Source organism: Sturnus vulgaris, chromosome 13, assembly GCF_052056855.1.
Source record: "Sturnus vulgaris isolate bStuVul1 chromosome 13, bStuVul1.hap1, whole genome shotgun sequence".
In the NCBI taxonomy this organism is placed as follows: domain Eukaryota; kingdom Metazoa; phylum Chordata; class Aves; order Passeriformes; family Sturnidae; genus Sturnus; species Sturnus vulgaris.
This window is the reverse complement of record NC_142255.1, coordinates 8,231,932-8,376,110: the sequence shown is the minus strand read 5'-3', so window position 1 is coordinate 8,376,110 and position 144,179 is coordinate 8,231,932. Positions and strand designations below refer to the sequence as shown.

General features: G+C 36.5%; 1 protein-coding gene and 1 long non-coding RNA gene across 2 annotated transcripts; one reads left to right on the top strand and one right to left on the bottom strand.

Moving 5' to 3' along the window:
• The first annotated feature begins 40,473 nt into the window (after positions 1–40,473).
• On the top strand, positions 40,474–53,268 carry LOC106851779 (uncharacterized). Its single transcript, XR_015806627.1, has 3 exons — positions 40,474–40,687; positions 51,010–51,070; positions 51,732–53,268. It is a non-coding gene; the product is annotated as an uncharacterized LOC106851779 (long non-coding RNA).
• WDR72 (WD repeat domain 72) lies at positions 49,451–141,865 on the bottom strand. Its single transcript, XM_014873965.2, has 19 exons — positions 141,713–141,865; positions 140,539–140,645; positions 137,556–137,634; positions 134,593–134,767; positions 134,018–134,094; positions 132,194–132,313; positions 130,999–131,144; positions 130,540–130,636; positions 128,034–128,175; positions 127,491–127,736; positions 126,751–126,971; positions 125,527–125,722; positions 114,604–114,806; positions 98,071–98,888; positions 95,249–95,340; positions 93,753–93,832; positions 89,728–89,839; positions 55,529–55,627; positions 49,451–49,747 (listed from the first exon to the last, which is right to left on the bottom strand). The coding sequence occupies exons 1-19, from the start codon at positions 141,863–141,865 to the stop codon at positions 49,692–49,694; spliced, it is 3,219 nt and encodes a 1,072-aa protein (XP_014729451.2). The 3' UTR covers positions 49,451–49,691.
• Positions 141,866–144,179: the final 2,314 nt, after the last annotated feature.

The following is a 144,179-nucleotide window of genomic DNA, read 5'->3' as shown; positions in this document are numbered from 1 at the left end:
AACTATTGATTAAATTAACGTTCTAAAAACATTGACAAAGGCAAATGACACAATACTACTGTAAGAGACTACTAGTCAGACAACCAGCCTTGCTTTCTGGAGGCAACTGTTAGCACCCACTTTCTCTTGGGAGAACACCCTAAAAATTACACTTGTCTCCAATACAAAAGTGTTTCAACACACTGCTTCTGGCAAACAGCCACACACAGGGTCTGTACACCAAGACAAGGTGCTCACAAGGGCAGATCTTTAAGAGATCATCTCTATGCAGAGTAGGCTAGGCAGCCCCCTAACACATACCCAGCAGGCTGCTGGCCTCTACAACCACATAAACCACGAGATGAACCAGGGAATTGGTCCAATATACACCAACTGGATTGGTCCTGTGGGGACCCATTCTGCCAGGAAGGGATTATTGGACTTCGCTTATATCCTTTCTACTCCTGGACATGCTTTTAAAGAGAAAACCTCTACAAGAGCTCATGTACTAATACATAGGTGGGTCCTATCCCTTTGTAGAGAGAAGTGCATGAAAGTCCTCCTGAATGGGATGAGAAAATTCCCTTCAGCCAAGGATCTAATTTAACTTCTTGAATTTTCAGTTAACTTTTTTTTTTCAATAGGCACAAAATAGCTCATTATCAAAAGGTACAGGGAGTTTTTCCTATTCTACCCTGCCCCACTCAGGCTTTGATGCATGGGATGGTACACTGGGGGCTGTGTGTGAATAGTGAGTACAAGTGACCTGGCAATGGGTCTGATCATTTCAGTGCTTCAGCCTCAAAGTTAAGGAGACACTGCACATAGGTATTCCTGAATGAAATCTTATCTTTATCAGACAAGGCCACACATTTGGACCTGGAACTAGTAACAGCTGTACCTAAGCGAATGTTATTAAGAAAGGAAATAATGAATTGGGAAGTATTTGAAGTTCTGACCTTTCACCCCCAGCACTATGATTCAAGCTAACCCTGAAGACCTGACTATGATCTATCAATGATTTCTGGTTTAGATCCCCAATAGTTAATTTGTTTCATGCTGGGAGAAGTGGCTTGATATGGTTTAAAAACTGGACTATTAGTAACAGTACATTACCTATTTGTGCAAAATCATGCACACGAGCTTGTGTTAAGCACTGAATAAAATAGCATTATATACAAGACTGTGGAAACACTAAATTGAAAAACAGATATGAATTTTGAGAATAAGAGTTAGATTAATTTTTTTTCTCGGTAGAAAAATCTCAAGTGAATGAGCAACAAAGTATTACTGGACTTCATGCCATTAAAATTAAAGTAATATCTAATGAATTTACAAGTAGTGGACACTTCAAAGGCCACTTTATTACATCTTTCAAAAATATTGCTCCATTAGAGATGGATATTACCAGTTAGAAGGGTGACATTACTCAGTATTAATGAAATACAGCAGAACACTTGAGGGTGTACATATTTAATTTTAAATGAAATAATTTTTTATGTTTTCATGGATAATAAAGAACATTCCCTTTGAGTGGGGAAAAATGCTAAGGAGCCAGAGGTTATGGGAGGATCATTTAGTGATGTTGTAAAATCCTGGCAGCACCAAAGTAGCACTAAGTATTACATGTTCCCTTCTTAATAATTGTAGAAAGACTACACACCAGAGCTTTATTCATGCAGTTCAGTTCATCTCCAATTAAGCTGAACAAATTTTTTTCCTTGCATTTCCTCAAATTTTTATGCTAAGTAAATATTTGAATTTTCCTTTGTCTACATCATAAAAACATCACAAGTTATCGAAATAAGTAGCCAAGATGAAGGGATAATGTTTTATCAGCAGCTTTCACCCTCTTAACTGTTATTTAAGAAGAATTCTGAGATAAAAATGAAAGGTTATTACACTTGGACAACCTTAAATCTTCAGGGAAAGATGCAGAGTTTAATAACAGCAGTCAGCCATCTGCTACTCCCAAGGTTTGCATGCAGATGGAGCAGCCTTGCAATTGTGTCAGCTCAGAGAGAGCAGATATCCCTTCCAAGGCTGTGAAAAAACCCTGCCAGGACATAATCCCTTCTCACCAGCAGTGCAGGCTCAAGGAGCACTGGGACTCCGGGTGCCACTGCTGTGAAGCCCTAATCTTCCCTTCACTAATACGGCTACATCAAGGCTGTAATCTCACATTCTAAAGGATACAATAAGTTGGATTCTCATCTTAATGCCATGAGTTTAAAGAAAAGTTAACAGATTAAAGGTTCTTATTACCCTCTTAAGTTTAGCAAGTATCTGTCCACATGACACAGAGCACGACAATCGGGAATGGAATGCTGTAGGAGACACATGTACCATTTTCCTACAATTTTTTTGGTTGTTATAAGGAAAGGAGGTGGCAGGCTGGAAGCCCAGACTTGTGGTATAGACCCAGATCTCGGCCAAGGGTTCAGGAATTGACAAGTTTACACTGCAAAGGGATATGGATACATTGGAGACAGTCCAACAAAGGGGCACAAAGGTGATTGAGGGGTAGAGAGGACAGGAGCTCATCTCTAAGGAAAGGTTGAGAGACCTGGGACTGTTTAGTCTAGAGAAGAGGAGGGCTGGGGGGACCTTATCAGTAGGTATAAATACCAGAAGGGACTGTGCAAGCAGGACTAAGCCAGACTCTTTCCAGTGGTGCCCAGTGACAGGACACAAGGCAATGGACAGAAACAGAAACTTAGGAGGTTCTGTATGAACATCAGAAAACACTTTTTGACTGTGAAAGTGACCAAACACCAGCACAGATTGCCCAGGGAGGTTATGGGATCTCCATTCATGGTGATATCCCAAAGCCACCTGGACACTGTCCTGGGAAACTGGCTCTAGATGGCCTTGCCTGAGCAGGGTGATTGGACAAGACCATCTCCAGAGGTCCCTTTCAGCGTGAACCATTCTACAACTCCAAGATTAATAAAGCTTTCTGAAAATTTTGATTAAAATTTGTATTCATTGGGAATTCAGTTCTCAGGAGCAGAGTCCTACACACTGGATGTTGGTTTCAGAAAGTGCTTTGCCCAAGGAGGCATTGCATGTTTACTCATACAACCTCCCAGAGATTTTTGATACCAATATTTCCAGCAAAGAGATCTTCGTAGACGATGAATAAAAAAGGTGGAAATGTTTTTTTTCCTTGAAAGTTCTCTGCTGGAGTCAGTATGTGTTTCTGAGAACATTAAGCTGCGGGTAACAGTGGTAGTCTATTTCCCCTTCCCACAGAAATACTGGAAACGCTTTTTTCTTCTGGTTTACACATGGTGTGAACTCTGCCAGAGCATCAGCTAAAACGACCAGGACAGTGTGAAAAACAGGAGTCAAGTCTATTCCTTTTCTTATGGAGCTGCCACAGCAGCTGTTTTTTTCATCATCAGCAGCATTACTGGGAATGTTAAGGGAGCAATAAGAAATTTTCTGGTTCTTTATACCTTTGCATCAGTACAAATGACCCGGTGTACTGTATCATTCAAAGGCAAAGAAACACAGGAATGTCAAAATTACAGAGACAACACATAGGAAAGGGGAATAAAAAAGTTGTTCTTATCCTTTGTTTTTACTAGCTAACATCAAATAAAGATTACCATAAGAATGCAGAATTTGAATCTGAATTGACAGAGGTAACAATAAGAACCTGTGATATTTGAACTTGAGTTTTTCTAAGATTTGCACCAAGCCTCACTGGGTTCTGATGTTCTGTAAAGAGGATTTGGAATATCTTACTGCATTTTCACTTGCTGCTTGAAATAAAAGGACCTAAGTGAATGTCCCTTCTCAAAGTGTGGATGCCAACACAAAATCTCAGGCTGAAACAGATGAAAAACCAATTGCTGTATACAACACTAAACAGATTTATTTTTCAATACTGAGACAGAAATTGTGATCCTAGACACTTAGGGAAAAGCAAGCAAGGGTTCCAGGAGTACCAGAAGCTAGTGAAAGAGTTGCAATTAAGTATTTTCCCAAAGTCTTGACAAAGCACTGGAGCAGCAACCTCCTGTAGATTTGGGAAAGGAGTAAATAAAATCTCTATTCATTTTGTGCTGTTGGTCTATGAAGTGCAGATGATCACCATTGCCTTCTGTAAGCCAGAGACATATGAACTTCATCTGTCTGACATTCTGAGATAGTTTAAGTCAATATTATCATTGAATAAGACCCATTGATAAAGCAAGTGAAGCAGCAAAAAAAAAAAAAAAAAGGATTCCAGCTTTAGGAAAATTTTGTTTGGGAAACTGCAAGCCTGGCTTGACAAAACTGAATTCTTTGTGCATTGATTGGGTTATAACTGCAGTCTGCACAGCCAAATGCAGACAACTACAGCCTAGATTTAGAAGCATGCTGCAGTTAAAATAGCTTCCTGACCAAGATTTCACTTAGTGAGGTCAGTAGTTGAAGCTTGACCTGGCCTTAGTGGACTGAGCCAATAATAAGGTTTGATATAGTTATGTGGTCAGACAAAACACTAATTAATTACAGCCCTGCCAGAAGCTTGACTTTCTAATGAGAGGTTGGTTGTAGCATTACTGTTTCCCTAATCTCTCTTGCTTTTTGGTTTATCACACTTTAATGGAGAAGAAAAATAGATTAGAAGCACGGAGGGGAAAGCAAAGGATGGAACTGAATTCCAGCTGGTCTAGAGAGCTCACAGTGGTAGAAGTACCTTCTAAACCAAGAGCTGCTCTTTGTACTGACTGCCCAGATCTGCCTCACAGACAATACTGTAAAGCTTTTTATAATACCTTTATGGTACACAGATGGCTTATTCCTTGAAGCAGCAGGGAAAAAGGTTCATAATAAATCATCACACAGGGCTCCTTTAAGGTATGTGATAAGTATGGTGAACTAGGACTGAATTCTGGATAACAGTAGTGAGCCAGGAAACAAAAATAATGGTTACATAGCTCAAATTAATGTATTCCTTTCTGTAACCAAAAGTGCACTATGATAATTCATTAGAAACATGGATATTTCTTTTAATTTCGTTCCTGCTGCACCTATGAAGATGACTGCTATTGATCAAGGGCTGTCCTCAAGTGAAGCTATTTATTCATGTCCCAGTTAAAAATATTGTAAGCCATTTATTACCAGTTAATCAAATGAACTTTCATAAACTTCCAGTAATTTTATCCCCACCTAAAATAAGTGTTCTATTTTCAGCTTTCATTTGACTTTGCTGAACAGCACAGGGAGATTTCAAGCATTATCAATAGTGTAGGTCCCTAGCTGTAACAAATAGCTACCACCAAGAAAGCTATTTTTATGCAACAGGCACTGGACTAGAGGTGTTTTTTGCATTTGGTACAGGTTATACATTCCCTTCATTACCACAGTGTCCAGGCAGCTTTCATTAATACATGAACTAACACTACTAACTTGCCACACATAGCTGGCTCCTCTGAGCATCTCCCAGGAGACGATTGTGTATGCAACATGTGCAGGCAACATGAGGTTTTCTTTGTTCATTATTGGCTCTCTTGACCAAGATGGTAACAATAATCTATCAGCCTGCAATCTTAAATATTCATAATCAAGTGTTTTATCACAATTGCATCCTGTTAGAATCTTAGCTTTAGAAACAGAAAGAAAATTCAATCACATTTTCAGATCCTGCTCACTGTTTAAAAAAACTCCCCCAAAATTTAGCTTGCTCCTCAGAGTCAGCAGACATGTCCTAGACTCATTTTTAGATGTTTCTTGTACTGCAATAATTGCAGTAACAATCTCTACAGAGAGGAGAGCCCATTATTCACATTTACAGGCTATTTAAACATTGTCAGCTTTAGATAAATGACAGCATGTGCTCAGTGCTGTACATGAGCCTCAATCCCACATCAGGGGCCCAAGTTTCACTCTTGACTCTGCTTCAAGTCAAAGCACTGACTTAATCCAGAATAATATTTAAAACACACATTTCAATTTTGGGCACTTTATTCAAATCTGAAGGCAACTAGTGACAGAAACACCCTAGAAGATTGATATGGTTTGAAGCATGTTATGTATGGCTTTGCTCTTCAACTTGCAAGTCATTTGTAAAGCGGGTCTGTCCTGACTATGAAACATTGTATCAGTGTGATTGGAATCAATAGTTCCTGCACTGTCATTTGTCACATATTTACAAGCCTGAAAAATAGTTCATTTTGTCCTGATCCTATAACTCAAAAGATTGAATCAGAACCCTGGAGGGATCTTTGAGTGCGACACATTCATTACTGGTCACTAGTCTTTGGTGACGCCGCGATCACTGCCACACCACAGAGGGAACACGACTTAAAATTAAAACAGGGATGCCCCCGTATGTGTTACCTGTTCTAGTACATTAAAAACCTGTTGTTAAGTTGAATCTCTACTGTTTTATTGTAGTGAACTTAAAAAACAAACTTTTTTGTACTGTACATTGCTTTTAAGTTTTAATTGCCCTTTTCAGAGGAGCTTTCAGAATTTTTGCCTCAGCTTTTTAACATATTCCAGCTCCTGCAAGAGTTTTCAGAGCAAGCATGAACCATGACATAGTCAAACTTATTTACAATTTCTCTTTAAGCTTCCTTCACACTCTTCAAATCAGTTTTAATGGAAAAAATTTTGTTTGAAATTTTCTTTCTTGAAAGGTTTTCACCAGTCATGGTACAGCTTTCCCTAATGCTATACTTTGAAAGCTCAGCCCAGCAGCTGAACTTCCCCTTCAATCTCAGAGGCTAAAAAATCATTTATGGCCCTTAAGACAGCGTGATGCTAGTTAGCAGTTCACTGCCATGAGGTAACACTCACTTTGCCACAGGAACAACCTCAGATTCACTTTCACAGATCATCTTCATGTTCTGAGAACTGCCAGGATCTCTGAGCTATGACTCTGAACTGGAGGCAGAGAGATTCTGTACCTACCTTATGTTAAAATGTGGACCCTGATACCCTCTGGGATACCTCATCCACCTCCTGCTGCTCAGCCTGGAAGCCACCCTCTGCCTGTTTTAGCCCACAGAACAGGAGGGATCACTAAGTGGTGCTCCTGGCAGATGGGGAAAGCTTCTCATGTTTATACATCTATACCAGCATCCAGGGAGCACAATTCTGTTTCCCTCGGTCCTCTCTCACTCTGCATATTTGGCAAAGTATTGCTTATTTAGGAAGAAAAACCCTTAGCATGGTCAAAAATTCAAATATTGACATTATCAAAGTATGAAAGGCAGTACTGAGAGCCTATGCTCAGTCATTGAATACACATATGGTCTGCAAATACACATGTGGCCTAGGGTGATAACATTTCACTGTTGTGTAGTTTTCTGGTAAACCACATTCTCTGATAAAATGGTAATTTTAAAACATTCCATTAGATCTAGTAACTTAAATGTAATGCAGTAAGACAAAGTGTCACCTATACCTAGAAAAAAAAGCTGAGTATTAGCTCTTGAATCAGATCTAAAAAGAGTCCAACTCTTTGTATCAACAAAGAATTCAGTCTCCATTTCAGCAAAAATTTCTCTTGAAGTTATCTCTGCAAATTAACTAAACCATCGCTGTCACCTTTCAGAGTATGCAGCATAAGACTGTGTAAGACCCTCAGTTACAGTAATTCTACTTCCCAGTTAATGCATCACAAAGACATGAGAAGAGGCAGTATCTGAAGAGGCTGGATTAATAGAACCTAAAATACAGTTTCAGTAGCAAGAGGAAAGATTTACCAAAAATACAATTTCAGACAAGCATTGCTTCACTTCTGACACATATCTGACCATATTCAAAAGTGAAGCAACCATTCCAATGGTGTCTCAGGAGAAAAATCCCTCTAATCAGAATTGTGAGCCAGGATTCCCTGGGCAGACTTTGCTCTGGCCCTTAAAGTTAGATTATACCAGGGGAAAAAGCCCTTTATTTCTCCAGCTCTAACTGTTAAAATACATCGATAACAGACTATTGAACATTGCCTCAAAAAGTTTGAGAATTCAGTAGTAACAATCACTTTGGTTTGCAACTTTTACTTGTAATCAGAGGGTGCATAAGACTGTATAACTTTTTTACAGTATTCTATAGCCCTGTAGTAGTATTTTGAGTGCAAAAGGAGAAGAGTAAGAAATTTCTACATGAAAGCTACAAGAGGACAATACTTTTGATGGCTCACACAAATTTGATTAACTTTGCATTTTCACAGATACATGAAAAGACTCTTCAGGGATTTGGGGGGCACTAAGCAAAAACAAAGAAGTCAGAATAAACACATTTATGACTAAGAAAATAAAAGAAAGAAGCCCATGCAATCCCTGCACCCTTACCAAGTAAGGCAGACTATCCAGACTTGAAATGGAGTAGAGAGAGAAACCATTGTGAAAACCAGGTTTGCCGTTTTACTCCACTTTCCCTCCCATAAGGATAGCGGAGGGTGGCCACAACATCTGCTCATCCCTCAGCATTACACCTTGCCTTGGTGGTGTTTATTCTTTCATCAAAATAGCATCCAATAATTCAGAATCTACTGCATCTGCAGCCTGCCATGGGGCTTCCCCCTTTCCCTCTCCTCATCAAGATTTCCTAACCAGTGCCAGCCAGCACTATACTGGCACCATTCCCTCCACAATATGTGCCAGCTCCCTGCTTGCAGCTACCTCTTTTACCTTTCCAATCTATTGACTCCAGGCTTGGAGGGGAGTAGATAAAATTCCTCCTACCCCATACCTTCTGCTTCTCTCCTCTCCTTTATTTCAGCCTTTTTATCTCCAAGCACATGGGTTTGCCCTTCTTCCTCTCCCAAAACCTCCAAAAATCTTTTTCTTTCAGCCCTTCCATTTTTGTTGGGTTTCAAACACCGTCCTCTTAGCATCTCCTCCACCCTTAAGGCCTGTATGGGTCATCCTTCTTTTGTTTTTCTCCCAGAAGTGATAGAGCAGGTCCCAGAAAAAAAGACGAGGTGACTGTTACCAAATATTAGTTGTAAGGGTTCTCAGGTACTAAGATGCTTTTAGCTCAAGAGGTAAAAGTATAACTTTCAAACGTAGAAATCTTTATATTTCTGCTAATTCTGTAAAACTTCTACTATAGTTTTATATTTCACGCTGACATTAACCATTTCCTCAAAACCCCATATATCCACAGTAAAAGCCCTGTTTCTTGCAGCTGAAGTAATAATGGAGTACCAGAATAAGGTCTATTTGTTATGTAGGAACCAGATGACCCAGGCTTGCCTTTCAAGTCTGACTTCTGCAGTCTTAGTCAAACAGAACAGCCTGCAGGCCACAGAGTGCTTCTCAATACTGTGCAACCAGTGCTAGACATATACGGAACAAATTCAGAGCTAATGGGCCACAAAAAGAGGGTAAATTAGAGGTATCTAAAGAGCTGGGAGTTTGTAAAAATTAATTTTATCCTTGCAATGATTTTCAGAAACCAAAATAAAACCAAGTAGTCCTTGGTCTACCTGTTTCCAGAAACAGAGTTTTTCCTGTTTCCAAGGTCTTCCTCACCCCTTCAAACCACATTTATGCATATCCTTCTTGTATCACTTGTCATTTGTCAAAAACATTAATAGGATTTAGAGCCTGTTAGCTTTTCTTAATCATCACTCATGTTAATCTACACACTTCCTAATTCTTCATCTGTTAGCCTTAAATATCTGATGCAGTTTAAGTAAATCTGCGCCATCTTCATTTGTAAAACCAGATGCAAAACGGTTAATAACTCTGCTGTTTAATATCTTATCCCTTAATCTGTACCATAGCATCAATCCCTAAGAAGATCAGGTTTTTTATGGTGGTCTCCTGACTTTAGAGCAAACAAGAACTCTAGCAACAGGTGAAACGCCTTACTTTAATTATACTCCATTGCTTCTGAATTCTTGAGCCTTTACTAATCGCAAGAAACATACAAAAATATAAAATGAAGAAACCAAAGCAGGAGAAGGGTACTGCAGCCAGGGATGTGGCAACACAGTCCTGCTCCCTATATTTCCACTACATTCCCTGTATTCTTAAATATTTTCTGTCCTCACTTGCCTCACTCTTTTTCATCATGGACCTGCACAATCCTTCAGTCCAGGAGGATTCAATTATATGAACTAAATGAGGAGTGAGCACCCACAGCACCCAGCAGGTCTCTTACCTGTGTCTCAGCCGCTCTCCTCAGGCAGCCCAGCAGGCCCTGCACACCACTCTGCCTTTCAAGTGTCCTTATGCAGTCTGCCACAGAAAGGCATATGATGCCTTTTATCCATCCTCCTTTGTCAGTACATCTCCTTCAAGTATTTCTTTTTCTGTCCCAGAGTCATTATGGTCACTAAGCTCATAAGCTATACAGAGAGAGCTCCATCTGGAGAATGGAGGAGACAAGAGGCTGCTGCTCACTTCAGTCATGATGGCCTCGGAGTGAGATGAAGAGCCTCAGCCATCATGCAGCCCCATGGCCTGGCAGAAACAGCTGGGAAAAGCTGGGCTTGCACAGCCCTCCTTAGCCAAATCTTTGGGTTCTCCATGGGCTTGCACAGCCCTCCTCAGCCAAACCCTTGGCTTCTCCATGGGCTTGCACAGCCCTCCTCAGCCAAACCCTTGGCTTCTCCATGGGCTTGCACAGCCCCCCTTAGCCAAACCTTTGGGTTCCTCATGGCAGGGCACAGCAGCCACCCCTCACTGTGGGGCTCTCCAAGGCCTGTTCCCCACAGCTGCAGCAGCCATGTCTCAAGAGCTGCACACACAAACCATTCCTGCAGAGCACAGCCAGCTCCCCAGCACCACTGCCAGCCCTACAGTGGCAGAACAGCAGCATCTCTACCCTCGAGCATTTTGAGCCTCAGGAGCACACAAATCCCATCGCCAGGTCTCAGTCTCATCCCTCTGAGGAGCTCTTCCTTATAGCCTCCCTCAGGGGCTCATCAATGTTGATGGGGAACACCTGTGGGGGCCCACAGCTCATCGTTGACTTCCTAACAAGGTCTGCAGGAGCAGCATTGTGTCCCCAGTGCCACCTAGAGCAAAGGCTGTGCTGTGCCCAAAGCCCAGTCCCCAGGTGTCCCACAGGGACTCATGGTGTGTTTGGGGTGGCCGTGGGCCATGGCCGTGTCCCCACAGCTCTCTGCACCATGTGCTGCTACAACACCTAGCTGGTCATTCACCAGGAAAAGCGTGTGTTTGTAGGAGTGGGAACATAGCTAACTTTAATGACTGTTTGGCTTTTTTTTTTTAAATTTTGTTTAAATAAATTAGCGTTTTCAAAATATCCGAAATGTAGAAGTGTTAGCGGGAGTGGCACCAGCTCTGTCAACAGGCGAGGCTGACGAGCACATAGCAAGGAATATTTTATCCTGTGCATTGCTTTCATGAGGCAAGATTTTCTGTTATAACTTCCTTAAGAATGAAAATTTTTAAGTCACTGCTTGTCATCATTGTTGGACAATATGAGCAGCTGTTGCAAAACTGTTATAAAAATGGCTGAAGACGGCTGTTAATATTCTCTTGGCACGTTCAGAAAGAATTTCCTTTTCCATAGTCTTCTAAGTTGGTATCACTCAATAGTAAACCAAGCAAGTAGAAAAGAATATCAGTTTTGTCTGAAATTGTCGAGAAACATGAAGATTCTTGACATGAGAAGTAGTCTAATAGAGATATACACACATATCCCCACAGAAAAATGTCATCTATTCCTGACACAGGAAAGGAAATATTAATACAGTTAGTTAAAAATAGCTTCTCAGAGTTATTACAGACATAAAAGTGACCTATTAACTTTTTTTTCCAACTGAAAAGTGTTTTCAGTAGCGTCTGATCTAATATTTTGGGAAGTAGGTGCTTGCACTGGGGGGAAAACCTAGCAATGATGTCCCATGGCACTGATGTATCTGCATAAAACTTCATTTTATGGAGAAGTAGAGCACTCAATTCACCAAATCACAAATAGCTGACAATGGCAATCATACAGCCAGAAATTCAACATCCCAAGCAAGGCAACACCGACCCATGAGTAAGGTGTATTACTTACATCAGTGCTTTCTCTCAGTGTGAACTATTTTCTTTTACTAGCTTTAGCTGTGATTTCCTGTTCCTCACATCTGTGGAAGATTTTATAGAGTATTTCGTGAAACCAGAAGCAGTAAACTGCTGCCCCATACCCACACTTCATCTGGGTGGGGAGGGAGGTTTTGATGAACCTGGGATGATGGGAGGAGGCTGTGACCACTCCACTGCACTCCTTCCTGACTTTAGATTCTGGTCACAGGCAGCCCCTTAAGCGTGCCAGCAAGGGAGATTTTGCTTGCACTTACTGAACCTCCATTATTTTCTTGTGACCACAGTGATAAAGCTCTGATCACTGTCATCACGGTATAATTACAAATGACATGATACTTGTTATAGGATGCCTAGTATTTGCAGAAGTTAAAAAAGGGGGGGGGGTTTTGAAATGACCAGATAGACTAAAACCAGTCAGGTATTTTTTTCTTTCCTTGCAACTTCAATAAAAACAGAGCCAATGGGATTCAAAACCTAAATTTTGTAATGTGTCCCAAGTGAATGAGTAAAGGCCATTTTCAGTAACAAAAGTCACTGTGATTGGGTAGCCCATGGCTACCTGGGTGGATAAGGAGCTGTGGTCAAGGATCATGGCCACAGTGTTAAACGTGAGCATAAACCTTGAGGTTTGGGAAAGTGGATGAGCAGTTTCAAGCCTGTCAATCCATGGTCAGAAATGCCATCACCTGCTCAGTTCAGCCAGCCTACTGAGGAGTGGAACCTACTGAGCTATGAGCAGCATCTTCTGTACACATCTGACTTCCAGACAAGGCCAAATGTCATGGCAAAGCTCCACACTACATATTGCACCTAACAAATTCCCAGTCACAGTTTCTAAATTGTGGATTTACATAGAAAATTCAACAAGTCAAGTGGAGAGAGAGGGCATTCTCTCTCAGGTTTTGGTAGCAGGACAGGAGGTAACTGAATGTCAGGATTAACAAAGTAATTTCTTTTCATATGCAGCAAACTAGATAGGAAAACCTGGTAGGGGACAAAGCAAGCAGGAGTGTACTCCACAAATTGAGTGACGAGGAATCTACAACACCTTGGAAAGCAAAACAGGTATGCCACCTCCTGATCATCACTCAGACACACAAATACACTGCGTCAGACAGGCAAGAGACTTGAGCCAACAGCTCAATGATCTCTAAGAGAGAAAGGAAGGGCACAGCAAAAAACTTCACAGGTTGTGTTTGAGATCAGTGTGTATATAACCCTACCCAGCTTCCATTCAGCTATTTGTAAAACAGAGGCTTTCTTAGCTTAAACCGCCATTTCTGAGAAAGTTTTAATAAGGTAAGCTCTCCAAAGGAAGTAGATGGAAAAGAAGATGTGAAGAAACAAGGATTCATGCCGAGCTCTATTAAAGGACCTGAATGAATGCTGGACAAACTTTTGTCAACTAAAACAATAATTCTTACCCTTCATGACTCCTGTATTATCTAAGCATTGCTACAGTGTAACTTGAAGTAGGAAAAAGGAACTCCCAGTACTCAGGAGTAAGTTGTGACAGAGCCTGCATTCACATTAAGGCTTGCTTAGCTCCCAGGCTTCTTCTCAAGATTGTGTTTCTAGTGCTAGTGAAAGAAGCAAACCTGACACTTAACTTCCTGTTTCCCCCTGCTTTGCAGCCTTCTTTGGGAGTTTGCATTTCACATGTAATCATATCAGTTGCACAGTAGCTTGCATTTTGTACAGCAGGGAGAGATTCAGACTTTTTACAGTGCTGGCCATCTGTTAGTGAAACTGCCTCTCTGAGTCAGAACCCCTGACCATGATGTTTGCTGCTGATGAGACTCTTCTCCTCATGACTAGATCCATGACTAAGGTGAGAGAGATCCTTGGATTGTATAGTAAATAATGTGAAAGAAGCCTTAGATGCAGGAGTTCATGGATTAGTGTTTATGTAGAGCTCATACATCTGCAATACCAAAGTGTTTAATAATAACACGTTATTATGTTTCTCCTGAGTAAATAACATAGGAGAGAGATGAGATATACCTTCCCCTCCATGAAGTATATCTTCCACCTACACTCCATTTAACATTTTCCAAACACATTCAAAGGGGCCTAGCACTCCTGTTTATACACGGTTCCCCACTTTAATATTTGTCACTTTACTATTCACAGTGGGGATTTTGATACAAATAGCGATGCTAAACAACACATGTGTTTTAAATAGAGACGTGCTCCCAACAGAGTTGCAGCTAGGAAACTGCAGAGAGCATGTTAACTGAATTTTTATAAGCACATATCTCAGCTGAACAAAAATACAAGGTCAGTTATCTACTGTTTCTGAACGTCCTCAGTCTCCAAGTTAGCCACTTACTGTTCAGATCACAAATGCAGTGGCAGCATCTGTATGCACGAGAGCTCTCTTCTCGTGGATCAGACTTCAGCACACCTTTTCTCAGCCAACTATATTTTTTCACATGAAAGCAGATTAAACATTCTAATAAAAATATTCTTTCTCCCAAAAATATGTGAAGCATTTAATGAATTTATAATAATTATAGCAAATGAATTTGAAAAAAAATAGTTTTGTTAAAAAGAAAATGCTAAAACCCCTTAAAGACAATTACTTCAGTTAAGATCAAAATAAAAATCTTCACCATGCAGAAAAGTGACAAAAGCCTCTAAATCTCTTGAATGAAATCTACTTCCACATTTTAACCAAAACATGCCATGTCCATACCAGTATATCTTTTTCATCCCAATCCTTGTTTTGTTGTCTCCAATCTGCAGTGATGTAACGCTTCAATGTACCAGCCCAGGCCTGAGCCTCATCTAATAGGAACTGCCAAATATGCCAAATAGTGGCAATTACCTGATGGCTTTGTGATGGACCATTGCCCATTAGGGACTCATCTTTGACAACCAAACTGATTTAACTTAGAATCTGAGGATGGATTATACAGAGCTTCCAAGTACAAAGGTCTCTGCTGTTAACGCAGTTTAATTGCTGCTGTAATCATAAATACAGGCTTAAAATTATATTTTCTTATGGTTAATATACAGGATGAAAAATATCTTGAATATCATGTCTATTGGCTTAAACTTGCAAAAACCTCCAAATGATATTTCACTTTAATATTTATATTCACTATCTAATAAAAAAAATTAATTAGATAATGTATTTACTACTTGGCCTCTTTATTCAATGTGTCATTTAGCTAAAGACATATTATATCCTCACTTGTAGAACCCCTGAACATCCCAGCACTCAGCCATGGACAGCCAGGATGATGTTCCTCATAGAATGCACCCTGGGTTTTCTAGTTGTCGCATATGTTTAATTTAATTACAATTAATGAGTTACAATTTACCCTAAGGGAAAACTAGCTTTTGTTGACAAAGAGGTGTTTAGTGAATGGCATTCAAATTCTTGACCTAGACCTCAAATTAACAGGCTGTCCATTAAGAATGCATGAGTAGCTTTAAAGACTGCATTTATCTGTCATAGTCCTTTAAGTCCTCTGTGATGTCTTAAAAAAAAGACAATCGGAACTGTGCAGCACTACTAAAAAACATTCAAACATTACTTTTGATGGTACTTTTTCTACTGCAGAAATTATTGAGTTCTACTGGACTACAGTCCATAAAAACACCATGATGAATTAAGTTCTTACTTTTAAACCCTGTTCTGTTTCTATCTCTGCACATCTAAATACTGATGCCACTTTCCTTCATGCAGGAAATAAAATACAAGGACTCCAGTGAAGCAAATTATCAGCCACACTCTTGCCTATTATCTAAGCAGTGGGGAACTGCACTGATGTATTTTGAAGAGGAAGTGTAGGCTCAAGTGTGATAAAAAGGTGGGTCAAATTTCACAGCTAAGTTAAGCAAACAATAGAAATTACATAACCTCAGAGATTCTCATTCTAACTACTGTACCACAAAACTGTTTTCAAATCTATTTTTTAAGATGTTAAGTGAGTGTAAAAATTAAGAATACCAATTTCAAATGAAAGGGGAAAATTTTTATGTCATTTTAGAAATATATATGGTCAAATAACAATGTTCAAGAGTTTTTATGTGATGCAATAAAAGATACAGTCTAGTTCCTCTTACATTTAGCTAAACGGTGCCTGTTTCATTCATGTATTGTTTTCTTATTTCAGGGTGAAACAATATGTAGAATCACATTTATTCCATGGAAAGCACACACAGATGAAGGTACCCTAAAACTGTGTAGATAACTTTGTAAAATCTTTTGGATTAAAGTGTAGTAAACACTAGATTAAGGCACTAAAATATAGATTTATATGATTTAATAGCGATTGCAAAACCAGTGCAAAATGGCTGCCTATGCACCATTGGTGTTTTCGTCTCCCTAGAATTTCTAGGGCTGCCATATAATATTAAGTTTCTCAGAAGCATGTGTTTCTGATTTTAAAAAAATTAGTTTATTAGGTTATGCTATTAAGTGTATTCTCAGAGCCATAACTTCTGACACATTTCTCCTTCATTTTGTCTCTTTCATTAACACAATACAAACATGTATGTAGATTCAATCTGCTAATTAATTGGGAAATTAATATTTCAGTGTTGCTGAATTTGACAAAATCTGCCTGAATTTCTTTGAAAGAATATTCCGTGTCCTGCTGGTGTGGTTTTCTGTTATTTGATTATTGGGAAAGTAGAAAGTTAAATATTATCATGAGTAAGGTTTCCAGGGAACAGCCATGGAGCAGTATCAGCACAATTGGGAAGTACCCCTTTGTTAGAGTGGTACAGAACTGCCATAAGAACAGTTCCTGCCTGGATGAACTGAGAAAGGCTTTGCCTTTTGTTTCAGCTCTTTCAGAGGATTCAAGTTTATTGATGCTGATACTCATGTGGGTGCTGGTGAGGACAGGTGTGAGCACAGGTGAGGACAGAAGGAATTAGCAGGAGGTGTGTGCTGACCTCATCTCTCTCAGAGTGGGATTCTGGATGCACACAACTGGACAGAGATTATCACAGAGGTTTGGCAGTCTGGATCACAGGTACTTCTGCAATTCAGTGGCAGCAGATACACAACAAAACCGCCTTGATTTTGCCAGATACAAAGTTGATCTTAAATTTTAAGAAAAGAAAAAAAAAATGTTTTGGGAAGCAGATGGATCTTTTCACTAGCAGCCAAATAATTTCAAAGGGTTTTGCAATTTAGAAAGTGATGCAACTGAGATATATTCAAGTTAAATTTTCTAAAGAAGTAAAGCTGAGATACTTTTATATCAAGTGCTCAGCATATGGTATTCTTGCCCCAATATTTATTCATAAGTATCTATACTTTTCCTTTATTTTGAAATTACTGTAAATTAACACTATTAACTGTAAAGTTAGTTTTCGTGGTAAAAATCGGGTTAATGATGGATGCAAGTAAGAATCCAGACACTTGAAAAAGATGGCAAAGTATAAATCTTTAACAGCAGAGTACAGATCTTCTACCAATATGTAGATCTTGAAGTACTCTGTCAAGCCTGTGTGAATGGAAAGTAATAAGAACGCAGGAAAATGAAATTCTAACCACCCTGGGCTAACTGAAAAGAGCCAGACAAGAAAACAGAGCAATTTGTGATGTACAGCATGCAGGAATTTATGTTCAGCAAATTCCAATACCTGATATGTCACATCTTTCCCACATTTTTTACTGAAAATTACCTAATTTTTCATTGGCTTGTTAAAATTTGGATATTGCAGAGTATTTGGTAAGAGAGATCTAAGGAATAAAATTCCATCAGTTCACCCCTATTTCCTACGTATTCTTGCTTAGAGCAGTACAGATTAAAAAGGAAATTCAGGAATTGTTCAGTGTGAATTTACCAATCAGTGAGAGTGCATTGTGCTTTAAGCTCACACACATACAAAGCTGCTGTCTATACTGGGGAACCATTCTGAGAAAGCTCAGGTTAACTGTTCTCTCAGGATATCCACTAAGAATCTCTAAGTGTCTGAATGGGAGCCCTTTGCTATTTAGATAGTGAGAGATAAGATTTCTTCTTTAAATATTAGCTGTCAAACTGTGTTATGTCTTATTATGTTTCATCAGATTGGCATTCAGCATGATGAGGTTTAACAGCACATGCTGATAACGCACAAATAGTGTAACATAACTTAGGAATAAAATTAAAGGGCAGAAGACTATTTTCAGCTCAGATAGCTGCTTATCAATGTTTTGAGAGAGAACACAATTCAACCACAATAGGAAATTTAATTCATGTTCCTAAAACTGGCAAGTTCTTTCTCACCAGCCAGCTAATTCTGAGCAGCCCCCATACAGACTATATTGTGGTTTGTGAATATTTTCAGTCACCACAGTATTTGCACAGTGTTGTCAAGGTGTGTACGTTCTGTAGCTCATAGAAGAAAATACTGCCACCTGAGGTGGATTCTTTAGGTTACATGCTTTGGGTGGATACATAAGGGATGTGCTGTGTGTCCAGTAAAAATAACAGTTTGAGAAGAAGCCAAGAGAAGTTTCTAAACACTTCAAACAGCCTACACAATTTCTCTTTAATTCTCCATTCTATGCATCACAGATCACACAGCTATAAACCCTTTTCATCAAGAAGGAAGTTATCAGCCCCCAGACATAACCTTTGAAAGTAAAAGAGACAGACTGCTGATTTTAATAGGTTACTCAAGTCTGTAGTCAAATTCTTCTCCTAAACCTTGTTCCAGAGTTGTAAGAACTCAGTTGCAGCTCAAATTTCACTACGTTACTTCCATGCTAAATTTTATTTTCTTCTAGTTTTGACTGCTAATTTATTAATGTCAGGTATTTTTTTATCGCCTTCCCTTTCTTCCCTAAACCTCAATTACAGGTTGCATTCCAAAAGATGAATATTTGTGCATGGTTGGGAATTAAAATGCTGACCTTCGGTATACTTTTTTTCCCTCAGTGTTTTTCCGACTATCTGCTCTGCACCTGACAAATGAGGCAGTGAGGACCCTCCATATTCTGTTTGGGGTCTATTGGCTGAGGAACTCTTGGTCATCCTACCTGCCTGACGTCTAGGATCATGATGAATTGTCTCCAACTCCAGCCTCAGATTGTTTTTTAACATTTAATTTAGTTTCTTCCTGTGCTTGGATGAACATGGCCATGTTATGGATTTCTGCTCTAATGTACACCAGCAGGTTGGAAGAACAAGCCTCAGCAAGCTGTGGAAATAAGAGAGGCTGGATCAATAGTCAAGGTCATGACCCTGGCTCTGATTCTGTACACTGTCCTGAGATTTTCTCCCCTTAAAAGCCTCTGACTGCTTCTAATGTGGATCCAAGTGCATATTGAAAGAGAAATTCTTAAAAATCAACCCTCCAAAAGGGTAGGTGTAGCAGGATCCCCTTACCTTCTGTATCTTAGACGCAGAGCTGACAAGGAGTGTGTCTCTCTGAATTTGGTCTGAAAATAAGGTCTCATTTTAAATATCTTCCCATCATTTTGATAAAGAGATAGTTCATTGCAAATTTTGTCATCCAGTGCCGTAAAAACATTCATTTATTTATTCATTCATGGAGTGATTCTGATCCTACTAGAAACAATTTCAGATGGAGATTAACGATAATATGTTATTTCAATGAAGATGCATAATTGCTATATAAAATAAAGAGCAAAAAATACTAATTTCCTAAGTATGCCTTGACTTGTACCAAGTAGAAAATGCTGCCATAAAGTATTGTGATAAAGGACTAAAGATGCTAAGTCATTTGTTGAGCCTGCCTTTGTGCTGCAGATAGAGCTTTGAGTCTTCAAATATACAACCGTAATGCAGTAAGGCACATTTCTGAATGGTAGTAATTTTCCACTGCAGGATATAGTCATGCTGAGATTTAGTGCTTAAGAAAAAAGAGAGAGAGAAAGAAAGATAGAAAGATAAAAAAAAAAAAGATTGCAAAGGTATTTAATGCATCACAACAGCGCTCCCCCCCATCCGTGATACAGATAAATTGTCATATCTGCTAAAACCCAGCCCACAATGATGGGCAGTCAATACAATAAACAATTCACTCTCCAGTAGAGATGAGCAAAAGAATTTCTCATCTACAGAAGCAACCTTTTTGTTGTTTCTGCAAAAGAGTGAAAAGAATTACTTTTCAGTTGGCCCCTTTCTCTGACTTTCACTTAGCAGAACAGAAAGCTGTATATTGCCATGGAGGGGGAAGGCTGAAGGTCAGTCAAGAAATTCAGCTTGTTGCATCACACTGCCCTGGTCTGAATCTGATCCACATGCTCAGCAGCAGGGTCACTGCAGAGAACTGCAACAAATATTCCAAAAAAAAAGGAAAAAAAAAAAATCACTGCTTACAAAGGTTTCCCATAATAGCTGAAAATTGTTTACGTGTAAATTTGGCATCCTAATCAAGGGAACAGGAATTTATAATGATTCCCATGGTAAAAATCAGGAGTTTGCTCAATGTGAGAAAGAGGAAGATAAGTGAGTTTTATGAATTGGCACAGTAAGGTTGTCCAGAGGTATTTAGGTGTCTCACGGGATTTTCAGTCAATGTAAATTAGATGTGTAATGGTTTTGAAAAATCTCTCTCTATGCCTATTGCATGTTGAAGTGCCAAATCACTTCTAATAATAGTCAGTGAGGCCTGCTACCCATTAAAAAGGAAAGGTAGAGGACTCTGCTTGAGCTTTGGAATTGTCTCTTTGATTCCAACCTCCAACTGTGAATTTAGGAATTTCTCTTCTAATATGTTGAGGAGTAAGCAATCAGACTTGTATCTTGAATGAGACTTTGTATCTACATCCCTGATTCTGGGACCACCAGTCTGTGCTCCTTAAGCAATAATATAACATTTTACTTGCCCCAATTACTCCATCTCTATCTACAGTCTATACTATAAGTATGCAGTAATATTTCACCAAATCTGATGTTACAGGATTATGAGATATATCTGGATGAAGTGGCTGAGGAGAAACACGGAGAAATCAATTAAAAATCATGAAAGAAATAAAGTCTTATTCTTACAAGAGGTACCAAATTCTGCACTGTTTCAAACAGATAAAGAAGACAAGAGTATAGAGTCTGCAGTATTCAAGTAGGACACAAAGACAGCTATAACATTGCTACTGCTATGGAGTTAAAGTTTCTCCTGCACTATGTCCCAGTTACACTCCATCAGCAGACAGGGCTTAGTAACCTCACAGATATGATAGGAAATCATTTACATGGATTTACACACATATGCAATGCAATTTCCTGCACTGGACCTGTGTCACAGATGGAGCATTCTGCTGCAGCAAAGGACACCCCTGGAAGAGATCCTGAATACGTTTCTTATTCAGTCATTCGAATGTTTTCTGAGGTGCCTCTTGATTCTTACCTTGGCTGTGCCAACCACTACCCACCATTGCTCAGGGCAGCTCTTGTCTGCCTCGTGGTTTGTTTCTCATTTGCCAATGTATCTTGTTTCACTGATTCACTTGGCTGCTAAGAGAAATATGTTTTGGTAACATTATCCCGTACAGGCAAACTGCCCACTAGGAAATATATCTGGAAGAACTGAGCATAAAATACTCAAGTATAGTAAAGCAGCACTTTCACAGGTACTTTTTGCATGAGGATGTATCAAAATGGTTTTTACTTTTCCAGAATGTCAGTTTCTTTTCAAGCCAGACTTTGTTTTCAATGCATTTTGTCCCATTTTGACTATGAGTACCAGTTATTTATATCTCAGTTTTATTCAAAGAAACAATACTTTTTGCAAAACATTTCCTAGTTGAAATTTTCCTCCAGTAAGAGCTATTGGAATTTGGTCAGAAAAACCTGGGATCTAGGTGATTTAAGGTGATAAATTTGAGCTGAATTAGGAACATCCAATAGTAACAGTATTGTTTGATAAGGGAAATATTAATCAGATTTTTTCTTTAAAATCCACCTTCTGGGTGAAACTGGGTAGCGTCCAGGACTGCAAGGAACCTTGAAGAATTGTATTTTAACAACAGCATTCCTTGTCTTTTTGAAAAATCCCTAAGAAATGGTTTCATGTGGAAATGTTCTGTTACAGAGCCAGAGGCCAACCAGATCACAAACATGTTTATTGATTTGCATACCCATTCCTTTCTCCTTTACGGGTGTGTGAGCTCTCTGAAGTGAGCAGAATTGCTCAGATGCAGCTCCTGATGCTCCTGGTAGGATCTGCCCTACTCAGTCCTGAGAACAACTGCACAATGCTGCATTCTGACCCAAAACGGTTTTGCATTTACACAGCAAGAAAAGATGCTGAGGAGCCTCCCTTGAGAAGTTCTGGGAATAAGAGCATAGCCAGTGTGTAATATGCATAACCACGAACCCTAAGATTTCCAGCACTTCTAGCTCCCATGTACTTTTTTTCTTGGAATTTCAGCATCCCAACAGACACAGCTTCTCTTTGCTACCCTATTTCTCACCATCCACTCTCAGCTGTAGGGGATGATTGTTTGCAGCGTCCCATAAACCCCAGTTCCAAACACTTAACAAAGGTTTGCAAAACACAGTGCATGTAAAGCATGGTTGTCAGTGTCCAAGATCAAATCAATTTATTGGCTGTTCAGGAATTTCAGTGTATTTGAGTTCTTTCTTTTGCTGAGAGAAGACAGCAGAAGGCACCAATAATGTCACTCCTGGTATCAATGTCACCTCAGAGCCAAACTTTTTCATTCTTATACTATTTCCTGAATTAACATTAAAGAGGAAGGCACAAAAGTGTGTCTATTCTAGGAAGAAAAAGGAAAGCCTCATTCTAGCATCTGTTTCTGTCTCTCAAGTTGTTTTTATGCTACAGAGCTGGTTCTATCTGATGAGACATAATGTCATAATAAATCTGTCTACCTCTCTCTCACTCCACCAGAAAGGAGATCTTGCTTTTTATTGTATATGTTCTTTCCACTTTTGTCAGTGACTTTTTTCCAACACTTCTAAGCAAAGTGCAGAAGTTCTTTTGTCCTTCCCTTGACACTAGTTCTGCCTGTGAATATCATGCATGGGGGAATTTCTGTGCTGTACCTCAATAAAAAACCAAAAATCAGCAGCAACCTTAGAAAAGTTGTCCAATCTATTCTCTCATACACCATGCAGAGAATACAAAATGCAAAATTCCTCTTACAACTAAGCCCTTCCAATACAGGCTGTGCAAAAGGCATGGCCTTCTTTTTGCTGCAATCTAATCCACTGAGGTTAAAAAGAAATATTAGAATGATGGTTTTATAATGATAATATTAATAAAAAATACCTTCCAAGTAAAAAGGGAGGAATTACTTTTCTTGGCTTTGGGAAAATTCCTATCTCAGAAGAAGTTCTTGTGATTTTTTTTCAACATTATCCTTGTTTCATGACTTACTGCTTCCTGTTTATGTCCCTGGTGAAACAGTCAGAACCCATGTGTCTGAACTGACCTCCATCTCTCTCCTCTCTCAAATACAGATGAAATAAGCAAAGAGATCACAAGATTAACTCTTCTGTCAAATGCACATCTTCTGGATGTTGTGAACAATATATATAAAAATCAAGGCATTTCTAAATTACTACCCTCTTTTGCTGTTAACATCAGCTCAGCATTTTAATCAAACTTTGCACTTCTGTATTCCTAAAGTGCTGAGTTCTTGCAACATTTCCCTGTTTATAAGCAAAGGAAAGTCAGGAAAAAAGCCATGTATGAAGAAATGGAGCCAAGGAAAAACCACCAAGCCATCAAACTGAGTAAACTCTGTCTTACTTCTATGAAAGTAAGAGAAAATTTCTTATTTACCTGATACTGTATTTCTGTCAAAATAACAGCTATTCTTTATGCTTGTCTTCAGGTACCAGACTTAGATCAGACTCAGGGAAAAGACTGTTCATGCTTTGTCTCTAGCTCCTTGTCTCCTTCACTGTAAATTCTGGAAACATGGCTTTGACTGGGCACAATTCCCTTGCTACTCCACAAACCAAACTGAGATGAGGCCAATTATGGGAGTCTTTCATCTTGTAGAAGTGAGATATCAAAGGGTGTAGTTTGATAGAGGCAAAAACTTCTAGTGAGACATTACCACATGCATTACACTCACACATGGGACTATGGACATAAAAGATCAATGCAGAAAAGTACCAAGAGGTCAGTTTTCAAGATTTCCTGCATATTCAAGGATTCAGCATAGATTTCTTTCTGACTATTGAACAAAACCAATTTAAATGAAAAACTCTGCTTGTTGATTGCCTGGTCAACTTCCCAGACCTTCCATACTAGCTATTGCAGAGGGTCAAGACAAAACAAACATTTAAAAAATATCTGCTATGTATTTAAATAATTTTCAAACAGAAGAATAATTCTTAAGTAGATTTTTATCTCATCAGCCAGTAATTCCTATATTTTCCCTGAAGTGGTAGTTTAATAAACATAGCTACAAGATTGTTTAATGATAAAAGATATCATCTTTCAAAACAAACAAACAAATAAAGCCAAACAAACAAAACAGAAACATTTCTGTTTCTGAAAAAAAAAGCCTCCAAAAAAAGAAAAACAAAACCAGAAATGAAAAAAACCCAAAACTACACACACAAAACCCCCCAAACCACAAAAAAATCCCAAATGGTAGAAGTGATCCTTTTTTAAGGGAGAAAAATGTTTATTTACTTTTTTTGGGGGGCGGGGGTGTACTGTGATTATAGTCTCTTAAGAAGTGTAAATGTTTGCGTTTTTAGTTACATAAATAATTCTCAAACCTGTTTTTCAAAATCACACAAGAAAATTAGGCAGTCATACATAAAAACAGGTGATAGTGAAGTGTGGCTTTACCTAGAGTAATTTTTGAAAAGGAGAAGCTTGACTGAAAGCTAAAAATGGAGTCCTGAATTTTTGCTGAGAAAACAAACCGTTGTTTCCAGAAGAATTTGCAGATTTGAAGAACTTCTTAAAGCAACTTCAGTCTTTCCAAAAGCTGCTTTTTGCCTCCTTTCTCTCCTTTTCTCACCCAGAAACACACATCCACACTGAACAGACAGGGAGATGTTTGTGAAAACTGCAGTTTCCGCAATCAAAAGTACAACATTTACTATGGCTTTTATCAAAGATTTCAATTCCCTCATCTTAAGGAAAATGACCCTTTTATTTTGTTGTGGACATAAAATTATGGCTCAGGGAAAATTGGAAGCATTTCTGTTGAAGGAAATCAATTTTCTCACTGCCATATATGATCAACATGTCACAGCCATCACCTAGATAATAATAGTAAAGTACAAGTAAAATGGCTGGTAATACTGGCTTCAGGAAAAAAAAAAAAAGAGCAAGATAACACCTTTTTTTTCCCTCAATATGTTTTCAATAAAAAAAAAAAAAAAGAAGAAAGAACGCAAAGGTTTCTCCTGTGATCATTGCCTTTCAGAACAAGAATGTTTTATTTTGTTTATTGATAGCCTGAAGTGTTGATGAATCTGATGAGAAATTTGGTCTTCCTGGAAAATAGTCAGCGCTTTGTGTGAGCTGTGCTGAGCCCTTTTCAATCAGCTTGTTAATGGGTGGCTAATGGTAAGGAGAAGTGACCAGCCTGAGATTACCCAGGAGTATGTTTATGTAGAGGCAACACTCAGAGCAGAGAAGCATCTTCTTAATTTGGATACTACAAACAAAGGAAACATCAAATTTGACCTTGCTGGGGAAATGTTAATGGCTTCTGCTCACCCTCCTTCTGCCACTTAGCATCTCTTGTGCCCCACCTTGGGAAGCTTCCCGGCAGAAGTGTGCATTAGCAGAACTCTACCCTTACAAAACACTGGCCCAGGCAAGGAAAAAACATTACAAGTGATTAAATGGTCTTTTGATGTTCACTTCAACAGATGTAACAGGTCACTACAGCTAAGCACATCTTCAGTGATGCCATAATAGTATATACAAGGTAAATTAGAACTCTGTAAACAAAAGGAAATACTTTCATGTTTCAGGTTGAATTTTCAATGTTGTCAAGTAAAAATTAAGAAACTACATCTGCAAGGGGCAAGGACTGCAATATTGGAAATGACAATACATACCAACACTAATTTAAATTCATTGAAGAAATGTAAATGTGACAGAATCCTTCAAATCCTGGTGGTAACTGAGAATAAATAATTTCTAGGACATAAAATAATAATCAGCTCTGCTCTTCCATCTCTGCTGTACTTTGAACTTTACAAAATTTAGAGGAGATGATGTCATTCATATCATGCTTCAAGAATGGCAGTGGGCTTACAGAACAATTAGTGTAATAAGTGAAAAATTAGTGTAATAAGGTTTATCTTAAGAAAGAAAGGGAAAAAAAGAGAATTAGGGCTATTTCATCTCCCATAGTTTTTGTTGATGATTCTTGACTTTGCTACTATTCCTGCTGCTAAATCCTGAAAGATTATTCCGATTCACCAGTTGCCTTAACATCCACAGCTGGAAGTAACTGGTTTTTACATTTGAAAATCGAGAAGGTTCTTCATTCCTAGGAACTTATGCGGGATCCAAGAGCAAAAACAGTTACATCAGATCATCAAATGAGTTGGGGTCCTTGAAGAAAGGTATCAGCAAGCTGCCCCCTAGGTTTTTTGCACCAGTTAAGCACTGTTTGGTAGAGTGCACAGATGAATGATATAGAGTGATTTTCCTGGGCTGTGCTTGACCCATGCCCTCAAACTACCTCCTCCAAATATGTCCAAAGTAGTATGATTATGTAGGGTGGTGTAAACTGGGATGATTACATATCAGGATATGAAAAAGAAATGACAGCATCAGATTGTGGTCACTTTAAAGTATAGCTTTTCCTGTCATACCTTTGCCAATAGAATCTTTTAGAGAAGCCTCCATTTCCAGTCAAGACAAGTGAAACTCGTGCTTTGGCTGCCAGATTCCCATGAGAATTCCTGTGAGACCTAGTCAGAGAAAGGACCTGATATGTGCTCTTATTAACGATAAAAGTGAGGAAGAGACTTTCTACTTGGGTTTTCAGGCAGCAAAACCATCTAATTTAAACACTCTGGTAGTTACATTCTACATTAAACTGCATAAAACAAAGCATATACTTATATTTTTTGAAGGACTTATTGTGAATTTCATGAAGGTCCACTATATCCTTGATTTGGCAAAATGTTTAAGAATAAAACTAGTGTGACTCCTAAATACTTAAAATCAAGCACCTTACTTAGGTGAGGAGCTCTGTGTAATAATTGATGAAGGTTAAACATTAAACCTTCCAAGTCTATCTGATCATTCTAAGAATATGCAATGTCATGACATGCTTCAAATTTAAATACAGTCTGGAAGTGTGCATCTAAGGAGTCAAAAGTACAACTGAAATGTGCTAAAAATACGGTGAAGACCTTTCAAATCCTTTTTTAGCCTTTAATCCATTATTTAGCACTTCATTCTTTAAAAGAAACCTGCAGAGCTATATCCTCAGAAGCACAACCTTGAAACAAAGTGTTTTTAGACATGCACAGAAAGCATTAGCAGCTTTCATTGCAAAATGACACCTGTGTGCCCATATGTCCTGATCCCTGAAGTCATACTTCAGAGTATAAACTTATTCATTCAAAAACACTTCATCTGATTTATATTAAAGTATCTGCTCCTGTCTACACAGACTAAGTAAATGTCCAGCTCAGACAGCAAACATCATTGTCTTGAAGTCTTTCATTCTGGTGCATTATCATACATTTATCATTATGGTGTTTCATACCCACATACACACAAATATTTGGTTTTGGTTGTAGACAGATCTGAGTGTCATGGAAAGCTGATCTGCAAGTAAGTAAGAGAAAAATCTTATCTGTGGCCTTGGAGAAAGGGAGATAAAAATGAAGGGAAAGTTTGAGCAGTGTGAGCAAAACTTTTTTTAAAGGTAAATTAAGTAAATGTCCTGTAGTCAGTTATTAACTTCACATGGTTAACGCTGCTGTTTGGTCTAGGAAGGTTATCTGCTGTAACATTTCTTAACATTTTCATAATGTTATCAAGAATTAAAAAGGTAACATTTATCAAACATTCACAGTGTCTGTGCGTCAGAACAAAGAGCAGCCACACAGTTGTGATAAAGTCAGGCTGTCAGTTAGAAGCGAGTCCAAATACCTTGGAGATATTTGCTTTTGGATGATGCATTCTCTGTCATGTAACAATGTAACTTTTCAGAGTACACATGTTACTGATTAAGTTAAAGTCAGAAAATCTTATTTCCTTCTAATTACTTCTAAAGCCATATGCAAAAGATGGAGAAGGATAATCAACCGGATGATCCAGATAAAGGAGCCTTAACATGAAGAGAAATCAAAGGGCCCAATCCTCCAAATCCTTCTATGATTAGTCTTTAATCTGCAGTGAGATTGCTCATGTGAAACAGAAGTTACAGGACTAGATCTTAAATCTCCCAACTGCATCTTCCTAAGAAAAGAGGTGGATTAAAATCCAGACCTAATGTCTCATTGTGTCTGGCAGTATCAGAGAAACAATGGCAGTGGCCATTGAGTCTAAAAGACTTGTACCATTCCAGTAGGCTTTGATTTGGACAGTTAGGACTAATCCTCAATGTTGAGAAGGGAAAATTTTGATTACAACACTTTGTGTTAAAACCCTTACCAACGAAGCAATTGAACCCATGCATGTGATCATGCCAAAGGCAGCCAAAAAGCCAGGACTCACAAACATTTTCACTACAGCAAAGAGCATAATCTCTGATTGAAAAGCTTACTATCATTTCAAAATAAGTGGGAAAATAAAAAAAAAGAAAAAGCTAGTTGCTCTGCCTTCTTTTTCTAAGATTTGCATCAATGGCTCTCAGTGCTGCCAGAGTGCTGGAAATGTCTTGAGGCTCAGGCTAAGACATTGTGTGCTGATTTACATTTTACATTAACAATTATACACGTGGAGGCTATTTCAAGAAACAGCAACATGCAAGTAAGGGAATGTAGAGGCTTGGAAAACATGGAACCAAACAGCCTTGACTACAACTCACATCTGTTTTAGGTTCACCTCCAACCATTCATTCCCCTGTTTAGGTCTGGGCAGATCCTGGCACTTGTGTATTAACAGCTCTCATCCAGACCTACTTCTGGTCAATAATAAATAACTTGGGAAGAGTAAATAGGTGATAGAATTGCTAGTTACAATCGCTAACAAATTAAAAGGCGTCAAATCAATATTATGCTTCAGTGGAACTCCAATTTACTCAACACTTCCTAAAATTATAATTTCACTAGTTAATCAGGGATTATTTAAATTATGTGCTAACAGTGGCTTTTCTGTCTGTGTGTCTTCCAATATGTCCAGTAAACCCTGCATCAGAAAGTGAGACTAGAAGGATGAGAGGCACCTGCTGGTGTTCCTCAGTGTGTAGGTGCACACAAAGGCTGGATTCTTCACTTCTCTCCTTGGCTGGCAGCCTCTCTTATGGCAGGAGCCAGCAAACAGATTGGCTCTGCTTCTGCCTCAGTAACACAGGGAACATGGACTAACAGAACAGCAAAGGACAGCTCCTGCTACTTCTAGCTGTAGAGCTCCCTAGGACCCATAAATGCCTCCATTTCTCAGGAAGGAGAACATACTTCTGCTCTATGTTTTTCTTAATTCCCAGCTTTGCTAATATTTTAATGTGAAATACATCAAAATTATAGACGGCTCAGTGTCTTTTTTCTGCTTTAGCAAGATGTTACCAAGGCTTCCTGATGTCCTGACTCCTCTGTGGAATATAACAGGTCTTAGAATAAACCTATTACTCAGACCTCTAGACATTACGAATTCTGGTTCTGTTCCTGACAGGCATGACACAAAATCCCAGCTCAAAATATATTGTGGGTTTTGTAGCAAAATGCAAAAGTAGGAGAACAACATTGTAAATTTATTAGGTTTTCTAATTATGGAATTGAAAATATCTGCATCTGTATTCCCCTTTGAGAGATGTTAGTCCAGGATGAGCAATCAATTCCAGGCCAAATTCTGATCCAGGTTATAACCAGCAAGTGCAGGATGATATTTTGATTTCAGTGACATTGCTCTAGATTTACTCTAATCTAACCAAGATCATTACCAGACTTTCTTTAAAGACATTGCTCTCTCAGATGCCTTTCCAGATTAATTGGCACAATTACATCCTTCTTTCTCTCTTCCCCTCAGGTCAATCTGTATGTCAGAGGGCTACAAGCTCTGTTGATTCAGAGCTGAATGAGTCCTGTAGGGAAACGAGCTACAATGATCCTTCTCATCTCTAAAAGCCCAAACTCTTTTGGTTTTGATGTAGCAGTCACAAAAATACAGTAATATTTCATTCACCCAGACTTCCTTTTTTCATTTGAAGGGTAAGAGACACTTCCAGGATGCAATGGGCTGTCCCTCACATGTGAAGCACTTCATGAAATCCTTACATGCACTTACTACTTCCAGCTTCCAGAGTAAAAAGACTATTGGCATTTACAGTCAGAAGGTAATCTTTCAACGGGAGAACTGCTAGGCCAGAGGGGATAGCTTAGTGATCTGAACATCGAGGATCAAATTAAGTCTTGGTGCAAGAGAAAGCATCTCATCTGACTTCAATGGAACTGAGCACATTTACATCAGAGGTGCATTTGTTCTGAGAGTCTGCATGGCAGCAGAGATTCGAATCCCAGCAGCCACAGATAAGTGAGGAGTGGATTGTCAACTCAGCAATATGAGAGAAGATTTCTTATGAATGGTATCTTAGGAATGGCTACAGTGAATACAAGTGGAATCCTTTTGTGAAAGATATGGCACACCCAGGAATGAAGAAGGCTTGGCTTGGAAAGGTTTATATGGCATATCATATAGAAAAAAAATCCCTCCCCCTTTCCTTTCAAAATTTCTCATTTCCTTCCTCCAAATATTATTTGAAGATATCATTGGCTTTCAAAAATGTTTATCAAGACATCTTACCAAAATGTATTCAAACGGGGATTTCTCATGTATAAAAATGTATTTTATCTAGTAAAAAACCTCAGCAACATGAAATGTAAAAGAGACATTTACAGTTTGCCATGTGTTTACCTAAGTCTAAATAACAGTCTAATAACCAGAAAGATACTTCCGTTAACTTTTCCTGAAATCTGTTAGTAATGGGCTTGTGATAATAGTAACATTTCCTGTTCTATTGCATCATTCAAACTCATTTCCTAAATAGGTGACAAATTTTCATCAGAACAGAAAATGCTGCTAGATGTATCTCAATTGACCATCTCAGGTGGACTGTGAATAACGTCAATTAAAAATCCATTAAATAAGCATTTCTGAATATCCCCCACTTTTCTGCACAATTTTTCTGCTGTTGTTTCCATTATGTTACAAAATGAAATAAAATCTTCTTTTGTACCATGAGGGAGCAATTAATACTGCTTTTTTTTTTCTCACTGCACTTTAACTATGACTATTCATTATTTCATCAAGACTAAGTAATCAATATTTTCATTTGAAAATAAAGACAAAAATCTTTTTATTAAGAACATAAATGCCATTTTCAGACCTACTGTTTCAGACATTCTCAGGGAAAGCAGGACAAATTAACGGCAGCTCCTATTCTCTCCTCTGCTGTTTAAATTTCCAAGGGAAAAGGCTGTGGGTTAGTAGCATTCAAAGACAATGTTCCAATATTAGAAATCTTCCAACCAGAAAGTTGTATCTTGGGCTTGTGTTTCCCAGACCTCTGCAGTAGCAAAATCCCTCATTGCTCTTGGATGGCAATTACACTTTAAGCAAAAAGATATTGCAGATCATTGATTCCTGCAAATCTCTTCCCCTTTGAAGTAGCAGCACTTGCTTATGAATGAAGATACACACACTTTCACCTTGAAATCACATCAGCCTATTTTCTCCATTTAGTCCTGGAAGCACATGAATTAGATGTGCCAAATTGGATACATCTCATCAGAAGAAAAGAGGTTTGGTCCTGAGAGCCTCCCTTTAAGCAGGTAAGATACCTGTGTGAGCAGTCTTAGCAGTATGACCGACACTATTTGTGGGAGTAAGAATTAAGAACGGGAAGCTTCTCTTGGACCTGAACAATCAAAGCTCCGTGCAGATAAGGAAGATCCAAGTCCTGCTGAAGCTCCGTGTCTGAATGTTTGTGTGTGCACGGATTCCTTGCAGGAGGAAGGCTTGCACAACTCCAGGGTGTGAAACTATGCAGCTGATTGACAGAGGAAAAATAGTTGAATTAAGCTCTTCTTTGATTTTACGGAACATTGACTTCTGCAAATGTGACCTTAAATTCTAATTGATTTGATCTTAAATGCAGGAGATTTCATCTACCTTCCAGGCAAATATGCTCCATATGTTAAATACCAGTAAATATAGTTAAGTTCTCCATTGTCTATGAACGGAATACAGAACAGCTTTTCTGTAAAGACCAGATTCTCCCTTAGCAGCAGAAGATTTAAAAGGTCAGAACTGGTAATGATCAGCTGAAAACAAGGGCTTGCCTGAAAGCTGTTAGAGTTTGCATTTCCAGTAGGTCCTAAAGCCCAGTGCTTGACAGTCCTTATAGAAAAATTCAGGTGAAATGGCACCTTGTGTATTTTTTTTTGTCCTGGTGATGATTCTTTCATTCTTTCTTCTTTACCTTCTGATGGTGAACAGGAAAAGTTGAATGCTGTTTTTAGGACACATCATCAAAACGGAGGTATTTCCTCTGAGAAATTGCCACGGGTTTAGTATTTAAATAGACCACTACTACAAAGGGTAAGGAAATAACTTTTAATTAGTTATCTCATAATTGCTTCCGGTAAGGTATTGTAATTTTTCTTAAGGGTATTGTACTGCTTGACACCCAAGGAAGATTTTTTCAACAATTTTGGCTACTTATTTGTTATGCAGCCCTCTGATACTGCTCTGGATAGCCTCTATTTTTAGCTCTTGGACCATACATTCTGGGGAAGGAGTGTGATTCTATTCTCTCTCCCAAAGATAGATTGCCCCTGAGTGCCAAAAGATGGCAATGGAAAAAAACAAAAACAGCAGCAAAGTGCTCATGGCAGAAGGCTTGATGGAAGCTTTAGGGGACTAATTCTGATATGTTTACTTTATTTTCTTTTTAATGGGTTGTCAGCTGAGGAGAACAAACAGCTCTTCCTGCATCCAGAAGCATAAGCATTTATTGGTCCAGATAAAGCACAGAGAAGAAAAATTGTTCAGGGTGTACTATAAGTCATCACCATGTCTCTTCAGGTAAAATGCCAAAGTATTTCTGCTGTACAGTTTTCACTGTGTTGCTCTGTGCAGCACAGACTGGTACCAGAATGTACCATGGCCATTGGAACAATGCAGAGTTGAATATTGGATACAACCTCTGAATGTCCCCCTGCATCAGCCACTCAAGTGAAAACATTGCTGGTATCATTAACAGAAAAAGCAGTTCCCTTGAGTGTGTGTACATGTGGATTTTCAGGAGAAGGGTACACACTCCTATGCACATTCAGAGCCCTCCTGAAGCTGGGAGGGGTTTGGGAAGGTTTGAAGAGTCAAGAATTGCAGTGTCCCCATTCTGACAGGCCTATACTGGGAAGTCCTGCTGTCTTCATGCTGTTAAACCAGTCCTTCCTGTGCAAAAGGAACTTATATTTTCCTCTTCACAATCTGTATCACCAGTAAGTCCTTGATTTTTTTACACTGGTGCTGGATCAAGCAAATAGTACACATGGAAATCACTTTCAATAACTTTTCAGGATAAGGATCTTAGTAAAAACATAGGGGGTTGTTTCCAAAATGCCTGTGAAAGAAAATCACATTGATACCGTTTAGCTGCGTTTCAGAATGTTGTCAGTAAAAATGCAAAATTACATTTCCCCATGCCCACACAGGAGGTGTCTGGTAAATGTACTGCTGAGCTGACATTCAGTGTCCTTGTAATGAATCAAGTCTATGTCTTTACAGAACCTGGGGTTTACAGCAGTACTCTGAGTTTATAGCTGAGGGTATTCTTAATGATCCATGTTTCCTTTATGTATTTCAAATTGATTTGAACCATAAGCCTTTCTTTGCAAAGAATTCTCTAGAAAGTAACCGTCCTAATCACCTTGTATATTCTGGACTAGGACCTCAGCTTCCTCAATAGGTTTTATTACAACTGCACCTGTGTTGCTGTGTAGAACTGCCCAGAGGGAGACCAGAATGGCAAATAAATCTCATTTCCCAAAATGACTGTTCTGGTCAGCTTTAGTGTGGTTCTCTTGAATAAGCCAGTCTTGAAACTTGTGGACACTGGTTCTTTTTATGGCCACCAGTATTGTGCATGTCATGAGTCAAACACTCTGAGCAGCCTTTAGCTATCTGATGTGCCTTTGTGGTGACAAAACATTAACCTCAAAGGCAACCCAAGGACATTCCCAGATTGTCACTACTTGAGCAAACAGGTTTTGATGGTAGCCTAAACACATGTGGGTGTCAGGAGCTCAGAAGGAGCAATGGAGGTGCCAGGTGTCAGCATACAGGGAATCCAGAGAATTGCTGGAAACTTGTCAGACACAGGGAGAATACAGGCAGCAGAGATCAGCAAACCCAAAAACTGGCTGAGTAACTCTTGAATTCCACTGTTTTAGGGATGTGAGAAAGGTAAGGTTGCCATTTTATCAACAGCATGTCCAATAATTCCAGTCCCAGATTCTGTTCAGACATAATCATTCATCTGTATCTGTTAATGACAATTTAATTGCATATCCTTATCTCATAAAGACGGAAATATTTGTATATAGTAATATGTGCTAAAGAACACATTGAATTTCAGTTTGCCATCAATTTCAGTTTGCTATTTATATACAGCATATGGATTTCAAGTTTTCCCTTGACACTGGCATTGTTGAAACAACCACTTGATCTATTAAATTTTTTGAGTAGCTCTTTAAATTATAAATAGTGCCCAGTTGTTTATTTCAAGTGCTTTCAGTACTCCAAATGTGGTTTAATTGTATTTGAAAACTGCCAAATATCAATGGAGATCAATCCCGTCCCATTGATCTGTTTATGCAGTTAAACATGTAGAATATCAGATTCAGGCTCTAACATATTTAAATACTCCTCTATTGATCAGCTGCTGCCATGATCCAGCACAGATGATGGCATAGATGATTACAGGAAACTGCTTGCTCTGGTTTGCTCAACTGAAACCTCCATCTTTCAAAAGGCATCATGCAAAAGGTGGCACACAGCTCCAAACCAGAGGATGAGTCAGATAGACACACGAGCTTTCCATATAAAAATATTTAACATCCACTGAAAGATGTTAGCATTTGATGTGGGAAAAACAATACTGAAAAGCAAAGTACATTGAAATCCTGCATCTTAGTGGGAAAAGAGATGAGTTAGGGAGCTCAGACAATCTTTGTTCCTTCCCAAAAGCAGACAAATTCCCTCCAGGGCTGCTTGTCCAGCTAGAGGATAGAGGCCTAAACTTATGATGCAGAACTGTCTTCTTTAGAATATATGGCAGAAAAATGCAGCAATGCCAGATCTTGCAATGATGGTACTTCAGTGATTTGGATGAGTATGTGATCCTCATTAGAGACCTCTACAAGCAAGGGAAAAATACTTTGCTTCAACCCAAAACACTTACGAAAAGATTTTCTAGAGCTAAGTAAATGTCCCTTTTGTTAGCTATTTTGATTATCCATGAAAAGGCTGATTAGGAAACACTGACGTGTTGTATTTGTAGTTCAGAAGGAACAGGGCACAGAGAGAGTGAATGGGTGAGGACAAAGCATTTGTTCCCAATACCGTGTACTGATCAGGGCGAGGTATCAAAGGAAAATCTCTCTGGCCAGTGGTGAGGCTTCAATGGAGCAGTCAATTCTGTGTTGGTGTCTCTCAGTCAGCAGAGGGGAAAGAACCTCATATGCCTCAGACATGCAGAGAGCTAAATGAAAGCTGCAAAAGGCAGAGGAACACAAGGCTTTAGATCTTGGGAAAAGAGGAGTAGTGGGATGGATTAAAGAGCAAAATTGCTCTAAAGGATTGGCAGAGCCTTTCTAGGTAAAAAAAAGAAAGGAATCTCATTTATAGTTCCATAAAGTGTGCCATGCATGTGACAATATTGGAGAGAGAGGAGAGATCCAAGGAAGAGTCAGGAGTGTGGTCCTTCCACTACTAAGCACAGGACCTCAGAAAAAAACCGGCATTCTGTGGATGAATGAGCAGAGTTCAGGCAGTTCAATAGTTCTTTCTATGAGCTGAATGTTTTATTTCTTGGGTTTCTTTTGAAATTCCAGCTAGCTGTGTAATACTATGGTGAAACCAAAAAACAAACACATATAAATTGCTCTGTGGTGTTTCAAGTGAGTGAAATGCTTGGAATGCAACCACCCATCATTATTATTACTGTGCTTTGTCTGCTAGTTAAGGTAAGTAAGAAATTGTCGTTGTCAACTTTTCTTCAAAACTGACCCTTGCTTCAGGCCTTAAGTAAACAGCCTTCTCTGGGAAAGCTGCACGTGGTACTGTCCTTATCACATAGGTACTTTTTCCTGAATTGTACACAACACAGTGTTTGAACAAAGTCTAAATGTTTTTCAACTTCTCTTCATAGTCCAGAATAAGACTAAATCTAGTTTAAGGTAACTTATATACCCTTTATGACATTCTAATAACAGGTCTTAAAATTAATTCATATGGTCTCTGATAAGAAATAAAAGACTTTTTCATTATTAGAGAGAATTATTATTTTGTTTATAACAAATTTTCAGGACACTACCGTATCTGCTTTAGACACAGGACTCCACAGTTGATGACTGTCTTTGGCAGGATTTAAATATTTCAGCAGCTGCTGAAAATGAATTTTATCAGAGATACAATATTAAAAGTATTTTGCACATTAAAATATGAAAAAAGGAAAAGTAAGATTGTGTTGAGTTTAGAAGACTTCCTTCTTATCAGGAGTCAAGCATTGCAGGCAATACACTGCTGGTAGCAACAACCTGAACCAGCACTCATCAATATTTCTAAATTACTAAGAAGAATCTAGTTAATCATTAGTTTCTTTACACCTTCTGGCAACCTTGCAAAGACTGCTATGAGTTAATATAAATCTCATAAAGTTCAAAAAAGTCCTGTGACTACTGGAACTTGGTGGGAAACACTAATAACCAACCTAGGGGTTACAGCACAGAACGTTTGTTGAAGGTACCTTGGTATCTGCGTGTGACTGACAGGGTGATGAATGATGATTGTTGGGCAGGCTTTGAACAAGTGTTCTTCCTCCAGCAAAGTCAAACAGACCTTGCAGAGGAAGTTATGGAATTTGCTTTCTGTTAAGGCAACTCAGAGATTAAAATCCATATGCCAAAACTTGAAAACTTAGAATCCAGTTTCAGGAGGGGATGATTCTTCTCAAAAAGAATCTCCCTGGAGCTCTCTTGTCACTGCTAAATATTAAGACTAAAGACTCTGATACCCCTGTACTCACCAACAAAGCTCAGCACAGCATTCAGAGAAGAGATGTTGCCCTATCCCATCTGCCAGGCAAATGCAAAATACCTGCCCAGGATTGGTATAAATAATATTTGACTGTCTGTGCTCAGCAGATTCTTTGCTGAGAGCTTCAAAGCAGGCAGAGAGAGCAGTAAATGTTGTCTTTGAATGTGAGAATTAGAAAGCCTCGGTTAAAATTCACCATTTATGTTTAAAGGCTTAACATTCACATGATGCCTCTTCTTAACACAGCCAATACACATCATACAATTCATTCATAAATGCAAGCAGACCGTCATAGAATCTGGAAAAAATAAGGATGGAAGAGGGTAAAATATGCAGGAAGCTATCCTATCCCCCTATGGCCTGAAATTTGCTCAGGGTATTATACATGTGATTAGCAACTGCCTGTCAACTAAAGGAAAAAAAACTTGGGAAATTTAAGGAGGATAAGGCTTTTACTGAAGATGCAGTAGTCAAATAATAATGAAATATAAAAAGCAGCATTGTACATTTCAGTCTGAAAGATGAAGTCTTCGAAGACAGGGAAAATATGTGGTAATTGTTGGCACGTTTGCTAAGACCTGCCTCATAATGGGTTAACATTTCAAATGTGAAGCCAAGTCTATCAATTGTAGTGTTGTGGTTTGATTGTCAGGACCAAAATGAGACACATTTATCTTTAAAATATCTCTAAGACTGCTAAACATATGTGTGTATATAAAAGTATAGAAGAGTGTTTGATGAGGCAATAGGATTATGGACAAAGGACTAATACAAATAAAGATTGGTGTGCAACACTTATGTGCAGAGGGAAGAGTTAAGCATTGCCACAACCATTCTTTCTGTAGTCCTAGAGCTGACATTCCCTAATATAACTGCAATCTTCACGTTCATTATTAAAATAGGACTCAATAGGGAATATACAGTAGTGGATACAAATAAATGCCTACATGTACACACGCTGGACATGGATACAAGGCTTGACTCAAAATACTTTGGAATCAGTAAGCCTGCTTTAGTGGGCCCACAGCAGATAAATGTGATGTTGTTAATATAAATTTGCAACTTTAACTTCTAATGCATTTTAAAAAATAGTAAACATTTAAATTTAGCAACTCTAATAGGAAATATTTTCCACCTTCACAAAAAAGTTTCATAAACGAGACATTCATCATAAGCATGTGTAATTTTGTCTCTCTGGCCACAGGATTTTCTGGATTTATATGCAGGATAAACTCTGACAGTCTATTCACACCCTAAATTCTTAAGATGCCACTCAGAATATCTCATAGTGGATTCACAGTTATTGCTGTTTCTTTAGGTTTCACTCTACAGTACAAATCAAAAGTACAATGAAACTTCTTAGGAGAAGGAAAATTATGTTTAATCTCTTAATATATTAATCAGTTTACCTGCATTTTTGCCATGAAAGAAATATAACAGCTTAGTTTCAAAAGGTCAGTAACTTCTGAAACACTCTTGATTCTCTTTTTTGTCTGTAGCTGAGAAAGAGCAGAGACCACTCTATTCTCAGCAGTAAAGTGCTTCTGTCTACTTAGCTAAGTCCCCCACACACTCTGTAGCTCACTGGTGACATATGTCCAATGCTTCCCCAGGTTTAAAAGAAAAGGAACTCACATTTTGCCAAAGAAGAGCCAAGACCACAGAGATGAAATATAAGATAAAGTAGTAACACTGCAGTGGAGTGAACCCAAATGGGACCTTGATTTTTTTAAAGTGACGTATTACAGACATAAACCCGAGTTGGAGAGATCAAATCTATATCAGCAGCAAAAGCTAAGCTCTTCAAAATTTAGCAGGGCTCAGATCGCCTGGCTAGGCTTGTTCTCATCCTTCTGTGAGATGAAAACGTAATAGGAAACTCTAGCAAGAACATGTATTTTCAGCTCCATGATTTGATTAATATTGGTAGAGCACTTTCAAGATTACTCATATTGCATAGTATGCATTTCTCTTGAAGAGGATTCAATTCACTTTTATACTGACTTTTATCACATTCAGGAATGCACAAATACTATGCTTTACTTACATCCCATTATCCTGTGCATACCCTTTGTATATACATCCGTAATAGCCATGTCCCTCAGACATTTTCCTGGCAATAAAGCCAAATACCAGTAGAACTGAAAGTTAGTTTGACTGAAAAATTATTTTACCCTCCAGAAAAGCAAGGGCATGTTCAAACACATCCTATCAGGCATGGTCATCAGGAGTGTATTAGTTGTTGTAGGCCAAGAGCATGGAGATTGTTCCATCATTTTATCAATTTATGTAATTTTCCATACCTGAGAATGTTACCTCACTCTAATTTGCCAGTACAGACACAGCATCTGTTTCTACAGTCAACTTACAGTGAGCCATACCTCTCATATAAATACACAACTATAGTACTAAAACCATGAAAAAGATAGAAATACCTCATAAGGAAAAAATAGATTAGTACTTAATTTCACAGTGTTGGGCTCAATAGACCAAGGTTGCCAGAGAAACACAGTTATAGATTAGTTACGCCCATTTTTGTCCTATAAAATTTTAAGCATTTTATTTTCATTATTACTTACTTTCTAAGGATAGCTCCAGACACCCAGGCATATTAGTGTGATTTCATTAATAGACTTTCATTCACTGGTAACATTTCAACTGATAGCTCTGGGAGCAGAAAGAGAATAGAAGTGCTCTTGCTGGGAAGTGTCTGAGGGCAGAGGAGGATGAGTATCTGTTATTTTTTTTCTGGATGCCACTGCAAAGTTTTAGCCAAGAACTGACACAGAGGACCTTAGGATAGTTTTCACAAGAACAGTTCAATGCATCTCACTTGGTTGTCACTTTTTTCAAAAACACCGTTGTGCAATGGCAGTGGTGTGGAATAGAAGTTGAATTTCACTGTAGAGATAGCTACATTTCAGTGGTGGCTGAAGAGATCCCAGCAGACTTTGTAAAGCACTTTGGGATTCTTACAGATGAAAGGTGCTATATAAATGTCAGGTGTTGTTATACACCACTTAGGAAAAACGTTCCCATTTATTCCTCTGGATTTACTGTTCAGCATTTAGAGATAATCGTCATTGCTGATAATAACAGTAAGAATCGCATCTTGAACGCTGCAGACTGTGCAGATTGTTCTGTATTCTCCTTGTCTGTAGCTGGAGGTCGCATACTGATAAGAAGGAGGAATGTTTTGACAATGTGATTATATAGAACAAGCTATTTTTCATATTATATGGTCAAAGTGCCACTGTCAGAGTTATTTACATGGCTGCATCATTTACAGCCCAGGATTATTGAAAAGACTCAGCTGAAAGGTAAGCTGCTTTCATGACGATATTCAAAACAGCATAGTACAACAGCTTCCTGTAGTAGGGCCATTTGTTTTACTGTATTGCCTCTCTATACTTGTCTAAGTTCTACTCATTCATTTTATTAATAGGTTTTATTTAAATGCATGCCGAATGTTTCTAACAATGCTTACCCAAGCACTGATTAGAATTTGTTAGAGGGATTTCAGTGTTTATCCTAATATGAGCATCTTCGGATTTTGGTTTTGTTTAGGTTTGGGGGAGCACTTCTTTTTAGCATAGCAGAGTTCCAAATGTAGTTCAGTATTGATTTTAACAAGAGTGTAAAAGGCAGATGGCTTTTGCCAGGTAGATGAGTAATTTCAGCAGTGCACCAACAGATCAAATGGTCTTTATAGTACTGGAAAACAATCCTGCCCCAGCAATTCTCTCAACTGAGTAACACCTGAATATAAAGAAACTCACATTTCCCCTTCCTCTTCTGCTTCCCAGTCTCTCCTCTCCGATTTCTGTCTTCCAGTTGGGGTATCTCATTAACCTGCAGGCTCTATTCCTGCCTCATTATCCTCTCCTGAACATCTGAGGGAGGCTGAAGTGAGGCTGTATTAACCCACTAATTGCTGCTGACTGAGTGATGCCCCTGAGCCCTTTTGGAAGCAGCTTTGGCTGAATGAAAGCTGCTGGAAGATGTGGTCCAGAACCGACTACTGGATAAGTACAGGAGTAATCTACAGTGGGGATTCCTTTTATTAAAACCCTGGCGAAACCTTTGTGTGGAACGGAGCTGAGTCTATCTCTGAGGAAAGCGTGCAAGCTCCCCTGCTATTCCCAATGTTTTTTAGTAAAGAAGCTGTAAAAGCATTAAAATGTACAGAACTACCTTCTCTCCTTCCTGCTAGCCAGCAAGGGCACTTTCCCAGCTAATCCAGAAAAATTACCCCTCAGAGAAAGACTAAATGCTAAAGAAAACTTGATGTTGCTGAGATTCCTTTTACAGTCCCATATCCCTATCAAAAATGCCACAAGAGAGCCCAGTGCCCAAAGCAGCATGGGTACTGTACCCAATACCTGCAGAATTGTAGTTATGGTTCTATGTATCCTATGCAAATTCCCAGAAATTCCCAGTCTTCCTAGAACATTGACATTTACACCCACATTCAGAGCACTGTTCAGAATTATCATAAAAGATCAGAGTGCAGCCTGGAGGCCAGTGTAATCATAATTTGACCATGCTGGTATATTTACTCTAGATAATAGAGTTTATTTCTTCTTATTTTTCCTTTTTGCTGCTTTTACCTTGGTCTCTCCCTGTGGAAGTTTAACTACTGACTATCATGGGAGGAAGAAAAAACTCAAAATCCTGGAAAAAGTGTGATAGATTTTTCCCACACATGAAAGAAAACCAGTCAAATAGTAGGAACAGAGATTAGACTATATAGATTAAGAGGGGTAACACATGAGGCTACATGTTCCATGGGCTAAGCAAAAATTTAATAACAGTTATATGTGCTTAAAGGACTTGCATAAGAGAAGGCATTTTTAAATGAAAAATCTAGAATGAAACCTGAGAAGTACTTATGCAGTTAGTCAGACATGTGACTTAAGATATGAGGAAAGACATTTCTAAAATCTCATACAAAAAAACCCCACAAAACTTAAGTTTTACTCCAACAGTATCATAAATTCTTCTCACACACAGTGTTAGTACAGGAGAAACCAAAATCATGGAGTGTCTTTCAAATATGGACTCTTTGCAAGTGAAGTAATATTCTTGGGTATTTAGTCAAATGAACATGTACACAGAGTAGGACACATGCCCATCATAGGATAGGTGGTACATCCATCTAACTCTTCCTAGAGATTTCTTTATGGAAACCACCAAAGAACCTCTGTAATTTAATCACTGGCTGCTGCAACTGGCTGCCTGCCTGTTAATTGCTTGGACAATACCCAAATTGTCAGACCAAAAGACCACCCAGTGATTCATTGGGCTGTCACTTCATATAACCAAAGCAACAAATATAAGAAAGAGTGCCTGAAATGAGTCTTTGCTTGTGATGTCTTCTCTGATATTTTCTCAGTATCCAATCCGTTAAAATTGTTTATCACCTTCTTTAAAAAGCTTGAAATGTTATTGCTGCAAATCTCAAGTTCCTAAGGAGCAGTTATAGTCCAAAGTGATTCTGCAAAAATATCTCTAAGAAAAGCCAGTTTGGTAGTTCTAAGAGTTTCTATATTGTACTACTCAGGTGATTCTGCTGCTTAAGCCCAGTCAGTTTGGGCAGGGATAACGAAAATCTACCAACAATTTATTATGGAATTTTGCTTTTGTATTAACTTACAAAGTGCCATGACCATCCTTTTATATACCCTTACAAAACTGCTCCAATGTACTACACAGAGATAACACTAACATGGTGACAGTTATTTTAAATTTCTAGGAGCTTTTAAAATATATTTTCATTATAGGTCATGAATAATCAGCACTATATAAATATAAATTCTAAATGTATGCTTGGTTGCAATGCATAGAACTCTCCCATAACTACACTGAGTATATTACCAGTGAGGTAGAGGGAAGGTGAAAAGATATTTTTTATTATTTAAGCAGTGGCGTAATTTTGAAAATATAGGAAAAAATTATATTTGGGAGACCTTGAAGCAGCTTTTTGACCAATATCTGCTCAATAGAATGAAATCTAACATTGATTTAATGGATGCTATGAAGTGAGAAGTAAAACCCATCAAATCTTCAAAATATATCCTAAAAAGCAGCAAAAATATACTTGCTCTCAGCATGCATTAGTCTGGAAGACATTTAAGAAGAGAAGTGCTTTTCCCATTTCCAGTGTCCAAGGCATTGTACTCAACAAGTGTAGGAGAGACAAAAGCTGGCTGCTTCAGTGCTTTGATGCAACACGTGTCCAGTTGCTGCTCTTTTCTCATCACTCATCTACTTTTACTGTTGTCACACATTTTATCAGCCAAGAATTTCTGCTTTCCCTTTGTAAATCCTTTGTCTGAAGCAGCAGCTGAGGAGTGCTGTCACTCCAGGACATGTATCACGACATCTGTACCACGTTTCTGGTCACAGCCCCATTAGGCATTAGAGGATTGTTAGGTCAGAGCCCATGCACTGATTGTGGAGTGAAGCTGAGCCAGACCCTCCCACGTGGAATCCTGGCCTCTGCAGAGTGCCTGACAAACAGCTGGGTGATCCCCTGTGCCAAGGGTTTCTATTTCACACCACACAGCAAGGGCATCTGAGGGATATCAGCTCCCGGTTCTCTCCCAGCTTCTGCAGAGGGTTAGAACAGACCTGCCCAAATCTGCAGCTGTGCCAGCTGGCTGGGGGTGGCTCAGTGCCACAGTCTGCCCACTGTCCCAGTTACTTCAGCTGATCCCATAGTCAGTGTGGACTAAACCTCCACCCAATGCATCCTCAGACAGGATGCTATGGAATGACATATGCTGTCCATTGGATATTTCATCTCCTTCTTCAGCTGCTACTGGTTTAGAAACACTGATCTACTTTGTATGACAGCTCACCATAACACTACTGTTTGCCCCCAGCATTTAAACAATATTTTCTAGTTCAAGTCACTACCATCATTATGCTTGTGCTAGTTTTCCCTCTGTGTACAGTTACACATGTAACACCTGCTTTTATCTCCGAGGGCCTGGAGATGATCTCACAAAGTGTCCCTGAGGTTTCAGCTGATGCTGCAGAGACTAAGACTGCTAGATAGCTTTGATTCTGGGTCTCAGTTTTGCTGCTTCTCCTTCAAAATCTCTACACTTTTCAAAGATAAAGATATTTCAACCTTCAAAATGCTTTTTTTCCAGATAATTCATGATACTTTCTATAAAGCATTGAAATTACTAGAACCTATACCACAAAATCTTACACTGTGTATCCCACTACCTTTATCTGTCCTTCCTCTTTGTATCTTTGACAAGGATGTCCACAGTCAACGCCTTTCCTGCCCAGGCTGCTGCTTATTCTGCAAGGAAATACTTTCAAAAACATCCCGTGTGTCTTGCAAACTAGTACAGTAGGAAGAATTCTAGAAATTTAATATACAGGGAAAAAAAGTCAAAATGTAGAAAAAATTAATAATGGCAACTATATTAATTCAGACAGATATGACTTACTGTTTTTTAAATACTGATACTACAAAGTTAAAAGCTTCTTTAGAGGCACATGTTACTAAACTGATATCCATCTTTAAAGTAATCAGGCTTTCAGTTCAGTCTCAGCAATAATATTCTTAAACATGTTTTTTTCGAACAAACACAAGAAAAAGCTGGAGTGAATTTCAAGGCTTGAGTGCTGCTGCCATCTACATGGCAGGAAGACTATAAACCAAAACAAACAACAAAAATCTGTATGTTACATTTACTGGTCAGAGCTGTAAGTCTGCAGATCAGTGTGATCATAGAAAATACAGTTCTGAAACAGAATCTTTTATACCCTGAGTTTCTGTGTGGAAGATTTATGACGATTTAGAGTATAAATTCCCCATATCCTTATTATCAAAAAGATAACACATTATTTAGATAAAATTTAAGAATAAATAAGGAAAATATCACTATTTTACTAGTTTTGGATATTGTTAATATTTTTCTGGTGAGTATTATGTTTCAAATGCAAAAAAAAAAAAAAAAAAAAGAAAATCTGCCAGTTGATGCAAAACCAGAGGGACTAATGTGCTTAATGAAACGACATCTATTACTTGCATACACTACTTACTCCAGTGAGGCTATTTTTCACAACTGTCTTATTGTGAGTATTGCAGAGGAAGAAAACCAGTTTTTATTGCTATATTTGCATGGCACAATGTAAATTCAGGCAGCAAAACTCTGTATTCTGAAATTAAACCTTGAAACAGACAAAAAAGATAAATGTAATTAAATTTGCACTGCTAAGAAATTTTGTCAAGTGCACAGTCTTCTCTAAAAAAAATTTGCAGATGTTTGCTAAGTTTCATAATTTTCCACGTTGTTTAGCAACTCACACTGCTTCACCTTGGCAGCTCTGTTTGTACTCACCCATCACAGGCACAACCATCAGGTGTTCTTGCTGAGACGTGCCTCTGTCCCACAGCACAGCTCTCAGACACACTTTAAACTTTCCAGCAGGTGTCATTCAAGAAACAAACTTCCCATGGGGCCCAATAAGACAATCTCAGGTTATTGTGTGAATTTTATGTTGCATCCGAGTTCAAAACTACTTCTCCAAAAGTAAAATTGAATTTTCAGTTTGGGGTTCTATGAATTCAAATGATACCTCAACTCAAATGTTAACAGTAATGCTAAGGTCTAGCAGTTCAGACTACATATTCAATGAGAAAGGAAAGACCAGTCCTTGAAATTCCTCTGCATCCTTTTCTCATCCAAGAAGTATGGCCTGCAAAATCCAGCAGAAATATCCACTACAAGAAGCAGGATTTTGTCTTCACAGGTTCCCCATCACAGATGTGGGTGCAGTGCTATTCAGCACTGGCACAACAACTCTGGGATTTGTGCTGGAGCTCACTGTCCTGTCTGCCTTCAGAGAACTTGTTCTTTCAAAAGGAATAAAATCCTGGGCAGAGGTAATGCTGCTTACTGAACTGTCCCCTTCTTTTCTGAATTTTCAACACTTCAGCTCAGTCAGACTTGCAAAACCTTTTCCCTTGCTAAACTCACAGAATCTCGTCAAGTCCCATGCTAATGTGCTTTGAGAACATCTTTCACTGGATGAGGGAAGGCCATTACTTCACAAAATACAACCCCAAAATGGAAGCAGTTTATTGCAATTTAAAATTTAAAATATATAAATGCTACAAGAGATTTCAAAATATAATGTTTGGATTTGGAGACATAAATGAACAGTTCAAACTTTAGGGAGGATTCCAGACAGGAATATAAGTCAGTGAACATTCAGTATGACCAGTCAGACACAGTATAAAAACTCAGAATCCCTCAAATAAAAGAGATGCTGAAGAATTTTGATTTTGTCTTATACTAAAGCAGTAAGTGCTTTTTAATTTTTTTTTAATAATATAATGAATTATGCATGTAATGTAAAAAATGTTTTTAGGATTTGAAAGCCTAAAGTCTATGTTTAAATACGATCCCTGCACATAGTACCCTAAACTTCAATTTCATGCTCATTTCTGTGTGAACTGTCCCACATTTCCACTCTGGTTTGCTTGTTCCTCCTTTGGTCTTTGCACTGAGGCCAGTGCTTGCCTCGGTACACAAACAGTAGTGCAAACATAAGTGAGGAGACACAGAAGCCTGAGGCTGGAGTGGGGAGAAATCCCCACTCAAGGTGAAACCACACCTTGAGCTGTACAGGTCATTGGACCTCTTGACTTCTGTATGGAAAAAAAATATAAGCCAAACCAAAACACCACATTCCTTAAGTAGTTTAGGTATTCATGAATTTTTTCCCCATATTTAAAATTTTAAACAACTATTCAAAAATATTAGCATTCCTTTTGACAGGATTCCTTCAGAGTAACAAGATAGAAAAATATATTCTTAATTGCCTTGGGACTTTGTTAAAAACTCCATCTCTCTAAGCATGAATGCAGTGTACATCAAATCACATTCATAAAATGCTTCTTCAGTTTGGCATACAAGAAACTATTGCAGGAAGTTCATCTGTATTCGTATATTCAGCTCTGAAATTGTCACTTTGTTGCAAAAAGATTTTTCTGAGTGAGTTCATTGTGAGCACATATTATAAAGTTGGTTGTTTGAAAGACATCCAGAAGACAAGGGGAATATATTTGCTTTACTGGGAAATAAATGTACCTAATAAAAAGTTCCTGCCTTACCTTACTGATCCTGTAATGATAATTAGCACAAAGCACGCACAAGCATGTGCCAAACACCGATCATCACTGCACAAACCATTCCAGAGGGCTGCCTGTATTGGCAGGCTGCTGATGTGCACTGCTTTGCAGAATTAAAGACAAGCAATCAAATATCATGTTGCACAAATGTAATTGCTATTATAGCAGTGCTGGGTGTTATGGACAATGCCAATTCCTCGAGCTGAGAGGAACACATCAATTTTTGACATATCTAGATGAAAGAATTTTCAAAAGATTTGCTATCCTGGCCCAAGTGAGCAGATGCTGAATCAAAGCAGTGATGCTTGCTGTGAATGGACTTTTTAATGTCCGTGGAAGAGACTCCTGCAACAACTGGATATGGTGGTTTATATGGAAGAGGAGCAAAGGAGAAGACAGGTCCATCCTTTGTTTGCAATTTTTTTCCACTGTCTGCAAGGTCCTTGTAGGGCTACTAAGTTGCTGTAGATATAGTTACAATTTTATTTTTACCTTCTTAATGTTTGTAACTCCCATTCAGCCACAAAAGTTAAGAAGAAATATGTCAGCTAAAGACATGTTCTGACCTCAGCTGTGTTGTGCAAGTATAAATACCTCAATGGTGTTATTCCACACATCCAGCACAAGAAATGCAAGAGTGAAGCTGTAGCACTCAATATTCAATCACCATAATTCAAATACAACCACATATGAACAAAAGATACATTTTAGAGAGGAAAACACCTTCGACAAGGAAAGTTGTTTCTGAAAAATACCAAATGTGTTAAAACCATTGACTTTTCTGCCCAAAGATGCCATTTTTCTGCAGTGTATTCACAGTCACAGAAAAAATAGCATTAATTATCTTTATCTTCTCTGGATTGCAGCGAATTTGAATTACATATTCTTTAGTTGAATGAAAACTGGGATACTTCTCACAATGCCCTTCCTCCACCCAGTGTATTGGCAGACTGTACACTGCACTGAGGGACATGGACTTATGGGATATAAAAAAAACAGAAGGAAGAAGCTTTCATGTCTTCTTCATTCAAACCATACTGTGGCAACAGAAACCAGGTTTTATCACTCCTGTAGCCATGACACAAGGAAAAAAAGAGATTCATTGCCATAGAATCTTTCCACACTGAAGAAATCTCCACTCTCCTAGTTAAGGGATCTTATGGCTAATGTGACAATTAGAAGGGATAAATCAGACCAGGATTTCCTCCATAAGGTACAGATCCATAAGGCACATCCTCAAGACCTTTGCCTTCAGTAGCACTCCAACTATTGGCAACAAAGAAAGTGAGCTTATTGCTCTGAGCAGTCATTATTTGTCAAACAAGCTTAGCTCCCACAGAATATCAGGTGATAAATGGGTCTAATCAGCTGTATATATTCTACAAATATAACAATATAATATTTTTAGGAAAAAAAAAGTAAAAAAGGTATAGCTGCTTTTGCCAACGAGCACAAATTGATATTCAATGAAGTATATCATTTCAGAAGAGGACCCCAATAGGCTTCTCCAGTTCCATACTGCTACTGCATTTCTACAGATGATGGTAATGGCAGTTTTTTGGGAAAAGGAAAATTTGCATCCTAGACATGACCAGATTTGTTTTCAATTCCCCATTCTCTCCTGTGCACAGAATACTCTTTGTATTTTAGTTATTTCTAAATATTCCATGCTTCATTCAAATTGTGAATTAATTGCACTCTTTTCAGTGAAAACAAATTTTCTAATTATTCGAAATGCATTTGGTTTTGCTCAGTGTTAAAATGCTATTGGTAAGAGAAATCAGAAGGAAAGAGACGGAAAAATTAAAATTTGATGTATGTAAAAAAATACTAAAATTGATATAATTGTTGCATGGTAAAGTTTGAAAGATCACTACAAAACCAAGTGAATGATTTCTAAAAATGAAGAATTGGTATTTTCTATATCAAAAGTACTCAAATTTAGTTGAATACATGTAAATCTATTAGCAATGGAAATGTGAATTGAAGCCAATAAATCAGCCAAAAGAAACCGATTTTATGGAAGGTATTTCTTCTGAAAATGAACTGTTAAAGGTACCATAATAAACACAAAAATCCACTTCATGTCCACCACACCATATATGTCCTATTTCTTGGCTGTCTTCTACATCTTCTAATTCCTTCATCTCAGCGGGTTTTTTCTAACACACCTTACAGGAGCACACCTTAGATATCCAGGGATGTGGCTTCATGTCATCTGGAAAAGAAATGCACGATTTCTTAATGATTTACAATTTGAGGCTTAATGATTTTACAATATGAGGTAATAGCTGAGACTTTGTTATTAAAATATATGTTATTTTACAGTCTTTTTATAGAGTAACAAACTCTATAATTTTTGTAATGGAATAAAAACTTTCAGCACCCTCATATTAATATTAAAAGATCCAGAAATCTGCCTCCAGAAGACTGTTCACATTATAACTGATATACCACAGGAAGCAATACAGAACCCTAATCAGCTCAAGAGATGTATGGCATTCCTCTAAACTCTTCTCCTGCCCAGACTTCTGCTTCTTCCCTTCTTTTGCTTTAAAGGAAAGCACTCCAGTGGATCAGCAGAAAGATAATTTCTATCTTAAACTTATAGGATTTTATGTTTCCTCTGAAAAATTTTCTCTTAGCAGAAATAATCCTACAATAGCTGTAAACAGAAGTAATGTTGTATTATGTTTTAATCCTGTCAAGGCATTTTAGAATTCCACAGAAAAACTTTCGATCACCAATTTTAACCTTCAAGATTTCTTTTAATTTGAGGTACAGTAATATTTACAACCTGAATTTTAAATATTACTTGCATTAGAAATACTGCTCAAACAGGTACCACCACATCTTTCATGAGTATATGAACACTGAAAAGCAGCAAACATTATTTTATTCCAGTCTAATGAATATTTTGTTAATTTATCATATTATCTATGATCTTTCTGCCTATCTGTATCATAGACACAGAGACATATGCATTTTATTGATGATGATTATTATGCAGTCTTCTGAATTCACAGTTTAATTTGCTATTAAAAAAACAAAACTGAAAGCAAGCAAAAAAACCACAAATCAAACCAAAACATATGAGTCACAATTCTAGTAACCCAGAACAGTGATAGGATATGACACTACATCTACTGCAGTGAAATTATGATGAATTCATCCATGCCTAAGCTGGAAATTCCAGAACTTCTTTCTGGAATAATTCCTGGGCACTGATATTTTATCTACAGTCCCCGGGCCCATCAGTGCCTGTGACCAGTGGGCTGCCCCTACATTGCATCTTCTCCCTGCTTCATGCATCCTCACCAGCAACAGCCTCCAGCACCCCATTCCTAGCTCAGTCCTCATTTACTGCCTCCTGCTTTCAGGAGGATGCAAACACAGAAAATCATTACTTTCTAGGGTGCTTTGTAGCTGAGAATTGACTGAATATTTACTTTTACATTCTGCCTGTGTTCTGATCAACAGCCATAGAGGCGACACAATGCTGATTTTAAAAATACTCTTCAGTGGATGGAACTTGGAGCAGGTAAGTGAATATCTGATGCAGTAAATATAACTTGCCTGATAACAAGATAGTCACACTTTTAGTGCTGTATTTTTAAGCACAGTGTGGCTAATAAGAATGCTGTTCTTCATACATTTTTATTTCTATTTGCTGCAGTTCTGCCTCTCACACACTGTATTTCAGGGACAGCCAAAGACCTTTCCCATCTCTGTGCCAAGGTCTCTAAATAGGACAAGCAATAAAATAAGAATGCCAAAACTGCTCAGATTTTCCCTAGTATCTGTTATGCACCCAGAATTACTTTCTGTCCTGAAAAATGAAAAATTGAAAAGAAAGAATTTTTAATATGTGCAATGGTATTGGAATGAAGGGATGGGAGAGACCATGAGCTGCAGAAGGGACCAGGCAGAGACTGTCTGATACTTAAGACTATAAGCAAACAAGGGTTTTACCACTTACGTGGTTTCTATCCAAAAGATGGAAAACACTATACTTTCCATTTGCAGCTTCCAATTCAGTCTTCCATTAGTGAGGCTCAGTTTCCCCTCTATTACCAAGTGAAGTAATAGTCTATTTCCTATTCTGCTGCAATGTGTCTTTTGGGGAAAATAAGAGGGAAGAGGCATCTGTGTCTACATGGTTTCTTGTGACTTCAGCTCAAATGTATTCCTTTTTCCCACAGGAGCTGCACTTGCCGAACCCTCCTTAGTGGGACTGCCCCACATATGAAAGCTAAGACACTTCAAGATGTGTTTAGATCCACTACAATCCTCTTAGATTTTGACTTACACAATTCAGAGCATTATCAATCCCCTTAGGAACCATTTCTTCAAGATTATCTGCATATGGGGTGTAAATTTTTCACCACTGTTTGTAGAAGAAAACTCAGGTGAATAGCTCAGACCAAGGAGTCTAACTAACACATCCAGGGACACTCACTTTCAGCTTCTTTTTCAGTTTCCTTAAATGTGGAAAATTTGTCTGGTAAAATGGGAAACTGCTGGGAATATTTATTTAAAGAAAGAAGCACTTTAAGTGATAGTGCACTCTTTATGGGAGATTGATATGATTAAACGTCAAGTTCTACAGAAAACTGTTGCAAATCTTATCTGATTATTATGTTCAAGGCCAGAGCAGAGACAAGTTTGAAAAGCCAAGGCTTTGCATGTCAAACAGGAGTAGTCCTCAGCATGTGGGGGAAAATGGCAGTGATAAACCTACTATTAGGCATCTGGGAGAGAAGCCCAGCATCTCCTCTGTGTGGGGCCTAAAATAGACATGAGCCACTATCACAGATAATGGCAGCCTGTAGCCACATGAAGGGAGAAACTAAAATCCATTTCACTTAGACAAGAAACTGCAGTCTGATATTTACCTGTGTCCATCACTTGTGAAAAGTGTTTACTGTGAATTATCCAAGAGAAAAGTGCAGGTTGAGGGGTTTCATTACCTATCTGAGAGTAGTTCAGATCACACATTAAACACAAAAAATCACAGGTAAATCTTGGATTGGTGTCTTGGGTAGTCAGATGGATTCCTGGTATTCATCTGAGTATCTGCCTCCAACACTTGCTGGAGGCCCATGTGCAGAGTAGTGAGAACATGTGCAGACACAGAAAATGTGCAAGTAAAACAGAGTAAGTTTCATGTGATTTTTGAAAACAAAGATCACTTTGAAAATCAAGCTCATTCTAATGTCAAGGAAAGAGAATGTGCCTTTCACCACCAAAAACCACAATGTACAGATAAATGTGTTAATGGCTGCTCTACAGCCTTCCTTAATCTGGCAGAAATTGTAATAGAGAACCTGTTCTAAGAATAGTTGGAATTCCTTCCAGGTATATTGTCATTATTTTCACCTTTTCCTCATCAGAAGAGAGAATAAAATAAATATATTTCTTAACATCACTTTTGCACCTATGACAACACCTTGTAAGTGAAGCGCAAGAGACTCTTTGTGGATTTATTAATAAAATCTTATACATTAAGTGTGTAAGTTTGCCCAGACTTTGAATATGTGTGAGAGAGATTCTTAAGTCACAGGTTTCACCGAACCAAATGCTGACCTCCCAAGCATTCTCAGGATCCATGATTCGAAGTTAAAGCACCTGAGAAAATCACAGCCAACTGAATGTCATATTATTGTTTCAATGTTTGCTACTAAAAGTAAATGGTAAGCTTTAAGTAAATGTATTGTGTTACCAAATCTTTCCTTTCAAACAAGCACTTCTGTCAGAAGTGTCTTAATTTCTTATCACAGAATTTCATCCGCACAAGGAGCAATAAATAATTCATGTTCCTAGCTCTTTGTTGTGTGTCCCTGAACTGCACAGAGCTGGAAGGCTGACAGCTGTGTCAGGACAAGCACCAAAGATCTGACATGACAAGTGACTAACAAGTTTCTTTCAGTCTATAGTGAAAGAAGACAATGGCATAAAGTGCAAAAACGAAATCCTGAAACAAAATGAAACTGTTTCTTTCTCTTTACCTAAGTGTTTGCTATGAGCTTATTTCCGACCCATAACCTCTGGTCATTTTATAGTACTGCCCAACCCCCTTTACTCCTCACATTCGCCTGGCCATTTACGCCTGTCCACGGATCAATATGAGCAATTCTTGGAGAAATACGATGTCTCCATGACAACCAAGCCACAAATTCTCAGTGGAAAGCAGTGAGACCAGTAGTGAAATCTCCTGAGGTTTTCAGACCTATAAGACAAGATGTCTTAAAATGCAGGAATGGACAGAAACAAAAGCCAGAGTAATTCATTGTTTATTACTAGTTTAATGATGTCAGATGGACCGACTGGAACTCAGTTTTTAAGTTTGGATGCTTTATCAACATGTATTTTTGCCAGTCAATATTCATCTCCTGACAAGCTTTTATTCTTTCCATTACTTCATATAGATATGCAGAGTGTAGAATTGGATATGTAAGTTCCCATCCAAACAGGTACACTTTGCCAGAGAGAATTAATTTATGGTTAAAATTAGTGTTATCTTTAAGGTGCATTAATTCTCCCCTGAACACTGTCGTGCCACCTTGCTTAAATCCTTTCTCCCTTCAAACCTGATCAAATCTTGGACAATCCATATTTTGGCCCGTAATTGTTGTTGAAGGGACTACAGATGGTTTCTGAAGGAGATACTAAACACCACAGATTGTCAAACTCAGCTCCTTTCTGAGTAGATTATCTATTTCTTTCTAAATCTCATGCTGCTTTCTGCTGGACAACACCGAGTCCAGGTCTATGTGGTTTTAAAATGAATAGATATTTACAATTCATTGGTTTCAATTATTGTAACATATACTGGTGTTCATTTCTCTGGAAAAGATGAAAAGGGAATGTAGTTCAAATCAGGTATATGACAGTAGTTGAACTCCCAAGGAATCTTGGAAGAGTGGAGTGTGCTGAAATATAATCCCCCAGACATGGGTCCTATCCGGGTTCTGAGATGACTTAGGGGACCTGACATGGATTTCAGACTGCACCCTTTGACTGAAAATTAAATCTCAGCAGTGCTCCTTGGGGAAGGATCAGGGGACTGTTGGCAGCTGCCCCCTGTCAGCACAGGCTGCAAGATTTGGAAATCTCTTAACTAAGCTGACAGGCCGCAGAGACGATGAATCAAAAATATGATACACGGATCAGCACACAAAGATGCAGGAGGGTACAGAGAAACCAGATAAAGCAGGAAGGAAAATACCAAGTGAAAAAAGATGTTTAACTCTTTCACTAATGAAGACTATGTACAGGTTATGTGTATTGTGTATATGGGTCAAGCTCACAGTTTGCTTAAAAGATCTTAGTATTTAGTCGCACAGAATGTTTTTAATCAGCTGTGACTCGATACAATTTATATTTAATTGTTTCCTTTTGGGATTCATTTAATAAATTTCATAGATGTTCCATAACGAGAAAGATAATGAAACTACATGAAGATAAATCTTTCGCTTACCAAAAAGGATGCACTTTATGGATGTTCCTGTATTTAGCTGAATCAATGTTAAGAGTCATTAAAATGAAATAATGATTGTGAGCTGATTTAAAGGAAAGAATCAAGCTATTTAATGCCACCAATTTGCTTTCCTCCAGAGAAACAGTGTTCGAGTGCCCACTGCTGCATTCAGCTGCAGTATATACAGTACTTCTAATTTTTCATAATCTCACGCTACCTTCAAAGGGTCAGACGTTGTACATATATTAAGTAAGCAGTGTAGTCCAAAAGTAATTATAATGAACTAGTAGTGTCAGCTTTCTTTTTGGTCATAAAGCCTTTATCCTTTCTAAGACCTGAATTCCTGATGAAAGAGGAAAGGATAACAGCTCCACACTGTGACCCCTGGAGGTGACCATTAATTTGACATTGCAGCTGCTAAAAAGGAAACAGCATTACAATGTGCTTTTTTTTACAGACCCAAAAGCTGTGTCAGATTTATCACTTGATACTTGGTGGCTGTCTTTAAATGCCTCTCACCTGGACTCTCAGACTCTTCCAAGACACATCTGTCAGGCGTATCCTCCACATCTTGGAAGTTTGCCGAGTTGGAGCTCTTGTCATGCTTCAGCACACTGACTGGAGCAAGAAAGAATAAAAACACAGGGAGGGAGAAAAGTAATGTATGCAGAAATCAACACTTCCTGGTTTTCTGCAGAGCTTTCAATGCTGAAGACATAATTTGTAAACACAAATAATAGATTTAAAAAATATAAGCTACTTATATGCAACCACAGGACAGCTGAAAAATCTATAGATAAGAATGTATGCAGGGTGAAGTTTGAGGCATCAGCTTAAATGAGGTCCCTTTGAAGTTGAAAACCATTTTTTTCTTACAGAATCCTAAAATAATAAAATAATTTAGAAGTCATAAAAAACCGCTTATCTTTTTCACCAAACAACATAAAAGATCAATTAGATGGTTTTGTAATTACTGGAATAATTCAGCAGGGAGAGAAATGGTATATGTTTTAAAATGAAAATACGTTGAATACAACAATCTGGAATGTAAGAAAATTACTGATAATTCCAAAGCGCAGTGAAACCCAGACCTGCAGTTTGAAGATTACCAAATTTGGTTACATGTTTTACTTGATTGCTAAAATAATTTTAATTTCAGAGCATATAAATATTTTCAGGTAAACAATTACCTGTCTATAAATGACTTTCTAGTTCACTTGGCTTTGGAATAAATTCCACATAACTTTTCCTGAGCAGAAGAGAGATATTTCCCTTGTCAAAGTCCATTTCCCTCTCTTCTGCTTCATATCTCTACATGGAGCCACAAATACAGCTTGAAGATGAATTATAATTATTAAGCAGTATATTATAGCATAGCCCAGTAAAGACTAGATCTCAATTTTTCTGTCCTGTTAAAACTCTTAGCTGATCCTATTTCCTAAGACAATAACAGTGGCTAGAAAACATTTCTGTGTTTTTGTAAAATCTAGAAAAATAAGCAAAGTTCCAAACTTTGGGGATACCAATGGCTATGCATAATCTTCATGTTCTTCTGTCTTCTTCTCAAAAAAGGAAATTCTTTCCCTTATAAATTTTGACGGATTGTTTTTTTTTCAGACCAAATGAATATTTGCTGAAGGATTATTAAATTTAAACACCTATTTAAGTTTTCCTAGATTATAAGTGAATCAACAAAGCCTCAGGGCAGTATGCAGACATGAGGAGCTCAAAAGACACATATTCCACTTCAGTGCTCTGTGCTTTCCATGGGTTTGCAGCTAGTGATCCCAGGTCACCAAAAGGTTCCATCATTCTTGACCGCAGCAACTACACAGAGTCTGTTTGAAGCAATCAGGACTTCAATACTATTGTGGAATTAGAACCTTGAAAATGTAATATTAAAACATAATAAATAATAAAACATACGACAGTGGCACCACGCATTTCACCTGAAAAAACAAAAAAACCAGTAAATTTTGCTTAAAAGGTTTACCTTGGATAGCAACAAATAAGTATGCACAACCCTGTGCAGGTAAAACAGGAACCATTGACATGATAATCTCCATAGGGTGTGTTAACATTGAAGAACAATTACAGTAACTAATAACAAATGTTCTTGTTCACACATAAAAAAGCTACGATATGTAAAGGAAGAAATGTCTTGAAAAATATCTGTGCTTTTCTCTTGTTACAACATTTTAATAATTTTCAAATACATTAAGTGAAGAGTCCCCCTTCAAAAGAAAAATTGGAATATACAAGTACTCATATTATGTTTAAAAGCAAAATTTTATGCCAAAATTTTACAGCACTTTTTTCTAAAACCGTTCTTCATGCAGTAGAGTTAGCTGCACTCTTCTGAGTGACAGATTGAGTCATTATAACTGCATGAATTTAAAATTCAGAACTACTCTGAAGTAGAACAATAGGAAAATTTCCAACAGAATGCCCTGTGATGAAAGAGAGAAAACAAAAAGTACAGCTATGCCTTTGGAGAGAAAGCAAAAAATCACAAGGCCTGTCTGTTTTGGTCTAATAGTAGCCACCAAAAATTCAGAATCAGCCTTTCAAAATGAATTTTGTATTTTGACCCAGTCAAGAACTATCATAGTGAACCGAAGAGGGAAGACACTTCCACAGCACCAGAATCAGCTGCAGGTAGGAGCTGCCAGACTTCCCTACTGCAAGTCTGTGCTGAAAGTGCCTTACATGGGACTAAACAAACCTGCCCAAGTGCTCTGCTCCTTCCCAGGCCATGTCAACACGAGTCAGGTAATTTCAACTGACCAGCTGGAATTTACAACACAGTACTGAACAGCGTTCTTAGTAAAGGTACCAGACTCAGCTGAGAGGTAACTCAGAGCATAACAAATAAAACCCAGCTGGAAGCAGGTCCATACACAGATGAAGTACCTCACAAGGAAGCTGTGAAATGAACAAGAAAGAAACCAAGACAGGACAGCAAGATGCTTGGACAAAGCAGGAGGATTTCCAGTTAATGTATCTGAATAGATACTGCAGAGATTTGGGGAAATCTGGGAGATGATGGAGTCATTAAAAGCCAAGAAAGACAAAAAATGAGAAGAAATGACAGGCAGGGCTGATAGAACTGACTCACTAGACAAAACCAGGCAAATAAACTTCACAAGACCCTGGATTATGAGGTTACATAATGAGTGTATGCAGTGAGCAAAAAAGGGACCAAGGCAGAGACCTTCAGATCTTTCTTTTCTGAAACATCACATTATATGCTCAACTGGAAAAGAAAAGTTTCTTAAAAATATCATAGAAGAACAAAGGGAATTGAAAAGTTAAAAATAAGGAAAGTACAGCCTGGCCCAAATAAAGAGTGAAAGTAAAAATGGCATTATGTAATCAAGGAAAAATAGAAAAAATATATCAGCACTAGCACCTACTTTACTTCATGTTCTCCTAGGGGAATAGGATTTTATGTACAAATATCAATAGGAGAAAGAGTGTTCTGAATTGCTTATGCTGAGGAATTTAAGTTATTTAAACATAAACAGTGTCATCTTTATTCAGAAGACACTCTGTCCTACTTTGGGTTTAAATGGACCTTAAAATTACTTTTGTTTCCCTTTGGAAGGTAATCTCTGCAGTCAAAGTGACATAAATGGAGTATAAATGAGCCCCAAATTTATGAGTCATGAGCAAGTGAAAAACATTTATGATATTATAACTCCAATAACGTTTTCTTTCTCTTCAGTGCAGTGTTATTTCCATTGTTACATGGACAGAAGAGATTACCTTTGTTAGCATAGAAATAAGGTAAAAGGACATATTTCATTGAAGCAAATGACCTTGAACTTAGCATATGAAGATGACATAAATCTTCATTGCACAGGATCAATCTTGAGAATTGTAGTATTTTTTTCTGATGCATCCTAATGAGCTCTTAGGACTTGTTTACTGAACTTGATACCCATTTTCTTACATTGTCGAAACAGAAAAAGTCATTAAAATAGATATGGGATTTAGAATAGTAAAGGAATGTCATAAGATCATAGTATTTATGAAACATTTATGTATCTAGTTTCAAAATATTTTGAACAATTCCACACAATAAAAACAAATTATTTCCAAAAAAGATACCACAGACTTGTGATCAGTGTTGAAGCTGTTCTTTGTGAATGTAGCCTAATCAGGAAATACAGCAACAACTCAATATGGTCATTTTTTTCTACATGTTTGGTTGAAACTCTGAAAAGTCTTGTTCCACTCTGGAAATATCCTACACTAAAGCCTAAATAACATGCTCTGCATACCAATTTTTAGAGGGCAGACATACTGGAGAAAGAAGTTTGCATAATTCAGGCAAATAAAACATTTAACATTTTCTGATAAGACGCCTGTTATTGATAAGGTGGATTAGTGACTTAAAGACTGTCTGTCTGCAGGGAAAACAAGAACTTATTTGTCATTCAAAACAACTGGATAGGGCAACAAAAATTATTTTTCATTCTAAGATGTTAGGCAAGACAGGACATATATGACAAATGTGACAAATATATTTATGGCTCAATATGGAATACAAAGCAACCCGAATCTAAATAAAACTGCATTAAAAAAAAAAAAAGCTGTAAAGGGAAACAAAATAGTGGTATTTTTTTATTTTTGTAAATGGATAAAACAATTGTGCTGCAATGTCACTTCTGAGCTGTTTGGCTTGTACAGGCACTTACTGTATTATACCTAAGAAGCTTGATGGAGCAATAAATGCTTTGAGTACTATTTTAAAAGTGCATTTCATAGATATCATAAAAATATAATGAAAAGTATAGGAACAGCCATATTTGCTGAGACTAAAAGATATCTGTGTCAGAGTCCAACAAGAGTCCAACAACCGTAAAATAATACTTCACCAGAATTTGTCCAAAAGTCTAAGTCCTTGAAACCCAAGGAATTACAAAGAATTTTTTCCCCTCCTGTAATAACTCACAGTAGATTTCTGTTTCACTAATTTCTTCAGTTTTTCCTTAAATGTGGAATTTTTCAGTCCTTAACATCCTATACCCTAACTCACTTTGTCACAGCAAATTCCATAGTTTTATCACACAGGAAGGCACCTAATTTTGTTTGTCTGCCTTTGTCTGTCATTCCTTGTTGGCTTAACGTGCAACTTCTTGTTTGAGAAAAGGCAGAGGTCCGAGCCCAGCACACTCTCTCCATGACCCCTGTGGCTGAAATCCTTTTTGTTTTCTCTCTTTTCCAGACTGATGGTTCCTACTCTACTCCTCTTTTTCCATGCATTTCCAGCTAAACTAAAAGGGTAAGATTATTTCACAAATATTACAGGAGACGCAGAACATATTCATGAGCTGCCAAGAGAAGCATCAGCAGGCTCTGCAATGCCAGAGACACAGGAAGGGCGGATGCAGAGGTGACACCGCGCAGGTGACGCTCCCGCCCAGCAGGGTCCCAGCAGGCAGGAGCCTGCCTGGATGGGCACGTGCCCCCGATGGCACCAGCGCTGGGCACAGCTCCAGGATCACTCACAGGTTTTCCAGGTGATACTCCCTGGTATGGTGCTTGCCCCTTGTTGCCACACCGGGTATGCTGTTGACTCGTGCTCAGCTTGCGATCCAGATTCTTTCCTGAGAAATGATATCTTGTTTTTTCTTCCCCCATTCTGTCTCTTTGCAGAAGATTAATCCTACCTCAATCTAGATCCCTGTCCTCATCCTTATTGAATTGAATCCAATTTTTTCCAGACCATTTCTCAGGCTCTACAAACCAAAATTCATTTCACTGACAGAAGATATCAGATGCCAGTCATTTCCTAAATTTTGGTGTCATTTGAAAAAATTCTACATAGATGTATGTAATTATCATTTAATTGAGAATGGCTGGTTATCTTCTGATAATTAAATATCACAGTGGCCCAGTTTCCATTATATTTTAATTTAAAAAAGAAAGATGAAGATATTAACCTAGAGAAACACATTATTATTCTGAAGTGAATGCTGCAATATATGGAAGTTGAAATAAGCCAGTATGGAACCAGTCAAACTGGAAGGTCCTGTAACTTGAATCCATTCCAACAAAGGCAGAAGTAGAACCTGACATGATGTGGCAGAGCTCAGTTTGCAGAACAACCAATCCACGTGCCTGGCAAGCCTGAGCTGGGTCTCGCACTTCAAAGGCACCTGCAAACAGAACGTGTGCCACTCACCAAGTGAACGGCAGGTAAAGAACATTTTTCCTTCTGTATGTGAGAAAGGTTTAAATATATCAAAAAATCTCTTAAAAGTCCATTTTCCTCTCTCCTTATATGTATGAGGGCAGAATTCCTCCAGACAGAAAAATTGAAATTTTCACTGATTCTTTTCCCAATATACCTTGAAGTTTTATTCACCCAGAGGGACTTCCCTACTTCTCTCAACTAAAATGTAATGGCATGTAACAAATTATGCTCTCAAAGGACATCCCATTTTTGTTTCATTAGTGCAATGAAACATTCACTCAATTTTAAAGCAGTTGTCTTGATTTTAGTTGTGATTTATAGCAGATTCTGTCCATGTATTCTGTGTAGTATATATTATAAAACACCTAACTAGTTAAATTTGTCTCTGTGGGTTCTGCTGCAAGAAATAAAATACTTCCCCATAAAATTCCACACAGCATCTACTGAACATCTCTGAAGCACAAGCTTCTGTAAAACTTAGGAGGATTTAAAAAAGGAAAATGCAACCTGAAACTGCCTTTTATTAATTCTTGTATTGTTATATATTGTTTCTTCTTCTCAATGTCCTCTCTGGCTAGAAAGTCTAAATTTTTCTCTTTTCCAATCTCCCTAAGTGTGTCTTTTAATCAAACATGATGTAAGACTGAATTATTTGATCAACATTATTTATCCCTCTCTCATTTTTTTTCCAGCCAGTAATTGAGAGACAATAGGGAAGAGAAAATGGTTACAGAATTAGTAAAGAACTCCAAAACCTGTTAGTTACTAGACAATCAGTCTTTTTAAAGTATATAGCATTTCCTCGCCTACACAAATTTTTAAAAATATCACAGGATATGCTGGGATGGAAGGGACCCACAAAGGTCATCAAGTCCAGCTCCTGGCCCTGGACAGCACCATCCCCAGGAATCCAACCCTCTGCCTGAGAGCATTATCCAAATCCTTCTTGAGCTTTTGGTGCTGTGACCGCTTCCCTGGGGAGCCTGTTCCAATGCCTGGCCACCAACCACCAAGGATGAAAAACCTTTTTCTGCAGAAGAACCTTTTTCTAAACAAATACAGCAAAATTCCCCCTGGTTTCTGTACATTAGACCAATGGTGCTGCAGAGCACACAGTGCAGATATGAATCCTATCACTGTGTCAGTACTGCCTACAAAACCAAGAAATACTTCCTATTTTTAAAATTGCATAATTGACAGCATTGACATTATTATTTTCGTGACAGTAGATTGATTTGGTATTCAAGTATAAAATCATTAATCAGGAAGCTTGCAGAGGATTCTGGTTCAGTTCCTTTCTACAGAGAGATTCTTGCTGTAGATTGCATCAATTTACTTTTAAAACCAAAACGAAATGAAAGTGTGCAGCATAGTTATGACACTGACACATCCCTGTGCATAATATGAGTGTTACAGCTTTCATAGTCTTCCCATCTCTCGATCAAAGCTGTCCAAATAGCTTAATCCATGGAAAAAAAAAAAAACCACACAGAGCCTCTTTATTAACCTCTTCTGGCCAGATTATTGTTATTCTTTTGCATTATGGCCTTGGAGATGTATTACTGATAGGGAGGTAAAGCCAACTGCAGCACAGCATGACTCTGCTGAATGGCTGCTGTAGGAAAGTGGAAGTACTTATTTCCAAGACATTTCTGTGATGCTCCCTACTGTTAAAATGTTATCTGACTTTAAAAGATTTTCAGTTCAATTGTAAGCAATAAGTAAACTCAAGCAATACAGAACTGTATACTGAAGAGTTTCACTAGCTGGTCAAACAGGCATTATTCCAAGAAACTAATGTTGTATAGGACTGCTTCCTGGTGGCTGAGACCTCTGATTGGCAAAAGACAGTGGACTTTTCAGTCAGCAAGCTAGTTACCCATGGATGTGGCTCAAGGCTGACACACAGATTGACTGGTTCACACTAATTTACTTCACACAGATTCCATTTATCTCCTAGAAGATCCCCTGGCAGCAGCTTATAATGGCATATCCTAGGATGCCTGCCTGCATGAGTTTTTAAAGCGGCAGAGCTTGATGAATCTAAGTCCAGAAAACAGTTCACAGATTGAGGACTAGGTGCAATCAAAAAACATCAAGTAGCACAGCTGGGACTTGCTAGCTTGCTTGACTGGTTTGAGCAGCTGAGCATTAACTACGCTTGCTTTCCTGCTGGCAGCCCTGTGTCACTAGGACAAATCGGAGCAATAGCCGACAGAGGAGGAGAAAAAGAGAAGGAAAGGAAAGGAAAGGAAAGGAAAGGAAAGGAAAGGAAAGGAAAGGAAAGGAAAGGAAAGGAAAGGAAAGGAAAGGAAAGGAAAGGAAAGGAAAGGAAAGGAAAGGAAAGGAAAGGAAAGGAAAGGAAAGGAAAGGAAAGGAAAGGAAAGGAAAGGAAAGGAAAGGAAAGGAAAGGAAAGGAAAGGAAAGGAAAGGAAAGGAAAGGAAAGGAAAGGAAAGGAACACAGGTGATATCATTGCATGGCTACTATTTACAGATGCAGGAATAACTCATTAGAAAATTTAATCTCTTCTCAACCCTAGGATCATTAAAGTAAATAATGCACTGTTACAAAATAATGCAAGTTTTGAGGCTGGAAATTTGGAAAATTTCCTTTTGGTCATAATGACAGTTCCTAGGAAAAAGATCTGAATTAAACTAAATTGTTCTCATTTCTTTCTTATTAAAAACAAAATATATTCAATCTCATAATTCATGGACAATTAAAAATAGTTACTAATATAGTTGATTATTTATTACAGCACTGTGAGCTACATGTCAATGCATTGCCTTGTCCCCATGGAGAACAATAGATTTAAATACATGCATGTCTGTAAGCAGTACTTTTAAAAGGACTGAAAATACAGTCTTACACTCTAGGTCTCCAAACTCAGATAGATAGAGCCTATTCAAAAAAATACTTTTTAGAAAGGAAGCAAAAATTAATATTATCAGAAAATAACATTTGACAGCAAATGTATTTTGAAAGATCCAAAGCACATTTAGTACTTAGAAGGTTAAAGACTCAGCTGTAGTGCTAGTTGATGAAAAAGTAGGATTAAGGCTTTAGTATGAGTCTTGACATGATCATGTTGTCTGCCTGCTGTCTTAAGCTTTGAAAAACAGCTGGGATCATCTTCTTATAAGCTCCAACTCAAAGATGTTTAAGCAGTTCCAAATCCAATTAAACAGAGGTAAATATAAGGAAGGGCCCTACTGAGCCAAATCATCTTATTTTTTAATGAAAACCAGCATAATTGCAGGTTACACAACTCCTTAATCTCACTTTAAACCTAACAGACTGCTGCCTTACAGTGCACATGGCAAGTCCAGTTAACCCAAGCATTCTGTATTGGTGTGCTTAATTTTTGATCATTATCCTTTATTATGTTACTTGTAATCCTAAAAGCCTATGATTGTGTCCAGATATTTGGCAAGGATTGTACCTGGATATACAGGGATTCCTCTTCTAAGAGTAATGGATTAATTGGATAGCACTGTAGATGGTTTGCAGTGAAACTGCTGTGCAGTTTTTAATTTGTGAACTCCAGTTCCTTCTCCTTCTGTGCTCATCCTTTAAACAAATTACCTTTTTGAACATTAGCAGTATTGCTGGAGTAGCCTATCTATTCTCACCCCTAACACGACAATGGATTAGAAATAACACTGCCATTTAGAGTGGGCCGCTTACTAAAATCAACTTCATAAAAATTAATGGAAGATATGGAAATTGTATTTTTCACAGGGAATTGAATATTCAATTTTAAAGTGGCTGTCTTATGAACATGACCCAATCAGACCATGATTACTTAAAGGCTTAAAGCATTAGACCCCTTTTTTTCCATAAAGTCAAAAGATTTTTGAGGTGATCATATTGTACCAAGGTATGTATTTTTTACTTTAATATATTTAATACCCTAAAAGCAAAAAACACACATTGGTAATCCTTCTACTTTGTCCTATAAATATGTACAAGGACATTCTCCAAGGATGAAAAGGAAAAATCTCATCAGGGACTACTTCAAATACAAGATCCTCATGTCGGTAAGAGCAAGAAGGAAATTTAAATGATCAGGAGCGGACTGTTTGCAGTAGTCGTGTTACATTATGCATGATTCTTGGCTGCACAGGATTTAATTAATGATTTCCAGTTACATGGCTAAGATTTGTAGTGAATTGGTGTTTAGGGCAGCAAACTAACATCTCAGACAATAATTTCGTATTTTGTCCCAAATACCAGTTACTAGGGGTTGCTGTCCCCTTTGTTATTTTGTAGCCAGTAATCAGCTTTGTATATATGGACAATAATTCTGGGCTCTGTTACAGAAGCATGAGTTTAGATTAATGTCAAGGCAGTTATTCTCTCCTGATGTAACTTAGAACAAAATTCAGACTTTGCCATTTGAATTGTACAAGACCACATTCTTACCAGAGCTGGGGACCACAGTGGCATAAAGAGCCAAGGAGTGTGAGCTTTTCCATGATCTCTTTAATGCATTCAAGTGCCATGTATGTGTGAGGCAGAAATTATCTAGATGGAGAAGTGGCAGGATATTTTGCAATGTCAAATTCACTACACTTTGCTTAAATAAGGTTGGTTATATGTAACAGGAAGATGCTGCCAAACTTAAAAGTCCTTAATCAGTCTTGGAATTGCTCACTTTCAGCGTAGGACTCAAGCCTCCAGAGATATGAGGTTAAAAAACAAAAAAAAAACCCAAAAAACAAATTTAAAAAAAAAAAAAAAAAAAAAGAGAGAAGAAGAAAAAGGTTTCCTTTAGGTTCTTTTTTCCACTTTAGTTTTTTTAAGTGTCAGCGTTTTGGGGTGTTGAGCCTTTATTCCTCAGGAAGAAGAATTTATGTATAGCAATAATTGCATACTATCACTTTGCCATATGAACTGGGACTTTTGGGAAAGAAACACACAAGATACTATAAGATTTATGATAAAATTATGAGGGTTGGTGAAACATTACATTCACTGGCTGTATTTGTATTACCATAGTAAGCAAATCACTGATTAGAATTTGATTTTTCATTAATGTCTGATCATTAGTTTCTTGTTAGCTCTGAAAACAAACAGTTCTATTGCTTTTTGTATTATACCTTGTCAAAAGCATCTGGAATCTCTTTATTTAGGTGTTCTGAAACTTAAGTCTACTAGGGTGTTGTTTATTTGTGCACACCTGTATTCCAATTCACACATAGAAAAGGTAGGTATACACTGACTACTGGGAAATTATCCAGTCCTCCACAAGAAATTGCATATGGAAGTGTCCTGCCAGTCTGCTGCATATACTTCAAATTGTTTTGCTGGCATCCTTCTCTTTTACTGGTTGATTTGTTTCTGTTCCTATTTCCTTTCAGCTACCAACTTGTCTGTGCATTCAGAGGTGAATCTAAGGACAGTCATATATATCCTTGTTCATATAGAAGGATAAAAACAAATTTAATGTTTCAGGATACGAAACTGCCAGTTCAGGAGATCACTGAAGGTTGCACTCCAGCTTGTATGATGAGTGAAGTGGAAATGCCAAAAGGGCTCCTGCACAAAAAAGGTACAAATGTGCAGCAAGACCTTGACTGCAGTTTCAAAAGCACTGTGCAATGGCTGTAGCATAATTAACAGAAAACACGGCAGTCTTGTAAAATAAATCACAGAATGCTCACTCCCTTCTTCACCTCTGTGTTGACTAGGTGCACTTTTACAAAAAGCATTAGAGCTGCTCTTGATTTAGCACAATCTGAGTTCGGCCAAGGTGACCGAGATGAAGCAAGCAGTGTAGAAATTCTAACGGATATGTGAAAAGGATTAGAACAGATATTGTAAAAGTAAGATGACTTTCCATAACTATATTCAGAACAACAGAAGACAAGTTCACTTATAACTGGCACTCAGGAATCTGCATAATCTTTTCCAAAATAACCCAAGTAAACGGTGAGCTTCAAAATAGAGCTTCAGACTTCCTACTCCAGTGATTTGAGACTACACAGCTGCAGCACCACGGAGCCACTGCTTTCAGTTGTTAAATACACCGAGCCCACTAGCACCCCAGCTTTGCACATCCTTTATCACAAATGACAAACACAGGTGAACCTCTAGCCATAAACTGCTCCCATAAGCCAAAGCTTTTTCCAGAGGAGAATAGCCTGCCTCTGGCAAGAGAGCTCCACATTTTTACATTGCTGCAGAATTGCCAGAATTTTGGTGTCAGTATGTGAAAAAATACCTACAGTGCATGTGGCCTGTTGGACTTCAAGAGGGTGCAAACAGATCCAGAGCTGTGTAAGGCATGAGTACCTAGGGGTATTAACTTAGAGACACTATTTTTCCTAGAAAATATGAAAGACTAAAGAACAGATTTAAATAGTTCTTACAATGGCAAATATTAAATTCAGCATTTAAAAATTGGGATCACAGCAGTATTTACCATACTGTATTGTTATAAAAAGCATTACCTCTATCTACCTGACCCTTTCATAGTTGCATACACAGTTGCTATTCCTGGTTCCATTCCCAGGGAATTACTGATTCAGAACTAAAGGAAAGTGAAAATGTGGTTTAGAAGAACAAATTACTTGATTTGTTTAGCTCATGCAAACAGCTACAGGGTGTAAATGAATAGGTAGGGTTCACTTTCCTTGTCTTATTTTTTACTCTAACAATGTCACCTTCTAAAGAGCAGATTTTTATTGCTTTCTTTGAGACTGCACTGTCTTTGGATACGTATTTATATTCTTTACTTTTGACTTCTCAAGGGGCTCAATGTATAGACAGTATAGGGGATCTCCTTTCTCTCTGTTCGTTTGGTTGGTACTTGTTAAGAACAGGTCAATCTTTGCCCAGTTAAATGCTTGTTTAAAAAGGAAGAAGAAATTTATTTTTTCGTTAATATGTTAAGTACTATTTTCTATGTATTTTTCTACTCATTATATATCTGCAAGTGTTATTTGCTTTTGACTGTAACTAGCAGTATTACTTTCTTTCATCCAGCAATTGGATGGCATTCTCAACATTTCTTGGACCTAAATTTTATAACCTTTGAAGTGTTTTTATGACACCACAAAATCTAAATTTGGTTCCTTCTGTACACACATCTCCTGCAAATTACCTTTCATGGACATGTAGCATTCACAATATGCATAAAGAAGAATGATAAATGCCTTTTTTCACTGTCTAAAGTACACTAAGATATGTGCTAGTGCGTTTCACAAATGTTAAGACAGCATTTCACAAATTGCTGTGAATAGTTATTGCACCACATTTTTTTTTTGGTTTGCATGATAATAAAGGCTGGAGTAGGACCTGGGGTTAACTTGCATATGGTAGAACATGGCCATGTCTCTAGAAGGTTCAGAGGGAACACTGAGAACTCTCCACACAACTCATCTGTACTAAAAATAGGTTACTTGTTTGGGAGCAATGCATGTAGGTAGAAGCAAACAAGCACAATATATAAAATGACAAAATACCTGCAAGACACATAACTTATAAACAAGATAAACTCTGCACTTCGAATACTCACAGGGCTAAATCCTGAATTTTGTTAATACCAAATGGCTTCAACATTCAGTTTAAAACAACCCAACCACAAAAGCCCTTAATGTGCCATCAGGACTGTAATGAGAACAAGGCTGTTCTTAAAGCTAAGGAATTTGTTAGGACTACTGCACCATGTTACAACTCCCCACAACAAGCAGACTTTCCGCTTACCACAGTTAGAGGAAAACACTTCATTCCAACCAAATGTTATGCACATCCTGACATCTCACTAGTATACGTCTTTTCTCTCCTACTAGAAATACCAAAAGAGAAGAGCTGATAATCTTACTGAATACTAATTGGTGACAGAGCTGCATTTACAAAGGCAATTGTCTACAGGTATTTGAAACACTAGAAATAAAATATTTACAATTCGAGTATCTACATGAATACAGATGTTTGAGGTTCTCAAATATAATTTTGATTTATCATTACTTGTTCGCAGCAATTTTCTTCATTTATGTACATATGATTGGTCATATTTAAGATAGGTACAAATTCTGTTACTTAAAGAATTTATTTTACAGCAGCATTTAAGAAACCATAAATTTATGACAGTATTACTAGAGGAAATCTAGTTCTATGAAAGCTGTATATTTGAAATACCTTGTTGAAGTATATATTGCATTAATACTTCACTGTGCTTCTAAACGTTAATATAGGTTATTTGTTTATTACTACATCAAGGTTATTCATCATATGCAGTGTCAGAAAGCACAAGCTGACATCTCATATTGTCTGCTTCAAGGGCAAGACCAATGTGACCTTTGGCTCCCTCTTTTAAAAAGGATGAAATCATTCCAGAGGGATAATGCTGAACTGCACAGCTCCCTTTAAGAATCAATCTGCCATTTATGGTTTCCAATTTTCCATACTGTAGTATGGCTTGTTAAGGTCTCATGGCTAATTTTCTCTTCAAAGTTTAGTGTTCTAAAATTCCCCAAACATGTTTCTTACTGCAATGTCATTTATGCTTTGTATTTTAATCATTACAGAATTAAAATTTCAGATCAGTTCTTTTTAATTTTGTCAGGGTGTTTGTGGATTGTGTTTGAACTAAAATCATGCTGGCCAGTGACCTCCTAGATCTAGATCACATCTTGAAACAAAAAAATATTTTGGACTCCATGTATTTTCTTTCCAGATTCTGTTATAATCACCAAGAAAAAGTCTTCATATTTATTGACTTATCTTGCTCTACTGTGCTTCTAAGTTCTCCTATATTCAAGTGATACAGGTGTGCAACTGAAGGAAGAAGATACAGTTACCAGTGAAAATACATCAAAAATAGAAACAGTTAATAGGTAACTGTGCAAAAAGTAAGGGAGTAATAAAAATGAGAGGTCATCTGTTAACTACGGAGCTGTGCCTTCAGCTGCTGCACCACACCAGGGGAAAGCAGATGCACAATCAAATCATGAGCTAGATGTGAAGTTACGCGTGTTATTTCACAAGGATTACAAGGTGCCTCCGTGATCTTGAAGCAGACATGTTTGTACAGGCAACTCTTCCAACTTCATCAACCTCAAAGTGAGTACATTTTGGAGAGGGAGGGATGAGATTCACATGTATTGGTAATTTTATTATCTGTGCGTGATACTGATTTCACTATAAAATTCAACCAAGGAGAATGCAGCATTCTTTGACCTAGCTGATAAAAGGTCAGAAAGCAATTTTGAATAATAAATGAGACCTGCTGACCTCATGACCCAAGTCTGGCAGGGTCAGCAGCAGCCCTCTCACCAGATGCTGATGGCAGATATACAAATGCAGACAGCTCAACTAATGAGCTTCCCGGATAAAGGTTTTAGATCCACTGACATTTAAGTGCTATGCAGTATATAAAACAAACTTACAAATAATCTGTGCTATAAAAAATTAAAGTGATATTTACAGTGAGGTGCAATATGACACACTTTGTAATTGTCACTACAATGATTATTTTACTGCTTCTCCTAGGTGGCCATTAACCAGAAAATATAATACCTGACTAACATTTCCTCTAAGGTCTTTTCACGCTTATATGGTTCCCATTCAGTGGATGTACTTTGAAAAGACAGACTTTGATAGTACATTTTCTTGGCACCTCATTTAATAAAAGTCAACAAAAATTACTTTTAAGACAAGTTTGAATTAATTTTATTTAAATTCAAACCAACATATTTCTTCCTAGTGAGTAAAAGACAAGCTTAGGGTATGCAAGACCAAGAACTATTTTCTTCTCATTGCTTCATGAACACTCCCACACAGAGATGAGTTACACAGTACGTGGTCCATGAAGAACAGAGGGAAATATGCTAGAATTCATTCTCTCACCTACCTTACATTTCACTCTGCAAATGTCTTACTCCATTTCAGACCTCAGAAACCCTGATCTTCAACTTCACCCTGGGTGCTGGGTCTGAGTTCCACAAACTATCATCTCATTCCACAGGTATATTACCACTGCTTGTTTGAATTTGTAGGAATATAACTACATATTTATGTTCTGCATGAATTAGCAGTGTAAGGCCAAATTTCTAAATATCATTTTTGAGATCTGATTTGTAAGGAAAGATAATTGATTAGGTTTTCTTCATCTGCAAATAATTCACCGTGAATACAATTAACTACAGGAACCACAAAAACTAGCTTTTCTGTCCTTTTAAAGTCACTATTATTAATTCTATGGAAGATGTCTTTTAGCCACTTACTAAAGTCTAGAGACTACATTAAAAATGCTACAGAAAAGTTACTGCACTCTATTCAATTCCATATTCCTTTGCATATCTAATTTTAACTTATACAACAACTGGTGTTTAAGAACTCAGAAAAATTCAAATATTTCCTGGAGATAGAGAAAAAAATACTGTCCCATTTCTTTGAAAGGAGAATCTGAGACACTAGGCTACATGAAAAAATATTTTCTTTTAAACTTCCTAAACTTTCAGCCTTTCAACTTAATTGCATTCCTGCATGTTCTTGAATTGTGAAAAAGGATAAAGAATTGATTGAATTTTGTCAAACAATATGTATACTTCTACAATATTATTTCCCATTATCTCCTCTTTAAGCTAACCAGCTTTTAAAATTACATTTATATTGTTAATTTTTCTTGCCTGTCTCTAAGGTATCCTCTACTTAAGCCATAGCTTTTCCGAGTTAGTAAGAAAGAACATGACCTCTCCAAAAGGCCTCCCAATCAATGTACATAATAAATTTGTAATATTTGCAGTGTTATTTACATTCTTCTTATATCTTCACAGTACATCAGCTCTTCTGAATGCCACTGTGCAACTTTTGACTGAAATGTTACCCCTGACATTTATAGATGGAATTTACCTACCCAGTGGTGACTGGCATACCACTAGGGAGAGAGCATCTGTATCCTTCTGATCCAGGGGCTGCCAGGAGCCATTTAGATCTTTTTAATCAGCCCTGATTAAGGCAAGTCAGATGACTACCCTCAAATTTATCACTGCCTCCAAAGGCCTTGTAGCCGCCCGTAGCTTGGGTAGCTCGCGCAAGGGATTGTCCTGGCCACTCGCCTTCCCTCTGCTCTTGTGAGGACTTTGCAAGGGGAATTACACACTGTCTCTACATAATCTATCCCAATTTTTCACTGAGTCAAGTGTGTGCCCAGAATACAATTTTGGGACTTCAGTGCTGTGTGTAGATACCAATTAAACTCATTGTTAGTGAACCCAGCTTCTAAATCTTAGTGCATTCATTTAGGGAACCAGTAACAGTAATCAGCTCTTGCACTCTCAGCCTGCATGCAATTGAAATAGAATTTGATTATAAATAAATTAAATTATAAAAGTTGCTAAAAAATCTGCCTGTAGCTTTGCCTCATATATTTAAAACAGCTGTAGCTTCCACTACCAAGAAAGATTTTCTTACTGTATCCAGTGCATCACTAAAATGTACTCAGTCTTGCTGCTTTGATTTCTGTCTTGCCACTAGATAATTATGTGTATTGTCTGCTAGATTTCCTTAAAAACATTACATTCAATCTGCCTTATAATGGCTTCTCCATTTCATAGCTATGACAGTACAAGAAATTTTGGAAGTCAAGAGCTGCATACCCATTTTCCCCCAAGAAGACCCTACAAAGCTATGCACAGTGGAAGCTTCTGCCTAGCAGAGTAAATCTTCCATTACATAAATCAGCTGGACTTATGTTAATTATTTACTGGTGAAACAGTGTGAGGCAGAACAGTGCAATCTGGAATTAGATTCAGGGTTTGGAGATATATCTCTTAATGAACACCTGAAAATGCTTTAATTGAAGAGAGAGAGGGAGACTCAAGAGATCCACCCAGTGGGATCACCCATGAGCAGAAATCCCACTTAGCTTTACTCAGCATGAGAAAACATGCAAATAACAGAGTGGATCTCACTATAGGCTTGCAAGGATATATGTATGGAAAGGAGAATCAGAAAAATTATTGTACCCAGCTGGTACTGTAATAACAGGAAACAATTCACTTGCAGAAAATTGTCCTAGATAGGTACTACACACTAAAATTGTTAAACAAATCTAGCTGTGCTTTGATGTACCCTCTGCCCTTGCACCATTGTAATGACAGGTAATGCATGGTGGGCTGCTCTGTTCCATTGTTTGTCCTGGTTTTCATGCAATACAACACCACCATTCCATTTCATTTTTTATTCTGCACATTTATGCTGTGGGCTACATCCACTAAAGGATCTATTTTACCTCTGTACTCTAAATGAAGAATGTGTAAATTAGTACTGTTCACTAAAAATCAACATGCTTTTCAGAGTGTACAATATTTATTCTTCTTAACCTGGAATAGCGTATTCCCAAAAGCAATTAACATGCCTTATGCTCTTTCCTCCTCTCCTCCTAAAATCACTACAAAGAAAACCAGAAATTAGATCTTCATCTTGGTATGTTTTATCCAAATATCAAAGCCCTAGTTGCCAGCTTTCTAGCATAATTATGCTTGATAAGAGCCACATTCATATATTCCCGCACAGTTTCTGCTAGCTGTGGATTTTATTTGAAATAATTAAATATGCCGCTTTTCCTTGAAAAAATTGCTTTGTTCTGATCCCGAATGTGTACTACAGTTTTGCAACTTGAATGAACTAAACATCTGTGAATTTTCTAAGTAGAACTTGAACATCACCACAGTAATAAACATATCTATTTTTTTAATTTCAAAGAAAGAGTTTCTCTGCCTATAAGCTCCAAGACGTCTAACAACCCTAAACATAAAGTTTTACTTGTATTCTTGTTTAGTATATTAATTACTATGACAGATTTTACAAGCATTTTGTCATAAGTAATCATATTTTCTCAATCCTTAAACTGCACTTAATTTCAGTCTTCTTTTTTGAATTTCACTTAGGACTGGCTCACAAATCAGAGGCAAGGAAACAGTGGTCTTCCTACATACTTGTCTAAAAAGTATTAAAGATTTATATTTCTTGTTCCTACACATTCCCTTTAATTTTATTCTTTATACAAGGCAGGTTTTTCACCGAGTAAAATCTAGTTTTCTAGCAGTTCATTGAATGCAGGGCAGCTTTCAAGCATTACCACTGCCATAGGATAACAGAAAAAAAAAGAGAGATAATCAGAGCGTCTGGAATAATAATTGGTAAAAAAAAATGTTTCTGATAAAAACAATTAGCTACAAGCACTAGGAGTTGAAATTCAGTTCAGCGTTAAAGAGACAGTTTAGAAGCACATGGTACATTTATCACAGCTCCACAGACAAGTTATTGAGCTGTCTGTGAAAAACAGAGCCAAACAGGAAAGCTTTCAGCAGAAAGCAGTGGTTGAGGTCCTTGATTGATAGAGTTAGATGATGCAAAGCTGTCTGATGGCCTTTCTGCAAAATAAAGTGAAGGAACTCAAGGTCTTTCATGACGATCTCTGACCACAGATGAACAGCTACTTTATTACAGCGCAGATTGAGGTTGCACCTTAGTCCATATTCTGCCACTTTTGGATGCACACGGTTAACTTTACCAACAATCCACTGTGTTTAACATAAGTGTCTGCCATCTTTATACGATTTTAAAAGGGCAGCAGATTGCAGTAGTTAAAAGCTTAACCTCTTTTCTATTTAACTGTAGTGATTGAAAAAATACAATCAGTTTTATCAGAGAGTTCTTATTGCAGTGATAGGGCAGATTGTTCCGGGAGAAGTGCCTCATTTAAAAGATAGAGCAAAATCCCTGCTGTACATAAGAGCCAAAATCTACTTGTGCTGCCTTCCTCAGAAATGAACTGATTTACTTTTTCCAAAATGCAAATCCTACCTTCCTAAAGACTTAGGGGTGGTTCCATTGTTCACTGATATGATGCTACAGCATACGTAGAATCATCTATGTACATCTATCATAGAATACCTCTTTGCAAAGCCTGAGGATGATTGTAGCGCATTTGCTTTTAGCAGAAATTGAATACTTATCTCCATGTTTGTGATATTTAAAAAACATTATTGTTTAGAAAAAGATATTACACTACCTGACCAATATGAAGTACTTATAGCCACCTAAAGAATCCTGACTTCTGGGGCACAATTCAGGCAAGAGCTGTGACTTCTTTTCACAGTCGAGGATATTTTGTCTGTGATTCACACTGCCTAAGGCTGTACTGCCTTTCACTTGGAAGTCCAACTTGGGGCCAAATACTATGACCCAGTCACTTATATACTTCCCACACTGACTGACACTTCTGATTTTAAAAAAGCAAAAAATTCCACAAAGAATTTTTCAGAGCACTTGCATTTGACTCTAGGCCATACTTTAGTGAAAGTTCCTCTTAGCATAATTGGCTAATGGGGGTGCTAAAACAACTTTCCAGAAGTTACTCTTATTCACTCTCTTCAACTGTTCTTTGAAGAAAAATATGTTTTCAGATAGCTAAAGCCCTTTCTCCTTTATTATCGGTCTCTCTCCCTCATTGACTAAGCCAAAATAGTGTCCTGGACTAAACAATTGTTGTAGGTTCCTTCCAGATAACTATTCCAGTCCAGTGCATTTTATATCTGAAATGCTTCAATTCATCCTCACATTCATTTGTAGACTTCACTCTGGGTTCCTCTCTCAGCTTTAGTGCTCCACTGTGAGCATCCTCAGAGCAGAACAAGTTACAGTAAAGCAGTAAACATGTCTCTCCCCAGGAAGTGTCTCAGTAAGCAACCATAGTGCCATTGACTGCAAAAACCTCATTTCTAACAAGGACAGGTTCACGTATTCAGACACTGTCTACAAGAATTATTCACTTTTCTAACATTTTCTGTTCTGCAGTGATGAGTCTCGCTAATACCAACACATCTACTCCCCATGTCTTTGACAGCCTTGGTTTTAAACTCTGTTAATCACTACTCCCCAAACTCTTTTCCTCAGAATAGCTTTTTCTTTCCATTACCTTAGTTTAATATTTACTTTAGAGGCTGCTGCCTAAATTGTCTGGTTATGGAATTCAGTGTGTCATCTATCAAAGGACTGACAAGAGGAAGCCTGCCCTGAAATTCTGACTTTTGAGTGGCAAGTTTTCAAATGCATTTAGAACTACAATTCTAGCACTTCTCACTGGCTGCACACATCAATACGAAAAATATTTTATTTTGGTATTACACCACAACAGTTACCTAACCAGGCCAACATAACTGTGAAATCAGTAACTGATGAAGTAAAGAAAAGAAGTTGAGACAAAATTAAATAACAGCAGAATAGATGCCAGAATTCAGTGTTCAAAATAAACAATGACTTACTTCAGGAAAACATGTATGAGGTATTCAATCAAAGTGCACGCAGTACCTATACTTTTTAATTAAAAAATGCATACACAAAAATATGATAATCAATGACAGTCTGTGTGAGTATTTTACAGAGTTTGAATTCACAGAACTGCCTAGCTCCTTTTTCATGGTTGAAGTAGCATACAGATATTATGATCTATGCAGTCAGGTTCCAAATCAGTTATCTTAGCATTTTCACAATAACATACACCAATAGTAGTTTTAAATTGTGACATTTTAAACACCTCACTTGGTATTATTTGCTTGGAGCTATTCTGACTGCTGGCAGAAATGCTACAAGTCTTGCAGGATTGTTATGCAAAATAGAATTTAGAGTATTATCTAGGCTTTTCCTCCTGTATCGTATTAAAACTCCTCAGTACAGTACTACCTCATAAAAAGAAAGATGCTCTCAGTTTCCTGGGTTTGATACTGCTCCAACAAAGTTGAGGAAAATAAAAACAACACTGAGTGCTGTCAGTAGAGACAAGCACTAGGAAATAAACAAAAATATTTCCGTCTTAAACTTTAAACTGATGTTATGTGTTTCTAACCACAAAACAGTAAACAACTTCTAAAGCATTTAATATTATCTCAGAGTAGTCTTCCTCTCTGATTAACATTAGGAACACTATGTTTTGACATATTAGAGGCTGAACTAGGAAAAGGATTGCTTTATTATATCTTGGTTGCATAAGTTCAATCTTGAAATAAAAAAAACCCTTTAAAAACAAAACACCATGTCTAGTTGATATAAATAAAGGTGTTTTAAAAACATGTATTGACTTTTCCATGTTATTAAGCTTTTTAGGTGAATCCAGTTGTTAAATGGTTGTTCTAGTAACTGGCCTGTCATCTGGAAATGTTCTTAGATTGTTTTTTTGACACAATGTCCCTGCAGAAAGTTGGGCAGTGTGACACAGAGAGCACAGGTTTGCCTATCACACTGATTACTTGATGTAATAGTAAGCAAGCTTAAGTGAACTGTGTGTCTTCAATCTTTCCAATCACTTAGGGATGGGCACCAGAGGATACCATCCATCATCCATGGCCTGAAACATATGGTGCATCAGCAATCTTAGGCTGACCTAAATGATAGTAAAAGCTGCTATGCTGTTCACAATAAGGAATTGTTGTCCACTGAATTACAGGATTGTGATTAGATTGCTAACATGGCCAACTTGATGTATAAGTGAAGTGTCCAGAAAAGATATTCCCTAGGATCCTTTGAAGATTAATTTATACCCTTGAAATGTGCACCAATCACAGAATGAAAAAATATGTCAAGGTATTTTTCTTGTGAACAAAAAAGCTCTGCAGTGGTAACAGCTATTAATTTATTTTTGGCAGTTTTAGCCAACAGAATTCAATAAACAATGTTCTTAAAGGTTTTTGTCTTGTTGCAAGGTTTTTACTGCTTGACTCCTAAAAGCACTGAGTTCTACAACAATATCTTTTATAAGGGGGACAGTTCCCCTTCAAATTCTATTCTAAAATCTCATAAAGAATTGTAAGTATTACACAAAGGCAGCAAGAAAAAGATTGAAATTTTTTCATTTTGTATTATTGTCTAACTATGTAATGGACATATAAATATACTGCAATAGTATATATCTATTTTCAAGATAAAAAACATACTCATCTGACCACTGATCCTGAAATTATCAATTTTGTCTCTCCATAAATTAGATTATGCTTGTCATGTTATTCATTCATCAATTTAGGAAAAATCACCCACAACACAGAGCTAAGGCTTCAACTGCAATATCAACTTCGGTGTGACTCAGGGCAGGGGGCAGCAAGGAAAGGGGGAGTAATTACTTCAGAATAGCTAGATCCCTAAAATCCTCTTTAAGTAGCAAAACAAATAATTAAAAGTACATTTTAGGAAGCACAGGCAAAGAGTGAAAAAGAATATTATCTTATAATAGCTATAAGCTATATTAGAACATAACTAAAAACCAGCATACATTTGTGCTGACCATCCAAGACCATTCAAAAACCACCTCACTCCAGGCTGAGGGAAATGACTCCCTTATAAGACATGGAACTTTAAAGAAATTGTTTTGCAAATATATCTGCTATATGCAGATTACCATGAGAAGACTGGAAACAATGGTCTTCTCTGTCCTATCTGCCAGTCTATCTTTTTTTTGTGACTTGCTTTGCTTTTCCTGGAACATGTGAGGGAGACGTGCCTGCTGTGCCTGTTAGCTCAGACCTTCTGCTGGAGTTTTTACTTTATTTCTAGTGCTTGTCACTAGCAAAAGTCCTTAACCACATACAAGTCCTATTTTTAAACATTCCTATCCAGGCAACTAAACCAATAAATTTCATTACATAAAAGCACAGGTTTAAAAAAATGGACTTTTTTTTTTTTAAACACTATTCCCCAATATAATCTGCTGGCAGAATTGTAATTCATACAACATACTATATATCACACCTTGACACAGATAACAATGGTCACTAGTGAAAGGGGCTCCTATTGAACCTTTCAAGGGGACATACTAATTAAATAATAAATTCTTTCCTGTGCAATGAGAATAGCTTTCTTCTGCTAAAAATATCTGAGATTTTTGATAAAAACATCAAAAAGCTACTTTTCAATGAAAACACAAGCTAGGATCAGTGTCTGCTTAACTTATATAGAAAACAGATTGTCTTTTGAGTCTAAACAAAGACTTCCATTCATTGCCAGCCTTAAACGTGACAGTTTGGTGAGATGCAAAACCCTGACAGTACTTCATGTCCAAAAGAAACAGAAACATTTTAGCATTAGCGTATTAATACATTAAATTGAGCTTGCATGCTTTAATTATGTCATATATGTTTTGTTTCTCTCTTTTTACACATCTGCAGATAAAAGGAAATGAAAAAGGAAATCCAAAACCTATTCAGAAAAAAGGGTGGTAGAGAGAACAGAATATACAGACAAGCTTCTAAATATTCTCCAGGAAATACTTTCTGGATTCAGGTTCCTATTTCATCCTCTTCACAAGGCTATCTGAGCATCTCCTAGTAGTGCAGCAGGTGATGTGACTAACAATCATCATATGAGAATAATACAGGCACCTGGTCTTTAGGGAATTAGTGATACATATCTTAAGTGTGATATAAGTTGGATATTTCCAAGAGTAGTGAGGGAAAAATTCTTCTGCTGAAACACTTGGAATTTGACAAAAAATTTCCCTGGATGCACAAGAAAGGTTTCTGTATTAACTTTTGAACAGCCATCTTTACTAGCAATGCAATTGAAAAACAAACATGATGCTGAAGCAAGATAGGATATTTGGTGGACATAACTTTGGTCCTTAAAATAAAGCAGGTAGTGAAACACTAAATATGAACCAGTCATGAGAGAATACTGAAGAACTTAAATTTCAGAATCTGGGAGTCATCATGTGCTGACTGTTTCTGTGCACCATGCAAATATGAAATACTATTTCTATTAATGATGCTCATTTGCTTTGAAACAACATTGAGCTTACTTTTATATAACAAAGAGAAATAGATTCTGTACACACGAGACATGAAATACAAATAGATGCATTAACTCATCTAAAAATGTGTATAGGTGCAGAAGTGCACCCAGAGATAAACACACTGTCCATCCTGAAATTTAACTGTTCTGTTGAGATACATTCTAGTAGTGATGGACATATGTGTACCTCCAACTGGTTCAATATTTTCTTGATAAGCTTGGTAGGCAAGAAAGATTTCTTTTGACCTATTTCCATTTTTTGTTTGCCAAGACAGATGCCTTGATCTCGTTATGAGAGACAAGCACTGTTGAGTTGTGTTAATATGCTGTGTGTTAGCTGGGACTCTCTACTTCCATACTAATAATGACTTGTATAAATAAAGTAGTTCTACCTTTCAGCATGATTTTCACAAAAAAATAATGAAAAATTTCCATCTTACTGAAAACTATTAGGAGAAGCTTGAAGTAATTTCTTTCTGCAAGATTTTTTTTAAACAAATAAAACTATTAAAACATTTAACTTGTTTTACTGTCAGATAATATTAGTAATGCTGTTGGTTCAATATTTGCGTGATCTTAATTTTATAATTTCCTTCCAAATAAGGTAGGCAAGTGTTTTTCTGGAATTCAAGGACAGAAACATTTCAAATATATACAGTTATAGACCAGGTTCAGGAACCCATTCTGTATCTCCTAAAAGTTGAAAAAAATGTAAGATGCAAAATTTGAAGGTACCTTGCTTCATAGATCATTAAAAAGAAACCCTTCAATAAATCACATTCCAATTACGTGACATAAAACTAACCAAAGCATGACAAAAATTGTTAACTGCACACTGTAGATTGTTCTACCTTCCCTACAGCCCAGTACAAGCAATTGGTAACTGCAGTCAAAATGTCTCAGCAAGATTTTATTCCCCATGATAAGGAAAATTCAGGCAACAGAGCCCGAAGAAAATATTGCCAAACTCTTGCAAGCCCTTTTCAAGCATGGCAGCAATACAACCATACAATGTGGAGAAGAGAATTTCTGCCTGGGGATCATCCCTTTTTCCATGCTGTTCTGAACCACTCCTTTCTCAGAAAGGCATCCAGCCCTACAGTCTTTCTAGGGCAGAACCTATTTAAGTCTCTCCTGCCCTTTGGTACCCATGGTGTCATACATGAATATTGAAAAGCAAAGAAATTAATAAAAATAATATCAGGAGGTGGAAGATTACAAAACTTCAATATAGCACAGAAAAACTCTAGATGGTGTCTTATAAATATGAACAAGGTATTCTGACACTATGTTGTTATCTATGTCTGTTAGCAGAGAGCTCAGTTTCAGTGTTGATTATAGACAATACACTGCAGTACCTTTTCCCCCACCTCAGCCTGCTCCTCATAACAGACCCATCTAGAAAATATCCAGCTTTGCAAGAACTATTTACACAAAAAATTCTAGGGGAAGTGCTAGAATTTAAGTACTCTATTTTTGCTATTTTATTCACAAGATTATACATAAGCTGGGTGAGCAAAAAAGGACAGAGAAATAGGGAAGCATCATTAAGGCCTATGTGTGCCTTAACAGTGTAGACAATAAAGAGGACAGAGTCTGAGCAGTTAAGGATTGATTATTACCAAGTTAGTATCGTAGAAGGACAAACTTCAAAATAGAACCTTACCAAGGTGAAAACCATCAGGTTTTGTTCTTTCTGCCTTTATGAATAGAAAATTAAATAACAAAACAAAATATAAAATAAACACTGTTATATGGACACAAATTGATTAAAAAGGTATGACACACAAGAAATTAAAACATTATTTTGTAACTTATACACTTATTTCTTATGGTATGTTCGCATGTCTTCCAATTCTAAGAATTTATTTGACCCATGGCTCTGTGTGCTAAATTGGTCACAAGAAATCCAGGGCTCCAATTAAACTATAAGAATTACAGACTATATACTATTAGCCTGAACACTGCGTTCAAATAAGACCAACAATACAGGTAAGACGACATTCAGACTAAGGAAATAAGATGTGGAAAGGAGTGGCTCCTCAGAAAAACTCCCAAACTAAACAAACCCAAAATCCAACTAAGGAACAAAAACAAGCAAAAAACTATCAGTAGAAGATAGTCTTAGAGGAGACAAAGTAACAGGGAGTATTTGCAGTTCCTTCACTTATTATTTTGAAGCCCCAAGACAGAAGTAGCAATGAAATCTTTCTAAGATTAGCATTGTACTTTGCCTCACCAAATTAACTTCTAAATAAACAGAAGAGAGTAAAAATGAACCAATGATAATTTTACATATCTGTATTAACAGCTCCTCCCCTCCCAAATATTTACCTTTAAAGATTTAAATAGAGCATTAGAGATTCTTTGCATTCAGTAAACACTGACAAAAGCACATGGAAACCAAAACTGTCTAAAGTTTATTGTGCATTTGAATTTAGAATATATGTGATCCTTATGCCTCCTGGACCAGCGAATACTATCTTTCCTAATGTTTTGTAGGAGTCTGAGATGGCGCCTTTAGAATTTGATTTTGTGTAAAAATACATACCAAATCTGATTTCTGCTACATTAAGGAGTCCTCTGGTAAAATATATGAAGCATGAAATGAAATAAACCATAGTTCTAGAATGAGTCCTTAAGCTTACTTCCTTTAGTACTTGACCACTAATATTAAAGACTACTGGATCAAACTACAGTTTTAATTGGATATATAGGACATGATACAGTGGTATAGTTAAACTGCAAGTTAGATGCTAAAATAAAGCATTGATTTGTATTCTTTTACTGGAAATATTTGTAATATGAAACTAGGATACAATACACTCATTTTTAATGCATATTCCGTACAGAGGAAAGCTACTACTGTCACCAGGTTATGCTCAAAGTCCATTCATCAAATAAACCTTAGAATAATTGGTTTGCTGTTTCTCATTCTAAAATGAGATTACAGATTAATCTAATTCTCATTAATAGTGATGAAATGTTGATTAAACATTTCTTACACTGCTTATTGCTAATGCACACACAAAAAAATGGCCTGCCACATAATTTTTTAAAACAGTCTGATGTCTAATAATTTAATGAATTGTTACATATAGGAACTTGCCCAAGAGCAAAAATATCAGTTTAATCTAAAAACTTTGTTTTATTTATTTATTTATGAAATGTTTGTGCTAATAAGATCAGATCAGATAGAGAAAAGAAATTTCATTTTGGAGATAATTTTTAACATTCTCATTTCTTGGTAAGTACAGTCAAAGGTGGGAATGTAAAGGAATAAAACAGGCTGGACGAAATCCAGGTGGAAGATGTAACATGCTAGAAGAGGGTTACACTGGAAAAATGTGAGAGCTATCAGATAGGAAGATATCTGGACCAAAAGTCAAAACAGCTGAAAAGTACAAGCTGCAAGACAATACAATTATAGTGTTGGGTTCAGATGCTGTTTGAAAATTTAAGCTCGGGAATACCTCAGGAAAGACTACATAGGAAGAGAGACAGTTTTGATAAATTTCTTTTGAAATAATGCACATTTTAATCACAGGCAGTATGAGGCTCAGGACATTTTAGTTTATCCATTTTGGAGGATCCACCAATAAAAAGAATTCCTGAAGTGTAAAGATTTCTTCATGTCAGCATTCTCAGTCATATTTTCCCAAACCTGTGCTTATCTCATGGCAATCGTGACCTTATTCAGATTTCAACATTTTTGAGCAAGATTCAACTTTGACCTAACCAGATAGCATAGAAATTATGTTCTTGAAAAGAATTTAGTGTGGGTTCATGGAAACGTAATGCCATGATGAGTAAGTGCAATCTGTCTGTCCTGTTGCACTTTTTTCTGAGCAATTTACTTCCTCCAAAGCAATAAAATCTTGAAACATAGGATAAATCACTTTGGGTTTCTTCAAATATCTGCATATAATTAAAAAAAAAAAAAGTAAAATTTGTGAGTTTAACAAACAGATTATAAAAACCTAACACAAACACCTCACTTGCTTTCCTTTGGGACATCTGCCATAATGAACAATGCTTATTGTCTTTGATTTTTGTATGGACAATTGAATTGTTTTTTTCATTTTTTAGGTGATTTGAATGTGCTAAAAAAGGAACATTTTCTCTTATGCTCTTCAAAACCCATGCTGTTAGAGTACATGGATTCATAACTGCTTGTGCATTTAATGGTCTCTTGTCTCAAATTCTCTTGATCCCAAATAATGCACACTGTGAAAATTTCTTCATTTCCCCATTCCAGTTAATCTCAATAACCTCTGTCACACCAAAAATAGAATGAAATTCCATTCTTCAATTTTTTAAATCAGCAACCAGACATGATTTCCACTGTAAAACTGGTACTGTTTTGTTCCTGTTCACAGATAGACTGCCATGCATCTATTATAATCTTCTTCTTCTCCATATTCCTACTTTTTTCTTTTTAAACCTGGTTCCTTTATGTTGCATTCTCCTCTTTAGCCTTTTGTTTATTAGAAATTAGTTTGTTGTGCATCTCGTTACCCCTTGCCCCTCCCCAACAATTTCTGACTGTACAAGCAGTCAATTCACAGGAGAAGAGGAATCTCCCAAGAGCTGCACTGGTAGCAGCTTTCATTTTCTGATTATGTGCATTTCTAGGACTCCAATGTATTTTGCCTGGACACCATTTTGCAGATTGTGTTTGATTACTGGATTCATAATTGATGACTGGATATGGAACCCAGCCCCAGCAAGGCAAGCAGTTCAAAGATTGAATACATTACATAAATCATCAGCCCAAATCCAAACTTGAAACATAGTAAGGGTGATGTAAGGACATGAGGACAGATGTACGTTTATCTGAATGCAAAGTGTTAGACCAAAAACTGATTCCTCAGATTCTGTTGGAGTTTTCTGGGCATTTGGTATCTCACCAGAACACAAACAATATAAATTATGTGAATGTGCCTATAGTAAAAAAGTGTCAATGCATTTACACCCCAAAAAGTTACTTCCCCAGTAGTCAGGCAACAGAAGTTTTCACTAAAATCTTGTGTAACCTTTGTTGGTGTCAGTGATCCAAACGGGCTAATGTTCCAAGTCAGGATTATCTTTTGGGTCTTTGCTTAAATACAGAGTCAGAATGTATATCTGGACTAATACGAAAAGGCAGTAGGTTGTAACAGGATGACAATGAAAGAATATAACAGATATATCAGAACAACCCTTCTCTTTGGCTGCACTTTCTTGACAAAACCTTCAGACTTAGCAAGCAGGCAAGGAGTTTCATTTGCTATACAGAAAGATAGACACAGAATTACTTCCTAGGAGCTGACATAAAAAAGTCGTCTGCAACTGGACAGATTTCTGAAACCCTGACAATGGAAGTGTTCAAAGCCCTGTGCCTCAGGTCACTGTTCATCTCTAGTGAGCAGGAGGGGTTATATCCCTCCTTTCATTGATTTACCATTACTGAACGGATTCCTCATTTTAACAAAACATATTGTTATATTCTAGATAAGTCTTTGACAATTCTTTACACTAACCTATGGAATTCAATTGCCACCATTAATTTTACTCTGGTATTTATCAGCAGAAGCTTTTTTCCTGCAAGAACCAATTTATTTAATTGAACAGTTTAAAGGTCTCCAAAACCACATACAAAAGATGAGGTTATAGCTAATAGCTTTCAAATATACTTAAAAGCTTGAATCATTAACAGTTGCTTAAACTAGAAATTTTTAAGTGCAAGCCAGAATTTATTGCAAACTAGTCTTCGTGTTGTGATTTTTCACATTTCATTTTTTCACAAATACCAGAGGCAGTTAAAGTATCATGCTGTATTTAGGAATAAAGCCTGTACTTTGCTGTCCTTCCATGTTTGCAGTTTTTGGCATTCCTGGAATATCACATGCATAATTTCTTCAATTTATTATCTGAGTATTAAGTTCTTAAACACATTTATCTCCACAATTTTCTTAAAAGGTAAATAAATCCAGTTCCACACATTTTACAACAAAAAGGAGGCACGCAATTCCAGAAAACTGGAATGCTGTGATGCTGTTCCAGATAAGAAATTTTTGGCTCCCTCTGCATTAGAAGAAACAGGCATCAAAGGATGGCACATGGGAAGCTGCTTCAGTGCAGTAGTTATTGGGAGATTGCAGTCCTAGAGACAAAATGCAACTGGAGGTGAGAGAATCTCATTTCTAGGACTTATCCATGCAAATATTTTGATATTTCCATGAAAAAGGAAAATATTTCTGTAGATGGCTCATTGCTGAATGCCCTGAGGATAAGCAATGAGTTACCTCTCAGAAAGACACAGGTTCAGACATACTCCAAGAGGGACTATCCAATTTCTTTGTGTCCAATCCACCAGGCTAGGGAATGACAACAGTGGTATTATCCACACACTTCCTCTGATCAAAGAAGTTCTGCACGTGACTGGATATGGGTTAGGTATGTATGTCATAAGATCAAACACTACAAATGAAAAATGAATGCCAGCATAGTTCCTCTTAGTTCTATGCTAAGTGGATATAAAAGTGGATAAATAAATTTTCAAGACTTGAAAAATCACTGCCTCTGACTCACGTGAGAAGTGGCAAACAAGACCACACTGACAACCTGTTAAATGGTACTATTAACCTGAGATTATTGGTGTGTAGAAAAAACAAGAAGGGATAAAGTCCAATATACTTTTTCGGAATTATGATTAATTGCAAAAAAATTAGGGAAAACCTAAGCTTCTTTGAAGAACTGAAGAAAATCCTGCAGAAATCAATAGTAAGATTGCTATCAATATGTTTGGAACAGGTCCAAAATTATTATCTCTGACATTAACATAACGAAATTGCAGCTGTTTGCATTTATATTTCCTTTTAGCAACAATGGAAGAAGGTACTAGGACAGACCAGAGTTAACCCTTTCTCTGGCATGCTTTACGTGCACAGTTTGGGGTTTTTTAAAATTCCTTATTTTGGTTTCTGGAAAAATGTGAGTTTGGTAACTTGGGTTTTTTCTTTTGGTTTTGTTGTTGGTTTTGTTTGCTTGAGGTTTTTATCCAAATAAGCAATTCTGTCTGTATGGAACCACAGAAAAAGATGGCATTTTAAATTATTCATCAAGTGAAGCTGTTGTCTACATCTGATCACCCTTAACCATGAAGTAAGGATGTAGGAGCTTCAAAGGAGTAAGGACCTTTCTGACAAAAAAAAAAAATTATATAATATACTATAAACGTTAAAGACTAAAACCGAATGGCAAATTCTAAGTTTGTATTTAAAAAAAAAAACACCTCAAACTTCTATTCACATCAGTGGAAATTTGTTGAGTTAAATAAGATTAAATATCTCTAGATCTAATCTATTATTTCTAATTAAAGAAAAATGCAATACAGTGCAATAATGATAGCAGCCAAGATTCAGATTCTTTTACTTTGGATCAGAGGGCACAAAGCCAGTCTTCAATTATAACTTAAAAACCCAAAACAATATTTAACCTTTATCCTGATTTGCACAAGACACCAACTACTGTACAACCCATACAGAATATTTAATAAACTATTACATAACTATCAGAAAAATTACTAAATCTGATATAATCACTTGTCTTAACAATTACACTGGTGGTGGACTTACTCCTGCATGAGATTTTAATAATTTCTGCATATCATTACAAGCCAAAAATAGTTATACTCTTTCATATATTAGAAATCACAAAATGATTTTTTTCAACTCTCTATGAACTTACCAAGTTTTACAATACATATGACAAAACCATACAAGCCAAAACAATAATACCTCTGCTATTTACATACCATAATAAATAATGCAACAAGCATGAGTGGAAATGAAAACAAAAAGAAAACTAATATAATAATAAATACAGTCCAAAATCTCTTTTCCAATCAATCTGTATGTTTTCTGCCTGCCTCTTTCAGACTACCTTACATTCTGAATATATTAAAAAAATCCACTTTTCTTTACAGTATGTATTTATGTAGTTCAAATCATGGAGCATGAAAGTCATAGCCAGTAGAAATGCTTATGCATATGGTTCTCCTAGTAAAGCAATTTTCTAGTTGTTTTATGAGTAACCATCAAAAAACTAGGTTAAAAAAAAAATGACAGTAAAAACCATCTGTTACTAGACATACAGACCAATCCCCCTTTCAGAGAGTAGAACTAACTCCCCTGAATTCATAACTTTTTTAAGACTTAATTAGAATTAAACATCAATTGATCACTAGAATCATATCACCACATTTTATGTAACAGAAATGCTTTTTTAATCTAGTATAGAATATAGTTTTTGAAATAAACCCAAAGATCTAAACACACTTGGAGTTTGAGACATCTGCATTTGAAACGTTCAGTTAGTTGCATTTTAGCTGTAAATGTCAAAATACTTAATTGAAACACACTCTGAAAATTCAGAAAAGTGAAAATTAAGTCCACACATTAACTCTACAGCTGGGGTTGCTTTAGTTAGAATGCACCTTGAGCCAAACCACATAAACAAAATTATTCAAAGAATCTTCAATGTAAGCAAAGTATAAACTCATACATGACAATCATTGAAAGTGCTTTGTATTTCTAAATTATAGAGATACTTCTTTGTATTGTGGCCTGAAGCAAGTATCACTGATCATTTTTAGTATGCTGGAACAAGGATATTGGCAACAAATTTTCATGACAGACACACACACTCAATGAGATAATAAATTAGTTTCCCAAGTGAAGGCTCACTAATAAGATTGGATCTAAAATTTAGGTCACTTAATTTTAAGACTCAGCTAATGGGCTAAAAAAAAAAAAAGAGTATAACTTCATAACATAAATTCAGGTTCAATCTTTTTTACCATAAACATTAGCACCATTGTAAAGTTGCAAAGAGTAAGCTTCTTGTAAAATGAAATGATCTAATTGTAAAATGCATTTGATATCTCCTTTCAGGGAGGTTATTTCTAAAAGAAAAATAAAATATTCTGTATTACATTATGAAGTTATAAAATTTAAGCAATTAATTTTTAGAGCTGTGTAAGGTCTGATGTCATTGGAAAGACAGATTTCTAAAACTTCTTTCCAATATGATTTATTGATTCTATTTCAACTACAGTGCTTCTTTTATTTGCAAATACCAGACCTATTATACAATCAAAGAAACTTTACCTTTTCTTCTTTAGTATTCAGAGGTGACAAGAGAGTGTGAAAGTCCTTTAACTCCTTGACAATCATATGAGAAAACTCCTAGCCTGGTAAGGTTAGATATAGAACATTTGGCCTGTCTCACACAGAAATAAAGTATTGTGAATTCATACTCCCAGCTTGTTCTGATTACTAGAGGAAGTTCTTCTAAAATAATATGCCAACAGATTTTCCATGTACAAGGCAAAGAAAATTTTCTGAGGGACATTTTACACAGTCATGTAGTGAGAGAACAAGGAGTAATGTATTAAACTGAAAGAGGAGAGATTTAGCTTAAATATAAGGAAGAAATTCTTTATTGCAAAGGTGGTGAGACTGAAGCAGGTCACCTGAAGCTGTGGATGGCCCATCCCTGGGAGTGCTCAAGGCCAGGCTGCACGAAGCCCTAAGCACCTTGGTCAAGTGGAAGATGACCCTGTGCACGGCAGGCAGTTAGAACTAGATGATTTTTAAGGTCCTTTCCAACCCAAACCATTCTATTATTTTTAACATATTGCAAATCCCTCTCAGTCTTTGGCAGTGTCCAAAACTTACCATTTCCATTCTCTACTATGGCCAATGGCTCTCTGCAAATTGCCATCTTTCTCAAGGGATTAATAGTCCTTTGAACTTCTGCCAGCAGCACTGCTTGCATTGCCTCAACAATCTGTCATAAATGCAAATTATTATTGGATGGTATCAGTACCTCAACTATTTATCTAAGTATTTGACAATTTTAACCAACTAGCACAAAATCTGGAGACTGTCCTGGTGAATGTCATTAGAAAGTTGACACTTATTAATAAGTCTTCCAGACAGTGAGAATCATGTGTCTCTATACACACAATGAGAAAAAAAGCTAACTAGATAGCAATAAAATAGTGTAAGTTGTCAGTCAGGACTGCTTCCCAATAAACATTCATTTTCTTTAATGTCAAACCTAGAATCAGTAACCTATTGCCTCCTTGATTTCAAGGATAAACAATTACTAACAAAATATGCTAGTAAAGCACAAGGTGATGACAGCTAATAAGTATCTTCATACTTTTTTCCTCATGTGTGCAAAAATGCTTGATAGACTGAATGAATAATGATCTTGTTGTCTTGGGGTGACTTTTTTAGAATTTCTGGCTTCTAATCTCTCTGATAAAATTAAAGTGTTTTGTTATTAGCAGTGATACTCTATTCCTCTAGCTCAAACATAATACCCCTGTATTTTTTGTCTAACACAGAAATACCATTCCTCAAACTCCTCTTATGCAAAAGAACATCTACTGGATTTGTGAGCAGCCTTGGGCACTTGGGGTAGCTGATGCACTTCATGTGGGCATTAAGAAAATGAAGTGTGGAGACTGTCTCACAGAATTCATACTTTGTTTCTCTTTAGTAAAATGGTGCTATAAGAAGTAAGAACATTTAAAGATGTAAAGACACTTATAAAGCACATGAAGGCCTTGGAAAAGAGCCCAAACCTTTGTAATTTTTAGTCTAAATTTCATCATGGTGTATCTTCTCTGCATTTGGTATTTCCTTCAGAAAAATAAGATAATTTTTCTCATTTGGGGAAGTATTAATTCTCAAGTACAAGAACTTTCCTTAAAAACAGGGTGAATCTAAGGTTTCAACCACAACTTAAATATGAATTTAAATTGAATGCAAAAACTTTAGTATATTTTATTACAAAAGTTTCAAGCTTCTACACTATTTATATTATAAAAAAGCTATTAAAATTATTTTAAGTTTCACATGAATAGAAGTTGATATGCAGGATCCATCAAACTGCCTGAAAGAGAGATCATTTCTCTCACTAATCAAGTACCAGTCTTCAAAAATATCTCTAACTGCCCTTGTAAATTCAAATCATTTAGTGGAACAAAGGCTGTGGGTGTCCTTTGTGACAAAATCCTTTATTGTATACAAATACACCACAGTCAGGTCCACAATGTAAAAGTTCACTGCAAGTGAACCCAGCCCTGTGTGGTTCAACATTGCACAAACCTTCATCTTGTTATAATAGAACCTTATTTTACAAGAACACCAAAGGCACTTTCCAGTTCCTCAATCTATACAGCCCTGAGCTTTGGGGATTACAGATCCTGACTTTGCAGCAGACTCTTACAATATATCTACAATAATTAAGAAAGAGAAGGAAACACGGACATGTTTTCATTGTCCTGAGGAAATTTTTGACAAAACAATTCTTACAGAGATACACAAAAGAAATCTGCTAAGAGCCTGTCACTAATCTGGATCAGATGCTCTTTACTTGTATCACTGCTGTGCATGCCGGGCAGCCTTGGCAATAACTTCCTCTAACATCTTGAATAAAAAAAAACCTGTAACAAATAACACAACGTGGTGTTATTGTAGAGGCACCTGTAGATGTCTCTGCGTGTTACTTGACTGGAAGTTGTCTTTATTGTACCTTCATTTCCACAGTGCTTGGTGTGGTGGCTTCACGTTTAGCTTTGTCTTCTCATGGAATCTTACCCCAAAATTTATATACCTCATCTATCCTTATCACCAAGTTTAACAATCGCCAGTAGATTTTCCTGTTTCTAACACATAACAAATCAACATGAGCATCTCTCATTTTCTCTGATCATTTCCACTTTATCTTTAGTGTCCTTCTGGATATAAATTAGCTAGCTTATTGGCTACATTTCCTTTCATTTTTTACAATAATAGGGATTATTGTAATTGCTGTTGAAAATACGAGGTGTTTTTTACTTGGGATTATCAAATGTGACAAATTATGCTGCTTCTTTGACTGAGGAAGTATATATAGTAATATATAGTATATAGTAAATATATAGTAATAGACTACTATGTCGACCTACGAGAATCAGTATTCTTCGTGGAAATCACAATAGAAAAAGTTTTTAAACACAGCCTAAATAGTGATGTTTTCGGTAAATGTACATGAGTGCTTAATCAGACTGCTCAGGATTAATAAATTGGCCATTAAACTGTGATTCCATAAATAAAGTTTTAACAAAACCATCTTATTGCCAACAAAAGCTATAATTTTGTATAAACTACTGGTCACTAAATATCATATCTACTGCTAACATCTTATTTTTTTTTGAATCTTAAAAGTTTTATGGCACTTTGGTGGCAAGCAATCCAAAATCTGTGCTACTAAGTGGGTTAACAAAGCTCAGTGCAGCTACAATGCTGTACCTGAATAACGTTAAAATTTGAGAAGCATTGAGAGCATGATGTTTGCAGTACTTGACAATTTCAGTGTCTTAAATTTCAAGGCTTTTTAGGCAAAAAAACGTGGGGTAGCTCATTCTATACCTTATCTTCCAGCACACTAACCTCATGTGCTAGATGAGACAAATATCAATGTATATACTGATCAGTTGCTAAATACACTCAAAAATAAAAATACCTAGATCTCACATACACAGGTATGCTACAAACACAACTTCCATAAATGTATGAACTACTCTCTAAAGAGTTTCAGTGGCTGACCAGGTGAGCAAGAGATTATATGCATTCCACATGACAATTGCAGTTATTGAGGTTTCAAAAGAAAAGGAAAATCTCTTACTTTAAGAGAAAGGGGAGAGCAAAACAATTCAGAAATAATATGGAAGATATGCAGACAGGAGGAATACAATAAACAACTGATAAGCTCAAGAGAAATGCTGGAATCAATTGAAAGTAAATATTTGCAGAAACTATTTTTGTCTAACAGAACAGGGGACTATTACAGCAGCATCCTGGTAAAACTCAGCTGTGGAAAATATTCTTTGCATTTGAAGTAGCAGAGAGTTGAATTCAATTTCAAAAGTAATATCATAAACTAGATTTGTAACAAGTATTTTCCCCTTTCTGGAATAAAATCCATTATGGCCAGAGTATAACATTTTTGAGTTTTTTATCCCTGAACATTAACTCACTTAAACAACTAGACAACTTTATTTAAATACATATTCCCAAAATGAAAAATGGACTCTAGATTTCACTGCTTAGATTTTTTTCACCACTGCCTGTCAACTCTCAAAAAATTATTTATCTCTCAAGACTTCAGATTATCCACTAATAATAGGGATGAGCATCATCTGACCTGAAGAACCCATTATTACATGACTTGTAAGTTATTCTTAAAGACTGTTGTAATAATTAAATACTCAGGATTTTTACCCTTCACTAAGGCTTTCTCAGTTTCTTTCATAATAATACATTAATATAGGACACTGTCCTTATTTTGCCCTTTTGTTTTCCTGGAGCCAAAACCAGCGTTTTTGATGTAAGTTACATGTGGTTGTTAGAGAAAAAATAACTCATTTCTTAAATAAATGCTATGAACAAGAGCATGGAGATGAACGATTAGTAGGAGAGTTCTTTGTCACATCTAAACATTTACTTTAAGGCTAAATAGTTTAATGAGTGGCATGCTTCATACTGTAATACTAATCTGCTTTCCACAGACCTGAATGGCATGACTTATGTAATAGTTTCCCCCATAAATTATAACTATTAGGTCACACTGCTGATTCCAAATACTAAATTACAGCAAATGGTACTTAAGGATTACATTACTACAACTGACACAGGCTATTTCCTACCTTTACAGATTGGTCATTCCAACAACTAATGAGTTTCAGCAAAGAAATGCTCCCAAAGTCTGGGGAATATCTGCTCTTACCTGAAAAACACATGTATAGTTCACGAACTGACAATATATAGAGCAGAACACAAACAGAAAAACATTTCAACATTTTAAAATTTTCATTTCAGCCGCATACCTGAAAAGATGGGAAAAATGCAATTTCTAAGAACGTGCTCTCATCTGATACAATAAACACAAGGTGTTCAGACAATCTATTGCTTTATCATTTATTCTCATCCTAAATTAAACTAGTGTTGGGTTTTTTGTTTTTTTTCTGTTCTTTTTGTTGATTTTTTAAACAGAGAACTGATATCCCATGGAGTACTCTTTCATTACAAATTTCTAAATATATTAAGAATACTTTTTGTTTTGGATGACTTAACTATGCATTCCCTGTTCTGCTGTCCAGCGTGTCCTTGACACTAAAGAACAGGCTGTTCCTAGAATCCCCAAGATCTGCAAGTCTCATATGAGATTTTAATTTGTAAATCTGAACAACTGCATGAACTAGGAGATATGGCATATGACTTAGATAACCTAGAATTTTTAGGTCACTCAGTAAATCTATTTTTCTGTTAATGAACATTTTAGTCACCATTTCCATGCCATTCTCCTACTTATTTTTTATGGTCACTTGATTTTATGTTCCATCTCTTTTTTCTAATGGACATTTTTACTGTCATTGCAAGTCCTACAGTTGTACAGTATTAGACTCAGAGAAGGAAAGGCAACTAATTTTTGATGGGGATATTAAGGTTTGCCTACACAGCACAGCGTCAGGATTTGATGTAAAAGAATTTGTGTTTTCAGTCTAGACATGGCTTATTCTGAAAGAGGAACACTATATTTGTCACATTATGTGTACTGACAAATGTCCATATTCTGTCTAGGTTTTTATTTAAATGTCCTTTGATTAGTTACATACTGTAAACAAACCAAGGGTGGCTTGCAAAGGCAAGATTGACGAGCGATGGCCTGTGGGACATTAACAGGAACAGATTACTTTATTCTGCCCTGAGCCAGAAGTCTAAAGGCATTATTGAACAGTCAGGATGGTTCTTGTATTACTAAGGCAACAGTTTGCTTGGAGGGCTGTATATATTATTGGGTGGGCACATAATGGTGATGAGGGAGATGGGGGAAGGGGGCGAGGGCAGTGTTTGTCTTATTACATTGCTGTTTTTCTGATTGTTGGAAAGTGTCTTTAGAAACTCAGCTAAATGTCTTGTCATAATAGGAAAAATATCATTGATTCCAGTTAACACTTTGTTTACACATTTTTCATGATATTCACAGAAGAAACAGAATAATTCAGTTTCTCTGTTTGCAGATTGGACAGCATAAACAGAAACATTTTTTAATCATTATAGAAATTAAACTCTCTATGTTAGCAACAAAAAGCATGCAAAACCAGAATACTTAAAAGTTAATACTGCCAATTCACATACTTACTGCTTGGTAAGTCTCCATAAAAATTGGGGCATGAAAGTGTTATTCCTTCTACATTTTGCCATTTATCATGTACAGATTCTGGTTTCTGTGGACTAAAAGAATATGAAACTATTAAACAAAACCTGAACACACATATGAAAAATCTTTTGTATTAAGGTAGGATTGCAGGTTTTTTTACAGCAGGTACTCTACTATCAATTATCAACCCCAATTAAGTTTCTCCTCAGAAATCACTTGCCTTCTTTTTTCCTAAAACTTGGTATTGAAACATTCACAAATATGCAAGACTGAAAAGTACCATCTAAATGCAGGAACTTAAGCCTAATAAGCTTTGAGCCAAATGTGAAGCTTTATTTTGCAATAAAGAAAGAAAATAATATGTAAAGAACTGGAAAATACCATTTTCACAAAAGAATTTGTGTGGGTTTTTTTCTAATACACAGGACAAAAGTTCAAGGGAAACTAAAAGCCTCTTTTTATAGGTTTCCTTTTTTTCCCCCCCACAGTGTTAAATAATTTAGAGTATCATTACAATACTTGGGATTTCAGTGGATGGATACAATTTAAGAGACTAGTGTGTACATATGCTTGCTCTTTCTGAGTCACGAACTCAGCAACCTAACCCTTGAAAACAAAGGATATGGACAGTGGAGAAAGAAAGTGAAAAAAAACCACTCCAAACCCTTGCACAATTTCTTTTAAATAAGTCACTATAGCGACCTGCAAAAACTACATTTATATGTCATTTTAAAAACGATATGTTTCCCTTTCAAATTCACTACAATGAACAGTGAGTCAAACCGTTTCAAAAGACTTTACAATACCAAACAACTCCGAGAAAAATTCTTTGAAGATCTTTTCTTCCCAGCTTCTTCCTGTTCTGTCCCACTTTTATGATCTGACACATTTTGCTGCAGGTTCCTTTATTTTCACAGGCTGTGTCAAGTTGCAAAAAAACAACAGATAGACACCAGAACCTGTGCAACTGTGAGAGCTGCCCTACTAACTACTTCTGCAAATACTGTGGTGAATTAGAATTCAGTATGTAGGTTTCTTTTCCCTTGAGCATACTGCAGTTTTGGATAAAGCAACTGTCCAAAGAATTTTGGCTGCACACTGTACTTTTTGAAGCAAAACTCGCCAAAATAATATTTGTTAAAGATGGTAGGGTTTATGTCTTTACACATCCTAGCAAAAACTTAAAATTATATAGCACTATTAAAAAAAAAAGGACTTGTTTTTCCTTGCAGCAACTTTAACACTTATCATTTTACAGGGTATATGTCCCAAAGCCAGGATGTGCACATCTGACAAAAATGTTTGATTCTGGTACGCTAATTAATTTCAATTACACAATGTCTTTCCAAAAGAGCAATGCACAAGGCAAGCATAAAATACTCTTTTGCCTGGAAAGGAATTCACATTCAAGCTGGAATCCTGAGACAAGTGTTCATATAAGAGATTGTATTGAACATGGACCAATAGGCAACAGGATTAGCAGCAAAAGTAACTGAGAAATGTGCATTTGTCCTGTGGGTTGGTGCACATGTCTTGAGAGACACTGAATGCCTAGAGCTTTGTGGGAGATGCAGATATTTGCTGCAAGATCAATATTTTCTGCCCCCCCTTCTTGCCTTGGGGCCATAGCATCACCAACACTGAAGCTAATTGTCCCTAAAAAACTAAATACAGACCAACACTATGTTTGCCAAACAACAAAAAATCCGTGGACAATATCCATTGCCTGATTAGCATGCTCTATTTGGCTTGGTCAAATAATGTTGAGCACATTATTTTTCCTTTAATGCTGAAAAAGCATTTAGTCAATAAATTTGCTTTGAGTAACATAAATGCTGTTTGGGATGGTCCTCACAACATAAAGGCTGATGAGGCATTCATTCCCAGTAGCTGCCATCATTACTGGGGGCACTGTACTTCACATAGTATAACTAGGGCAGACTATTCTTGTCTCTTATGTTTTATTTATCTGTGAAGTCAAAGGTTCCATGGCAAAGGATTTATATTGCTTAAAGGGAGTGGAAGTTTAAACAGCACAAATGTACTTAATGTACATCTAACTATGTGCCTAAAGAGAACTCGTTATTCTACTTCATTTGAACTGCAAGGAAAAGAGTGGTCTCTGGAAAAACTGGGTGTGAGGCTGGGTAATTCCAGTTCTTGTTCTTATGAAAAATTTCTTGCATCAGTTCTCATTTGCTAAACCAAAAAATATAATGACAAGTATATTCTGACCTCCTTTTCTTCAAAGAACATAAGCTCCATTAAAGAAGTACATATTTAAGAAAAGTTTGTTTCATTTTTCATTTTTTAACCACTACAAAGGAAGAGAAGACTCAGAATATTCTTAGTTGGAAGGACCAACCATTAAGCCCAACTCTTGAGTGAATGGCCCATATAGGGATTGAGCCCACAGCCTCAGTGATATTAGCACTATGCCCTGACCAGCTGACCTAATCTCAGGGTGATACAGAAGGAGCTCAAAAGCTGAAAGTATGGAGACATACTTGGTGAAGATCCTCTTCTCAAAAATATATTGACTGAGTGTGTGTTTTCTAATAAGCTCTTCAGAGGTAAGGTTTAGGGCAGGAATAATACCAATTTAATACTTTATGTTTAGAGATTACTCTGCTGTGACTTTGAAGTCGAGGTATCAGCTTGGTGTTTTAAAGTATGTTTCATTTTTATGTGTTTTTGGGACAGAAAAGTATAAACAAGTGCATTAGTGTGACTAGGAGGAATTGGGTTTGGATGTAAAGACATTATTAGAAAATATAATCCACCTATTATGAAGAAGTTCTTACCTTTCGATTTCATCTGTAACTGCTGAAGGTATGTTAAGTATCCTGCTGATTAAAGCTATTCTGCTAAATAAGAAAAATATTGTTTCCAAGTTCCTTGTTCCATAATCGTTATTCTCAGATCCATCCTTCTTTCCAGATTGTCCTTCAGTTGCAGCAAGGTATTTGTTTGATAAATCAAGGACTCTTTTTGAAAACAAATTGAAAACTTCATGTGTTCCTAGCACACCACAATCAGTACATCTCCATCCTGGCAACATCAGCGAGAGGTGGCTTTCATTTGACATAAGTCCAAAAGAAACAGGACATTGAAGCCTCATGATATCCAAGTGTCTTGCACAGAGATTGTCTATTTCTTTGTCTACACCCCATGGTAGGAGACATGACAAAAGCAGTTTAGCTGTATCAGTGGCAACATTCACATCGATGTTTCCTGATGGCTGCATTCTGATCTTTCTTGAACTCTTCATTTTTTTCCGTCTTTTCGCACCACCACTTTCTTCCACAGGCTTAGCTGCAGTATTATCCCTATGAACTTGGTCTGAAAAAACAGTCTCTGCCTGCCCATCTACTTGAGGGGCAAAGGCAGCAGTTTTATTTCTTTTTAATGTCAGTGCCCTTTTCTCAGTAGTACTTTTAACTCTTTCTAGATCGTGTTGGTTGTGGAATGATTTTGATGACTTTAATCCATTGAGTTGAGATGAGAGAAGTTCCTCAAGTTTTTCCAGGTCAAATAAAAGAATATGAAAGTTTGTATTGTTCCATTTTGTCTTAGCTGGTAAAATAGTAAAGGGCTGTTGGATGCAGCTCAAATCAGTCAACTGAAAGAAAAATACTAAATATTCAAACAAAAATCCAACAATACTTTAATTTTCAAGATATGAACATATAATTGCCTATGGTATACACAAAATCTACAAACTCCATTAAGTTCAATTTAATTATATTTATTCAGTTTTGATTAAGTAAAAAAGATTTGCCTCCAAATGGCTTAAGATACACAGAGACACCCACATGTAAATAATATAACACAGGCTCCTTAATGTCTTCAATTACACAGCCAAACTATAGATTGCATGTATCTTTGCAAAAAACCCTAGGGTGGTATCTTTTCTAAGTCTCATTTCAAGCTAAAAGGATTTTTGGAAAATTTTAAAGCATAAAACCTTTGTTTTTTCAAAACAGAGCTACAGAAGCGAATCCTACAATGCTGCAAAATTCTTGAAAACCCTGTCTGTATGCCTTGTTGTAATTTGCTATATAGATATATATATATGGGATTTGTATGGGATAAAGACTATGAATCCTACTATTTCAAAACATGCAAAGCTATCTAAAAGTTACCTCCTTCTGAGATAAGTCACACATCAAGAACAATAAAGGAACCTAGGTAAATAAATCACACCCAGAATTAATTATCTTAGCCGGAAATAATTATGAGAAAAAGGCTACTACAATGTTTGTGAACAGCTGACTTTATCTTGTGCCACCCTATTTCCTACCTGCATCTTTCTAGATTTCTCCATACTTTTTCCCCAACTTTAGAGCCCATTCACAGTAATGGCGAGTTGTAAAGCATAATTCTGATTCCACATACTAACGTGATAAATTCACATGGCTAATTACTGTTGCTAATAAATTCCAAGAACATAGTTTTGAAACCAGAAGATTTGAGAAGAGCTACATCTGCTCTCAACTTCAGACTCACATGTTAAACTGTAGAAGTAACTTAATGATGATGAACTGTCAACTGAACATAAGGGAATGTTCAAAATCATCTTTACAAAAAAAAAGATACTCCCTTTTAGCCTTGCAGTTTCATTATTTAAATGACAAATTGTCATTAAGAAGAAAATTTTACATCTTTTCTTTTACCAGTGCACTTGGCATAGGGTGGACACTATGCTGTGACAAACTCCAGGGGAAGGGATGTCTCCAGGCACTTTGAAAATGAGCTGATGAGTCCACAGTGACACACCATCTTAAATCATAATCCTGATGCAGCTACTAAAGAACTATGTTTTACCTTCAGGGAAACACCTGAAGTGAGAGAATATAAAGTCCTTGTTGACACTTCTGCCCTTTTCTTTAAGCATTTATGACTATGCTTTTATTGTCCTGCACAAGCTTATACTCTCAGCACCATAGTCAGCACCATGTTTCACATTTACAAGCAGAAAGACATCAAGAAGTAACTTTTCATCTCAATAATACCCTTTCAAACAATCATGCCAGCTTCTAATATCACAGGTGATACAGAATTTTCCAGATCACTCTTAGTTTTAATTTTCTTTTGATAATTTGAAACACTCTGCTAATACAAAATACTTTCTATTGAAAATAGTTAAATCTCAAAATAAACCATCAAGTGTTAGTAAACAGGGCAGCAACCAGCTCTTGCTGGAATGCAACATTATATACCTCATCTCTCTCATGGCCACCTTACCTAACTCCTTTTACATTACAAACTATGATTTTATATGATTAGCTATTTCCAAACTGTTGATATTGTAGTACAAATAACACAAGAAAAGAATTGACTGCAATAAACTATGTCATGTGACTATTTAGTTTTGGGCAGTAATATAATTTGGCTTTTTGTTATTTAGGGAATGATGCTCCTAAGCAGATGAGGATGTACTCTAAATACATAATCTCATTTAAAGATCTCCATAGGGAGTCGTAAGTAAGTGATTATAACTGCTTGTTCAGGTTTTCTTTTTATCCCTTTCCTTTTTCCTTTAAAAAAAATAATACATTGTAGTTAAGCACCAGGATTATTTTAATCTTTAATTATGCTGTTTCCTAACAGATAGGGAGAACCTTATGGAATGCAAACACTGGAATCCACAGGCTAGCTTTGAAATTAATTGAAACTATTATTATTTAGCCTATTATTTTCTCTTTCTGTACACTATATCTGCTTGATTAACATTTAGAAACCTTTAGTGAAATCACCATCCAAACAACGGAAAACTGTGACAATGTCAATCTATTGAGACATCTGCTGATACTACTGCATATGAAGTCACAAACATTCATGGCTTATTGGCAATATGAAAGCTTATTAACATTGATTCTAAAACTGCCAAGTTATCTTAGCTCTCTGCCACAGGCATTTCATTCCAATGAAAGAAGGTGGACATAGAAACTTTAGACTTCAAATGCTATTAGGACATATGAGCAAGTTATTCTCTTTAATAGAAGATTACAAAGAATGGAAAGATCCATAAAACTAACTACGAACTAGAGAGCTGGAAAGTGCATTTGTTAAATATTGAAAAACAGATTAACAGATGTTTAGATTACAGATTGTTACCTTTCCATTTCTAGTTTAACAGCTTACTTTTGATATGGACAACCTACTGCTAGCATTAAAGGAAAAATTCTGACTACAGACTAAAATTATATCCTGAGACTCGTGAATTTCCTGTGCATCACTAGCCCATAGCAGAACAAGCTTTGTATATCCAGGAAACAGCAAGATTCAGGGAGGCTTTGAGATGCTAAGCTATTTTCCATGTATGGCCAGGATCCCGTAACACATCTCCAGTTTGCTGCTGAAGGTGTTTGAACCAGGATCAGACAAGAGCTAGAACAGACATTGTAGTTGGAAGGGACCTACAAGGATCATTGAGTCCAGCTAGACTCTCCAAATGCTCCTTAAACACTCACTGGCTGGGGGCATTGTACACCTCTCTCAGAAGCCTCTTCTATTTTTCTGGCATGTAATTCATCACTGCCCCACTACAATCCTGCTCCTCCACATCTTTTCCCTTTACTCATTCTTAGCACCCAAGAAGAAATTTTCCTGTGACTGTGGGAAGAGGGGAGCAGGGGGCTGTGCTTACTGCTGCCCCCAACTGCACCAATACAAGCCATAATCTTTAACAGATTTAAGACAGACATATCACATAAAAATTTCATGGGAAGTACAATTCAAGTGGTATTTTACCTAGCTGACTTCTCATCTCTAAAGGCCTTTTTCCACTGGGATTCAACTTGTTCTGGGAATGGTATTCCATTTAAAATACACACTTCCATTAGCTGACAGGGATTCCCATACTTTTTCAGCTCCTCATATATATGTACTTTCTCCACAGATCTGCTTTCTTTACCAGAAGTATTCTATTGTGGGTTTTGTACTAAAAACTGACTTGACAAGAATGATCTTGACCTTCATTTTACATAATGGAAATAAAGTAGCAAGAAAACACAAGGTAGAAATTTTAGAAGGCAAAAAAGACTCAAAATACATTTAGAGGCTGCTTTGATAGCACTGCTCAGTTCTTACAGCACAGATAGTATCAATTCCTATGCCAAACAAGCTCTGAAGTATTAAATGTGACTTATCTTCCAGACTTTTGGCATTCTTTATCCATTACACTCTCACTTGATCCCAAACATAACAGGATAGAAGGGGCATAAAATGAGTCCCAGAGTTCCCACTGCCTGCAGAACAAATCATGATGTACAAAACCTAAGTGGTAGCTATCCTGTTGATAGCTCATATGCTGATCCTAAGTAAGTTTTTAATATTATGTAATATTCAAGGGGTTTAACTCCTTTTGAACTTTCCCCTTTGAAAGAACATATTTTGATTCATCAACATTGAACAAAATCAATCCCCATCTTTATCCATTGCTTGCCACCTGCAAAGACTCAAGAAAATATTAGACAGAAATTGAAGAAGTTACTTTAATGGGAATTTTTAGGCAGATTAGGCAGAGGGAAGACTGGGGATGGGAATGTATGGATCATAACTGAAATAATGCCAATGAGACTGGAAAGTTCTTTTATTCATAGAAGGTGCACTGATGTTTTATTTTTCTTGGGGTCAAGGATTTTCTATTTATGATTTGCTTGAGAGCTTTTTTTGAAGGTATATACTTTTCTATTTTGACAGCAATTTAAGCCATTGGCTTTTAATTCAAATACAATACAACAGCCCACAGAAGTACATGATAAAGTCTTATCTGACAGACTTTGAAAGAGTAATTGTTTCATTATTAAATATACTTACTAAATTAATGCAAACTACCATTAAAATACAAGCATCCTACTGTTTGTTCAATAAATATATTCTGTGAATATCCACTTGTACTCTATATCTAAGATTTTTAAAACAAAATTTAAAAAAAAAAGAATCATCAAAACCTTATCTTAAAGGCTCTAGGAAGTTCTTGACACCATTATTTTTGAAACATCACAATGATGATTGCTAATTTCATTGAAATATGCATGTTCATATTGTATTAACAATTGTTTTTGTAATCTGTCTTTATCGTAGTCTAACTTTTTGTTAGACTACAAAGAAAATAGAAACTTTAAAGACTATATATATGCCTGAACCAGTCTTCATTAACCCTGTAACAATCATTAACAGTAAACATTTGGTTTTAGAAAACTAAATTGTGGACAACCTGTTACAGAAATGAAAGAGGAGGATAGTAGAATCTGTCAAACAAAATTTATTGTTGGGTAAAAGTTTTCTGTGTCTTGATCAGGCCAGTCACTGGATTGTCAACAGAAGTTCAGAGGTCATAACTTGTCAGAATCACAACTCATCACTGATCTGGCTCTGAACTCACAAAAAATACGTACATCACACATCTGCTTGTAAAAGCTTATTTAGGTACTCCTACCCTCCTGTTACATTTGCACTTTGTGGAAATTGAAGAACTGTTAACTGAAGCATGTCTACCACACCTAAGGGTCTTGTACATTAACTTACATTGCCAATGATAGCTCTATTTTATTCTACATAATGACAGTGGGAAGGAATATCTGTGTTACCTTTTGTGGGATTTGGGTTTGCATTTTTCATCTGCTTTTAACTACTGAATAGGTTAAAAATCATCTTTTCTTGCAAAGGTACTTTTCTCTTCAACCTTTTTAATGAAAATAGTAGCGTAAGGGAAAGTACACGCAAATGTGCCCCCAAAACATAAATTATCTCATGCACAGTTTTGCAAAATAGGAAACTTGTGACTGTCTCTTGAATTGTCACAGAAAATAAATACATAAACAATGCACAAAATGGCTGGCACAGTGTAAATTAAAGCATTAAATTTATTTCTAAATCCTCAGAGCCGCCAGTTGCTAGAGATGGTAGTCGATAGGAGTAAAAAAAATTGCCTCCTTGAAATGTGCTTGGTGAACAGCAGCTTGATGATTGGCAGCACAAATAGAAGACAAACGAGAAAGCCTTCAATCTGCAGCTGATGCACAGGAAGAACATGGGGAGCTGAGTTTACAATAGAGAAAACATTACCAAGCTAATGGCACAGGCAATCGTTTGACCACCATGCATCTCTGATAGCAGCAGGGCATCCATTTTCAGTTAAGTGTTAGAGTACCTTTTTGCTTTCTCTGACCACTGCAGGGGTAAAACAACCCAGTGCGTGAAACCCACTGACTGGTAATAAATTACTATATTGGATACTTTTTGTTTTCTTTCAGCAATGACTTGACTGTGTATTCTTGCTATCATTACCAATTAAAGTGGAGCTCACGTTAGCAAGCTGTATCTAACTGTATATCAGTCCCTACGCTCCAATTGCTTTGGCAAGAATCACGGGGTCAAGAGGCTCCTTTGACCTTTATCAGCTATGTCTCTCTGACCACTCACTATTTGAAGCAATCTCGACTGAACAGATGGACACTTTTGCAGACTCTATAAAGCCTAGAATATAAAGATAAATGAAATTGTGTTTGGGGCTTCAAACTGGTTTATGAGCATAAAATATAGTTTGCAAGTTCCACAAAAACCTCAGATTTCAAATAGCACATCTTAAACCTATGCCATGAACAGAACACCTCTTTATCTACTGAGAAATTGTGGGTTTTGGATGTGTCTTCCTCATATAAAATAAAAAACTTGATGTAACTTACACACTTACTTAGCACTAAGTCACTTCCAAAATTAGGAAGCCTAATTTACTTTGAGCATTAAAAGACAAGCAAGAAGAAAAGCTAGTATAACCTTTTCTCGTGACAGCACAGCATATAGCACATGATAAAACATCATTCAGAGGAAGAGTACTAAGAGAGTACAGATCATTACTGTATTTTATTACTAGAATTTTGATGCAATAATTTAAAAAGCAAGGACTTTAAGAAATGTAAGACAGAGAAATCTGAAATGAGGGTCCAAGCCTTCCCTAAAAAAACCTTCAAATTCTCAAGGTCATGCTTCAAGAACTGCTAATAATTAGATAGAAATATGGTCTTTCAATCCTCTTTAGCTGTTTGTAACTTAAAAATAAAATAAGCATTGAATGGTGCCTTATTTCAAGTAAATCACATCAGGAAACCTGCTTCCTTCAGTTCATAACCTTTTTGCAAATACACAGCTATGTTATTTTCTTGCTCTGCTGAAAGGACAAGCAATCTAAGATATGTGCAAAGATGCATTTATTTAAAAATAGTTACAAGCAGCAGGTAATAGCACTAAAACATACACCATACACCATCTCTAAAAGAACCTGCTGAGGAAGTAAGGATGCAAATTATTGGCTACACTTTCATCTCCACATAAAAACCATACGCATTTCCTAATCCAATATTAGCTCCTATCAGCAGTCCACATACCACACCCCTGTCTAACCCTGCCCACCTCCCAGGCTTCAGATTTAGGGAGTATGTGAAGAGTTTCTGTCACTAAGAGTATCCATGGTCTCCCAAAGTGCACAAATAGGCCAGGCCTACCTGTCAGAAAGCAATGCTGGCCTCACACACAGGGTGAGCATCACACAGTTATGGTGTCACTATCCCAAGGTCTTTCATTTTCCTTACCCTCAGACAATTCACCTAGTCATAGGACAGAGGATCCTTTGATGGGGGCATTCATAACTTTTTTCTTATTCATTTACCCTTTTTATAGCTCAGTACTCACAAATAAAGGACTATCTGTAAAAACCCTGCAGTCAGTAGTAGTGCCCCAGTTTGCTTCCACATGCGGTTTATGCTTGGCCTGAGGCTTCATCATTTGGACAATTCAGTCCCAAACAAATGTGTCAATTCATGATGAATTTTCCCACATGAACTAGTATAAACAAACTATTTTGAACTTGCCTAGCTTTATTTTTATTATGGTATTCCTTACAACTCTGGTTGTATTACTGAAGATGGACAGATCATCCTAAGAATCCACCTCCCATGAAGAAAACGCTACAGTATTTTTTGAGTTTGCACCAATGTTTATCTATCAACTTAATTGCAACATAAGCAGAGACACCCTCTTTCCTCCCAACACAGCAATCTTTCTTTTTTCTTTTGTTAAATCCCAGTGGAAGGCTTTACTATCCTCACAGCACTTTGAACAGTAACTGTAGCATCACTGCTGATGCATCTGTGGCACAATGTAAGTAATTAAGCCAAGGAGTCTTCAGGCTCAAGCTGTGTGATGAATAGTCTAAGCAACTGAATAAACCCTCTTTTTATCATGTATGGAAGGCCACTGTCAGGCAGATTGTGGTCCAGATGGATCTACTGGGCACAAAAATTTCAATTGTTCAGGAAGAATTGCTAACACATCTATTCTATTGCTCAATGTAGAAGCCTGGTATGAAAATTTAATGTTTTGATCATTTTGTTTTCAACACACTCTCTCTCTGTAACACTCAGTTTTCTATTGGATTTAATTAAAGTGTATATGTAAAAGTGATTATGGAGACAAATCTTTAAAAGATATCAAAGGATAACAGGCAAGTAAAATTAATATCCTTCACAAATTTCCAACACTAGGAAACAAATCTAAGCTTTATTTTTTAGAAAAATATTTGAAGAAATGTATAGACTATTTTTTATAGACAACTTTTGCTTCGCTCTAGAATTCATATCACTGCCTGTCTGGGCACACTATTAGAAAGGCAATTCTAAACACAATACTTTTGACAAAATCTTGTCTAATAATTTTATCATAGAAAGAATATAAAAGTGAACTGTAAATCCACTCATCTCTAGCTAACACCCATTTCTGACATGGACAGGCTCAGTCGTGAAAAGTTTAGACAGAAAGAAGGAATAAGATGGCATTTAAAATTAAGGTTTATTTATACACTCAATATTCAAATACTCTGCCTACATCTTAATATATTAACTTATTTTGAATGTAAAAGTAAATTTCCTAACCATATCTTTAGAAATATTTACAGTTCAGTGGTGGGTGGTAGTGGAAAATTTCCATCCTCACTCAGCACTTTAGAAAAAAAGATGGAACATCTCCAAAGTTTTCTTGGTCATCAACTGGACAAGAAATGCTACAGCAATCCAAAGCCACAGACTGCTGGCTCAGGATTTAGGAATTATCATATTGAACAATTTACTGGATGAATGAACATCCAAATATCTGTGAGATACGATGCTGAACATAGAGATACTGCCAACAGGACCTTTGAGAATATTGCTTTGTCCAAAGAAGGACTGATGTATATAAAAGTTAAGTTAGCAATGCATGTCTGAGTGCTGACTCCAACAGAAACAACATCTTTTCCCTGGGCTGCACTGAGTGCATTTCCCATCTTGAATTATTAGAGTCCCACCCAGAAAATTTATCTACATGAAAGTTCTAGATCAATTCATTAGCAAGTGACTTTCTACTAAAGAACAACAACAACAAAAAGTGTATTCTAGAAAGTGGCATTCTTGAGATTTTAAAAATAAGCAAGTTAGACTTTCTTCACCCTAGAGCATTCTAGGATGTATCAGGATGGCAGCTAAGTTTCAGTATCCAAAGATTTCATACTGTTCTCTTCTTGCAAGCTGTTGTGTCTTACTGCAAAGGCTTCCAAAAGGACAGGATTTGGAAACAAACATCCTCATGTGTCTGCCTGGAAGATTCATCCTTTCCCATAAGTAGCGCAAGAACCAAACCTGACCACTAGAACAAATTAAGGTTTAAATATTAATATAAAAAAATATATCAAAAGAGAATGATCATATAACCACTGCTCTTGTTTTGTTTGAAATCAAAGATTTTATTTCTGCCATATAACCGAGACAAGTGTTTCAATTAACCCTCAGAAGGAAGCTGGCACATAAGTCTTCCTTTTGCAGCCTAAGGTTTGTTTGCTGCAATTCCTATTGTTAAAGTTGCATGTAAGATGATGTGCTTCTGGAAAAGTCACTACTTTTTTTTTAAATAGATGTGTGATATGGAAACCTAGGAAAAGGTCTCACAACTGAATTCACCCTGAATTCTTGTTATTATTTTTTCTTCACTAAAATAATACTAATTAAACTATAAGAGGCCAGGGAATTGATGTTTGAGATAAAAAAGACGATTATCAGAACTGTAAAGATTCTACCACATCACTATCATGAATTGTGAAGAATTTAAAGAACGCCATTGAACAACATGAAAATATAAGGTTATAACAAAGATAATATAACACCTTCTAGACTACAAAAGTAGTAAAGGTAAAATCCAAGATAGGAAAACTCAAACTGTGCCCAGCTCCACACCCCAGACCTAAAAGAAACAGTCCTAAATCGCAAATACGATATCATGAACACCACTTCCATAGGATAGAAACTGTAAGGTTTTAATTTTAAGTGTATATCCCTAAAAAAACCAAAATGCAAACTTTGCTAAAGATTCCAAGAGACAGAAAGGAATTGCAGCATAGCAGTAGAGGATGGGAAAAGACACAGAATAAGACAACAATAGCTACGTTAGCTTCAATAAATCATCCTTCAACATGAAATACTTCACAAGGTCTGTTGATATTGACCTGAGATTTATTTCTAGTAGGATACTGTAGCAGCCTCTTTAGCTTTATTACACAGTCCAATTAGTTGTCTGGGAAGGGAAAGAAGTTTTAAGTCAGTCACCTTCAGTATAGTCACAGAGTAGAAAATAATTAGTGTCAAACATTGAAATAAGTAGTTAAGACTTATTATCAGATTTCTGCCATCCTGTATTAATTGTTATCCATGTATGTAAGGTTTAAATGTGCTCCAATATCATAATGGCAATGTTTTGGTTTCATTTTGCTTTGAGGCAATCAATGGAGAAAACACAACTCAACAAATTCTTGACTTGGTGAACCAATTCAAAAATGACAGTAACTTCCATCAAAGATGGCACATGGTCAGAGCTATCAATATCCCTCAGGATCATGGTTCTTTTTAACTGGTCCCAATTAAATCTCATAAATCCCAAGTTATCATTCACTGTAGTTATGTTGCTATCTTGGTTCCTTGATAAAATACTTAATTGTAACATTTCACGGGAAATGTAGTACTAAAATGTTTTGCAACTGAATTACACAGAAAAAACTCTGTATTTATTGTGTCCTTTTTCTTTCACTCATTTTCATATCATGATGACTTAATAAACTACTAAATATAGCTACTGAACACTAGTCCCAGGAAAAGAAATACCCTTGCAGCAGCAATGTGATGTCACCAATTTTAAGGAGAAATATTCTACTACTTTCTATTTTGCTTTGTCCTTATTAATCCACTTCATATAAATCATCAATATCTGCAATTGCCCATAATAATGCTCTAAAATTATAAAAGGAAAGAATTTAAAGGAATCCATGTCTGTGACACCATTGTTTATGGTATCACTCCTGATTTCCTATTTGCTAAGTATTATTTTGCATTTGTGCTTGTATCTTATTTCCATTTTTCTATCAACTTTTCCATCAGTAAGATTTAACTAGCAGTGATTTTCCAGGCTTCCAATAACAATTTTATTTTCATATTGCTTCCCTTGCTATACTAAAACAAATAGCAGCTATTGTCCCACAGTTTTCATTTGCCTCTTATTCTGGGCAGCAACAAAGTAGATATTCCTTTTATTATTTATAACTTCTGGACATTCTTGTCTTTACATATTTTTGTTCAGAGCAGAATATATATATATATACTATTATGTAAGTGAAGATCAAGTTCTAAAGGACTCCTACTACAACATACTTTAAGAAATTGCTGAGTTAATATATAAAAAATATATATACTTATAAAAATCCACATGTAAATGAATGTTTCTCATCCCATCTTGCCTTACATACACAGAAAAAAAATCCCTTTTCTGATCTAGATTTTCAGTAGTATAATTTAAAATTTCAAGCTTTAGCAACTATCGCACAGATTTCATAAGTTGCTTTTCCCTCCAATGTTTCTACCCAGGCCATTCTGATTACTTTACTGAAATCACGAGAAATATTAGTACATGATAAACACAGATTTGTATCCAAAATATTGAAGCTGAAAAGGTAGGAAACTTTCCAACATGAAGGATTTCTGGAACATCAGGAAAACAATTCCCAGACACATCCAGATTTTTATGTGCATCAATGAAATCTTCATACGAGGCATTAAAGCATTTCAATTTTTTAAAAATCAGTTTGTCACAGAGCTCCAATTTTCAAACAGAACTATGACTTAAAGGCACAATGAGAGCTAGTTCCATATAAACACCACGAGCACAGTCTAGTGTGTATTCTATTGTAATTAAGACTAGTGATTCAATACCTATTGCTACTGGCCAGGTATCATAGCAACCTTGTGTCACTGAATACTGCTGGAAAACTGTTCAGCACTAGCAAGACCATGCTTCAGGAAAATCTACAATGGCACTACAGATTGTCAACATCTGTGGGGGTTGTTACAGGGAGAACAACAAAGAAACCTGCTTTTACAAAAACCCTATACTTAGAAAATTGACAGGGATACTACAGTAGCACTACAAAAAAAAAAGGAAGGGAAGAACATTTTTTTGTCATTAGTTACACAACTTATGCACCCTCATCCTAACATTTATCCCTATAAACAGAGTTGCAATAATGCTGCATCATCACATTGTTTATGCATATCCACAAAGCACTGTCTTTTTCTTCCTAGTTAAACACAAGCATCATTCACCAACATTAATCTGAAAATAAAACAGCCTCACTTTCAAAATAATATTTAAACTTTCACAAATGAACTCTAGATAGTCTTGTATAAATCTGAAAAAAAAAAAAAAGAAAACAGGTTACTATGAACAAGAACCCAATATTGATTTTTCTGCGGTGCAGTAAAGCATCTCCATTCTATTTGGCTGCTGTCAAAGCCACTCTTTAACAGCTGGAGTCAAATTGCACTATTTACAGCAAGAGCCCTTGTCAAGTGGACCATAAGTATTCTAACAATACACTATTCAAATGGCACTTTGCCACACAAATTGCTGACTTGATGAATACCCTATGTCAATGACTAAGGCCAATATAAAAGTTTCATTTTTATGAGAGGTTTTACATTCACATATTAAGTAAAGCTTTCTTGAAGAACTATTAAGCTATATATTTTGGGTCTTTTGATATTAAAAATAATTAAAATCTGTTTAAATATATCAAGAGGATTTGACAACATTAATATGGATCTTGTGTTAACTGAATTTGTCACAGTCATCTGTTATTGGTACTCCCACTGGCACGTGCAGCGCAATAAAAGAATTAAAATGGTCAAAACACCATGAAATCAAAACATTCTGCTTTTGTATATGTGATTTACATGATGGCAAAAGTTTTGAAAGAAAGCCTTTGAAACTGGACTACTCTGTGAGGATATTAATCTTTTTCAGGATGGAGGAAAGAGAGACCATTATTTTGAAAACGTTCTTTCATCTTAAATATAATACTAATGATAAAACAGTGTAATAATGTCAAGAATAAATGCTGAATTTAACTTGCAATATTCATGTGGATCAGTCATTGTACAAAAGGATCATTCACAATTACAATACCAACAGAGCAGAATAGCTACCCACTCATTTTTCCTGTCACATAAATCTTCTAAAATTGAGTTCTTTAATATATGCTAAAATTGATGATGAGGTTTTTTTTGATAGCAAAGTTATTAAAAATTAAGTATGTTGTTAAATTTCTAATACACAATTTGCTAAAGAAGGATATTGATAATGAAACACTCATTCTATATTAAAACTATCTGATAATCTGAAAGTTTTGTGATAGTTTTATGTGTGTAATAATTATATGCTTTAATTAATAGGGCATAGAATGTTACAGTCTGATAACCACAGCCCTCCCATTAACATGGGATCTGAATTTCTAGAATATTTCAAGATGCTAAAATACAATGATGCAAAACAGTCAATAGAGTACTTTTTAAAAAACCTAAAAAACATATATTTTCTGCACAAAACTTAAGAAAAACAGCAGACTTCATAAGAAGCCTTCAATTCAGCAATAACAGACCAGTGCTAAAAAGGCTGCAGAGTTCCACTCTCCTTTTGTGTAGCCAGCACTGGGCTTCTGCAATAGCATTAAGGGGACTTCCATTGTTATGTTTTTCCCAGGTTCAGCTACACTAAATACATTCTAACTCCAGCTTCTCCCACATCAATCTACAGAATCCTCTCCAATGCAGATGCAAGTGGGAAGAAGCTCTGAATGTATTGGATGACACGTTTGATGAATGAGAAGTGCTTTCCCAGGTAAAGAATTTATTATGAATTTAGAGAAACCTAACAGGTCTGTAGTGACAAAAAAGAATGGGAAACTAAAAAAAAAATATTTTGACAGAAAAAGTCTAAGAGACATCAATAACATTCTTAATAAGCTTGCATTTAGAAAATATAATTAATGAACAATATCTAAACATGAAAATAGAATATTATTTTGAGAAACCAGAGCAGACAAGATTTATATCAGATCAAAAAAAAGCTACCAATTATTACATTTCCACGGTTTCCTGTTGTGATATTTCTCCCAAATTAAGATCATGATAATTCCCAAAGCATTTTAAATTCCACATTTCTAAGTTTACAAAAAATTCTTTTCTCGTATTTCATAATCAGCCCATTTTCTTTCCTCCCACCTTGTTAAATCCATGCAATTTTCAATTTAATAGATGTACCTAAAACTACTTACCAAACAACTACCAAAACTTTTTTCTTTTGTTCCTATTTAAGAAGGCAAGAAGAAACTATTCCTTTTAACAAACTAACAGGGAGATCAGATTCTGTGTCAATGGCCAACTAGTGCACCATCTGCCCCACAACATGCTCAGCAGGATTACGCGCTAATAAGACTTTTCAGAAAATGGGATCAAAAAGAACTTTAGAAATCAGACAAAGGTTAGTAAAAGGTCAAAGAAAAATATTAAAAGTTAAACTACAATCATTAGAAACTCAATATTATATGTAAATTTGAAGATACAATGAAGAAAAGACCATAACATTCAAGAGTGAGGATTTGGATCAATCTGTAGTTTTTCAGTTTTGAAATACCTGCTAGTTCATTTCCTATAATTAATAAAGTCAGAATAAAGGCCAGAGACCATTCTGAAGGCTGTTTCTATGTGTGATTGAGGGAAAGCATTTTTCACTCGCAATAGTTGTGGTAAAATACCTTCTGTGTACATTGAGGCTTCAGGAATAGCAGACGTGGCTTCCCCTGCTTATTGCAGAGAACAGAATTCCCAAACCCCATTAATTAAAAAGTGGAAAGCAAGAATAACATGAAACTCCTATTCTTAAGATACACTCTTATCAGGAATTCAGTGACTCTATTACCTCCTGATGCATGAATAGGGTTTAACAAAATAGGTTTGTACCACTTTTTTTCTACACGGAAAAGGCAATACCCATCTCATTGAATTTCAGATTGTATTAAATTAGATACAGTTATAATAATCAGTTTTAAAATTAATATTTACTATATTAATTTTAAGTATCTAAAATGACTGATGAAGTATAGATGTATCTAGGCCACAAGAAAATAGAGTGACTATTGCATTTTCAGTCTTAGTTCCCACGATTTGATGTCTCTGTACTTATTTTCTCCATTTTAACGGCAAATTACCACTACTTGAAGCATATTATTTCCCTCTATTACTTATTCAAAACAAAAACAAAGAGCACATCTTCTCCATCAGTCACAATTAGTTAGTTTAATGATTTCAGTAAAAAAGCATTTCTAGATAAAGGTAAACACAATTCCTTGCTGAAGATGGTCAAACCTATTTGCAGTCCAGTACCTCACAAGAGCACTACCATCTTTTTTTTAACCAATAAGGTGCCAAATTCAATCACACTAATATGAAATAAGGCATTTGCAATCCACTCTATGATGATGCTAACAGAACACACAAAAACTATTCCTGAATGTCAAGAGGGATCTGTGATCTCATTAGAAGGACAATAAGAGAAAGACCAACATCATCAGATCACAAGGTGCTTGTTCTCAAGACATACACGTTTAAATAGGTGTGAGGGGTGTTCAGTTATTCTCAGGGTACTACTGAGAGGTGCAGTCACAAGCTAGAGGCAGGAGGAAATAGGATCTAACTACAGGCAATAACATCTGAGAAAATCCTTTGAGATTATATAAGGCCCTCTGCCCATTTTCCTCCTCTGTCTATCGAATGGAGTTAAAGGCAAAAAACTGAGCCAGCCAGAAGAAGCTTTATAAACTTAAAACCAAGCCACCATCCCACTTTGACATTAGTGGGTGAAAGGGTAAAGAATTTGAATAATAAGTAATTTCTCTGGAGAAATGCTCTACTCTTCACCCTTACCTTATCAGAAGATTTCTCTGTATGAACAAAATAAGGGCCCACGCCATGCTTATACAAGCTGGAGTGTTTGCATCCAGAATTCTTGCTTCGTTTTGACTCCTGAGACACAGGAAGTAGAGCATCTGCCACTAAGTATTCTGAATCTTCAATTGCAGTAAGAATTGCCCTTGCTGTCTCACCAGTTTCATGTCGTTCCAGTGTGCCTAGAGAAACACAATGGAAGTTTAACTTTCTCAATGAGCTATGTAAGTATCATAGTACTAATATTGTACGTTACATGTGAACAAATAAATCGCAATATATTTACAGATGAGGCAAATAACTCATTTTTAAAATTTAAAATGTATTCTACACTATTGCTATATAATGAAGCTTCATTTCTAAAGAAATCACTGCAGCAAATAATTTTGTTTCAGACAACAAGCAGGTCCAAATATTTTATGCAAGTGGAGCGAGATGCAGTTTTCAAAGGGAGCCAAAGATATTCACAAAAATATCACTTACCCTAACTGTTCAAAACTCTTTTCTCCTCACAAAGCCCTCCCAGAGCATCTATATCATTAATAGTGTAAACAACACATTTATGTAATATTTTAGTGCTGTCCTCTAGTGTTCTGGATTACAAATAGCAAGAGAAAGCTCAATTTTTTTCATTCCATTCTGAAAAATTGTCAAACATGAAGAAGGTTTATGCATGAATATACATGTAGCTTAGTCATCAGGGATATGAATGTGATGTTTCAGAGACTCTCTCATCACTTGTATGGCTCTCTGGGCTCTAAATCCTCTAGATGTTATACCAGTTATATTACTTTAGTAAAAATTTTATCTAGTAATAATTTTAGTAATACTATTTTAATTATAACTAACATTAAAGATATCAAAACTGAGCTTAAATGTATTTGAAATGAGCTATTATTATATACTACATATTTCCTATAGGAATTAAAGGAAATTGCTGAAAAAGCATGTTTCCTATAAATATCAGAGATAAAACACATCAAAAGGGTTTTTCCAGTATTAAATATCAACTGTAACATGAAATGTTTTTCCCTTAAGTTTGAATTCTTTCTACCCTCAAGTAATACAACATGAATTTTCCCTTTCACTGCTACAAGAAAAAAAATGTGTAACATTGAAGTTCTATCAGTAACACCTGCTAAAAATATTGGACTGGGATTGAGGGATCTCATACAATAAGTGTTTGTGTGTATATGTGTATATAAAATCTCTTTATCTGAAATTATTTCTCTGAAACTCATCCATTTCTGTTCACTTCAGTATCATCTCTACTACTCATACAAAGTCTTTGAATTCAGAGCAGAAGAAAAAATAGGACACCTGATTCTTTGTCCCCTATAGAAATCAGTTGAACCCCACAGATTACTGTAATATTATACTCAAAGAAATAAGAATCAGTCCCAATTGTTTTTAATGTACCATTCTTTTAATTCCTCCCCAGGACCTGTAGCCAGTGCCAGGGACCATTACAGAACAGGATGGTTACTGAAAGGATGCCCAAAAGGTCTCCACAGTTCAACTGTCTACAAAGCTCCCAGCACTGACACATTTCAGCATTCCAGGAACACAAAAACAATGTTTATAGAAGCCTACAAGGGATGATTATACAGTTCACACTGGACATGAGCAAACATTTTGAGAAGTACTACAGCATTTGCAAAGTGAAGAAATTTGGAAATAATACTGTCACTCAGCTAATATTATTTTGGCTTTCTGTATGTAAAGTAACCTTTCAAGCTATAAACATGCCACAGAACTCTCTGGATGATTTAGAGCAAGATATGAACAAAATTCAAAGAAATCATTCTTCTTCCTACTTTTAAGTGGATGGGCCGAAACTTTATCAACTTCTATAGCAAGTCCACTAGACAGTGAATATTTGTATGCATGTGTATACATATGTATATCCAACCTTGTTTTCTGTAATTGAATTTCTTTCAATGCAATTCACTGCTGGAGTCCTCAAGACTATCACAATAGCCCTGTGAAGTTACCAGATATCAGCTTCCTTTTAAGAAAATGAGGTTTTAATAAATTCAAATTTGGGGACATGGTACTAAATTTCAAAGCTGTGATTATGCATAGTCTTTGGTATTAGACAGAACTTCCAAACATGTCTTGGTAGCTTCAGATGCATATGAGTGCCTCAGCAGCAGGCATCCCTCATAGTCAGACCATTCTGTGGGATAATCTAGTGAATATAAAATAGAATATAATTTAGTTACAGTTATCATACTACAAGCTTGGGTTATTTTCTATATATCAGAGCTTTTCTCTGGCAATAGCTTCAGAGACAATTTTTCAACTTCTGGTTGCAGAAAAGAAATTTAGTTGACAGAGAAAGAAGCATACCAGAAGTGGCAAAAGGTACAGAAAATGGGACAGCAAAATTGAACCTTGGAAGTCAATGGCCTGAATGGAACATACAGGTACTCTCAATGAAAGTGAATTCATTTTTTGCATATTTAACACACTTATTTTAAGTAGATGACAGATATGCTTCTATATATTATAGACTTACCAGATGCAAAATGAGAAACCACCAGCAGGTTGTTGGGTTACTGAACATGTCTGCTGCTAACAAACTTCTCTAAGTGCATCAAAACAATGCCAATGCAAGTATGTCGTTTTTTGAGTAGTTTGGAGAACAGAAAATTAACATCAACTGAAAAAAGCCCTTCTGGGTTCACACTAAGCAAGAAACAGGGCTTGGCTTCTCACATAGAGAAGTTACAATTGGTGTGGGGTATTTTTTTTTTAATTTTTAAAGCACATTTTTAGAGAGGAACATTGACTAGCAAATGCCCTGGACAATCAGCTTATCTTCTTACTAACAACATTATGGCACCCTAAAATCTATTTAAAAATCTCCTTTTACATCTTTAAATCATTTATGTATCACTCATAGCAGCTATTTCAAATCCCTTTTAAGTAGCACTTTCCAGAAGGTGTCTATTTTCTTAAAAAAACTTCATACTTTCTTGCATATACTACCCAATCCTGTTCCCTATTATAAACATCTGTATGTACAGGTTTGTGTGTACAGCCAGAGCTGCAATAAAATGGCACAAAGTGCACAGGAATATGTGTGATCATGAAAGTGTTACAAAGTATTTATATTACGTGCTTAACTTCACTCTCCTGAAGAGCCCGAAATACTAATTTACAGAACAAATAGTTGGCAGATACAAAATAAAGGAAGAGACCTATATACTGTAATGCCTGATTACATCTGAGAAACAAACAGGGAAGATGAGGGAAAAGGATTTAGAAACCTGTATATATGACAAAGACAGTCTGACCACTGCAAACAGTCAAAATAATACTGGGGCAGGGTGGTTATTGTTCAGAAACTTATTTTTTAGGAATATGCTGTCTGATTTTCAAGGAAAAGAAAAATAAAGAGTCAGAAAAGACAAAGCTTGTACATGAGAATACAGAAAAGAGGACAGAAATAAAATTCACTCTCAAACCTGAAGTATTTAAATATGAATAAGCCCAAAGGATTTTAATTGAGGAGCATAAAATAACAATGGATGAACAGAAAGAGTTCGGGGTGTCTACACAGCAGCAACACCACTGCTATGACCCCCTACTATACATATAAAATACAGGAAAAGAAAGTCTTTATCTCTCTAAAGCTGTGACCATGGCAACCAAGTCTCAGGAACAGACAGGAGTGGAGTATTTCACTCTCCTGGGCAGCTCTGGACCACCAGATGCGACTGGCTAGAGACTGCTACAACATCTCATTCTTGCTGTGGACCAACTACTACAAATTGTGTCTCTTGGTGTTAGTGCTGGCCACACAGTTCTGTGGGCTCTGCATACTGCAGGATGCATTTTTACTGGAGAGGTCACGCACATCTCCCTGCCTCAAGACACGGCATTCCCTGCCATCACATGACCTGTCATATCATCAGGCTCCACTGCCTTCTGTTTGCTGTCACAGCTAAAGTATCAAAAATCCTCAATATTGCAGTGCTGTTGTGACCTAGTAACTCAGATGACTCTTACAGCATAACAGTGCTCTGTGAATGAGAAATTATTTCAGAATTGATTTTATTTAAAAACAGCATGTGGTCAAGAACAAATCCTTTTCTTTATTAGTAGTCAAAACAGCAAATTCACCTTTCAGAACAAGCACCATCTGTAATATTAGTTGGTTTATTTTCTGTTAAGATTTTCTTTTCTATAAATACCTATTTCACCTGCAAAAAAAACCCTCCCAACACACTTCTATGATGGTAGAGTAAAGCATACAGAAATTTTATGTTCCTTGCTACAAAAATGCTTGAACTTTACAATTCTACAATCTTGCTCCAAGACAGTTGTCAAGCACTTTGCTTGAAAAATTTCACCTTATTGGTAGTGCTACCACTCCAATATCAATTGGCCCAAAACAAATGGAACAAACATTGCATTAAGAATATATATTCCAACCAACACCAAGACAAAAGTAAATGCCATCCAGCAAATAGAAACGGGATAGATTACACAAAATCCAGCCTATCAAAATAATCTAAGACTATTTCAAAAAGGTATTTTACTTATAGGAAGAGATTAAAAATTGAGATGTCCTGTGATGTGTCTTTGCAGACCCTCCTTACTTATTTTTGCATTTGGAAGATTTTTGTCATGTCCAAATCTATGTGTTATTGACATTCGTCAGAATGCACACTTTTAGAAGAGCATTAGCAAACTACTGTCAATATCCTGCAGCTGATAAAAAGCTATGAAGAATACAAAGAAAACTACTGAAATCTAATTTATAATGGTGGTTTATATATGTGGGTAGAAAGAGCAATTCCCCAGTGCAGTCAGTCCTTACCTCAGGATTTCTGGTGCAGGCACAAGACTACAAAAGAAAGGACACTCCCCTGTTCTCTCTCTGACTTCATCTAAACTACTGTTTGGAAAGAGAGTAAAAGGACAATAATCCTTTGAATTAATTGTTAGGACACAATAAATGTGCTAAACTGGGCTAAAAGGAAGAAGTTACTGGCTCTGACCTTGGAAGATATGCAAAATAGTTTCCATCTACTCCTTTACCACAAACTGAAAGATGGAATGAGAATCTGTCCCTTAGTGTCTGGAATGAAACTCCTCGCTAGCATGCACTCTTCTGACTGCACTGCATCATAACAATTTTCAGTTACACTTCTTATATATCTATATATACACATGGATAAAATCTTATTTATTAATAAGAACGATTATCAACTGGAAGAACATACACATATAGCTAAATTCCATACATGTTCCACCAAGTGTACATAAAGTACATGAATGCACATGTGTGTATGCATACATATGAATATAAATATACACTCTTGTACACTGACAAGAGTCAGGTATCCTCAGCTTCTGCCAACTGGGCAAAAGATGACACTGCCTTTTTTTTTTTTCCACCCTGAGACAGACTTTCCCAAGCTCCACTACCCTTTATTATTCTATGTCAATAAGTATTTACTGAACGATGATTCAAATTTAGAAAGCTAAGAAATATTCAAGTACAAGCTACAGACTGACCCGAGGCTTACATATATAAAATATAAGATGCAATAAAAGAGGCAAAACATTAGTTAGGTTTTACCTTAAGACTGACAAATTAAAACATACAAAAAAAGCCCCAAACTCAAATGCTAAATCGCACAAGGCACATGTATTAATTTTTAAATCTTATTTGGAGATCTGCAGATCTTTAGGCTATGCAAAATTAATTAAAAAGAAACAAGATGGTAGTGACTGCTATGACTTTAACCCTACACCATGGCCTCCAACAGATCAAACACAATCAGGATTGATCAGTCAGGCCACATTCACCCACTCAGAGCTAATTCTGACCAATGACCTGAAGAGAAAAAGAGAACAATGAAGAGACAGGGAAAATGAAAGATACCAAAAAGACTGTAAATCACTAAATTTTACAAGGACAAAGAGGTCAGAAAAGTGGAATTAATCTTGGTTCTACGATTACTTGGGCATAAATCTTATTAAAGTAATAACCAAATTTAATTTGATAGAGTTCTAAGTTTCATCAAAACTATACAACTTAGATTTCATCAGGTGGCTCTGAGAATATAAGCCTTAACTTTCTAAACAGTTTAATCCCCAATTTCTGTATGGGCTGAGAAAAATTGTCAGATATACTAAATAAAGGTCTACTTAGGAAGAAAAAAAAGCCAACCAAATAACCTAAACCCCATCCCTCACATTCTTCAACTGATTTGATATTTGCTGTTTACTACAGGTTTAGAAGTCTCACTGTTGGCACCAATTCTAAAAATATTGGCACATATATAACTACATAAAATTATCTTTAAACAGTGTTCAAAAACCTTCCAGCATGTTTGACCATCAATAGGATCAAAGGCTTGATCCATAACATCACTCTGCAGAGTAATTTCATTTTCTCCATGGCAGGTATCCTTCTGAAACAGCAGAAGTTTTATGCAAGATTGAAATTTATCCATGTGGTGTTAACACAACAAGAATTACTTTCAGAGAATTCTGAACTCTTCTCTATTTTTCATGAAGTTTATGATCATACAGATGGATTTGAGTAATGCATTGCATATTTCATTAGGGCACTTAGATATTGCATATTTTATTAGGGCTGACAAACTCATTAATAGGCTGGTTTATTTTATTGATACCTGTGGAGATTTTAAATGCTTGAGGTAAAATTTTCTATGCTTGACAGCTATCTTAAGGTGGTACGATTTTTTTTTCCTTTCTCAGCAGAAGTGTCTCAAGCCATTTATCATTCTTGTTAAAGTAAGGAAACAAGTGTTTCAGAAAAACTTAATACCTTAAAGTATGGACTCAAAGCTGAACATTCACTTTCTGTGAACTGAACCTCCAAGCTGATGCCTTGTCCCGCCACAGTGGCAGCCGTGCTTGAAGCACTGTTGCTTTTCCTGCTTCCTCACGCAGGAGAGGACCAGATACAGATACAGACCATTGCACATGGTGGCAAACAGAGCCAGGCTCATTGCAGCCAATGGAAGTGATAGTCCTTCACTTAGCTCTACCAAAAAACCACATGATAAACACATCAGCATCACCCTGATGCTACATTTGCAAAAACAGGTAGAAATAGCAAAGCAAGCCCCTGAATTGAGGTAGCAGGTACTTCTATGTACATCTGTGGTCTATTCAATACATCAGAACGTGGAGGGTTTAAAATTACATACCACCTAGCATGTTCTCAGAATTCTATATAAAACACTTAGGATTTCTGGTTTGTTTAGATGCAGACATTAGAAGCCAAGACAACTGTAATGCTTCTGCACGTCTAAAGAAAATGGTAGAACTATTGTTACTAAGTACTCAGATACTGTGATAATAAACATGTCAAAATACAAGAAAAAGTGTTCTATTCAGAAAAGGATGGAAAGGATTCACAGTAGAGCACAAATAGGGAAAGCAATACACAAACAGTCCAGATAAAACAAAATACTGTATATTTATTTAGTTATTGGCTCTTATTTCTTATTTTTGACCTTTTCTAGTAAGGTTTGTAAGCAGAGTTCGTTTTGACTGCTCAGGAGATCTGACCTCATAAAAATACTTTTTAGGCATATGCTTCATTTTTTTTTTCCATGTTGGAGCTAGCAGCATATAAGACAGTTCTGAAAATCTGCACTACCTGGGGGAGTATGAAAAAACCATAATATACCCAGTGTTAAGCTAAACATGTAGTATGATAACTGAACAATAAATTGAAGTTTCATTAAGAGATATTATTTTATCTTTAAACCCAAACTAAACATATCATTACCAATAAAACAATAAAACCGAGCAAGGCTTGCAAGGCAAAAGAAAGCAACAGGAAATTAGCAAGCGATTCATTCTGCAAGTATTATGAACTTCAAAGAATACATTCACTTTAAACTCATACTAATTGAAAAACAATTTATTGCTGATAAATGAAGATTATCAACTCTGAGCAAGGATGATTTCTATTTGAATTCCACCCATTCATTCCTCACTCTTAATACACATTGGATCTAAAAGTGGCTTGGTAGACACATTGCCATATGCTGTACACAGCAAGCAAAATCCTTTGATCCTTTTTATTACTGTATCTTATTGTAATGATATTTACTTTTGTAAAACAGCAAAGATACCAACTGGTTAGGAAAATGTAAAAGCAATACATATAACCGCTAATTTCCTTATTGAAGGGGATTTCAAGTGGTGGCTATTGGAAGAAATATTCTGCACTTTAATTAGAATAAAATTTCTTATTGATTTTCATATTTGTCTTCTAGCACACAAGTTTGGAACTTATCCTGTACACATACTATATTAATATTCCAAATGTATTATTAGATCAATATTCATTGTCATGGAAAGATATTCCACTGTAATGGAAAGTTGCAATATCCATACATTAAAATTTAGGTAAAATACATTTAACGGCACACATATTTAATGGTCTCTATATTGTTTTCTATGTCACTGCCCATATGCAGGTGCAATATCAACATTTAAACTTAGAATAATTTTACTTTGCTCTGTAAAACAAGGGAATAAAAGAATATAATTAAATTTCTTATTCTAGACCTGTAAGAGCAACAGGCAATTATCTTTCGCCTTTTCCCCCCCACTTTTTTTACACTTGTTTTGTAGTCAGTGGGGAAGAGATACAGACATAAATTACACTTGAAGTCAACTATACTACTGGTATTTAACATTTCATAACAGTTCATAGACTAGGTGAAATCCTATTTATTTAGAATATATGCAGACTATTGTACTCAGAAAACTTCCTGATGATCACATAAATTAAGGTTATCTTTGTAAATCTCATATAAAGAGTACAACAAGTTGTATGTGAAGTAGCACTGGTTTAGAGTCTAACCCAGGACACAAAGTTTCTTCTGTCCCATAAGGTGACGATTATGAAAGCCTGTTGAGACAAACATTTTTATGTCCTTTGGAATGCTTTCTGTACAGGTGTGTCAACCTCTGTCACAGGAAACTGGACAATGAACTGTGATGCACAATGAAATCTTGCATCTGCTTTAGGGGTCACTCCATTAATTACCTGATGGAAGAACCATTCTAGAGTCAAAGTTGTATTTAGGTCTCAAAACTTTCCTAAAGTCACCTGTCAAATTCAACACAATTATTGCTGACTCTACAACGGTGTAAACATTGAAATATTCATAGAAATTCCTTAATCCACAGCCTCAAATTATAAGCAGACTGGCTGTTTTCCCAGCCATCCATTACCTTTTGCACAGGAACACTGTTCAGATGCAGTTTTTTAACTGTGAACAATGATATATGACTCAGACACGATACTCTACTGACTTTAACTGAGAGGCAAAGCCTAAGTCATGAAGCTAACTGCATAGCCAGAAGAAAAATAAACTTTTTGACTGTAGAAGCAATAAAAGCTATTGTATGTCCCATTCCATAATGGAATTTGAGCACAAGGCTACCACTCAGATTTTATCCTATTTAACTAAGTTAGGGAACATGTCCAGAGGTAACCATGTAGGCAAGTGGTATTATGTGTGGCTGCCCATTCATTTGCCAACAGATGAAATCCTACTGAAAGGTGCTGTGTTCCTGCAGAGGAGCCTCAGTGATGCAGTGTATATCTCTCACCCATTGGAACAATGGTTTGTCTGCCTGAGTCCCACTGAAGTAACTACATAGCTCTTGATTCTAGGTCAGGCCTATTTCAAGGATCAATGTCATGACCTCTTGTGTTCTGCTGCAATACAGATGTAATTCAACATTAAAGCAACTACAGTATATCCTACTAGGCTTTCTCAGGTATTGACCCTAGGTGGCACCTTTTTGTCAGCAATGCATAACAGGAACAACAACAACAAAGACTTGTTAATTGCTACCGTATAGCAAATAACAGCAGCTTTTCCTGTGTACCAGCTACTCTTATAGAGGTGGTCATTGTGGCACTCATTCTTCTGTGATACTTGTAACAAAAGACACTTTTAGCCATCTGCACCCTGTCTGAATATGTAATATGCATGAGCAGTGGCACCAATTTTATTTTTTCTTTAATCTTGAAATAGGCAATGGTTTTATGAGTAAAGAAGGGAGAGATCAAATACACTCTGTTTTTTCCTATTTTTGTCTAAGGCAAACAGTGTAGATAGTGTGTTGTAATAACCTGTAAAATAAACTGTGATCTCAGTGCTCAGTTAGTAAAATAGGGTTTTTGGTACAGTTTTAACATGCTCTGCATTTCAGTGGCTCTGGACTCAATGCATCTTCCTTCTCTCAGGACACACAGCCCTGAATTGCTTGCACACTCATACTGTAGTGTCTAATACCATTACAACTGCTAATAGCTGTCTAAGCTCAAATAACTACATTTATAATCCATATGAATCAGTATTACATTCTCACATCACCTAGGAATCTACAGTTTAACCTGAAAACAGTCAGCTTTAGTTTTGCTGACTACAGAGCTGTAAGCTTTGCAATTATCTACCACTATTAACTGATTATCAATTAAATCAAAACATCTCAGATTATGACACTTTGGAAGCATAACTTGGTGCTCCAACTTGGAAAGGTTTAAATTGAAAACAGTCTTTTTAATAAGTTTGATTCTTATTTATAACTCCCAGGAGTATTCTACTCAATTCACTGCCATGTCAGCTAAACTTCCAATTATCAGGATCAGACTTAAGCTGTTCTATTTTACTACTGGCATAACTTGAATCGTATGAAAATTTTCTTTCTTTATTGCTTATATAAACACAAACTCTCCAATTCACATAATGTGTTAGTATTTCAACTAATGTTTCAGCCTTCTATAAATTATGCTCCTATAACAACACGTGACAGACAAACATCCAGGAAAATGAGCAAAACATCAAAACAAAAAGGACGATCCCTTTGTGTTATTACCTGTTTCAATTTCCCAAATATAAACAGAATTGTCTTCACATCCAACAATTAGCACATTCTCAAGAGGGTCAAATTTTATCTTCTTCACAGGAAACAGATGCTTTCTGGCATGTAAGAGACATTGTCTCTTCTGAAGGTGTAGAATTGCTACTGAGTGGTCACTGCACACACAGCACACTATACTCTCATCTTTTAACTGCAAAACAGAAAACTCCAGTTTCAACTCTGTAACCACATCATTTTAGCAGACTTAGTAAAAGTATTCCAGTGATTTCTTTCCCAGAACGTACTGGGTGTTCATGTGATATATCATGTCAGGTCTAAAAACAAAACCCAAGGGTAACGTATTTCTAATAAAAAACTAAGTTACAAATTTATTTCATACTGTATGGATTGGATACCGCAAGATCCTTCCCTTCATGCAAGTTATTTTTGGTGACACAGAGAAATTCCCCTACAGAACAATTCAGCTCTTTAAACAAGGCCCAAACACCAGCCAGCCAGGCTTTAAATCCTACTCCGTTTTGAGAATAAAGATGAAAATAAGCCTTACAAATACTAAAAACTTTGTTATTTCAAACAACTTTTTTGACTACTCAGTTTTGGCAAGTAAGTGAACTCTGAGTCATTCATAAGTATCAAATGCCTTGGCAGGCTAAGAGGAAAAATTGAAATCCCAGCTTCACAGAATACAATGTTCAAAAGTTACATAGAACATTCGGTACAGTAAATATTCACCTAAATTTAACTTCAAAATTCAATTAATTAGAGCACAACTTTAAATTGTTCTAAATATGATAAAATGTAAAGACATACAAAGGACCAAAAAGACTTATCATGAACCAAAATGAAGTATATATATATTTTTTGGACTAACTAAGAAGATTGAAATACTATGTTCAAGCTCCTAGCCTGATTATATTTTTTAAATTTCAGGAGGAGGATTTAATCAGATTGACAGATAAGTTGATAATCATGATATTAAAAATGGTGAATAGAATGTTAAGAGCTTCAATGTAATATGTCACAAACTCAAGAACTCAACTCCCTGCAATTAAAGCAAGTTTCAAAGACAACAATTAAGTGAAGGTAAATTAAGCATATATGATGTGGGCTAAAGTAGTGCCAGATAGTGTTTTTATTTTCTCCTGTATATAAATACACACATGCAGATGGGTATATAGAGATTTTTTTTAAGACATTATTTATTATACTTTTACTTACTCTGTAGTGTTCTGGGGATCGCAAGAGCTCTGTCACAGCACCAGACTGCAGATTAAACTGGTGTAGGATGCCTCCAGTAAATATATCCCAGCAGATCACAACAGAGTCCAGGCCCCCTGATAACAGCCAGCTTGGATCAAATCTTACTGATTTGTCATATGGATAAAGTAAGCATGTGACTCTGCTACTGTGACCATTCAGAACCTTATAAGGTAGATTATCTGAAACAAAATAGTACATAAATTATTTTTGCTCTTTAAGAATAGGAGTTCCATATTTTACAGCACATTTCCTGAAAGGATAACTATAACCAACATTTTCATGAGATCAAAGGATTTTGGACCTGTTCCTAAAAGGGAGAACAAAGGTCTTCACTCTGACCTTCACTACTAAGATGTACCTTTACATTTCTTTCAGTGGAATGATCTTTTAGAGAGCAAATTAAAAAGCTAACTGCCAATATAGTGACATATCACATATCTGTTCTAGCAGATACCCAATCCCACAGCCATTCCCAGATTCCTACTACTGGAAAGCACCTTGATAGTACTAAGCTGTGATCCAATAGAATAGCTATAGAAGAAGAAAAATCATCATAATCTTGCATTTTCCTCATTCCATTCCTGACCACCAACCCTACTTTTCAGAGAATTTTTATAGGGATCACTGGAAGGGATGCCAGAAATATTAAGTGTTCTGTGCTTGACTGAGATCAATTTGAACAAATTGTTAAAACTTACCTTTAATAAAAGATATGTTTTCTAAAAGTCTTGCTCTTGCAGTTTTTAAACCTAATGTTACAAAAATTTTCCCATTTTCACATCCACATACAAGCTTATCAAGACCACGTATGTACACAGAGGAAGTGACAACTGCACTTTCAAATCCATCTTCAGATCCACAAAGTTGATCAATAATGCCTTCTGACATGGAATGACTTTTATCAAAATTATCCTGAAGAGTCCACATGGTTGTAATTGGGATCTCTAGAGGGTGGGGCAGAGAGGATTTTTTTGTTTATGAAAAACAAAACATAAAAAGTTAAACTAAACAAAATACACCTTTTCATCTCTTGATCACTTCCCTTAACTTATCCTTTCTGCAGTCTAGGGTTGGAAAGTCAGCAGTTTCTACTCCTCCTAACTACAGGCGATCATCACACAATGAATAAATGAGCATCACTTTCTAGTGTAAAAAGTTTTTTATGAGAATTTTGATTTTCGTGAAAGTTGACCCCAAGACACAATGCAAAAGATGGTAGCAAGGTGCCAAAACTGCCAAACCTTTTGGGGAACCATCAAATGTTGACACAGGAACATCAGGAACGTGCCACAAAGTGATTTGTCCTGAAGCTTCACCAGAAAAAAGAACTTTGTAGAAAGGCTCCTTTCTTTCATTCATGAAGCCCATGACAATAGGAAGATTCTGTGAAAAAGAACATTAATCAATATTCTGAAAGAAAACTGATTAAATAATGTAAAAATTAATTGTAAATGTGAAAGGTTTTTTTAATCAAAAGCTGTAAAAATACAAAGCAAACTAAAGTTGATTCCTTATCTGCCACTAAATCCTGCTCAGACCAAGTGTACTCTGCCTGGTACAAACCTCTCAAGGATCAACTGCTTTGCAAATATCCTCGGCAAAGCCTACATCCTAAATGGAAAATTCGACTGGGAGGTCTCCCCAGGTTTATAGTTTCACCAGCCTAAGGACCAATGTCAGGCTGAAAAAAGCCATGCTGTGAAATACTGATAATCTTTGCATCAAAACAAATTCAGTAAAGCTTCAGTCATCACAGCTTGCATGACTACAAATAATGAAAAGTAAGAATTATGCTTTTACACTGGTAATAGTCTCTAACAGCATCATTCAGTGATGAGGTGGTGCAGCATTTCCAAAGAGCAATGAAACTGCTGAAGGGTGTGGAGCACAATTCTGATGAGGAGCAGCTGGGGGAGCCGCAGTTGTTTACTCTTAAAAAAAAAAAAAAAAAAAAAAGAGGCTCAGGAGAAAGCTTATCACTCTCTACAATTGCCTCATATGTGGGATATACTTCTTTGCAACATTAAAGTTTGAGAGTCAGTTCCAAAATAATTAACTGTCCTGCAAAATGGTTCGGTTTATAATCTTAAAACGGGGCTCAAAACAGATCACACAGGTGATGCGGTTGTTTCACATATCTGCTATAAAAACTATTTAGGGAGTAATGCAAATAATAGAGCAGAAATATTAAAAAAGAGCAGGTCATTATTTTTTAAAAAGCTTTTATTTGGGAGGAAGCATATGTGAACTTGGTACCACCACTGTAACCCTATTATTTGTTAAGCCATGTGTTCTGGCTATTTCTTTTCCCTCACCTTTCCTGACCTTTTGTCATCCTTCAGCAGTTATTCTATCTGATTTTTAGATCACAGCATTTGGGGAAAAGCTGAACGGCTTATGATATTTCCCTTCAACTGAAAATTAAATCTGTCAGGCTTCACAGGATTATGCAACAAACATGCTTCCTAAGGGCCTACATTTGTCAACAGAAAGAAAGAATGCTAGAAAACCTCACACAGGTATATATTTAACAGTGTTTCTAGTCTGCTACAAATAAAAATATGCTTCTGTTGCAGATCTTCAGAAACTGCTTAACAATCTGCTTAAGCTGCCACACAAACACTCAAACTAATGCAACTTCAGGCAGGAATTAAATCCACATCTTCCAACAATTACAACTTCATTAACAGCATAAGCAATCAGACTTAACAAAAAAAATCTAAACCAAAGCTGCACAGAATAATCTGTTCTATTTGTTCTGGTTCATTTTTTTGCCCAAGTAAGAAGGCCTACCACATATCTTTCCTGCCCCCCATTCTCCAGCTTCCTAATTATAACAATTTTCCTACTTTTCAAATGAACTGGGTATCCCTGTTTCTTTATGGTCACAGAAAGCACAACATAAAAAGGAGTGAAGTAGGTTTTCCAACACAGCTGGGTCCATTTGAGATACCTGTCTACACAGTAGCTTCAAATTTGAAATTGCTGTAACATTTTCTGCTCAATATGAATTCTCAAACAAAAGCATAGAGATCACCTACTTTTTCAGCTTTTTTTTTTTTTTTAACATTAGAGGCTTCTTCAAGCCAAGACCGCAGTTCTGGAGTCACACATGTCTATTTTATGCACTCGGGGTGCATCAGTCCACTCACAGTGCAACAAAGTTCAGCATGAGATGATGTCTCTGAAGGCTCAAGCCAGCAGTATTGTGGATACAATGCCACAGATTCAGACCCCTTCAATTTCAGGCAGATACACAACCTATTTTTGTAGTTATATTGAAACATGCATACATTCCTTAATAAAAAAAAGAACTAAGTCACTTGCTTACGTTTTGCTCAGGGGTTGCCTTTTTTGATTTTGGTTTTATGGCATGGTTTTATTTGTTGAGAGTTTTTATTATTTATTTTCTTTTCATTAAATTTTATAGATTTGAAAATAAAAGATGCTAAAATATTGTAGACCACACCTTTGTTAGAAAAATATTTTCTCCAATTTTGGCAAAAAGAAAAAGAAACAACAACCAGTCTATCTACAGTTGAAGATAAAGGCTTTTTTTCAAGTAAGAAAAAACTAAATATAGCCAAAATCAAAGACAAAATGTTATGAGACTCTTCAAGTTTGTAAGCAACAATCTTAATATTAAAAAATAAATATTAATCGTTGTTTTTATAGAACTAAATATGTTCTTTTGGGATTATTCAGGTAATTGCAAACAGACAAACTTTAAAACCTGTATGAATTTACCTTATTTTCCTTCATACCAGTAAAGCTGAGTAAATGAGGATAAACTGTTTCCTTCAGCACCTTCCCATCAGCAGGGTACACGCTTTTAGAAAGGCCACTATATAATTCAAAAAGAAATTTTCAACATACAAGCTTTAGAAAGTAATTTTTTCAGAAAGAAGAACAGTAACATCCAAGATTCAGAAGTTCAATTAAAGGTAACCAAATAAGTAATTACAGGAGACTTTTTGAAATCATAGCACCAGCTGCCCAAGTTCTACATGGCTAATCTTATTCCTATGTCCCCTGCTGTGTCAAACAAAGACTGAGGGCTGTCAAACTCAGAGCAAATCTTTGAGTGCCAAAGTGGTTTTGTTCTGGTTTTTGATCATTTGCAACATGCAGAGATTTTCCATAGTAACCCTCCCAAAGTTCATCTTGTACCTGAACTTTTTGTGTGAATTTCCCATCTGAGCCCACCTGTTTAGCAGCTGGTAGATGTAACTGTGGCCATCTTCTGTCCAGATGATAAGTCTGTAAGCTGCCAGCACTTCCCCACCAGCAAAGCACTGACCACTCTTACAGAACTCAGTACAAAGCAAGGAGAAATCACAATAATCATAGACCTAAGTTCAGAAAAACAACAATATATATTGGCAAATTCATTTTAACCTGAACACTGGGTTTTGGCAGGGGATTCGTAAGTAGAATGAGTTCAAGTCTTCGTAGTTAAAGAACTATTTTTAAAGCCTAACATGTTTTGATAATAAACTACTGCAAAGTCAGTCAAACCATACAGTTCAAAGTAAGAAACTAGCAGTTAAAAAATAAAAACAATCAAAAAGTAGGTTCTTAGTCTCATAGGAATTAATAGAAAACAATGCACGTTACAGATACTTTTCTATGCAAAGTCTATCCATTCTACACATGAACTTTCTCTAAAAATGCTTTTGTACAAAATTTAAGTAGCCCAAGAGACATCTCAAGGATCGTCTACAACTCCATTATTTGAAGTTGACCCAGGTGTATGTGAAATTTTTTGACCCATTCTTGTCCCCGGAGATGTCGCAATCAGGTATACAAGTTAAAATAACCCTGAGTGACCAGAGAAATTTTTTAGCACGTGAAAAGAAAAATACAGAATTTTTATAATAAGTTTCAGTTTAAATACATTGTTTTCTTTAAAATTGTTACCATTTAAAAAAAATTTTAGTTTCTTTATTATAGCTACAAGAAAAAGTAATATAGCCTGGGGTCTTTAGTTTTACTGCTTCTATCAACAAACAAAGGTCCCTGGCTACTGAGGACTTGCCAACTGTGAGTACTTCTGTCATACTTAAACAGGGTTTTTTAATCTTTGTCTCCCTTTCAAATGCACTGTGGAATGGACTATAATGCACTCAGTGCTCTAAAACTGTCTAATACTTAAATCCCTCTTCTAGCCAGCCAATTTGGTGTTAAACTTTTAAAGCAGAAATACATTCATAAAAAAATAAAAGCTTCATCTCTTTCACACAGTTAAGATAAGGCAAGAAGTGCTGCAGGCATAATTATATCTGACAATTTGTGAACACTTTCTTTAACCTAAGGACAAAAACAAGTATCTGCATGTAAAAATCATAGCTTTCCAAAATTAATAACATTAAAAAGAAACTGTAATCCTCAAATAATGTACCTGCCAGCACATGGAGGACACAACTAGAAGGAGCCTTTCCGTGTAAGTACAAAATCTTACTGCTTGACAATTCATACAGTCCAGAGATTTTGATTCCTTCTCGCACACATTTTGCTTCTCCTTTAATGCACAGAGGGAGAAAAAAGCTATAAAATCTGTTTCAGATATCTGAGCTTTTAGGATAGAAACAACCCACTGAAAATAACTTTGAGACTTTCAAAACTCAAAGCAACATATAATTCTTAATTAACAATAGAAAGACAACAGGGTTTACAACTAATATGTAAAGAGAAGAATGTAAATATTCTATGTGGCTCAGACCATGATCTCACTTAAAGAAATGATAATGGACATGGAGAAGGACCAAAGGCAGGCCATAAATAGAAACTGCAGTAATGAGTATCTGCCAAGTATTCTTCAGTCAAAAAACAGCTACAACAACCTATAAAATGAATATCAGATTCAGAAAATCTGATGAATATTATACTTTCCCACTCATTCTTGTTGCAAGCAGGACAGTCTGAGATGCTGCTGTTGCCATATGTCTTGTTTGCTCTAAACATCTTTAAAGGTAGTATAAAAATAATTATTTTCCTTAGCTTTGTAGTGCTAAATATACTGTTAAAAACAATGCATGTATTTTCACACTTTTTGTGGGAATATCAGACAGTCATCAGGCTCAAAATTAATCTATTGGAATTATATTTATTAATTATTGATTAAATCACTTAAAACTGATGTTTTCTGTGTTTTAAGATACCAACAGTCTCAAAACCTCTCAGAGAAGAGGTATGTATGCTTGGAATCATGGCTATAAAACTGAAAGGCTTGCAGCTTCAGTTAATTCCAAGTAAATGCAACAACATTTATTAAAATGCTGCTCTTTAGAATTTAGCCAGATTGTTACAAACTCTGCAGCAGTCCCTCCACAAAAGGTGGCCCCAGGCAGTAAAAAGACTGCACCACACCATATGTTCCTCTGACATCTGTAATCAGTTGTTAGAGTCCTCAATCTTTACAACACAGCAGTGGGGTCTGCTCTAGGAATGTTGAAAAGATGCACCCACCCCAAAACACCACAGATAAATCAAAGACAATAAGATGGTACCAAACTTAGACTCTCAGGGGCAGGATTCTATCCACGAACAAGCAGTGCTGCCCATACCCTGCAGTCTCTCAAGCCAGGCTGTGATGAGTTACCAACGTTCAGAGAAGTCTGTTGATATTCTGGCATTTCTGTCTCACTGTCCAAGTCCCTTTGTCAATCTAGCTTTTATAGTATAATTAAAACACAAAAATCGCATCCCAATTCTAATATTTGTTCATGGAAGGTGACAGGTGCTGAGAATATTAACACAAAAAAGAGTAAGCGAGATTGAAGACAGAAAAATAAGACACTTGACACAGCAATAGTCTTTTCCAAGTGAAGACAGCATTGTGAAAAGGAGACTGAGGAAAACAAAATCTAAAGGACCATTTTGAAGAGTAACAAGGGTGAAGAGAGAGGACAAAGGCCAATATTGAAAAGCTTTGAGTTTAAAGGACAGAGTGAAGGAGTTCAAGGACATTTTCAGGATAGCAGGAAAGCATTGCAACTTCAGCATCCTGGAATATGAAAAGACAAGAAGCCTGGCCAGAAGGTAATACACCTGTCAAGGCAAAAGCTGTCCAATGGCCCAATTTTAATAAATGCTATAAAGATCTGTTTTCATAATTTTGTAACAAAAATAATAATATCCATTTAATACATATCCAGAAATTTACATTTGTTCATATTCTGCTTCAATGCAGCCTTTATTTGAGAACATTCTTGTTAACACTGACCTGAATGCTATTCAAAGATGAAGACAGATCCCACACTTTGAGAACTCCACTTACAGACACTGCAACCAAAGAGTCTTCTGTGAAAAGTTAACAGGGAGAATCAACTTGAAGCCAAGTTCAAACAGCACCTACATACTCAGCACTAAAACATAGATTCTGCAGGACACTTCTTAGATGAAAGATCAATTTTATACAAAAAAATAAGTAAATTATGTACAAAAATGCAAAACATGTAAGCAGACAGGGAATAATGTATTAACAGAAGGCACAGAACTGTGGTATCATGCCCTTAAATTGTGATATTAAAAAACTTATTTATACTTCAATCTGAGAAATGAGCTGCTTACAGCCAATATAAAAGGTGGGGTTTTTTTTTCTAAAAAAGATATTAAATAAAACAGGACCAATATTAGGAGCCTTAAAAACACCTCTTGTGCTGTCAATGAAATATCAACATTTTCTACAAACAGCTCTGTGAAACTATTTGGCATTAAATCAAGTAGGATCATACCATCTATACAGAAATATTTTATCACAATTTAACTTGCCCACATAAATACATGTAAAACATATACCTTGAATTCTTGCAGAGTGTACAATACACATACAATTTATCCAATCAGAAGACTGAGATGATGATAAAGTGTGAAGAACACCCAAAGTTTTAGCATCAATAATAAGAACATCTTGATATTCTCCACAACAAAGAAGCCAGCCTTCACCTGTCATTCGGAATGAGCAATGGTAATACTGTCCAAGTGGAAAGCAGAGAGTCAGCACACAGATACACAAATGGCATGCAGATTTTTCACACTGAACATGTTAAAATCAACACGTGTAGCACCACTAAAAATAAAAAAAAAAAATCTAAGGCATATGTGAAACCATACACCATATTGCTAGTGACACTAGCAAGGTACACAGCTTTGTAAAAGGTGCTTCAGACTGAAAGCAGCACCTGTCGTTCCTAAATACTAAGATTTTTGTAATTATAAGAAGAAAGTCAGGTCTTCATTTCCCCTATATGTTGCTAAGGAATTTGAGACTTGTTTCTCTGAGAGGCCCCTCTCCAAACATTTAATAATACTCCTGTCATCCAGAGTTGTATGAAAAGGAAAAAGCAGGTGAAGATGCAGAATATTCCTAATCAGATTATTCATAATGAATTTATGATTACTTTCCAGGAAGGATCTATACTCCATAGGATGTTCTACATTGTGATGTTAAATGCCCTGGTGCTCAGACTCTCTCAGCAATCACAAAAAGGAAGAAAAAAAAAAAAAAAATCAGACACAAAGCAAAGGAACAGAGACAGAATGCAGAGTGACTAAGAGGATTGCTTTTTGCTAGGTGTTTTATATGTGCAAGGACACCCTAATTGCATCTCTAGCTGTAATTGTAAACAATTTCTATAAATGCATAAGCAGCAACCTCAAAGCACATTTACATTAAATACTGACCTTAAAATAAAGGAAACAATAGTCAGACAAAAATATCAGACAACCCAAAAAAACCTGCATCTCATTTACAGATTTTCTGTACTGTTTTGCTTATATAATAATTCTTGTTTTTTCAGTCAACTAACTAAATGCCAAAATAAAAGTAGTATAAATAAACTGGAAGTAGGATAAATAGTATTCGAAATTTTATGAATAAACAGAGGCAGAAATGCTTAGAATTTGCAATTATGGTTGCCATTAAATTAAGCTTGAAATAAAGGATTTTTATAGTCAGTAATTCCTCTGAGAAAATTCCACACTGGTTAAGGTCCACAAATGTTTAAGTGTTGACCCTGGTGTTAAATTTCATTTCAAATGGCAAATATTCAGTTTTCACTGCTTGACATCTGCCATTCATAGCTAAATCATCTACACTGAACAAAAGGAATCTACTAGAGCAGATAGGTTAGTAGTTCAATTAAAACCAAACAGCACAAGCAACCATTCCCCATGGAACAACAAGAAAAAAATCTACAACAAAACATACACATACAGAAGAACACAATTTATTATAGCTATCTGAAGGCTGCATTTTAGGAATAGTTTCCCCTCCTAGCAAAACCTACTTTTTCCTAAGAAAGTTTTCCTGTTAGATGTTCCTATTTTCCTTTATAATATTATTTTTGTTTAATAACAAATTAGGTGACTTGTTACAATTAGGTCTAGCTCACTTCTAACAGAAAGGAAGGACCTCTTTTCTACGAGTATTTGCTAAACCTATTTGAAGGGTAAGAATGAATATTCTGCCTCTGATCTTCACCAAAAAAAAGTACAGATTGTCAGCTAATCAGCTAGGCCAGATTTGCCTTCTTCCCTGCAGAACTTGTCTGTAATTTCATCTATTAAAAACTAATTAAGCTCTAGATCTTAGCAGGTCATACTGCACCTCAAGTTATAATTCAAGTATTTTTTTTGTGTGTATATACCTCCATTTAAGGAACACATACACTTTAAGCATATGCACAAATAAAAGTGTAGAATAATTCTTAATTTATGTTTTTTATACACATACATATATGTAAAAAAATAATTAAGAAGTTAATATTTCATAATTTTTGTTGGCAATATATCCAAGTTTTTCCTCTACCCTTTACAATTAACAACTATGTTTGAACTCCTCATATCAACCAAAGCGGCATGAGGAAAAACATTTTCTTCTGGACACTTTAAAAACATTGGATTCCAAATTGGCTGTGCTTTGGAGTTACATGAAGGCTCAAATATCCATCATTTGGAGTCTTAGTTGCACCCTAGATTTCCTTACAGCTTTTTAATTAACACAGGATCCCTGAGCTTCTCCTCTATTAACATATCCAGAAATAAACCATGTCCCAGAATCAAACCCATAGATGCTGGGCCCCCAGTCTTACTCATAAGTGTATTTCAAACTCTCCCACACTCCAAAATCTAGATAATTATTTTACCTGGATACAGTTTCAGCCAGACACATGAAATTATCTGAAGCAATACTGAAAGTCTCTGAAAATAAGTGATTTGTCCTAAAGTTCTGCAATGAATGGAAGTGCGTATTTGAAAAAGGGGTGAAGTCTTTTGGAGGCTTCACCACATCTGGAGGTCAGGGGTTCAGAAACAAAAACATGCAAAAGTTTAAAAATAAGTCTCTCAACAGATTGTCTCCCAGTGTTTGGTCAGATTACTTGTACTTTTCAAATGTCATGAAAAAGCCAACATCAAACTTGAAGCTTCCATGCAATTTTAACAAGACAAGAACAAAGATTAAGATCATTTCACTTGGATACCTGATGCACAAACAGGAAGTTAATCAATACTGCATTTCAAATATTTGCAGCTTAAAAGTAATCAGCCTGATTTGATTAAGAAATTCAGAGGAACATGAAAGTCTCTATTCTTTTCTTGGAAGAAAAAACTGAAAAAGAGATAAAAATTATTTATATTGTGACAGGGTCTTTTCTCCTAGGTTACAAGCTATATATTTTAAACCATTTCTGAAAAATACCGTGTCAACAAAGAAAATTCTTGTCATGAACAGAGACCCCGTGGAAAGTTGCTATACTTACATGGATTGCTGTATGCCTATAAGGAAGCTTTGCATTCTCAATGCACTGTCCACTAGTGACATTCCAAACACACATCTCCCTGCCAAAGATAACTTCATATTATTCTCTGTCATTTCCACTCAATTGGCTTGAATAATTTTGTGCCACCAAGTTTTTCTTTAGTGCTGTATTTAAGTGCAGTCTGGTCATTTATAAAGCTTTTTGTTACAGATTGCTGGGTAAGAAAATGTAGTCATTAGCAGGGGATGACATATAGTATCTGTTTCTTTTTGTTTTGGTAATTACACCCTGCTGCCTTGCAACCAACCTGACTTTAAGACCAGCTCTGGTCTACAACAAATTGTAGGTATACTGCCATTACAGCTCATCAACATGTCACTGGAACTGTCACTGGAACTACATCCTCCTGAAAATTATTCATTTCACTGAACTTAAACCACACGTTTTGAAGAGCATTATGCATCTTCTCCCACAACAGACTTCAATTCTTGAGAGGAAGGACTTTTGTTAAGAAGAAACAGTGCCATCATGAGGCTGTTCCCGAAGTCTGCTCTCAATACACTCCACTACCTGAGTACCTGTGCAACAATACCTGAGCACATTTAAGGTTGTTTGAGACACACACTTGGGCACATCTTCCTTATGTACACATTATTCAACATGCAGCAGGACTGGATTACAAGAGACAATCAAATTAAATGTTGTAAATTTTAAAAGGCTGTATGACACATTATCATAGTTCAACAACAGAATGTTAAACTTTGTTGCTTTTAGATTTATATTAGAAAAACATTACTCCAAAAACTGAAACATTCATTTCATTATTTCTGACATTACATTGCAAGAAATTTTCTTGAATCAAGACTTAATACACTGGGGAGAGTATTCTATTACATAAGAGATACTACTTAGTGATTTACATTTTAACCTACTTATTTTCCCATTTTACGCTAAACTCAAAGTATTATTTCTTAATATTTTTCAGCTGAGCAATAGCAGCATCAAAGTTGGTAGATCCAAAGTCAGAACTTAAGTGAAAGCTTGACACTCTTTGTTAAACATTTCAGAGCAATGATTTTCTCCTCGTTTATATCAGAATTCTACTGCTTTAGTTACATTGCTGTGATACATACATACCTACAAACATGCATAAATCAGACCAGAATTTCAGAATGTAACTTCAGCTTCTAGGTGATGTATTCAGTTTACTGTGTGTACTAATAAGGAGTGAGCAATATCACACATTCCATACAGCATATGCTCTAGCACAGGTTTGTCCTTTATAGGACATCAGTGAGAATTTAACAATCATTAGACTCATTTATATACTTCCATATTAGAAGTACAAAAAATACTGTCCATTGTTCATTCTATTGGGATTAGTCAGTTATAGAAACTCTGAAAATAATCTGGAGTGGAACAAGAAAGATTATCATAGAATCGTCTTCCATGCAATTTCTTCCATCCACACTATAAGGAGAGGAAAGCTTGAAAATGGCAGGAGTGAATTATTCACAAGCCAGAAAATGCAGTTTGGCAAACCCTCCATCTCCTGAAGACAAGGCTTCCTATTTGTAATTATCTCGACTTCATGTTGCAACCTTACAGGGATCCGTGATGGATGCTTTGCCCTTATGTAATACAGATGAGAAGTCAGCAGTAATTTGGTAAAAGTGAACACTTAAATGGGTCAGAAGACAATTCAATCCTACCTACAACACATTCCAAACAAGTCTAATGATCCCTTCAGAGATAAAATCTTTAGGATGTGAACATCTCTGTATGGTATATCTAAAGCAATATCCTCGTTTGTTTCCTAACACTTTCCACCCGGTTTTTTGAACATACAGTATCTTTGCTCTCTATATGATCTGGAAGCAGTGTTGCATTAATAGATCTTCAGAGCTGAGATGAAAAGCAGCTTCTTCCCAGAGCCCTGGAGTAGAACTCTAGAAGGGCAATACAAAACTGGTTGTGTAGATTTCTCACCCTCTCTGCATATTAACAGTAGTGTTTACCACTACCTGTCCAGTGAGGCAGCCTAATCGTTCAAGATTAAGAAGCCTGGAATAGTTTTTTGCAGGCTATCCCTTTCTTGTATACTCATGACTGAATGAGAGAATCAGACAGGGATCCCAGCTGCTGGAAGGGATAAACAAGCTACTCAGTGAGAAACCAGTAGCCTTAAGGTGCTGGAAGGTACAGCTTGAAGGACAATTGACAAGTACTCTTCATGGAAAGCCATTTTAACAGAGCTGTCCTGTTAATTTAGAAAAGATGAACTCAAAAAAATAGAGGGGACTATAATTAAGCAGCTACACAAAATTGCTTAATAAAGTCCTTAAGAAAGTAAGCAGCTAGCCCTAACTATTTTCAACAGATGAAACCCTAAACAGAAGGTCTTCAGACCCCAGCTGAAAAGGTTATCAAATCTTAAGTGTAACCTAGCAGAAATGCAGGAAGTAACTCAAGTGACAGGCTGTGTCATAACAAACACACAGCAGAAAAGCTGCAAGATCAGGGCCCTCTGAAAGGATATTCTCCAAAACAGCACACCAGATTTAAAGACAGAAAAGGAGTACTGAGGAACCAGAAACCAGATCAGAATATATTAGCCTCTTTTGCTGGTCCAGTTCTCAAGACTGAGTTCAGGAAGAAAAGATATTCAAATGCTGTTGAACTTGCTGATGCCCTCCAATAACCCATTAATTTTCCTTTGAATAGGGTCTACCCAACCCCTTTGAACAATTCATTTTTTCTGTCTACTAAGTGGATATGTGAATCTGCCAAACCTTTCTGTGGTCCACGGGACGAGCTCTTAGTTGGATTATTGTATATTAACATTGTAGTCACTATCCTAAGTAGCTGCTATCATTTCAATATCATGGAAGCAGATTGAAACAGTGAATGCATATAATATGACCTACACTTGACACACATTTCATGAGTTAAGAAATGAAAAATTGAATATTCAGTTACCTACCCATTTTCAGCAGCACTTACTACATATGGCTGTTTCTCAAACTCTCTTGCTTTTGCCAAACAAGTTACAGAAGCAGTATGGCCAAAGAGAATTTCTTTAGAGGAAATCTAGGAGAATAATGTAATGATTTATTTTAAACAGTTTCTGCATAAACTAAGGATATCTAAAACCAAGAGAATATTACTTGTAGATATATATAATTGTCAATCTGCTTTATATTTTTATGTTCTTCATTCACATTTCTGGAATGCAGAAATATGTGGATTAATTTTTTGGAGATTGCATAAAGCTGAGTTTTTGTATTCATTGCATTCAGCTTCTGAACAACGTATGGAACATCATATGTTAGAAAACAGGCAATGTGCAGAACATCTCCAGCCTTTACCCTACAGCATGCACCAAAAGTGGCACAGTGAAGTAGACACTGATAAAACAAAGCTCTTAAACATGTTTCATACCAAACGTTTCAATAACCTCTCTGATTAGCATCACTGCATGCAAACGTTTAACTGGAAAAGCTACCCTTATAAAAGTGCAAACTTTCAGGCTGTGTTTGAATACAAAGGAGACAAGTAAATGTAAAAAAAAAAAAAAAAAAAATAATGGAACTGTAGATCTAGGAACACAGAAAACAAAAAAAAAAAAACCAAAAAACCAAAAAAACCCAGGAACTGTTTTCATTCTGCTCCATTGTCAGGAAAATAAATACTAAATAATCAAAGCAATAATTTGCATCTCAATTACATTAAAAATAGAAGTTTCATCTTGCTGCTTCCACCTTGGTAGACAGATATGGTTTTATAAGTCAATGCTTTTTTTTTTAAAATGACAGGTCACCCTCAGCAATTGATATACAAAAAAAATAGCCTCACAAGACAGGAATCATGATAATTGTATATACTTACTTGCTGTCATTTCTCAGAGCATACAGTCTCAATTTATAAACCACAGGTCATGCTAATCTATGAAAAATTCTCCAAAGTCTGCAAATAACAGGTTGCTCATATAGACACTTCACTTTCTGCTTTGTGAGTTTCTTATAACAAATGTTTATCTAACACCATCTTTAAAAATCCGTCTGAATAAGTGCAAATCCGGATAATCCTATTGCCAATAATAAAAGATAAAACTCCAGTCTGTCTATTTGGCAAACTTTGGCACAGTGGACACAAACCTCTAAGTCTGATGAAAGATCCCAGAGACAAATCTGCCCTTCTTGACTTCCTGTAACTATGGTCTGCTGGTCATCTGTGATCATAACAGCAGTGATGCTGTGAGAAGGAGCTGTTCTCCCCCACACGGCCACAGCTGGTACCAATGTCTTCATGGTCAACACCTGAAAACAAATAATCATGATGATTAAGTATAATTAAATATAAGAAAAAAGTAACCTTAAAAAGGGGAGAATTTAATGACCATCTGGAAAGGGAAGCTATAAAATATTGCCGTAAGAAGCTGATGTGGCATTGAAAGATTTTCTTGTTGTTGTCAACATGACACTGAATTTCAGGGACCAGTATTATCAGAATACTGAAATATCAGCAACGAGAGGTGTGTGGTGCCCCACACAGCCTGGCTTAGCTCTGATGGGCTCACATTGTTCTCCCTAAATATGGCTGGTGGAATGCACAATGCTTCCCTGTTCCCTTCAGCCAGCAGTGCTGCTCATTGGCAGCAACAGCCAACTACTGGAGCAGAGATAAGACAGGAGCAGGGTGTCAATAAAGACTCTGATTTCTAGGAGGGTAAGGCAAGAGAAAAATAATATGGCCAAAAGAGAGAACTGGTGGTGGGTCAGGGAGGAAGAGAAAAACGAGGCCCATGATAGCAAAGCACTATACACCCAACCATTCTGTGGCATCTCCTAGAGACAAGAACCAAAATAAAGTGGCAGCAGAGTTGCAAGCTGAGAAGCAGAGAATGAACAGACTCTCTCCATTGCTCAAGACATGAGTCCCTTGTCCAAAAAAAATTATCATTAATAGATTTTGCCTACTGCAAAAAATTGATTTAATGTAGTTGTCCATCTGGCTGAGGGCAGTTTTGACTCCCACCAGCCAGGCAATAGGCAGACATTGACAACAGCTGACAGACTGAACAATGTCAAAAATGTTTGTATGTCAACATGTTATTCTCAAGTGACAGTGAACAAGAAGAAACAGATTTTAAGCTGTTTCAGATTCACCATTGTATAAGGCCACTTTAAAAAAACTAATTTATCTTTTTAAAAGTATTGTATGCCACCTTTCTTTTAATCCAGACAGCAATAATACAATTGGAGACATCCTTCAGAACAACCACTCTGCAGCCACTAAGCAAAATACACCTTTCAGAGGTGTGCTCCAATTTATCCTGGAGAAAGAAGACACACCAGAGCCCTTTGCACATCCTTAGGAAAGATGCTCAAAATGAAACAAGATGATACAGTAGTGCAACTGGGAGAACTGGGGCAAAAAACATGACAGTAAAGCTGAGCTTTTGTTAGGAGAGACAGGAAGTGGGCAGAACAAAATGCCTAACAGCCAGCAACAGTGAGTCAAAAGGAAGGAACACAGGGATGATAAGTGACATGAAGAGCAGTTCCTGTGAGAATTCAGGAAAGACCACAGGACAGAAATGGAGCACAGAAGCAGCCTTTTAAGTTATGCTTAAAGAAACTGCAACCCAGCACAACAGCAGCTGAAAGCAGGGATGTGGCCAAAGGTATCTTCATGTCTACTACTAAAAGCCTAAAGTGACACAGAACTAAAGGAATGGTTTTGCTTCCTGACAAGAAAATGAGATACAGGGCTCAGCTACTAAAAAGATTGGTATGGCAGACTATAGAGGTCCTGCCATACAACCTTGACAGAACGCTGAGGACAGAGGAAGAAGAATCTAAGAAAAAATTGGGGTCATGAGTTCATTAGGCTAAATCCCACTTCATTTCATCTAAAAGCTCTTTGTGGATACATAAAAATTCTGAGACCTGTTACTGTTCCCAGCATTAGAATCCAACTTTTCTAAGAAAACTTTTTTTAGTCTCCAGTCATATGAAGTTACTGATGAACACTGAAATCCTGTCCTCTTGGAATTTATGCCCTGAAATAAAAGCTGTTCCAGACAATCTTTAAGACAAGGTTTTAGTTATCAGGTAAGCTAAAAAAAGTTACCATTTTCATAGGGCTTATAAAGGGATGGCTGCCAAAAGAGTTTGATAAGCCAAATCCTGCACATTTAAAATGCATTTGCTTGCATATCATGCAGTTGTTTATATTTGTACCATGAGAGTGTTCAGTTAGTGTCAAACACCACAAGGAAGCACAATCCAGTACTGCATTGAATACTGAATATTAAGTCATAAGTTATACTTTCTTATAAGGGATGCATAGATTCAAGCTCAATATTCTTAGCCAAAACCTACTGCTGCATAAGTGATAAGTAACAGAACTCAAATCAACAGATGTAAAAAGGAAAACAAATTTATGGAATTTGCTAATGTGGAGATGATCTATCTGCAGACCATTTAGTTATTCATGAATAACATGAATAAAAAACTATTGCTATTGACAAAACACTGGTTGTAAGAGAATTAATTTAGACTGAAATTTTACAATAATATTTTGTATGTTTTCCTTTACACTACAACTGAAGCCCAAGAG

Bases quoted from the DNA above. Each gene is read 5' to 3' on its own strand.
- WDR72 (XM_014873965.2), bottom strand. From the start codon at position 141,865: ATGAAGACATTGGTACCAGCTGTGGCCGTGTGGGGGAGAACAGCTCCT. The intron at 131,145-132,193 runs GTACATTATTTG...TTCTGAACTTAG, and splicing joins TGTCCTCCATGTGCTGGCAG to GTCTATGATTATTGTGATTT. The intron at 95,341-98,070 runs GTAAGAACTTCT...ATATTCTTTTAG, and splicing joins GTTACAGATGAAATCGAAAG to TCCACAGAAACCAGAATCTG.